The following is a 128527-nucleotide window of genomic DNA, read 5'->3' on the forward strand; positions in this document are numbered from 1 at the left end:
TCAGAGTCCAAAGGATCAATGCAAGCCAAAATCTGAAACAACACATCTTTCTTTCCATATACTTGAGAAATACAACACCAAGCACGAATATGGAAGTGGCATATAATCATAGGATCTTGGTAAACTTTATTACCTAAAGTAGTCTTACCCAGTCCAGGCATGCCAACAATAGAAACAACGTCCAACTCTCCTGATCCTCCTGTAAGCTGAAAGATTATTTGTCCTGCCTCATCATGAAATCCCACCACAACTTGATTGGATGTTGGCATAGTCCATTGCAACCAAGAACGGGGTGGAGTTTGCGCTTTCTTTTGAGCTCCACAGGTGAATTCATCATCACCAATCCCCACATATTCCATATTAACAAGATTAACCTCTGCCATGATGGTGCTTACATAATGTCTGTCTCCAACTTCTGCCTCAATAAGCTTAATATTTTTTTGAAAAGCAAAGAACACATGATCCATATCCTTGGTTGAGTCCTCTTTCAAATCATGCATAAAAAGTGAGTGGATCACACTTTTAACTTCACCAACAGCATCTCCAATAATATCCTTCACGTTTTCAGGTAGCTTATCAAAGTTCTCATGCTGGTTTTTAAGAATTGTTCTCAAGAATCTCAGTCCCTCATAGACTATATGCATTTGACTGGTTGTAGAATCCATTAAGCCGGTATTGCAATTAAGTAGCTCCCAAAAATTATCTAGGAGAGCATCAACAAAATTCCCCAATCTATGCTTATTAGTCTCCTTTGACATAATGCATGATCCTGATGAAGAAGCTACTAGGACTTGGATATAAATGTCACGGACTTGAGGATCAAAGGGGTTGATCTTCTGTAATAGTTCTGAAATCTATGTTGCACTTGGACACTAGTTCACCTTTTATGTCAAACCAACACATGGAAAAGAGGTCTGCAATTGATGTGGGATAAGGCAGCTCCCAGTTGCCTTTGCTCGAAACTCGCAACACAGCAAAGCGAATCAAACTTTGGAAGAACCTCAGCTTCTCCTGGAGGTCTTTGCATGGTTCCAGCAGATCTCTTGGTCATCATATCCAAATATGCAGAGAAGAACATCCACCAGATTCTCGAGCACAGAGTCGATGAGTTCCATCAACTCATGTCCCGTCAGACAATTACTGGTTTGCGACAAACTATTCGAGAAAATGAAGTAAAAATGGTTGATTGTTTGCTTAAAACTTTTGATACTACTTTGAACGCTACGAGTCAAAATAAACAGCCGTTTATTGAATACTCGGTCTGTTTTCTGCTCTATTTGAAGTCTGAGTGCAAGTTTATGGATATCAGCTTCAAGTTTAGACATGAAAGATTCTAGATAGCTTACATGCTCGTTGTTGTCAGAAGTGTTCCATATTCTGGCGCAGAGAAGAAATGTCCTCATGAGTCTATACTCCCGCTTCAGTTGCTCAGATTGATAAACATTTAAATCCCAAAGGCCATCCAGATTTTCCAGAGCATTCAAGACTGAATCTACACAGTTGGAGGAGGTGGAAGTGGAAGAGGCCATCTCTTAGTGGGGTGTTGGATTGCTAAGCAGCTATGGAACAACAACGTTCAAATCTTGAACAGCTAAACTAATCGATTGATGCTAAACTCAAGAATGAAGAAGAATTCTTCTCTGCACCTCAGAAAATCCTTTTGGTCAACCTCCTTGTTCAGCTAGAAATGTAATGGTTGAAAGTTTTCACTCAAGTTCGAACTTTGAATCAATGGAGTGGTCTTAGTCGATTGGAGATCTAGCAGCCTTGGTGAGACTGTTGACCGGTCAAATTCATGCGGCATAGAGTTAGGGATGGGCAAAATTATGCGAAAGTAATGTTTTGAAAATCGGATCGAATTGGCCGGTTCGACCGATTGGATCGTGAACCGGTCATGACATCGGTCCGATTCAATGTCATAGTTGACTTTGTCAGAAAATCAGTCGAATCGTAAAAATCGCTATTGAACCGCTACTGAACCGGTTTTCAACCTTCCTCCTTTTTTTTTTTTTTTGCAAAATGTAGCTATCAAGATTCAAATTCAAGACCTTTGTAATAGAAAACTAATGTATTAACCGTTGCACCATCACATCTTATTGGTTTTTTTTGATAACTTATTTATATAAACCAAATACTCATATTTCTTTTTTCCATTTTTCTTACAAAATCTCATCCTCTCATGGCTCTTTCTTTTTAATTTTCAAATCTCTCTCTCTCTCTCCCTCTATCCTCTTTTCTTTTGTCACTCCCTTTTTAATCAAACCTCTTTATTTTTTATTTATTGATGTTTTCTTCCATCTTTTAATTTTGTTTTTGTCCATTAAATTGAAAAAAGTTAAAAAAGAATTATTTTTTTAACCCAAATTATTTAATGCCACAACCACTCACTTTTATCTCATTTTTTGTTTCTTATCAAGTTTACATTTCTATTTTCGATTTTCTTGACTTCCTTCGAACTCCAAACTTCCTTTTTTAAATTGCAATCTCTAAATCCCAAAACGTAAATTAAAATTTAAGTTCGCAATATCTAAATTCTCATAGACGTGAATTTTGTATAATTTCAAAATATTGTGATATTTTTGGGTTGGATTTAGATATAATTGAAATTGAGATGAAATTTATTTGTTTTAACTTATAATTTTAAAAATTTATTTTTAAAAATCCAAGTTATTAAAAAATAGTAAACTTTTCATCATATAAAGTATTAAATTAGTCCATTACATGTCTTATTTTGTACATATATATTTATATAAATTATTTTTAAAAAAATTCATTGAACGGAGGTTGAACCGGTCCGACCGGTTGAACCTCGACCCTTTCACTTCACCGGTTCAATTAACGGTCCGGTTTTTAAAACATTGCCCAAAAGTCCATCGTATCTAATTCGATCCGATTCGAAAGTTAAAATATTCAATTTTTATTATTTGATCGGGTCAAAAAAGAATCGGATACCCGCTAAGATGCAGGACGGGTTAGGGTCACATAATTAAAAATTCGCGGGTACCCGATCCGCCCCGCATATATATATTTTTTATTTTTATACATACACTATAAAATAATAAGTTAGAACTAAATAAGTAATTTTATTAAACAAATTGTATTATAAATATGAGAGACTATAGTTTATTTACAAGATTCATTTGTAGAGGTCATGATCTTATATTTTATAGAAAAAAGTTTAATTAATGTGGAACATATATATCAAAAATTGTACTACTTATTTCAAACTTTTATTGATTTTGAATTCTTTTAATTTTTTTCCTTTATCTTATATTCTTTTCACATGCTGGTTTCTTGGGGGGACACCTTTTTATAGAAAAAAAAAATTATTAAATTTTAGATGAATGTGTAACATGTAAAATTAAATTGGTATAAATCATTTTTTTTAAAAAAATTAAATGATAAATGAAGCGGGTCGGATACCTGCTGATATGCAGGGCGAGTAAAGGTCAGAAAATAGCTGACCCGCAAGGTCGGGTTGGGTCAGCCAAATGATAAATGGGACAGGTATCCGATCCGTGCTCACCCCTACATAGAGTGATTGGTCATTTGGTTTAGTTAGGCAATTTGATGAGCCACTTCAAAGTGGCTTGTCATATTTTGTGACCAATAGTGGGAGGCAAGGTTTGATCCCTGGCCTCCCACTCCACCAACTTTGGTGGTGGCTGGTGGCCACTGAGCTAAGGAACTAATTTGGTTGGATGAGTTGATTTCTCATTTCTGTGATCGAAAATTGCCAAACACCCAGTAAGTTTTCCTACTATTTTAATTAATTTTTTATCTCGCATAAATGTTTTTGGAAGTGGAATCCTAGCATAAACTTTAGTGAAAATAAATCTAAAAAAAATTCCAATAATAAAAATGGAAGATTTGCATAGTCTAGTTCTCTAATAACATACTCTATATAACAATTATTGAGTATAGTTATTTGCTTGGCTATGTAGTGATTTTTTAGTTATGTCATATCGCCTCTAATCACTTTCTCACAAACTTATTCCCTCTTAATATGCGATGCTTCGCTTTGTGCCTCAGCGTTTTATCGTATGTTTCAGCTACCCCGAAGTCCACCTCTGTCCAAATTTTAATACCATTTTTGGCTTTGGCGAAGAGGATTACCTGATCTTGCGAGAAGCTGAATGTCTCCACTGTATTTTTGCCCATGCCTAATTGAATACTCATGCCATGCCCCCTTGTAATAGTCCAGTACCCCTAATAGCAAGGACCCCCATGTACCTTGTGACCATGGCATGACACTCTGCAAGTGCAAAAGAACACCAGTCCATTTTAGGATTTAAGGTTTAGAGTTTAGAGCTCAGGGTTCTAGGTCATGATGTCTGGATTCATGGTAACACCATGCCCTTGAATCATGGCATCCATATCTGCCCGGGCAAACCAAAAGTTTAATAACAATTCCCAATGCATTAAGTAGAATTAAGAGGAGAATGATGACACTTAGTCTAGTGACTAAAACTGAGATATCAGGAGTTAGAGGTTCTTTGTTCCAATCCCCCCGTTCTCTCCCCGTTCTTAAATACCCACCCCTCTCATGCTAGAATTGGAGGAAAAAAATAGGGAGCAAATGATGAAAGCATGAAACAGCCATCATATTGATTTGCCACCATTTCATATCATCTATATGTGCCATCATTTATCCAAAACCAAGGAACTCAGTCACGAACTAAAAGCTACCAACAAAGAAGTCCATCAGTACTGCAAACACGTAAGTTCATGAGCACAAGTACTACTTCAGCTAACACTGGAGCATAAACAGCTTTAGCAAATCCAATAGCCAACCATACATCATGATATCTGATATCCAAACATAAGCAATAACATAGCACAATGACATGGTGAATGCAGACAAAATGTCTACCTTGGACCAGGGCTACAGCGCTTGACATCTAATATCCAAGCATAGTACAATAACATGGCACAATAACATAGCACAATGACATCTTCCGTTTCATCCTCTAACAAATCCCCTTCAGCTGCTGCTAGATATGCTTCAACCGCTTGCAAAGCTGTCCGACAATGGAACATGTCATCGGTAGGGGCAGGAGGGGAAGGAATACCAATTGATGGAGACATGCAGGACTCTTTCCTCTTACTGAAGTGGGAGCTAATACTGTCAATTTCAAATGACTGAGTATTTACTTCCCCAGGGCTTGAATTGCCAAACTTCCTTGTACGTTTAGGCATTTTCAACTTCCCCTTATTCATAGCTTTTCCCCTCTTTGGAGCCACAACCTCAACATGATCATCAGTTGAATCTAACTGGATTGCTCTCTTTCCTTTTTGAAGTTTTGCCATCTTATTTTCCAGCTCACGCTCATCATCAGTATAAAGAGGTGCCTGGCCAGATTTCTGACTATACTTCCCTGATGCACCCTGATCATGGAACACCTTGGTCAGCACATGAAATTGCAAACAAACATTAAGCCTCTTGTTCTGATGAAGCAGACTTAACTTACTTTAGTCAACTCATCTTTAATGGTTTAAGTTTGGGAAAAAAAAAAGGACACAACACTAATAAATTGCAAGGCAAGGCCATTGGGTGTTAACATGAACCAATTAACTCATACAGAAACCAATAGATTTATACCTTGAAGTAATTTGTAATGCAGAGTTTCAAGTCATTTTCGCCCGAAATGGACTGTACACTGTCACAGAGAACGCCAGCTTTTTGTCTGGCTACTGCAAGTATAAAGAAGGCACGATAAGAACCTATAAATCGATTTAACAGGCACAACTAATCATAATCAGCGACATACCCTTCAAGGAGGACCTTGTACAGGGAGGCATGAAAATACGTTACAACAAAACAACATTCAACACGAATAGCCAAATATCTGAGGAAAGGACACGAGGTGTCAGAAAAGACAGCAATCATGATACTTATGCAATAGCAATGAAATGGAGGCTACATTTCCAAAAGACGGCAGTAAATGCAACAGCACAAGTATGATCAGTCTGGAACAAAATTTTCATTATATGCTAATTCAGAGCCAGCTACAATGTCACACAGTAACAGGCAATAGACATGAAACTTCCAATACAAGCCCTCACATAAACTCCCAATTACAAGGCTAATTTCTAAGAAATTCCTGGGGAAGTGTTACCATAGAAAAAGGAAAAGAAATTGTTAACTGATTTAATCCGTTTATTTGGATTATACGGATAACAGCACATTTTCTGTGTCCTAATTGGTCCGAACAGAGACAAAAGAAATCTGGCCAAATTAAAACAGAGAGGTCGAAGCTACAATCTTTGCTATTTCAAGACCTATACATTTAAAATAACGTTAATGACCACCGATGATGATCTTCTTTCATTTAAATAGGTTTTTGGAACCTTTTCAGTTCAAATATGTCTGAAATTTTCTATATTTCTGTCTAATTTCTTTCCATAACTTTCCAGAGAAAAAAAAAAAAGTGCATATAATAAGTAGAAAACACAAAACAACATTTCAGCAAAAAAAAAAAAGAAATTTCATAACGAATCAGTGATCAAAACTTGAACTTCATAAACGTCCATGCACTAGTCTAACATTGGTGAATTGTGGAACTTGCGCATAATATTTACTGCAGTGTCTTGACCTAATGTAAGTTTGCCAGTGTCAAGTGAAAAGAGCGAATAATCTACAACTCTAACCATCAAATGATACCACCACGAGATAGGCTAGAAAAATTCTTCCAAACGCAGTTAAGATCTAAGTAGAAATTCCAGAAACCAGTTACATTGCTCGGAAATTTAAAAAGAACAAAAAAAAAAGAAGGGAAAAAGGAATTGCTTAGAATCAGAGGGAGGAGAGGGACTTCCGAGACCAGCACTAAACGGCGGGGACAACTCCAGCAGGTGGATGGCGATTGCCGGCTAATGGCAGCAGCAGCAGTGGAGGAGAAAAAGGAATAGAGTTTCGAAGAAATTCAAATGGAAGAGGAGGAGGTCCAAATCGCATATATAAATCTTCAAACGGTATCGTTTCCTCTATTTATTTATTAATTTTGTAAATTCACCTGAAAAAAAAAGGCCCCTTATTTTTTTGTGCAGAAATAAGTTCATCTGAAATTATTCCTAGAGTAGTTGGTCATCAAGAAAACTTTAAAGTTCAACTATTCCTGCACTATAAATCTAGAATTTCTTGAAAAAATTTCGTCAGTGGGTGTGTACGCACCCTTCTAGATTGGTGGTGATAGAATCTATCATGTCCAGCAATATATATATATATATATATATATACACTTTGAATTGTGATGATTCTAGTGAATTAAACCGAAAAAAGAACAACTAGTTCATTGCATTTCATCAATAATTAATATCAATTATATGCCAACAATTATAAGAACGAAAAACATTCCCTTCAGTTATAATGAATTAAATAAAAAAAAAAAAGAAGAACAAATTTTATTTATAAATTATAAAAAATATGGTCAATCTTAGTTGTTAATAGTGGAAGCAAAATATGTTTTTGGAATTATTTTTGAAATACACATTTACTGTAATATTTAGAAAGTGAAAAACAATTTTTTAAAAATAGACCCAAAAACAAGGAATCCAAACAGAGCCATAATTTAGTGAAAGGCAGACAATGATAGACTGCCAGGATCGAATATCACATTTGTCTGGGTCCCACGACCAAGTTGAAGACAAGTGAATTTCTTAAAAGAGCAAAATTATCCCAAAAATGTTACTTACTTTGCTTATGTCACAATTGATATTAGTTTATATGATACCAAATACACTCCTGTTTAATAAATGGACAAATTGTTGCATTTCATCATTAATAAATAGGGATAATTTCAGAAACCTCCCCTGAGGTTTCTGACAATTTCACTGACCTCCCCTGAGGTTTCCACAATTACACTAACCTCCCTTGAGGTTTCTGATTTTGTAACAAAATCAGCCCATGACCACAAAAGTAAACATAAAAAAGTGTTTTCAGGAAAGAGAGGAAATTTTGTTCCCATAAATGCCCTTAAGGTAGGTGTACAAGTTATATTAGTGAATTAATGAAAACTAATAAAAATCAGAAATAAATAAGAAAAAGTGAGGGGATGGGTATGGGAATCATAAAATTTTACTTATGGATATAAACAATTGGGTAACGCAACCGACCCAATTAACCCATCTACCACCACTCAGGTCATTTCACAAATACATTCATCAGACAAAGCTTTCCTCTTGTCACAAAAATTCAAAGCAATGTGGTACATGTTCACAAGCAAGCAGGTTAAAATCCCGCCTGCATAATAACGTTGAAACCCGCAAGCGGGATTCTGTGTTTTTTCTATTTCAAGGTTAGCTCGCATGCGGGTTAATGTTATATTTGAGCGCGAGAAGAAAAAATTGGTAATTAGGCTCTTTGGGCATTATAAGTAAATATTTAAATTAATGGCAGTTTTATTACACCAATATTATTGTATTATCATTATTATGATTATTGTATTATTTCTTATGCAAATATAACATTTAATTATTTAAATTTGATTTTATTTTTACAATTTATAAAATTTTTATCACTTATATAATATTTTTAAAACCCTAATACATCTAAATTTGATTTTATTTTTCAAATTTATAAGATTTTTATTTAAAAAAATGGGATACGGATAAGATATCCGGTTGGTTCGATTTGCATAGGTGCATATGAGAATATCCGAATACTCTTTAAACCCGCATGCGGGTTTAAGGAGATTATGGCAACTCTCTGACACACTAGTTACCCGTCCAACTTGTGTGTATTAAAATATATTTAAATATTATATTTCATATTTTTGTTATTTAGAGTTTAACAAAACATTAATATTGGGTAGATTTGAGGGATATGCATAATTTTGCATATTTGTAGGAATATTAGAAAATGGAAAATTTGGGTAAATTCCCAAATTTTGGAGGTAAGGTGTAATCCAAGAACTAAAACAGTCATTTATAAAACATTAACAGTAATAAGGTGCAAACCAAAACTGCAATCCAAGAGTAATATCATTACAAATTTCATAACCATACATTAAATAAATAGAAATGCAATCCAATACTATCCAAAAACACCATCTGCCTTATCATATTTTAGTCCTATAATAACACAAAATGTCTTGGGTATAATAGTAATTTTGCATTATATGATGTCAGCAATTGGGTCCCAAGTTCTGCCAGGGGAGGTCAGTGTAATTGTGGAAACCTCAGGGGAGGTCAGTGAAATTGTCAGAAACCTCAGGGGAGGTTTCTGAAATTATCCCTAATAAATAATATCAAACATGCGGGTGGTTCCAAAAAATAAAAGGTTCCATACTTCTTTATTTACCAAAAGAAAGAAGAACAAATTTTATTTACAAAATCCAAGTTTAAAGAGTACTTCAAACATGAAACAAAACATAATAAATTGGTACTATGAATCTCTCAAAAGTATCACGAATCTTTTTATTTCTTGGAGACAAATAAACTAAGCCTTTAGAGCACCTTTTTAATATGCGCACAATATTATTGAGTAAAAAAAATTAATTCAAAATATAATATGAAATGGAGTACTAAGGTAGGCAAAAAGTTTGATGTTGGGAATTTATTTATTTAAATTGCAATAAATATTATATTTAATGAACTTTATCAATCATATTCTTGTATCAACTATAGTATTAAGCTACAATTAATGAATATTATATTCATCAATGCCAATCATAATAATAATTACAAAGGTGAAACATCCTTTGAATTATGGTAATAAAAATATATCCAAGTTAGTTTGACTATTATATAATAAATAATCTTAACATGTTACAATTTTTAATCATATTAACTCTATAATTATAAAGCATGCCATCAAGGAGAAATACAAATAAGTTTCACCAAATCAAAACATTTCTTTTCAAAGTTAAGCTATTTAAATTCGAACAATGGAATTTCAATATATTCAGATACTATTATAATTACAATAACATTATAGATCATTTTACAATCCACTGTTAGCAAAATAATAATAATAATAATAATACGAAAATCTCACTAAAAGTAATAAACAATTCATAGAATGACTTAAAAGGGAGCAACGAATTATTCAAAAATTAAAAGTTTAAATTCCAATGGCATAAAAATGAACATTTAGGTCATCTAAATTTAACCAAAACATTATTCTTGAAACAAAGAATGATTTATTGTTTGTGCATTTGTATTGGTTAAGGCAAACTAAGTTCAGAAAAAGTATAAAATAACATAAGTATTAAAAATAACATTTTTTTTGTCTCAATTACATTTATTCCTTCAAAATAATTGGGGATAAATTTACAAATCTCCCCTGAGATTTTTAACAATTACAGAGAGCTCTCCTTAAGTTTTAAAAATTACATATACCTCCCCTATTTTTACTATTTAGTAACAATGTAGGTCTAACAAACTAAATTTCTCTTAAAAATTCTAAATTGCCCTTCTGTACAAAATTAATAAAGAAAATATAGTGTACTCAATCAATTTTTTCCACACTTTGCACAAATCAATAAGTCTAATCCCTAACAACCATCGAAGCATAAGTTCTAAAATCAAATAACTCTTCAAAATATTCCAAATTGCATATACGATATCAATACTTGTCACGCAAAAACAAAAACAAAAAAGAGAGAGAAAAAGACAAGCCCATTGATAACCAATTTTTTACTCCAAAATTAAATATCAATGCTCAAATACCTTTTCAATACAAGCTAATTTGATTTAGAACCACCATTACAACACTCATATGGTCTTAATAATATTAATGTCTCAAAAATAGAGAATAAATTCTACCTCCATAATAAAATCATAATAACAAATTCTAATTCAATGAAAGAGATCCTTATGTAATTATTGATATTTTATAAAAGTTTTTTGACAACAAGCAAAATATGACAAATTTCACATATTTAGTTTTTCTTCCTATTTCAATTATCAGTTTCATTATTTATTTCTCTATCATTGCGAGTCTCTTCATTTCTTTCTACTTTGACACATATTCTGCTCCCTCTGTGATTTTGTAATTTTAATTTACTAATATTAACAAAACTGAAGATAATAAAAATAGGTTATATTAACTAGAAAAGAGAGGAGAGAAAATATTAGACAAGAGATGGAAAAATAGATTAATTCTTTTGGGTTTTGTAAATGTATTGCCTTAAATTTAAAATTGTCCGTCAAGTGGAGGGCATTATAGGTATTTTACCATGTCAAGGGAGGTAAGTGTAATTTCTTAAACTTGAGGGCATTTGAGAGAAATTGTTAGAAACCTCAAGGCAGGTTTCTGAAATTATCCCAAATATTTGATTTTCTAAAAATTTTAAAGGAGAAATATCTAAAAGTATCAGGTTCATATGCAATGCATGTGCTCCATTATTAGTGAGATAAAAAGGTATGCTCGGAAAATGTGATCATAGAAAACGTAAAAACTTTAATCCAGATAAATATTTATACAATCACTAATTAGTTATTGCGATTATTATTACTACTTTTTATACTGTTATAGATATAAGAGGATTTACTTATATTGGCCTTCGAAGTCTTATAGGTATGGAAATGTAGAAATGCTTTTCTTGTAACATACCGCTGAGCTATCAAGGAAAAAGATTTGAAGCCAAGATGTGTAAGATCGATGTCACATTGCCGCTTCGTGGAACAACATTGATGCACAAGGACTAGTTCGCATGAAAGCAATTTTGCAAAATGTCAGTTCCCATTTAATTCTTGTAAAATTGATTTCCATAATTTTATCTTTCCAACGTTCCCGTCCACCAACTGGGATCCTTTTTTGAATACAAAATTGTGCCTTAGCAATTCAGTTTTCTAAATTGCTCTCTGATTAACATAAAGTAGAAGGGCTCAAGCTGACTGATTCTTGTGCTCTAAGTCCTGTCCTGAGCTTTACAGATACAATGAGCAATGGAAAAGAATCATTGGACACAACCAGCAGTCAACTGCAGAACATTGAGAAAAAATACGTTGCCTGTTACAGAGCTAAGATACAACTTCAAGAAGGATGCAAGCACCTATCAGGGTTAAGCTAATCCACATCTTTCTGCGACAAAATACCGGCTACTTTGAACTACGAGTAATAAGGAAGATATGGCAAATGAGTTCCAAAGAAGTAAAAAGCCACCTCATTAACATGTCTACAAATTGCTGAATCGGTTGGACAGTTTAAAAGAACCACGCCAACAAGGAAGATCTTAGGCTTTGGCCATCCGAGGCAGGGAGCAAAAGGGGTTTCCATCCTGGATGTTTTCATTTGATCTGACTGAAACAGGATCTTGTTCAACAAGGGATCATATTAAAAGTACCAAGGATAGTAAGTAAGAGCTATCAGGGTTAATGTTGATCTTTGAGTGCAAAATCACTGCAAAACACAAAAACTCAAACTTAAGAAACTCGAGACAGCATGTAGTCAAGAATAAAGCCAGCACTTTGTTGCATGACATTTTTTGTAGTATTTGAAACACTAAAATAAGAACTTACCATGAAGAGAGGAGCAACCAACAAGTATCGGTGGCAGAATGAGCTTAATAGCCTTCATCACAGCGGATGAAATAATTGCAGCAAGTAGCAGCAGTCTCGACTAACCACAGCGATATGCTTCAAAACTTGCAGCTTAGACTTGATTGTGTAAGAAGATACTCTTAACAATTCTGTGCAGCTTCACTGCATGAACAGTACATCTTCCGTGGCTGCTCCCAAAACCATTTTCATTATGAGAAGATTTCTCAAGTTTTGGTTGTAATATGTTCAGAATCAAAGTAGTTAAAAGTCAAATTTGAGTAGTAAAAGAAGAGTAGTATATCTGAACTTACCAGACTCTTAGAACCAGACACCAATTTGATGACCAACAGCTCTGAAAACTCCTCAAATCTTTACTACTAGAAAATCATAACCAAGGAAAAGTGAGACAGAAACCCATTATCTACGAGACTTATCGAACAAATCACTAATCAAATGGTTCAAGAAGCTTGATAAATGCACCTTCAAGAGGTGATTAAACTTTGGAGCAACTATTTACTCCCACTAGAATCATTAGTTAGGGAGCTGATCACTTTAGCAATCACATCTTACATCCACAAAAGCAGATATATAAAATCAACAAAACGAAACTCCTAGTGCTTATTTCATATTGATGGGTAACTTGTAGGAAATGCAAAACAAAAATTAATTAATACCAGCTATAAAAATCTAATCTAAGTTCATCTGCTTGTTAAGTGCAGGAGGAAGGAGTGCAGTAGAGAATTGCGGGTTTAAAGTCTTATAGAAAAGGTTTGTAGAATTGCTGCTTGTGGTATCAAATCTAAAATGTCCAATGTATTTTCAAAGGGTGAAACTTCAGAGAGACCAATCATTTCATCCTGGTGAAATCACAAGTTTAAGCGCACCGATGTTAGCAATCACGACGTACAAAGGACAGTAACTGATATACATCACAAACAAAACTAAATTCTAAATTCCACCCACATTAACGGATTTGTTTAGTGCTGGTTCATCCAAAACGTTATCCAGTTAACCCAAGAAAATCTCGTTCATTTTGGTCACTGAAAAAAATATGCAACTGAAGCTTGAAATGTAGTACTGAAACATGGATGGTATTAAATTGGACCACCATTTCCCATGTTTGATCTTTGCAACAGCAAATGAGATGTGATACAACGGGAGAAATACCAATTTGACATTTTAAATGAACCAAATGATTGTTTAGTTCCGTTAGTTTAGATTGGTATGGAACCATGCATGGTTTGTTAGTCGAAAAGGTTATGAAATATTGCGCTTATTCATGATAAAGAGTTACCTGTAACTTTCAATCGTGATGAAGAGAGAGAAAGGACCGACTCTGCATCCAACTTGGCAGACCTTCTCTGTTGTTGCTCCAATTATCACTTGATATACTTTAAAGGAAAGAAAGGACTTTGAAAAGTAAAGGCGGTGATTAGGAGCCATCTATAAACCTACAGTCACTGCAAAACAGAAAACTCAGACTCAGGACTTCACATAGCAAATCATGAGGCTAACTTGAAATTGCATGACATTTTTGTTTAGACAATTATTCAGAAAGCTAAATCAAATTTTTTTTTTTGTTCCTCTTTTCCAACGTAAATCAGTAAGCAGATATCAAATCTTTCTGTTCATTCCACAAGTACCAGAAGCATCACAAAAACTATATAGCTTTTGTTCAAAACACTGATAAAAGAAAAGTTCTATAGCAATAATGAGAGGCAGAGGTCCCAGAATTGCCATAAAAGCGAACTATTTGAGACTGCAAGATGCAACAAGTAGAGCTAATTACAACTATTTTACTCTTAAAATCTCATATCATTGCATTTGAACTTAAACTTCAGAAGAGGATAGTCTGCCAAGTCTCTGCTGCTTGAAATGTCTTAAACATGACAATTTTTTTTAAGGTCTTAGTTAATGCATTGGTTATTAAACTGCTTAAAACCCAATATTAAGTAGTGGAAGAAGATGGTTGGTATTATAAATTATCAGACTACCAATCTCACAACCAAGGGCAGTCAGAGTAACTCGATTGACCATTGGATTTATGTAAAGAGATCACAGCTGAAGAAAGTAGAATCCCATCATTTAAGAGACATAATAAGAATACCAATAATCAGATAATTTGGAGAAAGATGATAAATACATTCCCAAGAGGTGGAAGTTCAGAGTAAGCATTTCAATCCTCATAGAATCTCAAGTTTAAAGAGAATTAGCTCCTTTCAGCAATCATGATATACAACTGGAGGTAGCAGACAAATGAGCTGAGCAAAAGTAAACTGCTAGTTCTTATTTAACACAGAATTTTGTACCGTAGATGTAAAGTTTTCAGCTTTGACATGGCTTAACTGTCCACATCAAGTAATCTGCTCTTGAACACCTGTATTCAATAATTGAATTTAATACATGGTTAGCAATATTGTTTTCTTCCTGAAACAGCACTTTTTAAGTTTTTCTGAATCAGACTGAAAAAGCCAAGAGAAGCTCAACAAAGCAGACTAATAAAACCTTCAACAAACTAAAGTTCCAAAATTGCCAATTTACTTCCATAATTCACAGCTTATAAGGTAGTACACTTAACAATTGAGATCTCTAAGTGCAACCTGCAATCAACTTGCTAAATGATAATTCTTTAGTCCTGACTGCTACATTACTAGACAACATCTTGGAAGCAGACGTTTTAAAACTTCAGATATTTTGCAAATAAATCATCTTGCCGTACAATTTTTATCGCCTAATATTGGATGGATTTTAAAAAATTTAGTAGTGGTTTCACGGGAGTATGTTGTCCTGAAGAGACAAAAAAAACTAGAAATTGACCCTTAAAATCTTTGTCCATCATTGCCTACTTATAATTTTCTGTGTTCCGTCAAACTTTGATTTAACAATCTATTTCATAAATGTAAACACATTATCATTCTTTTCTAGCAAATTGATAACCAAATGAACTTTTAGAGTACTTAGTTGGATGAGGAGGTTTTAGATTGAAAATCTCAAGAAGGCATGTTTGCCTGCTTTAAAATAAAGATAGAAGAGCAAATTCCATGTCATTTTCGAGCTGAGAATCTTACAGAAAGAAAGGGTTTCTTTTTGTTGCCTTTGTTCTAAAACTAATGAGCAGGAAATAAGACTTGATACTAAGTACATCTACTAATCCATTTGAAATAAAATCGCTAACCTTACTGTACTTACTTGAAAATTTGTAAGCTTCTCATTGTCAGTCGGTTTCTCTAAAACAATCTCTATCACCAACCAAACCGCCCATGATCATCAGCAGAAATTCACGGTAATGATGACTCTTGATCTTGAGAGACATTACATAACTTGGGGAAAGAAACTCTGGCGAGCAGTTTATAGAGGCCAGTTAACGAAGATAGAGCATTTTATCAGGTTTTAGACACTAGGAAGAAAGAAAAGTGTGCCTGTAGTGTGCCATCCTAATCATATCTGTCCAATTGAAACAGGATTTGATTCAACAAAGTTTTCGAAAGCTACAAGCTGGGTAATTCAATCAGTAAGTAAGAGCAATTGAAGATTCTGGTTGACATTTGAGGCTGAGTCGTGTTTATAATTACAGTAGTTTGGTTCCAACCACAAAGCAAGTACTTACAACTCATAAACTGAAAATAATAATGGGCAATTTGTAGCGCATGCAAAGCATTTCACATTGAGGCATTGAGGAACAATAGAGCTGTAGGCTACTAAGGCACAACAGAGATCCACGTTTAACTGCTACCAAAACACCATTTAGTTCTAACTTCTAACTATGAGCAGTATGCCGGAGATGCAAATTGAGTTCTACAACATGTAAATCAGCACCTCATTATCATGACTACACATCACTGGATCCTTTGGACAGTTTAAAAGAACCATACCCCAATGGATATCTCAGACTTTGGCCATCTGAGGCACAGAGAAAAAAAGAATGCCATCCAGAAAGGAATTGTAGGACTTTGCAAAAGTAAAGACAGTAAATAAGAGCCATCGATGAGGTTCCCAGTTAAGTTTTGTCCCTAAAATCACTGCAAAGCACAAAAACTCAAACTCAAGATGGTGTTCAAAATAGAATAAAGCTAATGGAAATTTTTAAATAATTACAGGTTTTCTGTCATTGTGACTAAAGCCCCAAAAGGAGAAACTTACCATAAAAAAAGAAGCAACCAACAATCATAAAAGCAGAGAGAGCTTAAAAGCCTCTATCAAGATGGATTCATTAAGATCAGCGAGTCACAACAAGCAGACTTGACTAACTACCAGAATGCTTCAAAACATTGCGCTTAGAGTTGAATGTTGGAAGATACTCCACCAAGTTTTGTGCAACTTCATTGCTCAAACAGTACACACCTTCCTTGGCTACCTCAAAAATATCTTCATGACGACAAGATTTCCTTTGTTTCATACGTAATAGATTAGATATTAAAGTGGTTAGAAGTCAAAATTGAGCAGTGAAAGAAGAGAAGCATATCTAAAATTACCAGAATTTTTAAACCAAAACATGAAAGTGATGACCGACAGCTGCGAAAACTCCTCAATTGACTATTGTCTTCATGGCTAAAAAGCCAAAATCAAGGAGAAGTGAGCCAGAAAACCATCATATATGACTCTGATGGAGCAATTACTAGTCAAATAGTTCAGATAAGTATGCAAGTTCATTATCAAGAGGTAAAAGTTCAGTCCCTTTATAATCACAATTTTAAATAGAGTGAGATGACTTTAGCATTAATAACATAAAATCCACAGAAGCAGATCACGTAAAATAAACAAAACAAGACTGCTAGTTGTTCGAAACGTTGATAGGCTATTTGTAGGAAATGCAGGCCAAAAGTTATTGAGGTCTAGCCATATAGTTGGTGCTGAAGAAGCTTCAAAATTCTAACCTCTGTTCGTGAAGCTATTCTTCTATCAATCCTACAAAAACAAAGCATAGAACAGAATATGAACAGAGATACAGTAAAACATCAAAGCACGAAACAGAACAGGTGCTTGGGGTCATTCTAATTGATAGTTACAAGAGTATTACTATTATGTTGTAAGGAGTAAATGAAGAGCACCAATATTTTGGACCTAATAAGAAATGCTAATGCCGCAGCTTTGAAAGATAATAAATAGGACGATAAAAAGGGAGAGGAGAAAATTGTGAAAATAACCACGGAGACTTTTTAGGTTTTCTCACGAGAAGGTTAATCAGAGGGGGAGGTGAGGTGAACGGGAGATTGATTGCAAAGCAAATTAAGAAAGTTGGTGAGAGGAAATCTTACATGATTGAATTTGATCTGAAGATGAGTGGTTATTAACCGATTATGTCTAGGTGTTGAATGTGAGAAACTTTGGACCACTGGGAGTCGGGGCCGCTGCTCTCAGGAGTGCATCTTTCTTTTAACAGAGGAGAACCCCAAACCCTCAGAAATTTTAGTTTGGTGAGACTTCTCATGGCATCCTCAGAGGGTAGATGTCCAAGCTCTTCGAAACCATATAAATCTAGGTTTTCAAGAGCAGCGAAGTTTCCGAACCAATCTGGCAGAGCTTTTACACCTCTGAAGCCAACTAGCTTTAGTGACGTCAGAGTGGTCAAGTATTGGATCTGAGGTGGCAGGGACTCCATGCGTGGCAACCCAGATAATGTTAGTTCACGAAGTGCGGATGATGAACAAGAGGAGGAGGAGGATATCAATCCAGACCAATCAAACTCGTTGTAAATTGAAGAATTTTCATGATCATCACCATCATCTGAGAAGGGACCAATTACAAGCCTCCTTAAGCTGGTTAGGAAACCAAATCCTTTGGGCGTCATGCTTGTTATCAGTTCGGGACACCCCCATAATTCCAGCTCCGAGAGAGAAGGCGTTTGTTGCAAATCAAGCGGAAAGGAGATAAGATTGCTACAAAAAGTCACCCGAAGCTTCTGGAGAGAGATACAAGAGTGTAGCATGTCACCTGGCAGATTCGTCATCCCATCACATTCATAAATCTCCAACTCTTTAAGAGACGTAAAGTTTTGCAGGGGAAGGAGTTCTTTGCATCTGTTGCAGCAATTAAATGTCAAACTCGCTAACTTGGGGAGTGTTGTTGCTGACTCGGGGAGTGTTGTTGTTGTTGGCAATTCCATTAACCATCGAGGAAATTGATCGCCCATAAAAAACGAAATTACCAACTCCTCCAAATTTGGGTGGGGTCGAAGGCCATCCAACACATCTTTGTCATAGTTGTAGTTGTCACCTTCTCGATCCCAAGCCAGGGCCCACTCAAGTATCAACCTAGATAGATTTGCCTTTTCAAATAGTTTTGCTTCTTCAGCTCCTTCCTTATCCTTTACTAGTTGCAGATTGCGTATCTTCAATTTGCCTTTGAGGTTCTTCAAGCTTCCAAGCTCTCCAATTTGTCGACCCTTCTCTCGACCCACTTTAAAGAACTCTAGTGTCTGAAGGCAAGACAGCCGTCCCATCTCTAGCGGCATTTGAAATTCTTCATCACTTATGTAATAGTGAAGATGTCTCAAGCTAATCAAATTGCACATTCCCTTCAGAAGATCTGTAACATCTGAGTTACTTAGCGTCAGTGTTTGCAGATTATAAAGCTTGCAAAGGGATTCTGGCAAAATCCTGATTGAAGACCATGAAAGGTCAAAATACCGCAAATGTATCAGTTTGCCAATTGAGACTGGTAGCTCTTGAGTTCTTGTACGAGACAAATTCAAAACATACAAGTTCTTCAACTTCATTAACATGTCATCAGATAAGTCACCCTTTGCAAACAATGTATGAAGCGAAGCTGATAGACTCTCCAAAAGTTTTTCTCTGCCTTCTCCACCACCAAATGAGTCTATTGCAAGGTAACGAATCTGATTACCATTGTCTACTATATGTGTATCCCCATTATTAATGACTTTGGTAGACTTTGACATTGACTCTGCAAGGTCATGCACCAAATCATGCATCTTATAATATGTTTTCCAATCATATCTTGTTTCTTCAAACAATGAACTCTGCAATAAAATTCTCAGATAATTCATTCCAATTTCCTCCATCATCATTTGTCTATTGGCATCTGCTTGCAAGAAACCTTCTGCCACCCAAAGTTCGATTAGCATATCTCCTTTCATCTCAGTATCCTTAGGAAATATAGAACAATACGCAAAACATTTCTTAATGTATGGAGATGGCAAATTATCAAAACTCAACTTAAGTATTTGCATCACACGACCTTCATCTGCACTCAAACTCGAAAGCCTATTCTCCAAAATTGATCGCCACTCCTCTTTTCCATGTAAAGATAATAGACCTCCTATTACACTTGCAGCCAATGGTAGACCATCACATCTTTTGATTACTCTCTCTTTAATTGCTTTTAGTTCATCAGGTACTTCTCCTCCTCCAACTACTTTTTCTTTTAGGATAGACCAGCAAAGATCATCAGGTAGCCTTCCTAATCGATAGGCTTCATTTTCCATCATCAAAACTCTAGACACACACTGCGCCACTGGACCTGGACGAGTAGTGACCAGACACCAGCTTCCATTAGTTGGATTGAGCCCCTTCAAGGTGTTGAAAAAGTCCTCCCACAATGCTTGATTATCATCCCACACATCATCAAGGACTAGGAAATACTTTTTCCCCCCTAGTTGATTCTGAATTTCTCCAACGATGACATTCCGATCATCCACGTCAACCTTTTCTTTCATCAATTGCACTAATATGAGTTTGAAAAGCTCCTCTATTGGAACTTTTTTCGATACACAAACCCAAATCTTTATGTCAAAGTGTTCATCAATTTGCTTCTTGTTGTATATGGATTTAGCCAAAGTTGTTTTGCCTAAACCTCCCATACCAACTATGGGAAGAACAGAAACAACCTTCTCAGACAGGCTCAACAAAATCTTCGCTATCTCTGATTCATCATCGGCTCTTCCAACCATTGGAGCAACAACAGAGTCGGTCTGCCGACCTCTCGTGCCTCCAACAGCAGGAGCAGCAGGGAGGGCAGCAGGCACGACTGACTTACTGTCCAGTCCAAAATCACGGGCTTGTTGATTTATCTTATTCAACTCAAGGTTGATGTCCCTGACCTTAGAAGCCATTCTCCAACGAAAAGCAAGATTAATGTTAGAGAAGGAGAAGAAGCAGCATACCTTGAGCTTGTGTCGGTTTCGGGACTCCACCTGGTGACGAAGAGATTCATAGTGAAGCTCATCCAACACATTCTGAGCATCATAAGCCACCTCATCGAGACACTTCAACCATCGTTGCACTCCTCTAATTTGGTTTTGCCTTTCCTCAGCATCAGCCAGGACATCTTTGATAAAGCCAAGAGAAAGTGTCATGCTGGCCACATCCTTCTTGAAGCCAACGAGCAAACCAATCCTATCAGAGGCAAGAGACAGTGCCCTTTCCAAGGTGACCTGAATTGTCGAGCTGATAAGAGCGTCAGCCATTTTTTTTCTTTTTAATAAACAACTTGGATTCAGTCTTGCGATCAAGATGGTTTTTTAAAATGGGAGCTTTTAGCAGCCAGAAATTGGAAATGTTACAAGTGGTTAAAAGGAGAAGAGCATTGATATTTGGTCCGCTTAAAAATGCAGAGTTATTCATAACTTTGATGCCTTCCTTTGCAATGGAAATATATATTCCTTGCTTGGCATCTTCACTTTAAATTTCTTGGATGCTTTGAAATGCAGAGTTATTCTTGACTTTGATGCCTTCCTTCGCAATGGAAATATATATTCCTTGCTCGGCATCTTCACTTTAAATTTCTTGGATGCTTTGAAATGGAAATTCCTGGCATGGGATTTTCACTTTAACTTTCTTGCTGGGGCGGGGCCTTCATCTTTACATTTGCTGTTTGCTTAACATATATTTCATTCATTCGTTAATCCTTGAAAGATGAACTAATTAGAACATAATTTGGTCTTAACGCACACCTTAATCTGTTAGCTAGAGACGTATATTAAGTGAATAGTCAATACAAAAATCTATTAGGCTTCTAATTATTTGTTAATTCAAATTTTGATATTGTTGATGTTGAGCATCGAGCCTTTTCAACTTTGCATAATCAATGAGTACCCCACATTCTGAACTCTGGTGAATGAACTTTGGCAAAGAATAACTTGAAATGTGGATTTGCTTCAAACTTTATATTCTGAAATGAAGTTCGGCAAATAGAGGCCTAAACAATTATTCAGCCTTACTGATTTAGAAAATTTATCTAAAAAAATCAACCACGGTGCGATGGTGATTTATACAGATTAATAAGATCAACTAGTTTAATAAGATCAGATTAGAAAGATTGTTTTGTGGAACTACACAAAACATACGATACTTAATTATATTTCTCACAATCATTTGTTTAGGAAGATTGTAATCATGTAGGACTCAAACAGAAGCATTAGAAAAATTAGATTAGATGACCAGTATGAGGAAGGGTATTTTAAGCATTACAAAAATAAAAAAAAAGGAAGAAATACCATTATATATAGCATCTGTGGAGCTCCAGTCCTTAAAGTTTTGACAAAAACAAATTTAGTCCTCAAGCACGATTGTAGTCCCTAAAGTTTCTATAAGAACAACTCTGGTCTCTAACGTATCCAATATAAAGTAGATTTAGCATAACTGAATATTTTTACATTATTGACAGAATTTATTCATGTTTCCATTATATTAAATATAAAAATAAAGAAAAAATAGTGGCTAACTCTAAACAACAATATTAAGGACAAACAATTCATTTGCTAACTAATTAACTGGTAACAATTTGTTAAAAGTACAAAATTCAAATTAGTTGAATCACTTAATTCATCAATTTAAAACTTATTTTTTCTCTCTATCCCTACCAACCCTAAGAAACGAAAAAAAGCCATTGAATTGCATCTTTGCTTACAAAATTAATTTAATGTACACATGACTGAACGTTACTAAATTCCCATAGTAATTAAAAAAAAGTTAGTCGATTGTCCTAAATTTGCTTAAAATTGGAAACATTTTGGGACAAAAATTATTTTTGATCAAACTTTTAGAAGTAAAATAGTTCAAGTGCCAAAAATTGAGGACCTTACTTGTTTTTGCTAAAACTTTAGAACTAAAACAGTGCAAGTGCAAAACACTAAGGACAAAAACTACATTTTTTCCAAAAGTTAAAAGAAACTTCAAAAAACTAGAAAAAAAATATTAGCAATCGGCGAGGTCTGAGATTTAAGAAACCAGAGTTTTGAATTTAGAACTTCTACTGTTTATATAGTTTCAAATACAAAAAATTTGCTTTTTATGCTATCTAAAAGAATTTGTAATGGAACTTGATGAGTTTAAATGCTTTCGCTACAGCACCATTTTGATTGCGTTGTATTAATTCATTTACTCATAATTGTATGTTGTACAATGATAAATAATGTTTCTTGATTTGATTGAAGCAACTATTATCCATAGTTCAAACGAGTCAATTAAGTAGAAATGCTATATTGGATACTTATAAAGTAAACATTGGAAAATATCATTAAGCAGTTTCTACCTATAGTTTGCAATTCGAATTTATATGAGGAATTTCTTCTGATTTTAGTTACCATTTTTCTACAATTTCAAATTTAGAAAATATTATTTGCACCAATTTTTTATAATCAAGATAGTTTCAATTCAGATCTTTAACAATTATGCAGATTTGAACTTATTTATGAGATTATAAAGAAATGCCCCTAGCAAAAAACACCAAATCTGAATAGTTTCTACAAAACTTTGAAAAAGACCACTTAAGTTTCTTATCTATCTATCACTTTTGGGCATTATTATCTCTGTAAGAAACATGTGATTAAGTCGTATTATGCCCACCAAATTATATAAATAGTTAGTCAAAAATAAAATTATTTTAGATTAGATTGGACGCAAAATGATTGATGGATAAACTTGACTTGATAATTCAGGTTGAGCTTAAGTCGAGGGAGAAATCAGAAACATTGCTTGAGAGATTTTTCACGAACATATATAGATTCGAGAGATGAAGGGTCCAATTGATACTTTAAAATGTTTTATCATCTTGGATAAGTTTTAGAAGAGACCTTTGGATACTTTTCAATTACATTTCAAATATTCTAACATTTTCAAACTACCCTTATCTTTGCAATTGAAATTCAAACATAACCTTTAATCACAACGAATTCTTATATAGCATAATGATAAGGATGTCTCATTGGACATTATTTTTATTGACTCACCATGTAACTTATGATTTTTCTATTAAAATCACATGATAAAATCATCATACTTCAGTTCCTATACAACAAAATATTAAACAATAATTATTAATTATCTTGAATCACAAGCACCAAATTCTCGTACTTCGCGGGCTGTCCCTCCCTAGTTTTCTGAAAGAAAGAGGAGCCGTGCAAGTCTGGTGTAGTTGTTTATTTTTGGACGCTTTTGAGGTTTTTGGCCGTACATTGAGTGTGCCAATAGGCACCCAAAATTCCTGCCTGAAGGGAAATGCCACCCATATAGCTATCATTTCTGGGGATTAATCATTTCTGGGCATTAACGTGATTTCTTTCAGCTTTTGGACCTAATCTTTGTGTTAAACATTTTACAAAGTCATCTTAGAGAGCAAAATGTATATATCTTGAGTTCAAAAGGACAAAGTGTTACGTCTTACTCCCAAGTTCAAGGAGGTAAAGCATAGTTAGCCCTTAAATTCATTCATCATTCTCTTTGAATCTTCTTGGTAGCTTCTCAAACCATAAAGAAGCAGAGCCAAGAATCAGAACAAAGAACACACAAGATTTTTCTTTGCCAAAATATTTGAGAAGGTTGGGCCGTAGCTCATAAATCCTCAATCATATATGCTTCAACAGCTTTCAATTGAAGATCAGAGAAGAAGTTTTACTTGTTCTTACGCCTAACTTCAGCATTAATACAGATCTAGGGTCATCACTAGAAGTAAGAAATTCAAAGAAATATAACAAAACATATTAATCCGGTATTTACTATGGGCATTCGTTGACATATTTAAATTAAGCATAACTTATTATGTTAATACACACAATCACAATTAATGTACTCCTTGTATTATATGCTTTTTCATATTAGCTACATTTTTTTAAAAAGACTAAAGCATAAAACCACTCTAAATGAGTGCCAAATTGGCACCCATTAGCCAAACTATGTTAAGCCAATTAAGTAATACCAATACGCGAGCAACTTCAAGCCTTCAATTAATAATGGGTGAATGTGAAAAGGCTTCATCAAACATGATTTTATATATATAACAAGACAATTTCATTCCAATATTAGTACTAATGGCAGCAAATACATCAATCATAACATAGATTTATATAGATCTGAAAATCAAATAATATAACAGATTTAAAAATATATAAATTTGACCTTAACGTTGAAACTCCAAGAATATCTTCCATCAAATAAATGTCAGTACAATTCAACAAATCTATATCCATGTCTTTTAATAGTTGAATAGTCAGATCTGATAAAAAACTACTTCAAGTCTGAAGAAAAATTTAGATCTGACTTCCAAATTTAATTGGAGGAGTTTTAGAAAGAAAGAAGAAAGAGAGAATGAATCCTGCAGGAAGAGAGCTTTTGTAATATCCAGATGATTTACTTCTATATTAAGTTATAAAATCTTATTACAGTCTATACTAGCTATTTGGCAAGTACAGTAATTAGTTTCTGAATGATTTGATAGTATACCAATTAGAGAAATAAAGGGCTCAATGATTTTATTTGATAGTGATGTGAAATTAATGAGGTCAATGATCTTATTTAGAATATTTTCATTAGTTAAAAACTAGCTTGCTGACGTGTGAAAAAGTTGATCTAGACCAAGATAAAATTTCTCATATTATATGTGAGAACCCTGAAAAATGGATATATAAGTTAGTGCATATTTTATTTGTATTTCTTTTATTGTTTAATAACTTCTAGCATTACTTTTAATTGTTCACAATTAAGTGTGTAAAAATAGGTTTACGTGAAAAATAATATAATTTTTCAAAGTTATGAAATTTCTTGGTTTTATTTGATTAAATTAATATCTTTAGGGTTGGTATAATTTTTCGCCTTAAAATAAAATGTTAGAATACTTAATTCCTTTATGCTAAAATTTATGATAATTGAATCGTTAGATTTACTATCTTAAAATAAATTATTCAAGTTCCTATGATTAATTCTAATTAGTTACTAATGTTAAATGTTAATAAGAATTTCCACGTTGAGATGAAAACCAATGAATTTTAGATAAATATGATTCCAATATATTAAACATACTTAAAGCGTGAAAATTCGATAAATATATCCTTATTTTTCTTTGTTTTCAAATAAGTGTGTAAAAATAATTTTTATGTGCAAATTAACAACCTTGGATTAATTATTGTCTCACTTGACTTTATCCTATTAAATCGATAAATTTCGAGTTGGAATAATTCTAATTCTTGAGAAATAATAATTGGAAATTCTAATAACTAATTTAATCGCTAAATAAAATAAGTATTACTAGGAACTTTAATATTCAAGTTTAATCGATATTTATTCGTTAGAAATGGTTTAGCTATATTAGTGTATATTTAGGCGTTTGAATCACGCTTGGAGATAATTTTTAGAATTAAGTCGGATTTGAGAAATTAAGTTGAGATTAGGGAGCAAAGTGAAAAGACTAAAATACCCTTACCTTACCTTACTTTACATTTCCATGCAAATCAAACGGAACCTCTGGCCTCAAATCAAATCACGACTGTTATTACCAAATCTGTACGCAAACCACTCTTACACGCAAACCATTCTTATAAACAGCGGCACCATAAAACCACCCTGTCAATCACTATATTTCACATTTCATTCCACGGTCACCAACCACAAATTCATTTCCTTCTCTGCACAAACGAAACCGCAAACCATCTCTTTCTCTCTTAAAACCGCGACACCATCTTCACCAAATCTCATCTTCCTTCTCTGCACAACTCCACCGAGACCACAACACACTCCACAACTTCATCCAGATCTCGGACTGAGAGCAAATAGAGAGAGGGAGACTCACCTCATGTGTATCGAAGAGAAGAAGCCGCGACTGCCAAATTCTCTGGTTCTGTCCGTGAGCTGCAATCTGAGGTAACCCCTGAGCTAGATTAAACAAATTAGAGGTTGATTGAGGTTATTAGGAGCTTGCATGATAAGCTAACCGATCGGATGATAATATTAAAGCATAAGAGGAAAATTCTGTTTTGAGAAGAAATGCTTTAGCCGAGAGCCTGCCTTGATTATTGCAGCTCCATTTGTGTTTTCTGTGGCATCTAAACACTTAAGTGCCTTTAGCTGAGTGAAGACTTGAAGATTTAGATCCTGCATGTTGATTTGTGCATTCGGATGATGGGTTAAAACAGAAAAAAAAAAATTGGTTTGGTTAAGAAAATTTCTACCGAGAAGCTAGCTTACAATTTGTATTGTTAATTCTGATTTCCTGCGATAATCTGAACTCAAGTAGGTGTTTAACCAACCAATAACAATAAGGTTAAGTCATCTAAGAACTTGCATGTGAGGGTTAGGCATTCGGATGAAATGTTTAAGAAAAGAATTTCTGATATGTGCTAGCATAGGATCTGCCGTGAACTTTAGCTTGAATTTTGCAGTTTTAATTCGTGATTTTGGGTTCAATTTTGTTGTTGTCAAACTAATTTCTGGTATGGAAATGATAGTTTATAAATTCAGCAGTTGTGCATGTGAGCTTTAAGTTCAAAACACAGGAGTTAGCCGTAGAAAAAAAATTGGTTTGTGACTAAGCAAATGCTGGAAGAATTTCTGATTTGGCCGAGAGCTTAGCTTCAATTTTACAGCCTGATTTGGTTTGATGTTGTTGTTTAAACTTATAAACATGATTAGATGGTTAATAACAAATTAATTAGGCCCTGCATGCAGCTAATTAGTTAGTTTAAACCAGAAAAATAAAATAAGAATGCAATCTGTTGCATGCATGTTGTCCGAAGCTAGCCGTATAGAATTTCTGGAAGTTTTGGGGGATTTGCAGCTGATGTTTAAGTTAAATTTTGTATTGGAACTATTAATTAGCTAGATGAGTTTTGCATGACTAATTTGGGTGTTTAAAACCAGGTTTTAGCCAAGGAAAAGTTGGATTTTTGAACACATAGGTGCTGGAAAGTTTCTGGATAGCCGTGAGGTGTGAACAGAAATTCCAAATTTGTTTTCTTTTGGAATTTTAACCTATTTTTGGATTTTCCTTGGATTAAAATGGTTTAGTAATACAGGGAAGTTGTAGGTTTTAAGTGGTATAAGTTGTTTAGCATTAAAATATTTGCTAAATTGAAGTTGGAACCAGAAATGTTGGGTTACATGCTGGAAATTTCTTATGTGATCGTCAAAGGGTGAGTTGGAACCTTAACTTGACTTTTGAATTGTTCCTTGAATCATGATGGATGGAAATGCTTGGAAAATGTTGTTTGAAGTTCTATAAGAAGTATATAGATGGTTTAAATAAAAACATGTTGGTATTAAAAGAGAAAAGGAGTTTTCACAAGTGAAAAGTTGAAATTTCAGATTTTCGGATGCCTGACCAGTCGCAATAAAATGTTGATATCTTGGTGTAGGAAAATCCGTTTAAGGCGCCGTCAGTGGCGTTTGAAACTAGAATCATAGGCCTTTGTCCTGTAGAAATTTCGTATTTTTCCTCCATGTGTACTGCTGTCTGTGAATTTTTAAAGTGGACTGTTTTGCATGAATGTCCTGTTTCTTTGTGAAACAGAAATTGGGTTTTGGATTGAGATTTTAGCCTACTTGTGGTTTAAATTCTTGATTAAATTGTGGTTGGAAGTAATTGATTTTGTCAAGGGCTAATGATTGATGAAGCCCTTGGCCATTTGAATGATTTTATAAGTACTACAGGGTGATGAAAGTTAATTGCTGGAATGTCTTGGAGGCTTTACTTTTATTTTTATTTGCTTATGATGGGCTTGCTGAAACCAAGTGCTAATGATTGATGAAGCCTTGGTTGATCATTTTATTTTATTCAGAAATGCACTTGTTGAAATCTAGGGCTAATGATTGACGAAGCCCTAGTAATTTGTTATGTGATTTTTGGCCATATTTGATCCATACTATAATTTCGAAACGGAACCGGAGCTGTGTAAGTCGTTTCGACTTTGTGAACTCGAGTAACTGTAATCAAATCAAGCAAAAATATTTCCCAGCTAGTATTATATTATAAAAACACAATATCTAGTGTTTCACCTAAAACTTTTCGAAAACCGATAAGTTCCTTTAGCTCAAACTAGTCTTGATAGCTATAGTATTTTAATTCTATAGCTTTTGAAAATTCTAGGTCTTATTTCAATTTCTTTTCTTTCCTTAAGCTTTACATTTAGATAGCTAACTTTAGGAAAAATTTCAAAATACGAGTTTTACAAATTTTAGTGAAAAGTCTGGGAAACTTGCTCGGCAAGAAACCCTATTTTAGGAAAAATAGTTTTTAAGGATAATTTTTGCAAAAGCCGTAACTTTAGAGAAATGTTCAAAATAACTTTCTAACATTGATATTGAGAGGTTTGTCGACTTATTTCAAGAAAATAATACTAGTTACTTTATTTTAGAAAAGTACCTCAAGGAAAACTATAAGAAATATCTCTTCTACTTTTGTCAAGTTTTAATCTAAGGAACTCTTGATTTTTCTAAGGGAAAGTGAACTAGTAGTATATTAAATATACCTCAATGACTATAAGCTTAAAAGCTGAGTAGAAACTTATAGTTTCAAATTTTGGTTTTTAGGGTTTTGCGAGGACGCGGAATTCGATTCCCAACTTGATATCTGAACTCCACTCTTGGTGAGTGTCCCTGCCTGTTCTGTGCTTAACCGTTTAACGTGCTTTCTTGACTTGTTATGTGATAAGTTGAAAAATTAGTTTCTGATCCGTCGAAGTGAGCTGTGTGTACTTTATCACACTAGCCGTTCGAGTGGTGACTTGTGCAAAATATTTTCTTCTGAATCCTTGATTCAAAATGTAGTTACGTCGTTGGGTGAATCTCTCGACGCATGAATCTAACTACCATAAATCTAAATGTAGTTACGTCGTTGGGTGAATCCCTCGACGCATGTATCTAACTGCAATAAGTCATTGGGTGAATCCCTCGACGCACGTATCTGATTGCAATCACGTCATTGGGTGAATTCCTCGACGCATGTATCTGATTGCAATCACGTCCTTGGGTGAATCCCTCGACTAAATTTCATACGGGTATATCTCGAGTATACTGCGTCGGTAGACGAAGTTCGGGCCCGAAGCAGAGGTATGAACGGTGACGGGTTAGGATTAAAATAAGTGGATCTACATGGACTATAAGTAGTGAAAGTTGATGGAGGGTCAACTACGATGGTATCTGATCAAGCGTGGTAAATGGCTCCTGAGAGCCCTGTATCCTACCTTGTGCTGTTATACGCTTTCCTAATTGATTAAATTTGTTTAAATTGTTATCCGTTGTTTGATTTATGTGATTGCATGTTTTGGGGCACCACTGAGCTTTAGCTCACCCCACGTTTATTGTTTTTCTTAACAGGTTTTGGAAACTGAAAGCTGGAGGCTTAATTATGTTTTCTTTTGGGCTGTATTTGAATACTACTCCCTCCGTCCCATTGAAACTGTCATGCTTTCCATTTTGGTCTGTCCCAAAATGTTTGTCACATACTCAAAATGGAAAACAAAAATTCTCTTGTTTCAATTTTTACCCTTCAAGATTCCCTCACTCTTTACTTTTATTAGTGGGGCCCTTTGATTTTCATTTGCTCTCAACTCAAGTTGCAAGACATCCGTGAGATACACACAAGGTTTAAAGTGATGCGTGAGAATCACTCTCTGTTGGCGGATTGCATTTCTTGTAAGTAGTTTTGGCCCCACATGTCATTTTTGTCTCCTTAACCACTAATGACCACACATTCTAGTGGCAAAATCGGAAAACAAATCTGAAACTTAACACTGTGCATAAAACGTTCAGCTCCCAAAGCACGACAAAGTTTTCGGGACAGAGGGAGTATAACTTATTCTGTGGGCTGTAACGTGTTATTGGAATAATGTATTTTCCTTTTTGGATTGTCACTTGAAGCTGGAAAATGTGTAAACCCTAATTCGATTACTTGGCTTGTAAGTTGTGTTATGGATTTATGCATTTTATCTATCCGGTTTTGTTATGACCTTGTACTTTGGTAAGTAGCACGTAGGACGTTTAAGGGCCTCGACTGGTTATTTTATCATTGCTATCTCTGAAGTTAATGTGGCTTAGGTATGATTCTATTCGGGGAAAAATTGTTTTGTAATAGATTAGTTTATTCTTCGAAAGGTTTCGGGTTAGATTGCTCGCGTGAGTCCTGGCGAGAGTTGGGCAGACGGTCCGCCAACCCTTTGGTTCGCCTCAGGGGAAAGTGGGGTCGTCACATTATACCTCTAATGCCCAACAAATAACATTTCTTTTTTTCTTTTGTGTTTCAAAAACCATTAAGGAAGCTACATGGAAAGAAGTAAAGGATAATTTTGAAAAGTAAAGTGTATAGCATGCTAATGGTGGTGGGAAGCAAAACAAGACCTTTAAATTGATCATTTTGACATGAGTAGTTAAGAATTGCAAGAACAATAATACAATCAATGGGAAGGGCCATAAACTTCAGCATATTCTCACACCACGGTAAAACTAAGAACAAGATGCAGAGTTGGGTGTGCAAAGTAAATTTGGAGAACACATTGAAGATTCCTCTGTTTATGCAGCCTGACTTAAAGCCCCAATTTGTAACGTAGAGAGATTCACTCGGAAGAAGATCAGCTTCTCAATCTAGTTAAAACACCGTGGTAGATGGAAGCTAGCACTAGGAGTTTGATTAGTATCAAATGCATATTCAATGACCTAATTTGCATCTAAATACATGCAGCTACCAATAGATTTTGGTTAGATAGTCATTAACTTGACATCTTTTCACGCTGTTAATGGACATTCTGATTTTTATCTGTATGCATGCAAGCCATCTTTTCTAACACATTTACAGCTAGTTTGGGAGTTTAAGATAGAACAGAAAAGAAGAGAAAGCATAAGTTATGAAAGAAAAGAAAAGAAGAGAACAGAAGAGATTTAGTTTTGATGTTGTCGGGAGTTTAGTAAAGAAATAAACTGATATTAGATAGATATGTCAATAAAATTTTGTTTAATAAACATTTAGGGATAAAACTGGTATTTTAAAAAATTTTATAGAGCTTGCTTCAATTCTCTTCTGTGTTGTTCGTTCTAAAACTTCCAAATATCAGAAATTTTGCAACATTTTGACAGTTATGGTGAAATATATATATATATATATATAGACTCTAAACTAAGGTTGCTGTTAATTCCACAACACAAATTTTATTTCCACAATAATTTTTTTTTTTTTTGTGCATAAAATACTAAATTTGCCCTTCTCAGGTCCATATGTAGTTGGGACTTAATGCATCATTTCAACGAAATTTGCTATGAAAACAAAATTTGAGTTATTCAAGCAACAATGACCGCAAATCACTACCAGTTGAGAAGCTGTGACTAATGCCATATCAACGAGAATTCATCGATACAAATTCAATCAGGATACGAATTCAACAGCAGAAAGGAAGGACCGACTCTGCGTCCAAATTGGGAGACCTATTCTGCTGTTGCTCCAATTGTAGATTTCTCCAGTGAATAATTCAAGAATCTACAACATTTTTCTGCAACTGAATGGTAGCTAATGTGAGAAATGAAGAGTCTGAGACAGCTTAGCAAGGGTTGATATGTACTTTCAAGGGTTCCCGACTGAGCTGTTAGCCTACAGTCCCTGCAAAACAGAAAACTCGGACTCAGGACTTCACATAGCAAATCATAAGGCTAAATGGGAAATCCATGGCTTTTTTGTTTAGTCAATTATTCGGAAAAGCTCAATCAATATTTGTTTTCGTGTTCTTACTGACCTAAATCAGTAAGCAGATATCAAATCTTTCGGCACAGTCTACAAGCACCAGAAGTGCCATAGAAACTATATTAGCTTTTGTTCAAAGCACTGAAAAAAGAGAAAGTGCTATAAGAATAACGATAATCAGTGGCAACCACAAGCATGAGAGGCAGAGAGCTCTAGAATTAATACTTTATGGGTCATTTTTTTTTAATATTTAATTTATATTAAATAAATAACCTACCGATTTCCTTTTTATAAGAATATTACTGTAACACTTTTTGAATTTTACTTACAAATATTGATATATTTATCATAAATTAAATGTTTGAAAGTAAAATACCCGTAAAGAGCCGGTACTTTAAATGAGTAATGCGTGTTTGCCCATAAATTATACTCTTTAAAGTTTATTAATTGTTAATTGATTTATAGTACTTTGTTATTCATTGAACATGTAACACAAAGGGCAAATCTGGTACAAAATTCTAATTTCACTCCCTAAAACAATATTTTAATCATTTGGACTAAATTTGCAAAGGATTAGTAACTTCAGGGTAGGTCAGTGCAAATGTCAGAAACCTCAGGGGGAGGGTTCTGCAATTATCCCTTTTTTTGGATTGCGTCATCAATTAACAGGAAACGACATAAGCAAAACAATTCTTCATGTTCAGGCCCTTGATTTTCCGTTGTGAATAATGAACTGAAAAAAGAAACTTAAAAATACTGGTTCAATTGAATCTTAAAATTAATGCAAAACATGGACAAGAATGCTGTAGTGTCTGAAGTACAATCTCGATTTAGTACAAGACCTCTGAAACTTGAATACATAATGTTCCAGTTCCCCAATTTTAAAACCTCTCAAGCCTGGCCAGATTCTTCAATGCTCGATTCTCAATTAATGGCTTCATGTATTTTCTGTTATGAGAGTGAGTAAGTCGCCATTCTGGAGCTCATTTCCAGTTGTCTTGGGTTTGGTATCACTTGAAACTGGTTCTGTATCAGGGAATGGGAAACATATGGCCGTCAACAAAAACCAGAGGAAATTTGCAGCGCTCAGACCGGCAAGCACCCAATAATAGTAATTCAAGTGACTCTCATTCAAGTCATGCTGAAACCAACTCTTGTTCCCTCCTTTCTCGCTAATCTTGCCCACCAAATGAACTGATAAAACACTTCCCATGATTCCCAGACCGGATAATCCAGGATTGAGGTAGACAAGGTACTTTTTCATCGATGGGGGACTTTGATCATTCAAGAATGCTGCAACACTGTTCTCATAAAATGAGTCTAGCCCACCAAGAAGAAAGAATTGCGGAACAAGCAAAAAGACAGTCATGGGGATTTTCTCGTTAGGCTTGTCAATTAAACCATCACTTCTTATCACATGTATCCTGTGAGTTTCTGCAATGGCCGCAAATATGCAACATAATGCTGAGCATATTGTAGCTAATGCAATTCCAGTTGCTGGTGCATACATTCTTCCGCCTGCCACTTCCATACGGTTGTATACCCTTTTAAAACCCAACTTCGCTGCTTCATATAGCAACAGAAGGGTTGAATCAGGAAACTTCAATTTCCCAACCTTGTAATTCAGGTGGCTTGCTTGCTCTACGAAGAATGTGTTTCCCACGGAAGTAACTACAGAACAAATTATGCAGGTGATCCAAACTGGAAGCATACGGATTATGACCCGTCTTTTTTGACTTTGAGTCCTGATATCCCTGTCAGAGAACCTAAGCAAAGGAAGAGAACAGCAAAAAATTCCTATGGTCAGAAGTTTCATTATCTCTTATTTGAGAACAAAGAAATAGATCTGTATTTGATTTATGGAACACCCGACACTCTATTCCTTTTCAAGTGAAAGTTGAAAAGCAGGGAAGAAGGGCAAAAACTAAGACTATGATCAGGAAGAGGAAGATGAAAAAGGAAGGATGTGTGGGATGAACCCAAGTCTGCTGCCCTGGTATTCGCATGAACCCTGAATGAAAAGAAGTGTTGCTGCCAGCGTGAAAATTGCTGGAATTCCAAACCGAAGTTTCCATGGCTGTATGTATGGAAGTGCAATTAGTGCAATAACCGCGACAATGAGCACAAAGATAACGCCTGATAATCTTAGGCCCGATATGCTGCTTCCGTTTCTTTGGTTCTGTCTGTTAAAAAGCTCCAACATTGCTTCTACTGGTTGAAACTGAAGTTTTGATATATCCTCTTCAGGCTGAGGGCTTTGTTGCCTGTTGCTTGTTTTATCAACAACTTGCCCCCTTTCAAGCTGATCCAATGCAAATGCAGCTAATGAAACAATGTGCCCACTCACTCCAACAGCTGTCAACGCCAGACCTGTGTAAAAGATAGCCTTCTGTGTGTGACCAATGCAATTAGGCTGGTAATTAGCACAGGTGTGCGTTAACTTGTGCAGTGCTGGTGGCGTAGACATTGACAGAAAACCCAAGCCCTGCTCATAATTTTGGATAATCAGTTCAAGAAAGTCCAGTAAAACTGGAAGCTATACTCCTATCAAGTTAGGCCGTGAAATTGATGACTAAATAGAAGGAGGGGAGGAAGAACTGTGAATGAATTTGCCAACAGGAGAACTTACAGAGGAAAAGGCTATACTTGAGAGAAGCAGTATCCAGTAGTTATCCACTCCAAAGTCCCCAAATAAGAAAAGAATAAAAGGGAACAATTTAGTTAGGCCAGTGTATACATTCATTATTCCTGCAGCATGAGTAAACCCAACTTTCCAAACATCTGTTAAGTACTTCTGCATTATCCACGTCACGTAAGTCGCCAACAAATCAGCCCATATTAGAACTGTTAAGACAAAAAAAAAAAAAAGGAGTTAGCATTAAGTAGACAAGAATGATTGTTCAAGCAGAGGAAGTTAAAGAATGACAAGGCCTTTGATGACTCTGAGATGAATTAAAAGTACCCATTATTCTGACGAATGCCATTGATTTTTTGAAATTCTCGTTGAAATCCTGAGTGTGAGAAAAATACTATCAGAACAAGGGAAATTAAGCTGACGATTAGAGCAGTTTCAGAAGCATATGGTGGCCATAGCAAGCTGAAAGAAACCAGAGTTAATAGTTTGGATTGAGGTTTTTCTTTAATTACCTCCAACTGCTATGTGTGCTGCTGGTCTGGGAGGGAAAAAGAGAGACGGAGAAACTTCGCTGCAAGAAGTCGTTGTTAGGAAATTGGTTTAATTTCTTTTAAACAGATTTCTTGTTTTGTGTGGAAGTAACTAGATTCCTAATTGATTTTAGTTACTTAAAGTAGTAGTCAAGAAATTTCTTATGTGTACGAGTTTAGAAAAAGGAGTTATTTCCAATTCTAAATCAATGTAGGAATTAGCATTAATTTCCTATTGTTATTTGGATTTTGTCCAAATAATGTTTCTTGTAAATAGGTGAGTTAGCATACTACGTACAAGGGCACACAAGGTGTGACATGTAGCCTTATACATGGGTGGTGAGCGAGGGTTCTTGAGAGATAAGAGATGATATACAAAAATTGGATTTGGGTTCAAGTTGTATTCTTGTATAGAATTTTTGTCTTATAATAAAGAACGGATTTCTCTCCGTGGATGTAGGTTCAATGGTGGAGTCGAACTATGTTAAATATTATGTGTCGTTTATATTTCATGCTTATAGATTGTTTATCATTAAATTGTTGTATACTTGATATTTCAATAGTTATTTGTTCCGTGCTTGAATCCTAACAAGTGGTATCAGAGTTTGGATGTGAGACTGGACTGCTCATAAGCACTTGAATCCTAATAAACTGAATGGTTGGATCAAGAGTTTGGTTGTTCAAAATTGGATTCTGATTAACTATTGAGATTAAGTGGGTTGATGGCTGTTACCAATTGAACAATTTAATGGGTGATATTCTTATTTCAAAAGTTTGGTAAGAAACATTGAAAGTAAAGAATGGAAAATTAAAAAGTATAAAAATATTTGACAGTGAATCTATGTAGGTAATTTAAGAGTCAAGGAAACGATGGAGTCGAATGTCAATTTTTGAACATAAATCGTTGGGTTGGTATCTGCTTCGTAAGCTGTCCGTCCTTCGACTGTATATCTCTACTGTCTTATTGAAGCTTTGCTCATGACTATCTCGACTCTGTGGCCTCATCTGCAGCTTGCACATCCGCACTTCTTTCCTTCAAAGCCCATCCTTCTATTGTTTCAAATGAGACAACATCGTAGCTTTGGATAATTTTATATGTGCTCACAGATCACAAAATTTGATGCATTGAAATTGTCTTCTCCACAATTTCGAGACCACCAACTCTGTGGCTCCACATTTGAACTTTTATTGGGCTGGTCCAGTTTGCTTAGTAAACCGAAAGTTCGCCTCTCGCGACTTGCAATCCATCTATTTGTCTATTATTAGTTAGAAAAAATGACTTGTTTCGTCATTTACATTTTGCATTTTGGTGAAAAATTAATTTTATCATTTACCTTTTAATATAAAGTAAATTAGTCCCTCATATTTTAAAGTGAACCAAGTTAGTCTCAAAATAACCTGATATAGTCATATGGATCTTACACTTAATCAACATAAAAAGAAAATAAATTTAAAATTATAACATAAATTACAACCCATTTTCTCTAAAAAAACTTAAAACTTTTTAAGAAAATGACGTTAAGCTAACGCAGGAAAAATTAAAATTCATATCATAAAAGAAACCCCCAAGTTACAAACTTTTATAACTAAAAATTTTTAACTTTTTATAGAGAATGGTTTGTTTTAGATGTTATGATTTTTAATTTTTCTCTTTTTTAGAGAGAATAGTTTGTTTTAGATGTTATAATTTTAATTTATTAAGAGATAATTGTTTATTTTTGATGTTACAACTTTTAATTTTTCCCTTTTCATGTTGACTTAATAAAATTTCCTAATGAAGTTTTAATTTTTAATTTTTTAAAAGAAAAGGGTTTTTTGTTATAATTTTTAATTTATTTCATTTTTATATTGACTTAATCACATGTGCATATCAAGTATAGTTAGATTTGGAAGAAATTAAAGTGACTGTTTCAATTTCGCCCCTAAAATCTATATTAGGTTGTCATTTTGGGACTAACTTGCTTCATTTTTAAATATGAGAAACTAATTTGATTCATTTTAAAAGTGGAGGACAAAAAATATTTTTTCCAAGATGTGACGATTGAAATTCATCAGACCATTATATTGACTTAGAAGAAAATAAGATTCGGTAAAAGAAGGCAAAAGGTTAATTGATGATTGAAGTTCACTATATTATTGACTGAAGAGGGGGAAAAAAAAAGAAAAAGTGGTTACGGAAATGAAGACAAAGCTGAAAACTGAAAAGAGCCCCAATATGCTCTGGAATATGAGGTGCGATTTGGGAAGAAGGGGTTTCTGTCATTGGTGTAGACAATTTGTGTTTCCTTTTTTACCCACAAATAAAGAGCAAGATTATACCACACTCTCCACCCAAAAAAAAAAATAAAAAAGAGAAACCACGTACACAAACACTCAATTTTATTTTATTTTTATTTTATTTTTACAGTCCTAATGAAACTTTTAATAACTGCCAATAGCTTACTATCTTCGAAAAAGCTTAGTATCTTCTGAAAAAAAGGAAAAAAAAACTCTCATTTATAGGCCTAATAAAACCCTCCAATACTTGCCATTGCTTTTTTCTTTTCTTTTTTTTTTTGTGTTAAAGGTTTACTTCCTACTACAGCAAGTGGCTCTTGGATGAACCCAAATTTTGTAGGAGGCAAAAGGCTTGGGCCAAGATAGGACTCGTATAAGGACTTAATGGCCAACACTTCTGTAGGTGATTGGAGTAATGGCTAATAGAATGACAATCGCCGACCAATCATTACTGTGTGAAAAATGTCCTTTCCGCTTTAGTATTATACTAGTCTGCGGGCCCGCACCAGGCGCTTTGTAGGCATATGTAACCCGTGTTTTTTTTTTCTTCCAAACGATAAGTGATTTTATAGATTACTCAAACCTAACAATTGCGGGGTGAATTCTTAGTTTGTGATGAAAAAAAAAAAGAATTCTACAACGAGGGCGTTTCCTGGGGGGGTTTCTGTAAATGGGGGGTCTTCGCATTTTGAGAATGCGAGCTCACTGAGCTCGCATTCTCAAAATGCGAGCTCAATTGGAGCTCGCATTTTCAGAATGCGAGCTCAGTGAGCTCCCACTACCCAGCGCCAAGACCCCATTTCAATTTCAGTATGTCAAATGTTGTGTAACCGGTGATTTTTATCTAAAAATATCTACATTCGCATCAATTGTAAAAGGTAAAACACGCAAGATTTAATCGCTAGATATTTGATTTCTTTTCCTTTTCAACTACCAAACAAATAACATGCACCTCATAAAAATAACTTATATAATTTTTAATTAGCATTGCGTTATGGAATTTCTAAAATTACAATAAAAAAATTGTAACATATATTAATGACTATTAATTATTAGATTCTTATAACTAATATTCATCGTTGTCAACAAATAAATACGATTCATTAATAACAAAGGAAAATTAGAATTTGATAAATAAATTTATTTCACAAAAAAGGATCAAAAGTTAGTATTTTATTCATAAAATATAGTCAACACCTTACATGTTAATAATTTCATTCTATTTTTACATTGATCTAATTTATTTCCACCATTTAAATGTATTATAATAAAATAACGTATTTCATAAATTTTTTTTAAGGAATGCAAACGCGCATGTGACATCTTAAAACATTTTGTTTTAGTACAAAAATATAAATCTCTGCCTCCAAAAAAAAAAAGAAAAAAAATTTGCATCTCTGTAATGCGAGCTCAACAGAGCTCGCATTTCAGGAATGCGAGCTCAGGAGAGTTCGCATTCGTGAAATGCGAACTCTCCTGAGCTCGCATTTCACGAATGCGAAGACCCCCCGACAGAATTCCTCGCCACAATCACCCCTTTTGTAGAATTTTTTTAAAATCCATCACAAACTTAGAAATTTCTCAACAATTGCGAGCAAAGGCTTGATTACACAATACAGCAGTGTACTAAGACACTGAGGAATTAAACATCCTCATCTTCGAATATGCCTATAGCATATGAGCTAATTCTATCACAAATATGATTACCATCTTTGCTAACTAAGCAAAAGGAACACTTTTGAAATAACAAACTTAATTGATAAATGTCCTCTATCAAGGTTGCCTGTCTTATATCATGAGATTTCCTAGACAAAATGCAGTTGAGAGCTTGCTTGTTTTGGATTTGCATTTCAATCTTCCTCCACCTTAGCATTAGAGCTTTGCTCATTAGCAATTTAATAGCTACCAGCTCATCAACGTGATGGTGTCCAGTGCTTCTATCCTTAGCTGCCCAGCTCTTAATAAGATGCTGGTTATCCTCCATTGTTGTGGCTCCAATCCCCATGTCCGGACTGTCTTGCCTCTTATGTATGGCAAATCTTATCTTTATTACACCTGTTGTTCCTTCTTGATGTTGAGATGAAGTCTCCTGCATTGCTAATGCTTCTGGGCTCACTCTTGAAGCTTTTGTTGTGGCCTCCTTATACTCTAACCATTCCTCCTGAGCTTTTTGAATTGTTTGCCATGGGAGTTGTTTTTGGTCATTGAATTCTCCATCATTTCTATTTTTCCAGATCTGCCAGAGGATGTTAGCAGTAAGAGCTAAGTGTTCATCTCCATCTGGTCGTTTCCTAGCTTCTGCAATTATAGACCACCATCGAATGAAGCTACCTAGTTGATCATGAATTCTAGACCACTGTACTGGGGCAATCCTCCAAACTTGTTTGACACATCTGCAGTTGAGTAAAGCATATTCCATTGTCTCCCGATCCTCTCCACACTGTCTACATAATGGATCCCCAATCTTAGTTCTGTTGGTGATGGATTCTCTTACTGGTAAAGCCTGATTCAAACATTTCCATAAGAATATCTTCACCTTTTGCTTAAGATTAAGTTTCCACATATGTGTCCATGTCTTCTTGCTTTGTGCATTCCAGCTTGTACTGGCTTTCTCTCGATCATCACCTTGTTGCTCCAGTTTTTTGTTCGATAGGAGTTTATATCCTGATCTGACCGAGTAGTTGCCATCCTGACTGTGGATCCAAAAATTGCTATCTTCTCTATCTGCTAAACTTATAGGAATGCTCAGTATTTTTTCTACATCATTTGTATTGAAACTTCTGAAAATCAGGTTCCTGTTCCACCTTCTTTGAATGATCAGATCCTCTACCTTCTGCAATCCGCATCCTGGTGGTCTTTGTGTTGTCACCCTCCCATGGCTACTATCTGGTATCCATCTATCCTCCCATATTCTTGTGCTTTTGCCATTACCAATTTTCGTCTTACTCCATTCTCTAGTAGTTCCCTTGCCTCCATCAAGCCTTTCCAAATCCATGAGGCGTTTCCTCGAACTTTGTACTGGAATATGGATTCTTTTGGGTAATATTTCGCCTTTAGGAGTTTATTAACCAGCAGATTAGGCTGAGTTAATAGCCTCCATATTTGCTTCCATAGCAGTGCTTTATTAAAGGCTCCTAATTCTTTAAACCCCAGTCCACCAGATTTCTTATCCAACATGATTTTACTCCAAGAACACCAATGCAATTTGTTTTTCCCTTCAACTTCTCCCCACCAGTAGTTTGCCATTCTAGAATGTATTTCCTTGCATAGGTTTTTTTCATAACTTGAAGCAAGACATTGTGTATGTTGGCATTGCTAGTGACACAGATTTCAGCATAACTTTCTTCCCTGCAGTACTTAACAGTTTGTTTTTCCAGCTTTGGAGTCTTTGTTGTATATTCTCCTTGATGTATCCGAACACCTGGTCCTTTGATCTTCTGACCACCATTGGAAGACCCAAGTATTTTCCTTCATTGATTAGTTGGATGTGTCCCATTGCCTGGGATATTACATTTTTCCTATCCTGGCTCACATTCCTACTAAACAATATTAAAGATTTCTCCAGATTGATTAGTTGGCCTGACCCCCTTTCATATACTTGCAGTATCCTCCGAAGTTCTGCTGCATTTTTTGTATCTGCTTTACAAAAAACTAGGGAGTCATCTGTAAAGAATAGATGAGTTATGCTGGGGCCTTGTCTATTGATCTTCATGCCTATGATTCTTTTTTCCTCAGCAGATTTCCTAAGTAGATTAGAAAATCCTTCAGAGCATATCAAAAATAGATAAGGTAACAATGGGTCACCTTGTCTAATTCCTCTTTCTAGTACCACATATTCTCTTATCTCTCCATTGATGGTAAAGGAATAGGATACTGTTGATATACATGCTGATATCTATCTTCTCCATTTGTTGTTGAATACCATTTTCTGTATAACTGCTTCCAAAAAGCTCCACCCAACCCTGTTATAAGCTTTAGACATGTCTAATTTCACAGCCATAAAACCATCTTTGCCTTGTCTTTTATTCTTGAGATAATGCAAAAGTTCATGCGAGATTATAATGTTATCTAGAATTTGCCTACCGGGGATAAATGCAGATTGATTTTTGCAAATACAAAGGTGAAGGACTTCTTTCAATCTATTAACTAGCACATTAGCAATGACTTTGTAAACAGTAGTACATAAACTGATAGGTCTATAATGCTTAAGGGAAGTGGGATTCTTGACTTTGGGAATGAGTGAAATGAGGGCATGATTTACAGATTTCAATAAATGACTTGTGTGAAAAAATGTTTGAACAGCACTAACTAGGTCCTGTTTGATAATCTCCCAAAATTTTTGGAAAAAGATAGGAGACATCCCATCTATTCCTGGAGCTTTCTCAGGACTCATAGAGAAGAGAGCATATTTAATCTCATCTTTTCCTATGTCTTTTGTCAGATTATTATTCATACTCTCTGTGATGGTTTGTGGTATACCTTCCAATATCTCATCCAAGTTCTCTCCCTCTGTGCTCTTGAAAAGATCCTTATAATAGTTAGCAATTTCAGCACTCAACTCTTCTTCACTCCTGGTCCAAGATCTATCATCTCTCTGCATGTCTAAGATTGTATTCCTTTTCCTTCTCCCTTGAACACTAGCATGGAAAAATTTGGTGTTTTTGTCTCCTTTTAGCCAACTCAATCTTGACTTCTGACTCCAAAAGATCTCTTCTTCTCTATAAGTCTCTTTTAGAGATTTTTTCAAGAATCGCATCCTGCTATTCTTGTTTTGCATCTTAGTCTCTCTAAGTTCCTGCAGATTCTTCTTAATTCTCTCAATCTGTTCTTTTGAGTTAGATTGGAACTTATTCTTCCACCTCAGCAGGGAGATCCTACACCTTTTGATCTTCTGTATCAATTTGAACATTCTCGTGCCTTCATCACTTTGCCTCCAAGCCTGTTTCACTACCTTAGTTATCCCTTCCTTCCGGAGCCATCTTTTGTCAAAGAAGAATCTTTTTTTCTTTTTGATCTTTCCTGGTTTTGTGTCAATGAGAAGCATGCTGTGATCAGAAGCGTACGTGTCCAAATGTTTGCAGCTCACTTTCTCAAACATCTGGTACCAGGGATAGTTGCACAGTCCTCTATCAAGTCTTTGTCTAATCTTACCTTCACTTTCCCAATTATTGCACCAGGTCTAGGGGTGTCCTTCAAATCCTATATCCATTAGTTGGTTGTCATTCAAGAAGTCTTTAAAGTCTTTAAAACTTCTATCTTCCCTCTAGTTTCCACCCCACTTTTCCTCATTAGACAGAATATCATTAAAGTCTCCAGCCAAGAGCCATCTTTCACCCCATAAACCTTTTCTAGCCTGAATCACTTTCCATATTTTCTGATCTGATCATCGCAGCTTGCATATACACCTATGAACCACCATTCACTCCTACTTTCTTGATCCTCCACTTGGGCCTCTATTGTGAATGCTATTCTGAGAACTTGTTTGATTTTAATTTCTTCTTTCCAAAAAAAGGCCATTCCTCCAGCTCTATTCATGGACTCCACTATGACTGCTTCATCAAATTTGAGGATATTTTTAACTTTCTCCATATACTTGCTGAGATTTTTAGTCTCACACAAAAATAGAATACTTGGAGAGGAGAGGTTGATCACCTCTCTCAGATGGGGAATTGTCAAGGGGCTCCCCACTACTTGACAATTCCACACCAGGACTCTCATATTGCTTTTGGGATCCACATAGGGATGGACCCCTCTCCCTCAGTCACAACACCTACATCAACTTCAACCAGCTCATGCTTGTTCCTTTTACCACTCTGGTTGTTGCTCTCAACAGATTCCATCTCTATATCCCATTGACTAACTTTTCTTTTTCCTGACATCCTTTCCTTACTCATGTTAATATTTAATTCTTGTAGAGGCAACCTTCTTTTACTTGGGGATTTCAGGACTTTAAGTACTCTTCTGCTATGTCTTGTTATAATCCCTTGCATTTTCAACTCCTTGTCACCAGTCACACTCATAGATTCCAACTCAGATACCACTGCCTCAGTTTTGTCAGTTTGAGGGAGCTTTATAGTTGTTCCATTATTATCCCCAACCATTAACTGCACCTTACTATTTGACCCCTCAAATTCCTTGGTACGAGCCTACCTATCATCCCCTTCTGTTCTGATCATCTCATTGGAATTCTCCCCATCATCTCTTTTTGCCTCTGAGTATAGGGCATTATTTGCATTCAAGCTGTCATATCCATCAGTTGCGATATCCATAGGAGTATGTGGCCTGCTAATCTCTCTATCTGTACTCATCTGATCATTCTGGATTTCCTTACTCTTTGTCAATGATCTCATATTCTTCTCTGTCTCTTTGTCATTGCTAGGACCATCCAATGATTGGTCTGTTTGTGTAGTTTCCTTTGCTGATCTTTCTTTTACTGTCCACTCCCCCTCCTGCATCTTCCAATGATGTTTATTAGGATTGTAAATTGTCGCAGATTGCTTCCTCTGTGGGGAGTTCTTTCCAAAACCTGTCCTCATCCAAGTGCCATATTGATTATTTTTCCCTCCAGCACTTGCTGTGGACCTTTTGACACATGTTCTTTCACTATGACCTATTACACCACAATTGTAGCAGAAGTCAGGGGATCTCTTATATTTAACGTTGGCCCATTTGATTGTTGGTTCCTCTCAGTAGCGGTTGGGAGATATCTACCATAACTAATAATTTCAGGTGTCTTCCTTTTTTCCCCCCATTCTGTGGGATTATTACATCTCTAACTTGTTGAAAGACTGAACCTATCTTTCGTCCTGCCTCTTTTGACATCCAATGAATTGGTAAGTTCCAAACTTGAACCCATAATGGTGCAAAATGGAATGTTGCCTTATTGTCCTCAATCCCATCAAACCACTTATTAAGAACAAGAATTTGATTATCCAGTATCCAAGGTCCTCCTTGCAGTATTTTTTCCTTATCACTTTCTATAAGCAAGATAAACTGAAATAAGTTTGGTCCTAGCTCAACCACCCTTAGTTCCTTGGGGTAGCTCCAGGCAGCTGTTACAAAATTTTTAACCCTAGTGTAATTAGCCACTTTCTCCCCCATAATCCTGCCTATTAGACCGGTCTTACACTGTTTCACCTGTGACGCTCCCACTTCTCCCAAGAGCGAACCCAAGGGTATCCGCAGGACGCCTGCCCAACTCTCGCTAGGACTCAAGACAGTTCAAATCGAACTTAACGATACATACCGAATACTACAAGTCAAAATAAAGAAAAGTCGCGTTCTTAACTAAATATTCAAATCTTACATCATGTTCACAAAAGATACATCAAGTCCCAAAATACAACCAGTAAAAGTCAACTACACATTTACAACCCAGATTCTAATCAAAAGTATAATCTAGTCGGCTTTTCCAAAATCTTCCAATCCAACCTGTTAAGGAAAACAAACTAATGGGACGAGCCAATACTCAGTGAGACCAAGAAACACACATGCAAACACATAATCCAAGTAGCCACAAATTACATAGTAAGTAAAGCTATTGTCGCGCCCCACTTTTTGATAGTGTGGTGTGGAAGTAGTGTGTGTAGTGTGTGTGAACGTGTGTAGAAGTGAAAGCAAAGACCGTGGGATTGTAAAATGCGACGGTTTTGGTCAAGTAAAGTTCAAAAGGGTTTTATGTATGAAAAATGGAGTCGCCACTTGGTATAGAGTTAGGGTGTACCAAGTCACCCAAAAATGATTTTTGTTTTTGAATGAAAAAGTAAACAAACCCTTTTTGAAAACTTTTAGATCTACGTAACCAAAGAAAGGGATCGGGGGTCACGTTTGGTAAGGGAGAAGGCAAAGGCGGAGCCTAAGGCACTCCCTTACCCTAGCCAAAGCTAGTTGCGTGACTTAGCCCCACGTTTCCTAATTTTCTACCCAAAGTATGTATCGCATGTTGGATATGACTAGATGAATGCGAAATGGAAAGGAAAATGAAAACCTAAATCTAAATATCTCTTATGAGATTTTTGATCCCAATCACATGGGTTTGTGATGGCCAATAGGAAGAATCTCATAGAGGTCATAGGAAAATGCAAATGAAGACTCAAATATGTGCAAGTGTGAAAATGTATGAAGGATGCGAAATGTAAAAAAAAAAGGTAAATGCAAGTGTGAAAATGTGATAAAATAAAGGTGTTCGTGTGTAAATGGATGAAAAATAGAATAGTAGATACATATAAGTGTAATTTTGAGTGCCATTTGTGAGGTGAGAAATAAATAAGTGATAAAAAGATGTTGAGAAAGTGTGGATTGAGAAAAATGAGAAAATGTGGTTAAAAGGTGAAGAGGTGATATAAAAAGAATGCAAGTGTATGACCCTAAGGGAATGCATCAGGTCGGGCACGGGAAGGACTCCTAACTTTACGACTTTGATTTTCCCTTGGATTAGAAGGAAGAACTAGCGTGCTAAGGTTATTTTGTAGCCAAACTCGCTCATTTCCCTTATCAAAAGGGGACTCTCAAGCAAATGTACCCTATAACTAGCATGAGGTGCAAAAATCCTAAAATGAAGGGAAAAGGGGTTCGAGAAGCATGCCAAATGATAAAACTAAGAAAAATGCATGACATGTAGTGAACATGCAAGTATGCACTAACGAAAGGGGGACGACCTATTGGGTCTAGCGTTGGACTAGCCCTTTCTATGCATTCCTAACGGAATAATGAGCCACAACTAGCATTGGACTAGTGTGGTGGCGTGCATTCATCCATCACATTCATCTACGACTATAGAAAGCAAGTAGACATGCAAATCACCTATAAACACATAGCACATAACACTTAGCATGCTCGACTTGATGCAAGAACCTAATAAAGCAAGTAACACATAGCAACAAAAGCAAGCAATCAAGCTAATGAACCTATTACATTTGCTAGCTAGGCACATGTCTTCAATAGATCTTCATCAAGTGCTCTCCAAGCCCTATCTATTACAAGCCAAGAGGTGTACACATACCCCATAAATAAAAGAATGACTTAATAAAAGCAAAAGTAAATGAAATAAAAAAAACAAGGAAAGCAAGTAAAGTAGGCATGCAATTCTCACTTAGCACGTTGGATCACATAGGGGAGACAAAAAGGGATAAAAAAATTATACCTCCCCATGCAATGGTGATCAAATGAAGGAAAAATGGCTTCAAAACAATAAAAAGGTCCAGGTACCACTTTAATTAAGAAAAATTAAAAGAAATATGCAAAACAAAGCTCACTTGATCATAAAGCCTCTAAAGTCACAAATTAAATACACTTAAACAAAAGATGGTAATTAATTAAAGCAAACAAACAATGAAGTTGCAAAAATCAAAACTGTGAAGGATCAAATTGATGAAATTATTCAATTGGTTGGGTCATAGTGAAACAAAGGGGAACTTAGGGGGTTAAAGTGCAATTTTTCTGGAACTTATTCATGCAGAATGCATGCAAATGCTACGAAATGTTTCTGCAACAAGAAGGTTGAAGCATCTGCTGGGTTTCTCAAATGCAAATTCCCATCCATCCTAACACAAGTAATGGCTCCAATCAACTAAACCAAGGATCAAAGTGAGAAGATAACCACACATTTCTTCCACTTTTTAACCACACATTTCTTCCACTTTTTAACTACCCAACTCTCATGTTTCAATGCAGAAATAGAGGTAAAGAGCATGCAAAAATCTGGAAAATGTTTCTGCAATTTTCTTGCTACAACTTTGCAGCTTATCGGCAAACCAGAAAAAGAGGGCAAAAACTTCAGAACACAACCCAAACCTCGTCAAATCATCTACCACTATCCTTGACATAAGGTTGAACATGCAAACAAATTGAGGAAAACCAGCTTTATGGGTTGTTACGGGACAAGGGAAAAGCAGCAAAACATGAGAATGAAAATGCAGCTTTCTTTCATTTCCTGCGTTTTAATACAAGGATGCAAGTTCCTCTTTACTAAACATAACTAAAACTAGGCCAAGCATCCAACCTTGAACCTAAACAATGAAAACACATATTCCATCATCTAAGCATGCAAACTTTTAGAAATTTCCTGCAATTTGTTGGCTTCCATATCCAGGAAAATGGCCATGAACATTATCCCAAAAGAAACATGCAAAACCTGTCCAACTAATCCAACAAAATCATATAATGACAACACAATCAAGGATTTAAAATTTCCCTCCCCCAAACAGATTTGTAAAGACAAGAAAACATCTTTTGTTGCTTATGCTCGGTTCTAGCATGCTAGATCCAATTTTCTAGTGAGTTTGGAATGCCATCCAAACATATCTAATAGCCAAAACAACAAGACTTAGATCAAACAACAAGATTACCCAACATTCTTTCCCTTTTTGATCCACTAAATCCTATGTTTTAAACAAAAAAAATCGCAAACCAAATGATACGAAAATCTGGAAAAAGAAGTTCGGCCACTCGGATCTTTATTTCCAGAAAATCACAGAAAAACTTGCAACCACACGTCATAAACACCTGACTAAATGTGCAACAGGGGAGTTTTAAAGTAGGGAGGGATCCAACATGGATTCTAGGAGGAGCAAGCAGATTCTAAGTAAAATGAACAGCAAATAACTATTAGACAACATGTACAACAAAGGAACAGAAATCGGACAGCAAAAGACGAGCCCACAAATAACAAAAGAAAGCAACTTGGACAGTGCAACACCAGCAAAAATGCAAAGAAACAGCAACCGTAGGTCACTGAACTATAATGGATACATTTATAGGCTTCAAACGATTTGGGACTGATCGACGCCTCATTCACCAAAACAGAAATCATAGCGGACAAACATCAGCTACGGACAAACGAAGCAGGAAGCATAAACATCAGCAGGAGAGGAGAAATTTTACCCAAATGAAAAGGGAGGATCAACAGCGGACCACTTGCTGCAAAAATCCGTGCTTTTCAGTGATGCTTGAAGACGATGATGGCGGCGTTGGGTTTCTTCTCCACTCCGCAGCTGCTACTGGCTCCAATCTTTCCTCTCACAGCCCTTTCTTCTCTTTTGTTCGGTTTTACTTTCAGCCGAAACTCTCCCAATTTCTCCCTCTCACTCTCTCGTTGTCTATTGTTTTGCTTCTCAGCCGTCTACTCTTTCGCTCACCACCTCTAGCCACCAGCCCTCTCTCTCAGTTGTCCGCCCTTCCTCCAGTCTCTGGTTCTTTTTTCTTAGCTGTTTTTGTTTTTCTTCTCTAAAACAGCCGCCCCTCTGATGCAGCCGCCAACCCTCCTTCCCTAGATTTGCAGCCGTGGTTACCCAAAAAAAAAACCTTCCCTCAGCAGTAAATGAAATGGCCGTTGCTTTACTCCTTTGGATAGCAGAACAGTGCCTGAATGGCGGAGCAACGAGCTTCTATGAAGCTGGAAAAATGTTTTCTTTTGCTACGGCCGCCTCCCCTTTTTCTTTCTATCGTCACCAACCTCAACTCTCCTGTCACTCCCTCTCAAAGAACCCTGCTCTTTTCAGCCGTCCTCTATCTCAGCCTCTTTCTCTGTTTTCTGCCGTCACTCCACTCTCAAAACCCTCCTCTCGGCTGCCTTTTCTTTTGTTGCCTTCTAAAACTTATCCTCTCTCTCCTTTTGCGGCTGTCCATCCCCCTCTCCCTCTTGCGTCTCCTTCTTTTTATACCGGCCCTCTACCTTAAACCCTCAGTCCTTTCTTCTATATTTGCAGCCAAAGGGCTGCCCAAGCCCCTTTCTTGCAATCTGCGAAAACACGCAGCTTGCATGCCGCGACTTTTTTTTTTTTTTTTTTAAATTAATTAAAACAAAATTGATAATAATTCAAACAAGCTTAAACTTAAATAAAATGTACAAAATTAATAACCAAAAGATAAAAAATAAAAAGCTAAGATTTTCCTCTTTTTCTTTTCTTCTTTTTTCCTTTTTTTTCATTTTTCAATTTTTCATTCATTTTTTTCATTTTCATTTTTTAAATAATGAAACTAAATCTAAAACAATTAAAACATATTTTTTTTGAACGCTTTTCTTTTTCCTTTGAGAAATTCTACGCTAAAATGGCTAAAATAACTAAAACTAAAAGTAAATAAAACTAATTGTGACAAATAAAAATAGAACAAATAAAAAACGAATAGTAAATAAATAAATAATAAAACACCAAAAATTTGGTGTCTACAGCTATAAAGTTCGAATAATTCACATTTCGAATAGGAAAAATAAACAGAAACAATTCAAGGATATTGTAGCTCTCAGGAGATAAATTCCACGTAGTCGAATCGAAGTCTTGATCACATCTCACGTTGACACTCCGTCAACCACATAAGTATCAAATCCGTAGATACACCACTTTTCTTCGAATCCCGTCACCGTTACACCCCCTTACCGGGCCCGCTCATCAAATTATTTTTTATAATACTCGAGTATATCATGGCAATACTGCACGAGTAATGCCGAGCAAGATCTCTCAAATAGATCATGCTCTACGAATATCTCATGGTTTGCTAAGCTTATCGACCAAGCCCATGCTGGCTCGATTCGCAAAGTTAGCCAACGAGTTTGGGCGTCCCCCGAATACGAATACGAATACGAATATAAGTCGATGAGCAACGTTCAAATCGACGATTCCAAATAGGAATCACAAATACGGATCACATAAATGAATCACAAATACGAATCACATCCACATTACCATGTACAAGTCGGATATGAATTCATATAGCAAAATTCAAATATAATTTCATTTGAAAGAGAACGAGTGCGGTAAAGTACACCCTCGTCTCAAAATTTCAAATTTACATAACGGATAAAAAAACAGATAATCACTTAATAACAAGTTCATGCACTTGACACTCACCAATCGAAACAAAGGAGTAAGTGCGTAAACGAGCCTTTAGATGTTCCCCTCGAGATCCTCTTGAAGGTCTCCTTGAACACCTGAGCAAATATTAATTGTCTATTACACACTATCGCTTAAAACCTCTAATTATCGAGGAAGATTGCACACTTGTACAATCTAAGAAAATTTCACGAAAATGAGTCTTAAATACTCGTAAATCGAGGCTCAAAAACGGAGTTTTAAAACACAAGCGAAATTTGATTTTCATCTTTGAAATCAAGTGTAAAACGGTTTAGCAATATCGAAGGAAAATAGAGAGTTCGCAATTCTCAATTTCCTTTAAGTTCGGAAATTTTAGATTTGTCACCCATACTTTGAAAAATCGTATCTCATTCTCTACAAGTCCAAAATTGGAAAACTTAGTGCCATTGGAAACTACTTCCAAAGTACTAAAAGTTCTTAGAAAACACTTTTCCATGATTCTAATTACAAAATATTCAAAATTTAGCCCAAAGTTGCTGTTTTAGAAAGTCAAGACAGATTTGGGTTGAATTTCGACAAAGTTTGAAAATTCAGCAAAATTCATACAATTCGAGCTAGCATCTGAAATTTGGAACTCTATTAGAGTTGTAATCTAGGTTTAAAACAAAATAAGCAGAATGAGAATTGAAATTTTGAGCACCAAGATATGGTAGCTCAAAGTTACCCAAATTTCCTTGTTAAACAAGGGTTTTTCAAAATCAAGTCACGAACTTTGGAAGTTTAGTTGAGCAATGAAACAGCCTCGAAATAACACCAAAATTAGTAGTATAATACTACCATATAAGGGTTATTTCTCTACCAAATTTCATGGAGAAATAAGTACAGAAAGTGGGTTAACAAAACCGTTGAAATCACAAGAAATTCTAAGGCTAAGCTGCCTTTGAACTTCCGTTTTGCCGTTTCCAAACATTTGGTCAAGGAACATCTCAAACATGGTTCATTCTAGTAGGACATGTCCAAAATATGTTCAAGTTACATTCGATAGATGATTTACAATAAGAAACTTTGGATAACAGGTCCCAAACAGTAGTTAGTTTCAAATCTGTCCAAAACACTGTTTTCGTTCACAAAGTCAGTTTTGAATTTCAATCATAAATCACTCAATTAAACTTGGAATTGAGCATGATTAGTGGCGTTAGAAAATAGACTCATAAGGCTATATTTTCTCAGGAGAAACCATTTTCAAAATCTGTCCATAACCAACTCATTCGTGAGCATCAATTTGCAACTCATGTGCTGCCTTCCAGGAAGCAACGAAACAGGACAGTGGATTTCAAACGAATGGTTTGGCTTGCTCAAGTGGAACCAGAATGTATATTTTATACAAATAGAAATCTAGGAATGTCTAGTTTCCACTGCCACAAACAGCACTCGATTCCGACATCGGAGTAAAAAGATATAGCCGAAACAAATACACTGCCTGGGTGTATACGGGATAAATTTCCAGATTTCTAAGCTTTTGTAAATCCAACATTTGGGTGACCAAATCAAGTTATTTTTCAATGAAACTTTTTACACAACTAATATAACATGTAAACAACATAAACAAGCCATTAGAATCTCAAAAATTTGCACAAAAGTGGTCGAACAAGGCAGGGATAAAACGGTCACTTTTGCTCCAAGCACCTCCTTTGATTTTCTACCAACAATACAACATTAATCCACAAAGTTAAGCACTAAACCACCATTAATTTCATCATCAATCATCAAATCAGTCTTTCCATTAAAAGTGGGAGTTCATAGAGCCCACACAACAAGAATCCACCATAAACAAGACTACCCACATGCATACAATAGCTTAGATGTGCATTACTACTTCCATAAAACAAAAATTTGAGAGTTGATCGTTACCTATTCCACTTGGTGCACAAGAGCAGAAATTTCGTCCCTCCTTGCTTCAAAATAAACCATGAAAAAGCAAGCTCTTTGGTAGCTTAAGATAATCCCCAATTGCTTAGCAAAGTGTGGTTGAAGTTGGAGGTGATTTGGTGAGGATTTAGTAAAGAAATGGAGAAGAAATTGAACCTGTTTTTCTCCTCCTCTTGGTCGGCTGTTTGGAGCAGGAAAAGAAGAGCTAATGCTGATGGTAAGCTTCTGTGAGAAGCTTTAGAATTTGGCTAAAAGTTGTTTCAAAAGTCAACTAGGAATAGTGCGCGTACGCGCGCGTTTTGTGCTCGATTCCTCTTAAGTTTGTTGTACTAATGCACTAAACCTCTAATGCACTTACATTCATATCATCATTATTCACTCTTAGTAGTCTCAAAATAAAAATCTAAGGTCCTTCAATTAATCGTGCGCGTAAAAACGCGTACTTCCAATTTATACGCGATAAAGCGAAATCTCTAAGAAATTCTTATAACGATAGTATTACTAACTAATAATTGAGCACTTACGCATAAAAATACCTATTTTGAGACTAATGTACAAGTCTCCAAATTTTCAAGTTTTTTGTATTCTCAATTCAATTATTCACTCCAATCGTGTATTCACTATTCTCACTTTACGAGCTTTCAAAAATTAAATTTTGAAATAAGTCACTTTAAAAATATAATTAAACTATAGACTCATGTAATTAGGTCTAAATAGACTAGAAAATAATATTCGGAGTAAATGGGCAATTAAATATTTAAATAAGCTCAAAATGAAATTTAAAATAATAAATTTTGCGAGTCCTCACATGAGTCGAGTTTTAACTTCTCAAATCTCAAATTAACTTTTCTTAATCTACTATTGATCATTCTTACTTCTCCAAAATTAATATACTCTCGATTCAAATATAGTTTCGAAAAATGTATACTCGTTGTTCCGAACTAAACGATTTTTCGAAAAATAAATTTTCTAACAAAACGCTTTAAAAACATAAGAGAGGTGTTTTCCATATAAATGGATTTTAAGTAGTTGAATTAAATAATTCAAAAAAAATGAGTGAATAACTATTTAAATAAACTAGTAATATATGACAAAAATAAGAAAATTTTCGGATCCTCACATCTACCCTGCTGCTAGGTCATCACTAACCAGATCTACACCTTGTAGTTCTCTACTAGAGAGATCAAAATTCTGCAGAATCTCTGCTAATTCATCAGCCATGTTAATTATCCAAAGACACTGCTCGTATACCACTCGCCACCACACGCAGTATTATACAATCTTAAAAGAACTGGAGAAGCAGATTAATCTAACCGTTTCTCTAGAACAGTGAGAGTTTGGTAGGCAATCAAAAATTAAAAGGAAAAGAAAGCAAAAAAGCAGACAATACTGATAAGAAGGTTTAGGCAAAGATGGTTAAAGACTAAGAACTTACCTGTCTCAGCTTATGACTGGATCTCCTGGATCTATTTGAGTTTAGTCAAAACTGTAGTCCTTGTTGAAGATTTTCCTTCCTTTCATCAGATCTGTCCAGACTGCCATTCTGACTCAATTTGGAAATCGTAGCTTGGGGATATCTGGCTTTTATCCGACAAAGATACTTTTGAAAGTTTGGATTTAAAGCTGCTTGGTTGTCAGGAATTAGCTCAAGTTTTAGTGCATATTAATTGTTGAAGAAAGGTAGAAGATTTTGAAGTTCCCCAGACTTTGTATTTTGAGATTTTGAAATTTTGAGCCTCCCACCACGGGAAGAGTGAACTCTCTTCTTAGAGAGAGACAGTATCCCTACCAGAGAGGATTTTCATGTAGCTTAACGATAGTCATGTAACCCGTGTTAATAGTGTGTTTGTCTAGTAATATTTTATAAAGGAAAATTTGCCAAATTGGTCCTTAATATTTTCATAAAACACTTTTTTAGTCCCTAACATTTAAAATCAGCCAAAATAATTCCTAACATATAAATTATGAGCCACTTTGGTCCTAATACTTATATTTGCTCTTTTTTCCGACTAAAAATAGTACATCGGCGTAATTTCAAAAGCAAAATCGAAAAAATTCGTTAATCCATAATTTTGCAGCCCTCAACTCTTCCACCACTTCTTCAATTAATTCTCACCCTTTTGCTGAAGCTTTCCAAAGGCTTTGTGGGTTTAAGAAGGTGCAGAGAATTATTTGCCAAATAAGAAGATAAAAATGAGTTCTTTGTTGAAATTGATATCAAATTCAGAGATTTCCAAACTGAAAAGGGTCTTCTTCTCAATAACCATAGCTACCTGAGAATACCCATGTTGCTGATTCCTTGGTTAAGAGGAGCAAAGGACGGATTATTTTACGAAGTCAGAAGTAGAAGAAGAGATTGGGTCAATGGCTGAATAGAGACGGAGGAATATGGGCTCCGTTCAAGCAAAAATAGCCCGTGGACTTGCCAAAAATGCTCCAACAGCTTTCTTACCAAATTTGAGCAATCAATATGAGGGAACTGCAGATATTGGTACAGAATATTGTGGAAGAAGATGATTATGCATTGGAAGCTGCTGATTGTGACAGATGCAGGCTCTGTCTTGTTTGAAAGAATTGAAGCTGAAGCTTTCCAACCCACAAAGCCTTTTGCTTACTTTTCCACCTCCGGAATTTAGATGTCCTCTTTCTGGACAACTCATGATTGACCCTGTTGTCATAGCCTCTAGTCAGGTTAGTAGATTTCCCATTAATCTTTTGTTCGAGATTGAAACTTTTTCTTGGTGGCTTTGATATTTCTTGAAACTTCTTCTTGGTGTCTTTGATATTTCTGTCTTTTCATTCAATTTTTCTTGTTAATTCTCCATCGTAGTAGCAGTAGGATGAGAATCAATTGAAGAAGCGGTGGAAGAGTTGAGGGTTGCAAAATTATGGATTAACGAATTTTTTCGATTTTACCCTTGAAATTACGTTGGTGTACTATTTGTAGTCGAAAAAAAGAGCAAATACGAGCATTAGGATCAAACTGGCTCATAATTTATATGTTTGGAACTATTCTGGCTGATTTTAAATGTTAGGGGCTAAAAAAGTGTTTTGTGAAAATATTAGGGATCAATTTGACAAATTTCCCTTTTGTAAATATTGATGTAGGAAATGATTTTATAATATGTAAAATAATTTTGAACTAGTTATTTTTGATTAAATGAGGGTTATTGGAAGGATTGTTGGTAGGTTATTGTATAAAATGTAGTTTAATGTTGAATAAAAATATAGCATATATGTGCTAAAAATAGTAGAATATGAGAATAGTATTGAACAGTAAAACTGTAATATTTATAGTTATTATTTTATATTGCAGGAACTTCTACAAGTTTGACATCCAATATCTGCATTCGATATTCGTTCATAATTATGAGAATATAGTCTGGACTAATAATATGGTATTACAGCATTTTTTTCCAACTTTGATGTTCGGACATCTATGTTGGTAATAAAAGATGAATATGCTATATTTGTTTGGCAATATATGAGCAGCATCGTGGTGTTAGAGTTCCTGCAAAATAAAATAGATGATTAAAGTAAACTTGTATGATTTTTTCTTTTTTTTTTTTTTGTGTCACAATCCAAACAAAACTTGTGTTGTTTGAAAGGATAATCAGCATTTAATGCTTGAGAAAAAGCAACACTATCAATGGGAAATAAAAAAACGCAAACTCAAAATGAGAATTTTCCAATGAAGAAGAGGCTGCTTTGAAAGAAGCATAGAAACGAAAAGCACAATGGATCTTCTGTCCCACACTCTGTGTCATTCTCTGTCCCACTTTTTATTATATTGTTATTTCTCCTTCATAAACATCATGTTTTAGTTCTTTTTTGTTTTCTTAAGATCCAATAACTATTAATTCAGTAATACACAAAATTTAACAAATTCAAAAAATCAAAATGCATAAAAATGAGATTTTTTATGCATTTTCTGTTGTATTTTTTAATTTTTTATTATATATTACTTTTTTTAAACTGTTATATTTATTTTTTTACTGAATTAATAGTTATTGAATCATAAGGAAACAAAAAAGAACTAAAACATGATGTTTATAAAGGAGAAATAGCAATATAATAAAAAGTGGGACAGAGAATGGCACAGAGTGTGGGACAGAAGATCCGTTGCGAACAAAAAGTGACCCATCTGTGTGGTCCACAAAAGAGAACAATAAGTCAACAAAATTTAGGGCCAAATAAACAGCAAAATTACAATGCAACCAAGTAAATATAACATACATGTTGAATGAAGGGAAAGATAAATGGCATAACTGGAAAATAAGGCAACAACTAAGGCTAAACTAATACACATGAACAGCTAAGGTGGCCCATCTCTGCGGCAACAACAACGCAAACAAAAGAGGAACAAAGAACAAATAAATTACAAAGGAACCAACCAACTTGCATGCATCTTCCGGCATCCTAAGGGAGAAACAGCAAATGGCATTACCGAAAAATGAGGAACTAACTAAGGCTAATGTTATATAATACAGTTGAAGTTTGACAAAAAAAAAAAAAAACTAAGGCTAATGTTAATCACATGAGGAACTATCAGGAACCGATGCAAATGGACCGCAATAGCCCAAAAATATCAATCAATACCGAAATAACCAACGGATACACTTTTACTGTTCATTCAGCCAACCCTCACTTTTATATAGTTAGATAGATTAGATTAGATTTAGAGAATTGTTAACGGCACTCTATTTTTTTTTTGTTAGTGACATTTCCATTATTATTTTTAACATATGATATTTATTTATTAGACTATATGATAAAGTAAAAGATGGGAATGCGATTAACAAATAATGACGTGTGTTAATATTTTCCTTGTATTTAACGGATAACTAGAGATTGATGTATTAAACTTTGTCGTGCTTTATGAGTAGCCACCTTTAAATGCAGAAAAAAAATGTATTGTTCTTTAGTGCACTTAGTGATGATTAGAAAGATAAAAACTTAGTGCTAATATGTATTTTTAGTGATATTGTACATAAAAGCGTGTTAAGGCAAATTCTTACTATGGTTAATTAAAATTTTAGTTTCATGGACACATACCCACATTACTTTACTTCAATCAAAATTACATAATCATCAATCTTCACGATCAACGTACTTTCAAATAAAATTTGCAAGAGAAATTTTTTCCCCATAAATTTCTTAATAAACTGTGTCAAGGGCAAAATTTTTGAATTTAACGGAAGATATTTCTTTCTTGTTATATGAGATAAATGTACTTGATAAATTTCTTTTTTTTATATTATTGAAAGGATCTGTTACATTTGAGATTAAGTGAAGGTGTGTATTTTATTTTATATGTGTTTAACTTAGCCAAAGAGTCTCTTTCTTGAGTAATTTAGTACAGTCAATTTGTTCAAGATGACATCATATTTATGTTATGGAGTTATCTATAACATGTTGCGAAAAGAAAAGAAAAAGTTGGCTAGTAACATCTTGAAAACATAAAATGTGAAAGAAAAGGCCATAAATAAAATACTTTGTTTTGTTGTGAAACTATATCTAATCTCTGTTAGCATTCATCAACTTTAGAATAACGTAGCTTGGAATTTAAAATGGTGCTATTAAAATCATGTTAACACTTTGAATAAATTATAAATGAGCTCCCCTATTGTTTAATGCTCGTTTGTATAATCCTTTACTAGTTACAAAATCAATAAATGACCTCCACTACTTGAGCTGCTGGAAGTCATCCCCTGCAAAGAAGTCACTGAAAATGTCAAGGCTACCCCATTAAAAGGCGCCACAGTTACTGCCCAAAAATTCTGAAGTTCTCTACTTTTTTCCATTGGCTTCTTAGTTTCTACTTTCTATTTCAAAGGTATTAGGGAGGACAACTTCCATTAATTTGATACTTTCGAAGGGGATACGTGTAACTTTTGAAACATAAGAGATCATGTGAAAAGCTTTAAATTGCAGTGATTTAAAAAGGATAGGTTCCATTAGTTTGATACTTTCAAGGGGGTTGCACGTAATTTTTTGAAATATAAGAAAATCATGTGAAAAAACACTAAATTATAGATCATTAAAAAAATTTACCCCTAATTCTTTCTAATATGGTAAATACACATTGAATCATTCCATAAGCTCTTACACATGCACTGAAAGAAAAAGGGGGCAAGGTGGAGAGGAAATTTAATGACACAATACCCCCTAATGTTTTGCGGTATTAACACTTTCCTACCCATGACAAAGAGATTCTATGCTCTGCTATTATAACTTTTGAAACACACACAACAATTGCTGATTATGTCAACTGGTTAGTTTTACATATTATCGTCTCTTGAATGAAAACAAAGAAGATGCTTGAGATTAGGACAAATGGGAAGAACCCCAGCTTATGTAATGTTAAGCAGACTGTGTAAATTGACCATTCATTTGCGCCTCACAACATCTGTTTCTGATTGTTGGGACTTCAGTTGTGGAAAAAATCTAAGAGGGTTGTCGGAATAGTGGTCTGACCCAAGAGGCACGAGAAACTAGGGCTGTCGATCGAGCCTAATGAGTCAGATTGTTATGAGCTTGAGTTCAGCTCATTTAATTTATAATATTTTTGGTCTTTGAGTTATAAGTTTCGGGTTAATAAATGTGAAATTTATATTCAACTCACATGATATTTGGATTGTGAGCTTTATTTAGGCTTAGCGCAAGTTCACTTATTACCTTAATTTTCTATCTCCGTTGAGTAGAATTTGACAATTAATTCACATCGGATCAAGTAATAGGGGAAATTAATTATAATATAAAGGGCAAATTCCACTTTACCCCCCTGTGGTTTAGCATTTTTTTACATAATCCCCCTATGGTTTCAAAAGCTATACATAACCCCCTTATAGTTCGGATTAAAGTGTCAAAGTGACGGAAATGATCATTCATAACGGCATCACCTAAAATGTCAAAATTACCCTTATGTAAAGTTGAAATTTATGTATTAACCAAGGGGGGTTATGTGTATATTTTGAAAATCATAAGGGGATTATATGGTAAAATATTAAACCATAAGGGGGTTATATGGTAAAATATAAAAATCATACGGGGTTAATGTGTCATGTATTTATAAGGGCAATTTCAATCAGAGACAGTTTAGTGTATATTAATTTGTTATTATTTGGTATAAATCAGAGACACAAGTCGCCTGTTTGTGTTGTCATCTCCATTACTTAAAACATATATTATTTGTTTTGAGGGGACCAAAATCCTGCACTTGGTTTTGTGAAAAAGAGACCTCCTCCACAGTTTTCCATGTGCATTGGATTTTGACTCTTGGCTAGCTAGTTCAAGCTTCCAAGTTTCTTAAACACAAGTACCTCCAAGAATAGAGAAAATACCAAATTGAGGGTCGACTTCTACTTTGTATATTATCAGCAATCAGGTTTGGTTAGGCAGAGCCAAAGAAGGAGGAGGATTTTCAGCAACTAGTAGGCATTGTTCTGAAGCCGCGGATTAAAACGCATACACAGAGTCATGCCAGTAAAGAGAGAATATCTGAGAGCATTGGCAATCAAATATCAGTGGGTAAATTACATACAATCCCCTTGCAATTTTGACTAATACCACATTTCAAAATAGTCATGCAATTCCATCTATATATATGGCTATAAGTGATGTCCTGAATCAAAAAATGATGGAGGAAATTGGACTGCGACGTGGGTTGATAAGAGAATTCTTGCAAAATCATGTACATTTGGTTACTTGAAACAGGACATTGATAAACATCAAATGAAAACGCGAATCCAACAAACAAGGCTTGATAAGCTGTGATTAAAAATGCCATATCAACTAGAGTTTACTGATACGAATTCAATCAGGAAGTTGATGTCAGTTTCATTGAATTAACAGAGAGTGAGCATCATACAGGGAGGCATGAAAATAACATTTAGCTCAGTATAACGAAATTCAACACGAATAGCCAAATAAACAACTTTCAAGAAGGATGCAAATTATCTAGCAGGGTTCAGCTAATCCACATCTTTCTGCTGCAAAATACTGGCTACTTTGAACTACAAGCAGCACGGAAGATATGGCAAATTGTGTTCCAAAAGAAGTAAAAGAGCACCTCATTAACATGTCTACAAATTGCTGAATCGGTTGGACAGTTTAAAATCACCAGCCGACAAGGATGATCTCAGGCTTTGGCCATCCGAGGCAGAGAGCAAAAGGGAATTCCATCCCGGATGTTTTCATCTGATCTGACTGAATCAGGATCTGGTTCAACAAGGGATCACAGGACTTCATTACAAATGATAGTAAGAGCGAGCTATCAAGGTTAATGTTGATCTTTGAGCGTAAAATCACTGCAAAACACAAAAACTCAAACTTAAGAGACTCAAGACAGCATGTAGTCAAGAATAAAGCCAGCACATAGTTGCATGACATTTTTGTTGTATTTGAAACACTAAAATAAGAACTTACCATTAAGAGATGAGCAATATCAACAAGTATAGGTGGCAGAATGAGCTTAATAGCCATCATCACAGCGGATGAAATAATTACAGCCAACAAGCATGCTTGGCAGTCTCGACTAACCACAGCGATATGCTTCAAAACTTGCAGCTTAGACTTGATTGTGTTAGAAGATACTATAACAAGTCTGTGCAGCTTCACTGCATGAACAGTACATCTTCCATGGCTGCTCCCAAAAACATTTCCATTATCAGAAGATTTCTCAAGTTTTGGTTGTAATATGTTCAGAATCAAAGTAGTTAAAAGTCAAATTTGAGTAGTAAAAGAAGAGCAATATATCTGAACTTACTGGACTCTTAGAATCAAAAAACCAATTTGATGACCAACAGCTCTGGGAAACTCCTGAAATGTTTACGACTAGAAAATCACAACCAAGGAAAAGTGAGACAGAAACCCATCATTTACAAGACTTATCGAACAAATCACTAATCAAATGGTTCAAGAAGCTTGATAAATGCGCCTTCAAGAGGTGATTAAACTTTGGAGCAACTATTTATCCCTCTAGAATCATAAGCTAGGGAGCTGATCACTTTAGAAATCGCATCTTACATCCACAAAAGCAGATATATAAAATCAACAAACTAAACTTCTAGTGCGTATTTCATATTGATGGGTAACTTGTAGGAAATGCAAAACAAGAATTAATGAATACCAGCTATAAAATTCTAATCTATGTTCATCTCGGGGAGAGACACAAAAATCTGCCTGCTAAGTGCAGGAGGAAGGAGTGCAGTAGAGAATTGCTGGTTTAAAGTCTTATCGAAAAGGTTTCTAGAATTGCTGCATGTGGTATCGAAGCTAAAATGTCCAATGCATTTTCAACAGTTGAAACTTCAGAGAGAGCAATCTTTTCATCCTGGTGGAATCACAAGTTTAAAGAGAGTGCACAGATGTTAGCAATCATGACGCATAAAGGAGAGTAACTGACATGCATGATAAACAAAACTAAATTCTTAAATTCCACCCACATTAGTGCATTTGTTTCAGTGCTGGTTCATCCAAAACATGATTCAGTTCACCCAAGAAAATCTCGCTCATTTTGGTCACTGAAACAAATATGCAACAAAAGCTTTGATGGTAAAGGTTATGGAATATTTTGCTTATTCATGATAATATTTACCTATAACTTTCAATCGTGATAAAGAGGAAGAAAGGGCCGACTCTGCGTCCAACTTGGCACTTGGCATACCTACTCTGTTGTTCCAATAATCAGTTGATATACTTTCAAGGCAAGAAAGACTTTCAAAAGTAAAGTCACCCCAAAACAAAAAACTCAACTCAGGACTTCACATAGCAAATCATGAGGCAAACAGGAAATTGCATGACATTTTTGTTTAGTCAATTATTCAGAAAGCTAAATCAGTATCTGTTTGCTTTTGTTGTTCTTTTCTAACCTAAATCAGTAAGAAGATATCAATCTTTCTGGTCAGTCTACAAGTACCAGAAGTATCATAGAAACTATATTAGTTTCTGTTCAAAACACTGAAAAAAGAAAAGTTCTATGACAATAGCGATAATGAGTGTCACCGACAAGTATGAAAGGCAGAGAGCCCCACAACTGCCGTGAAGGCAGACTCTTTGAGACTGCAAGATGCAACAGATTGAGCTAATTACAACTATTTTACTCTTAAAATCTCATATTATTGCATTTGAACTTAAACTTCAGTAGAGGATAGTCTACCAAGTCTTTGCCGCTTGAAAAACTTCTTAACATGACAATTTTTGAAGGTTTTAGTTAATGCATTGGTTATTAAACTGCTTAAAACCCAACAATAAGTAATGGACGAAGATTGTTGGTATTATAAATTATCAGACCACCAATCCCACAACCAAGGGCAGTGAGAGTAACTCGATTGACCATTGGATTTAGGTCAAGAGATCATAGCTGAAGAAAGTAGAATCCCATCATTTAAGAGACATAATAAGAATACCAATAATCAGATAATTTGGAGCAAGATGATAAATACATTTCCAAGAGATGGCAGTTCAGAGCAAGCATTTCCATCCCGGTGGAATCTCAAGTTTAAAGAGAATTAGCTCCTTTCAGCAATCATGATATACAACTGGAAGTAGCAGACATATGAGATGAGCAAAAGTAAACTGCTATTTTTTATTTAAAACAAAGAATTTTGTACTGTAGATGTAAATACAAAAATTTTTCAGCTTTGACATCATGTTTAACTGCCCACATCAAATAATCTCCTCTTGAACATCTGTATTCCATAATTGAATTTAATATATGGTTAGCGATATTGTTTTCTTCCCAGAACAATGCTTGTTAAGTTTTTCTGAATCAGACTGAAAAGGCCAAGAAAAGTTCAACAAAGCAGACAACTGACCTTACTGTTAGATTACTAGACAACATCTTGGAAGCAGACGTTTTAAACCTTCAGATATTTTGCAACAAAATCATCTTATTGTACAATTTCTATCACCTGATATTGGATAGATTTAAAAGAATTTAGTAATGATTTTACTGGAGTATATTGTCCTGAAGAAACAAAAAACTAGAAATTGACCCCTAAAATCTTTGTCCATCATTGCCTATCTATAAATTTCTGTGTTCCATCAAACTTTGATTTAACAATCTATTTCAAGAATGTAAACGCATTTTCATTCTTTTTTAGCAAATTGATAACCAAATGAACTTTTAGAGTACTTAGTTGGATGAGGAGCTTTTAGATTGAAAATCTCAGGAAGGCATGTTTGCCTGCATTACAATAAAGATAGAAGAGCAAATTCCATGTCATTTTTTACTAGGAATCTTACAGAAAGAAAGGGTTTTTTTTTGTTACCTTTGTTCTAAAACTAATGAGCAGGAAATAAGACTTGATACTAAGAACATCTACTAATCCATTTAAAACAAATTCGCTAACCTTACAGTACTTCTTGAAAATTTGCAAGCTCCTCATTGTCAATCTGTTTCTTTAATACAAGCTCTATCGCCAACCATTCCCCCCATGATCATTAGCAGAAATTCATGGTAATGATGGCTTTTGATCTTGAAAGACATTACATAAGCTTGGGAAAGAAATTCTGGTGGGCAGTTTGTAGAGGCCAGCTGACACAGATAGAGCATTTTATCAGGTTTTACACACCAGGAAGCAAGAAAAGAGTGCCTGTAGTGTGCCATCCTTATCATTTCTGTCCAATTGAAACAGGATTGATTCAACAAAGTTTTCAAAAGTTAGAAGCTGATTAATTCAATCAATAAGTAAGTGCAATTGTAGATTCTAGTTCACATTTGAGCCTGAAATCATTGCAGAACAGAAAACTCGACTTGAGACAATATGTGAACAAGAAAACTAATCAGAAAGTTCAGAAAATTCAGCAATAATTTTGTTCTGTCATTCCTACAAAAGGCTAAAATATGTCTTGTTTGTTATGAAACTAAATAGATAAGCAAGTACTAAGTCGTGTTTACAATTACAGTAGTTTGGTTCCAACCATAAAGCAAGTAATTACAACTCATAAAATGAAAATAATAATGGACAATTTGTAGTGCAGGCAAAGCATTTCACATTGAGGCATTGAGAAACAATAGAGCTGTGGGCCACTCAGGCACAATAGAGATCCACATTTAATTGCAACCAAAACACCAGTTAGTTCTAACCTCTAACTCTGAGCAGTATGCTAGAGATGACAATTTGAGTTCTAAAACATGTAAATCAGCTCCTCATTGTCATGACTACACATCACTGAATCATTTCGATAGTTTAAAAGAACCATACCCCAATAGATATCTCAGACTTTGACCATCTGAGGCACAGAGGAAAAGAGAATGCCATCCTAGATGTTGCTATTCAGCCGAAGCAGGATCTTGTTCAGCAACGAATTGTAGGACTTTCAAAAAGTAAAGACAGTAGGTAAGAGCCATCGATGAGGTTCCCTGTTGAGGTTTGTGCCCAAAATCACTGCAAAGCACAAAAACTCAAACTGAAGGCGGCAAATAGCATAGAATAAAACTAATGGAAATTTTCAGATAATTGTAGTTTTTCTGTCATTGTAACTGAAGCCCCAAAAGGAGAAACTTACCTTAAAAAAAGAAGCAACCAACAATCATAAAAGCAGAGAGAGCTTAAAAGCCTCTAACAAGGTGAATTCATTAACAGTAGCAAGTCGCAACAAGCAAATTAAGAAGATGTTGGAATGCTTCAAAACTTTGCGCTTAGAGTTAAATGTTGGAAGATGCAGCTCCAAGTTTTGTGCAACTTCATTGCTCAAACAGTACACACCTTCCTTGGCTACCTCAAAAATATGAAAGTTCATTTATGACTCTGATAGAGCAATTGCTAGTCAAATGATTCAGATAAGTATGCGAGTTCATTATCTAGAGGTAAAAGTTCAATCCCCTTAGAACCGCAATTTTAAACAGAGTGAGATGACTTCAGCAATAATAACTTAAAATCCACAGAAGCAGACCATGTAAAATAAACAAAACTACACTGCTAGTTGTTCTAAACGTTGATAGGCTATTTGTAGGAAATGCAGGCCAAAAGTTATTGCGGTCTAGCCATATAGAGGGTGCTGAAGAAGCTTCAAAATTCTGACCTCTGTTCGTGAATCTATTCTTCTATCAATCCTACAAAAACAAAGCATAGAACAGAATATGAACAGAGATACAATAAAACAGGATAGGTGCTCATTCTAATTGATGGTTACAAGAGTATTATGTTGTAAGGAGTAAATGAGGAGCAACAATAACCATGAGGTCTTGAACTTTGAAATGCTAATGCCGCAACCTTGAAAGATAATAAATAGGACGATAAAAAGGGAGAAGAGAAAATTGTGAAAATAACCACGAAAGGGAGACTTTTTAGGTTTTCTCGCGAGAAGGTTAATCAAAGGGGAGGTGAAGAGAAGGGGAGATTGATTGTAAAGCAAATTAAGAAAGTTGGTTATTGAAGGCAATCTTACATGATTGAATTTGATCCAAAGATGAAAGTTGGTTATTAATCAACTTATGCGTAGGTCTTGAATGTGAGAAACTTTGGACCACTGGGAGTCGGGGCCGCTGCTCTCAGGAGTGCATCTTTCTTTTAACAGGGGAGAACCATAAACCCGCAGAAGTGTTAGTTTGGTGAGACTTCTCATGGCATCCTCAGAGGGTAGATGTCCAAGCTCTTTGAAAAACCCTAAGTGCACGTCTTCAAGAGCCGCAAAGTTTCCGAACCAATCTGGCAGAGCTTTTATACCTCCAAAGTCAAGTAGCGTTAGTGACGTGAGAGTGGTCAAGTATTGGATCTGAGGGTGGCAGGGACTTCATGTGTGGCAACCCACGTAAGTCTAATCGACGGAGTGCGGATGACGAAGAGGAGGAGGAGGAGGAGGATATCAATCCAGACCAATCAAACTCATTGTAAATTGAAGAATTTTCATGATCATCACCATCATCTGAGAAGGGACCAATTGTAAGCTCCCTTAAGCTGGTTAGGAAACCAAATCCTTTGGGCGTCATGCTTGTTTTCAGTTTGGGACAGTGGGATAATACCAGCATAGAGAGAGAAGGCGTTTGTTGCAAATCAAGCGGAAAGGAGATAAGATTGCCGCAACCAGTCACCCAAAGCTGCTGGAGAGAGGCACAAGAGTGTAGCATGCCACCTGGCAGATTCGTCAACCCATCACAAGAATAAATCTGCAGCACTTTAAGAGACGTAAAGTTTTGCAGGGGAAGGAGTTCTCTGCATCTGTTGGAGGCATTAAATTTCAAACGCGCTAACTTGGGGAGTGTTGTTGCTAACTTGGGGATTGTTGTTGTTGTTGGCAAATCCATTAACCATCGAGGAAATTGATCGCCCATAAAATCGCAAATTACCAACTCTTCCAAATTTGGGTGGGGTCGAAGGCCATCTAACACATCTTTGTCGTTGTAATTGTCGCCTTCTCGATCACGGGCCCACTCAAGATACAGCCTAAATAGATTTGCCTTTCCAGATAGTTTTGCTTCCTCAGCTCCTTCCTTATCCTTTACTAGTTCCAGATTGTGTATCTCCAATTTGCCTTTGAGGTTCTTCAAGCTTCCAAGCTCTCCAATTTGTCGACCCTTCTCTCGACTCACCTTAAAGAACTCTAGCGTCTGAAGGCAAGTCAGCCGTCCCATCTCTAGCGGCATTTGAAATTCTTTATCACTTTTGTAATAGTGGAGATGTCTCAAGCTAATCAAATTGCACGTTCCCTTCGGAAGCTTTTTAACATTTGAGTTACTTAGCGTCAATGTCTGCAGATTATAAAGCTTGCAAAGGGAGTCTGGCAAAATACTGATTGAAGACCGCTGAAGGTTAACATACCGCAAATGTATCAGTTTGCCAATTGAGACTGGTAGCTCTTCAGTTGTTGTACGAGACAAATTCAAAACATACAAGTTCTTCAACTTCATTAACATATCACCAGATAAGTCACCTTTTTTGATGAACAATGTATGAAGCGAAGTTGATAGACTCTCCAAAAGTTTTTCTCTGTCTTCTCCACCACCAAATGAGTCTATTGCAAGGTAACAAATCTGATCACCATTGTCTACTGTACATATATCCCGATCAATAATGACTTTGGTAGACTTTGACAATGACTCTGCAAGGTCGTGCACCAAATCATGTATCTTATAAGATGTTGATGTTTCTGACTCATCAATTATTTCTTCAAACAATGAACTCTGCAATAAAATTCTCAGATAATTCATTCCAGTTTCCTCCATCATCATTTGTCTATTGACGTCTGCTTGCAAGAAACCTTCTGCCATCCAAAGTTTGATTAGCATATCTCCTTTCATCTCAGTATCCTTAGGAAATATAGAACAATACGCAAAACATTTCTTAACGTATGGAGATGGCAAATTATCAAAACTCAACTTAAGTATTTGCATCACAGGATCTTCATCTCCACTCAAACTCGAAAGCCTATTCTCCAAAATTGATCGCCACTCCTCTTTTCTATGTAAAGATAATAGACCTCCGATTACACTTGCAGCCAATGGTAGACCATCATATCTTTCGATTACTCTCTCTCTAATTGCTTGTAGTTCATCAGGTACTTCTCCCCCTCGAACTGCTTTTTCTTTTACGATAGACCAACAATGATCAACAGGTAGTTTTCCTAATCGATAGGCTTCATTTTCCATCATGAAAACTCTAGACACACACTGCGCCACTGGACCTGGACGAGTAGTGACCAGACACCAGCTTCCATTAGTTGGATTGAGCCCCTTCAAGGTGTTGAAAAAGTCCTCCCACAATGCCTGACTATCATCCCACACATCATCTAGAACCAGGAGATATCTTTTTTCCCCTAGGTTGTTCCCAATTTTTCCAACGATGACATTCCTATCATCCACGTCAACCTTTTCTTTCATCAATTGCACTAATATGAGTTTGAAAAGCTCCTCTATTTGAACTTTTCTCGATACACAAACCCAAATTTTTTTGTTAAAGTGTTCATCAATTTGCTTGTTGTTGTATATGGATTTAGCCAAAGTTGTTTTGCCTAAACCTCCCATACCAGTTATGGGAAGAACAGAAACAACCTTCTCAGACAGGCTCAACAAAATCTTCGCTATCTCTGATTCATCATCGGCTCTTCCAACCATTGGAGCAACAACAGAGTCGGTCTGCCGACCTCTCGTGCCTCCAACAGCAGGAGCAGCAGGGAGGGCAGCAGGCACGACTGACTTACTGTCCAGTCCAAAATCACGGGCTTCTTCATTTATCTTATTCAACTCAAGGTTGATGTCCCTGACCTTAGAAGCCATTCTCCAACGAAAAGCAAGATTAATGTTAGAGAAGGAGAAGAAGCAGCATACCTTGAGCTTGTGTCGGTTTTGGGACTCCACCTGGTGACGAAGAGATTCATAGTGGAGCTCATCCAACACATTCTGAGCATCATAAGCCACCTCCTCCAGACTGTTCAACCATTCATGCACTACCCGGTCCTGGTTTTGTTGCTTTTCCTCAGCATCAGACAAGCGAGCATTGATAAACCGAAGAGATCGAGTCATGCTGGCCAGATCCTTCTTGAAACCAACTAACATACCAATCCTATCAGAGGCAAGAGACAGTGCCGTTTCCAATGTGACCTGAATTGTGGCACCGATAACAGGGTCGGCCATTGGTGCTGCCTTGGATTCAGTGTTGAGAACAAGATGGGTTTTTTTCGTGTGTGTGGAAGGTTTTTTTGCAGCGAGGAACTGGTAATCTTATCTAGGCTAGTATAATTGGTTATGAAGAAAGGAGCATTAATAATTATTGCGCGTAGTAATCAGGCTTGAGATTTTAAATTACCTTTTGTACTTTAACGTTTCAAGTATATAACATGATCGGTATGAAATCCCTAGCCTTCTACTCCTCTCTTTAAAATCTGATAGTCTTTAATTCAGATCGGTATTAATCCTTTTTGTTATTTTATTTCTTATTACTTTCTTTTTCTAGATGATTTTGGATCCTTTTTTTTATGACTTTTCTAACTTTTTTGTTTAGTATATTGGTTTCTCCTCAAACTGGATGTCTCTCAATCTCTCTTGTGGGAATTCAACATACTTTAATAAGATGAATTTCATTTTGGCCATTATCAAGTTTGCACTTAAAGAATTAAAGTTCATATCTTTGACATTTATTTATCACAAACCTCAATTCTTCTTTCCTCCAGTGTTTCTTTTCTATGTCAACTCTCCTTAATCCCATTATTGTCTCACAGCATAATCCAGAAAAGTGTCAGCATATAAGAATTCTTTTGGAAGTAATTATTACTAATATATAGTTTCCGTTTCTTGTGGAATGTTCTGAATCTTTCCTAAAGCAACATTTTCCAATTTGAGTTCCAGAATTGTTAAAAACTTTTTTTGGTTTGCGCATCACTTTGCATGTAAGAATTCAAAATTTCACCACCAATTAAATATAGTTTTCCTCGCAACTTGTCCCGTTTGGATTGCTATTTTTAGGGATTTTTTTTGTAGAAAAATATACTGTAGAGATTTTGATGTCTGTGAGGTAAAAAGGTGATTGAGAAATGTATTTACGAAAACAAATGTTAGTTTCCTTTTCTCTTCTATTTCGAATTTCTCCCAACTTATGTTTCCTTGTTGCAAATCTTGCCAAACTATTATATAAGCTATGTCTTATCGATTTCTTTGATACCTGAAACACAAGAAATTTCTCATTCCTTATGTGTATTCTTGTTTAATTATTTAATTTGGTTCCTGAAACGCAAGAAATTAGTAAAGAATTTAGATCCAATTTGGTGCAACGCTTCTTTGACAAACTGAATCAGATGCTTCTGCAACGGAAGTATTTTTTTTTATAGCAACAATAACTTTTCCTATAACCTAATTTATCCTATTCTACAGGGAGGAAAAGCCTAATCTATTCTATTCTATATGGAGGGGAGCCTAAAAAAACTATATAAGGGAGTTAGTATACGGACCTGACTAAATAAAAAGGTAATTTAACAACTTCTTTAAATTTTTTTCATTATATGTAGAGTTTAAACTCCAAATTTACAATCTAAAAAAAAATTAATCTCTTTTTGGTTTCCACTGAGCCAAAGCTTAGTTGGCCCAGTGGTTGCAACTTGCAACAGCAGTTGCTTGGCATTTTCAATTCACCTTTCTTTGTAGCATAGTAGTTGCCGGATTCTTCATCTGCCTTTGATCCACATGCCACATGCTTGGGGGGGCCATCGGATGTGGAAAATTCCAGCCAAGAAGGTGTTAGAAGTATTTACCGTTGTTAATTAATCATATTTGTTTATGCTACCTAATTAGTGGAGTTAGTGGAATAACTAGTGGGATTAGTGGAGTACCTAGTGGAGTTAGTGGAGTTAGTAGTGGAGTGAGTGGAGTTATTGGGATAGTTAGTGGAGTTAGTGGGATAGTTAGTGGAGTTGGTTTAAACTCTATAAATAGAGTAATTTCATGTTATAAGTTGGGTGAGTTTTACAAAGAAATAAACATTTGTCCTTTGCTTCTCTTATTATTTGCCTCAATATTTGTATCAGTGGTACCAGAGCTAGGCTAGTGAGTGAAAACAAAAGTGAGTTGTGAGAATTGTAAATTACGATGGCCACTGACAATTTTGTGCAGCCAGCAATTCCTCGCTTTGATGGTCACTATGATCATTGGAGTATGCTAATAGAGAACTTCTTGAGATCCAAGGAGTATTGGCAGGTTGTCGAATCTGGAGTAGCAGAGCCAACAGCCGGAGAAATATTGTCAGAGGTGCAGAAAATGGAGTTGGAAGCATTGAAACTGAAAGATCTTAAAGCCAAAAATTATCTTTTTCAAGCTATTGATCGAGCCATTTTGGAGACAATTCTTAGCAAAGATACCTCCAAACAAATTTGGGACTCCATGAAGAAAAAGTATCAAGGAAATGCAAAGGCGAAGCGGGTGCAGCTTCAAGCTCTTCGGACCGAATTTGAGACTTTACGCATGAAGTCAAGCGAATCAGTCACTGATTATTTTGCAAGAACGATGGCAATCGCTAACAAGATGAGGATCCATGGAGAAAATTTGAAGGACGTCACCATTGTCGAGAAGATTCTTCGATCAATGACAACAAAATTTAATTTTGTTGTATGCTATATAAAGGAATCGAAAGATATTGATGCAATTTCAATTGACGAGTTGCAGAGTTCTTTGTTGGTTCATGAGCAAAAAATTAACCAGCAAGAGAAAGAGGAGCAAGCACTAGTGGCTTCAGCAGAAAGTCACTCAACATGGAGCAGAGGCAGAGGCAGAGGCAGAGGCAAAGGTAGAGGAAATAATGATCGTGGTAACCAACAACAACAATACCAGCACCAAGAAAATCAATTTCAAGGAAGAAGAAGAGGACGAGGAGGCTATCCATTAACAAATCAAAGGCCAAAGTCAGCAGACAAGTCCAATGTTGAATGCTACAAATGTCATAGGTATGGCCATTATTAGTCCGAATGTCGAACTAATTTGAATAGACAAAATGGAGAAAGGACTAATTTTGCAGAAAAAGAAGAAGAAGTGTCTCTTTTGATGGTGTGCCACATGAGTGAAGAAACTCAACAAAACACATGGTATTTAGACACCGGTTGCAGCAATCACATGTGTGGAGATAAGAAGGCATTCTCTGAATTGGACGAGTCATTCCTAGCACTGTCAAGTTTGGTGATAACTCTACAATTTCTGTTATGGGAAAAGGAAGGGTAATTATCCAAGCTAAAGAAAATTCTTCTACCCACACTATTACTGATGTTCTTTTTGCTCCAGACTTAAAGACAAATTTGCTTAGCGTGGGTCAGTTGCTCGAAAAAGGGTACGAGATTTCAATCAAAGGTGGTGTATGTCAGATTCGAGATGCAAAGTTGGGCTTAATTGCTCAAGTTAAGATGACGGCAAATCGTATGTTCCCACTCGATTTGCAGAACTTGACTCATTCATGTTTCTCGACAAAATCGAAAGATGTGGCATGGTTATGGCATTTTCGTTATGGACATTTGAATTTTGGTGGACTAAAAACTTTGCAACAGAAAAATATGGTAGCTGGTTTACCTCAAATCACAACTCTTTCAGAAGTTTGTGAAGAGTGTGTTGTTGGCAAACAACATCGAGATAGCTTTCCAAAAGGAAAATCGTGGAGAGCAAAAAATGTCTTGGAGCTGGTTCACTCTGATCTATGCGGACCCATAAATCCGTCATCTAATGGTGGAAAACGTTATTTTATGACGTTTACTGATGATTATAGTCGAAAAACTTGGGTCTATTTTTTGCAGGAAAAATCTGAAGCATTTTCAACGTTCAAAAATTTCATGACTCGTGTCGAAAAGGAAGCAGATAAATCCATAAAATTTTTTCGCAGTGATCGTGGTGGAGAGTATAATTCACAAGAATTTATAAATTTTTGTGAGGAGTATGGAATTCAGAAGCAGCTTACAACCGCTTATACGCCGCAGCAGAATGGTGTTTCAGAGAGAAAGAATCGTACAATATTGAACATGGTGAGGAGCATTTTGACAAAAAGTGGTGTTCCAAAAAATTTTTGGCCCGAAGCTGTCAACTGGAGCATTCATATATTGAACAGAAGTCCCACACTTACTGTTAAAAATATGACGCCTGAGGAAGCATGGAGCGGACGGAAACCAACAGTGGATCACTTCAAAATTTTTGGATGCATTGCCTATGCTGATGTTCCAGAGCAAAAGAGGACAAAACTAGACAACAAAGGGGAGAAATGCATTTTTCTTGGTGTTAGTGATCAGTCAAAAGCTTATAAGCTTTATAATCCTATCACCAAGAAAATTGTCATCAGTCGGGATGTAATTTTTGATGAGGAAAATTTTTGGCCATGGAGCAGCAATATTATTAAACAACAAATACCCGCTGATTTTGATGGAGTTGATGAAGAAAACAGGCAGCAGTTGACAGAACAAATTCCATCAAATGGTCCAGATAATGTATCAAATTCCCAAACAGTAGCAGAAGATGAAGGACGGCCTCAACGTATTAGAAAAAGACCTGCATGGATGATTGATTATGAGGTAACTGGAATTGATCAATCTAAAGACCCACTTACATATTTTGCACTATTTTCCGATTGTGATCCTACAATTTTTGAAGTAGCTGTCAAAGATTTGAAGTGGCAAAAGGCAATGGATGAAGAAATTGCAGCTATTGAACGAAATAACACTTGGGAGTTAACCAATCTTCCAGAAGGACAAAAATCTATAGGTGTCAAGTGGGTGTACAAGACGAAATTAAAGGAGAATGGAGAAGTTGACAAGTACAAGGCACGTCTGGTAGCTAAAGGCTATAAACAAGAGTTTGGGGTGGATTATGGAGAAGTCTTTGCTCCAGTTGCAAGGCATGACACGATTAGGATGGTGATAGCATTGGCAGCTCAAAATTCATGGCCTATCTTCCAATTGGATGTGAAATCAGCATTTTTACATGGTGATTTACAGGAACAGGTATTTATTGATCAACCTCCTGGTTATGTGAAGGTTGGAAGTGAACATAAGGTATACAAACTCAAGAAAGCATTATACGGGTTAAAACAAGCCCCACGTGCTTGGTATAGTCGTATAGATGCTTATTTTTCTAAGGAGGGATTTAAGAAATGTCCATATGAGCATACACTTTTCATAAAGATTGGAGATGGAGGTAAATTGTTGATTGTTTGCTTATATGTTGATGATCTTATTTTTACTGGGAATGATAGTGCCATGTTTGAGAAATTCAAGAAATCTATGATGGCTGAATTTGATATGTCTGACCTTGGAAGGATGCATTATTTTTTGGGTATTGAAGTGGTGCAATCTGTTGATGGAATTTTTGTCTCTCAAAGAAAATATGTGCAAGAAATTCTGAACAGGTTTCAAATGTCGAATTGTAATTCTGTTAGTACGCCAGTTGAAGTGGGTTTAAAACTCATCAAAGAACCAGGAGGAAAAAGGGTTGATAGCACCCTTTACAAGCAAATTGTGGGAAGTTTGATGTATTTGACAGCAACTAGGCCTGATATTATGCATGCTGTAAGTCTTATTAGTAGATACATGGAAAGTCCAAGGGAGACACATCTTCTAGCTGCCAAGAGGATTCTTCGATACTTGCAGGGAACCATTGAGTATGGATTATTTTACAAGAATGGTGAAAAATCAGATTTGTTTGGTTTTACTGACAGTGACTATGCAGGCGATTCTGATGATAGAAAGAGTACGTCTGGATATGTGTTCATGATGGGTTCAGCAGCTATTTCATGGTGTTCAAAAAAGCAACCAATTGTTACGTTGTCAACAACTGAAGCAGAGTATGTAGCTGCAACCGCCTATGCCTGTCAAGCAATTTGGTTAAGGAATATTCTTGAAGAGTTGCATTTTCAGCAAGAAGGAGCTACTACAATTTATGGTGACAACAGTTCTGCCATCAAGCTCTCTAAAAATCCAGTTCTACATGGAAGAACCAAACACATAGATGTGAGGTTTCATTTTCTAAGGGAGCTCACAAGGGATGGAATAATTGATTTTCTCTACTGCAAAAGTGAAGATCAGATTGCTGATATAATGACCAAACCATTGAAGTTATCCACGTTTCAGAAATTAAGGAAGTTGTTTGGAGTCTATGCAGTTAATAAATCATATTAAACTGAATGTTTGATAAACTTTCAGTTTAAGGGAGGAATTGTTAGAAGTATTTACCGTTGTTAATTAATCATATTTGTTTATGCTACCTAATTAGTGGAGTTAGTGGAATAACTAGTGGGATTAGTGGAGTACCTAGTGGAGTTAGTGGAGTTAGTAGTGGAGTGAGTGGAGTTATTGGGATAGTTAGTGGAGTTAGTGGGATAGTTAGTGGAGTTGGTTTAAACTCTATAAATAGAGTAATTTCATGTTATAAGTTGTGTGAGTTTTATAAAAAAATAAACATTTGTCCTTTGCTTCTCTTATTATTTGCCTCAATATTTGTATCAGAAGGAAAAGAAACCGTGTTGAATGATGAAAGAAAAGAAAATGGTAATCATCATTGAGACTCTAATAAATCTCCTCTAATAAATCGTCATTTGCATGCCATTATTGACTTGGCCTTTATTGATCAATGCTTGGCCAGGTATTTCATCTTTTTCTGATTGAAAGCTGTCTGGGGCCTTTGGCTGTGGAAAATATCTCAATAGTTTGTCGGAGTAGTGGTTTGACCCAAGGCTGACCCCCGCAAAAAAAAAAGAAGAAGAAGAAAAACTATGTTCAACGATAAAAATGTAAAGGAGAAAGAAGAAATGACAACCATAGCCGGTGACTTTGCAACATTAATTGCCTCAGTCATTAATCCTTGGGAAATAGACTAAAAACGTCGTTATTTTGTGGGGGAAAAAGTTAAAAAATAATCTGTGGTTCACTTATCAAAAACATGAAGTGGGGTTAGCAATCTGGTTTGGTATGTAGCGACATAATTGGCCAATGGTTGGGTGCTTTCTTAGCTTTTACACTTGTGAAATTGCCAAAATAGTCACTCGCAATTCCACAAGCTTTCTAGCACTTTAAAAATTCAAACATTTTGTTTCAAAATGTCTTGTTTATGTACAGCATGCAAAATTTAAGTGGTGAAAGTTTAAGGAGTTTCTTTATTACTATTTTTTTTTTTGAGTATTAGAAGTGAAATAGACCTTTAGCTCATACTATGATTATACACTTTCACTGAATTGGGATGTTTTGGGAAGGGGGAAATGAGCATGTTCTTGTGGATTTCAATTTTTACAATTGAATTATTTGCCTATGATATGTTCACAAGTTTAACTTAAATCGAGTTGTGATAATAGAAGATTGTCGAAAGAAGACTTCAAAAGGTGGAAATTGAAAATGAGTGGAAATTGATGGGGAATTAACCGGTTATTTGGATACTTGAGTTTTCCCCATTTTTGTATCCGACTCTTTTATAATTAATTTTTCTCGTCCTAAAAAATTTATCTTTTTAGGTAAATTTGAATTATTTTTTCTTATGGTTCTTCTTTCTTCTAACAATATGATAAATTTGTTTAATTCTTTTTATCCATATGGACTAACTTAGTGTCAAAAAACTTTAACTATTAACTGATAGATTTATTAATATTGCTGGAAATTGAATATTTGTTGATGCATAAATAAATTGCTAAATTTTTCGTACTTAATTAAGTAGGAATATGTAACTATGTTTATGGTTAATATAAAAATTGCAATAATGTAAAAACTATCCATACACCAAAGGGTAGAGAGAAGAGCATTGATATTTGGTCGCTTAAAAGTGCAGAGTTATTCTTAACTTTGATGCCTTCCTTCGCAATGGAAATATATATTCCTTGCTCGGCATCTTCACTTTAGATTTCTTGGATGCTTTGAAATGGAAATTCCTGGCTTGGGAATTTCACTTTAACTTTCTTGCTGGGGCCTTCATCGTTACATTTGCTGTTTGCTTAACATATATTTCATTCATTCGTTAATCCTTGAAAGATGAACTAATTAGAACATAATTTGGTCTTAACGCACACCTTAATCTGTTAGCTAGAGACGTATATTAAGTGAATAGTCAATACAGAAATCTATTAGGCTTCTAATTATTTGTTAATTCAAATTTTGATATTGTTGATGTTGAGCATCGAGCCTTTTCAACTTTGCATAATCAATGAGTACCCCACATTCTGAACTGTGGTGAATGAAGTTTGGCAAAGAATAACTTGAAATGTGGATTTGCTTCAAACTTTATATTCTGAAATGAAGTTCGGCAAATAGAGGCCTAAACAATTATTCAGCCTTACTGATTTAGAAAATTTATCTAAAAAAATCAACCACGGTGCGATGGTGATTTATATAGATTGATTATCACATAAACAAACCAACTCATTAGCTTGTAATGCATATAAATAAGTGCTCTGTACAACAAATCCTTCAGAAATAAATATTTACTGTACTCTCAACTTGGGCATGGTGACCATCAACTAGTTTAATAAGATCAGATTAGAAAGATTGTTTTGTGGAACTACACAAAACATACGATACTTAATTATATCTCTCACAATCATTTGTTTAGGAAGATTGTAATCATGTAGGACTCAAACAGAACTCTAATCATGTAGGACTCAAACAGAAGCATTAGAAAAATTAGATTAGATGACCAGTATGAGGAAGGGTATTTTAAGCATTACAAAAAAAAAAAGGAAGAAATACCATTGTATATAGCACCTGTGGAGCTCCAGTCCTTAAAGTTTTGACAAAAACAAATTTAGTCCTCAAGCACGATTGTAGTCCCTAAAGTTTCTATAAGAACAACTCTGGTCTCTAACGTATCCAATATAAAGTAGATTTAGCATAACTGAATATTTTTACATTATTGACAGAATTTATTCATGTTTCCATTATATTAAATATAAAAATAAAGAAAAAATAGTGGCTATCTCTAAACAACAATATTAAGGACAAACAATTCATTTGCTAACTAATTAACTGGTAAAAATTTGTTAAAAGTACAAAATTCAAATTAGTTGAATCACTTAATTCATCAATTTAAAACTTATTTTTTCTCTCTATCCCTACCAACCCTAAGAAACGAAAAAAAGCCATTGAATTGCATCTTTGCTTACAAAATTAATTTAATGTACACATGACTGAACGTTACTAAATTCCCATAGTAATTAAAAAAAAGTTAGTCGATTGCCCTAAATTTGCTTAAAATTGGAAACATTTTGGGACAAAAATTATTTTTGATCAAACTTTTAGAAGTAAAATAGTTCAAGTGCCAAAAATTGAGGACCATACTTGTTTTTGCTAAAACTTTAGAACTAAAACCGTGCAAGTGCAAAACACTAAGGACAAAAACTACATTTTTTCCAAAAGTTAAAAGAAACTTCAAAAAACTAGAAAAAAATATTAGCATTCGGCGAGGTGTGAGATTTAAGAAACCAGAGTTTTGAATTTAGAACTTCTACTGTTTATATAGTTTCAAATACAAAAAATTTGCTTTTTATGCTATCTAAAAGAATTTGTAATGGGACTTGATGAGTTTAAATGCTTTCGCTACAGCACCATTTTGATTGCATTGTATTAATTCATTTACTCATAATTGTATGTTGTACAATGATAAATAATGTTTCTTGATTTGATTGAAGCAACTATTATCCAAAGTTCAAACGAGTCAATTAAGTAGAAATGCTATATTGGATACTTATAAAGTAAACATTGGAAAATATCATTAAGCAGTTTCTACCTATAGTTTGCAATTCGAATTCATATGAGAAATTTCTTCTGATTTTAGTTACCATTTTTCTACAATTTCAAATTTAGAAAATATTATTTGCACCAATTTTTTATAATCAAGATAGTTTCAATTCAGATCTTTAACAATTATGCAGATTTGAACTTATTTATGAGATTATAAAGAAATGCCCCTAGCAAAAAACACCAAATCTGAATAGTTTCTACAAAACTTTGAAAAAGACCACTTAAGTTTCTTATCTATCTATCACTTTTGGGCATTATTATTTCTGTAAGAAACATGTGATTAAGTCGTATTATGCTCACCAAATTATATAAATAGTTAGTCAAAAATAAAATTATTTTAGATTAGATTGGACGCAAAGTGATTGATGGATAAACTTGACTTGATAATTCAGCTTGAGCTTAAGTCGAGGGAGAAATCAGAAGCATTGCTTGAGAGATTTTTCACGAACATATATAGATTCGAGAGATGAAGGGTCCAATTGATACTTTAAAATGTTTTATCATCTTGGATAAGTTTTAGAAGAGACGTATCTTTGGATACTTTTCAATTGCACTTCAAATATTCTAACATTTTCAAACTACCCTTATCTTTGCAGTTGAAATTCAAACATAACCTTTAATCACAACGGATTCTTATATAGTATAACGATAAGGATGTCTCATTGGACATTATTTTTATTGACTCATTATGTAACTTATGATTTTTCTATTAAAATCACATGATAAAATTATCATACTTCAGTTCCTATACTACAAAATATTAAACAATAATTATTAATTATCTTGAATCACAAGCACCAAATTCCCGCACGTCGCGCGGGCTGTCCCTCCCTAGTTTTCTGAAAGAAAGAGGAGCCGTGCAAGTCTGGTGTAGTTGTTTATTTTTGGACGCTTTTGAGGTTTTTGGCCGTGCAACTATTACCCAAGTCCCTTATTAATTTTCTTTTTCAATCATGTACATTGAGTGTGCCAATAGGCACCCAAAATTCCTGCCTGAAGGGAAATGCCACCCATATAGCTATCATTTCTGGGGATTAATCATTTCTGGGCATTAACGTGATTTCTTTCAGCTTTTGGACCTAATCTTTGTGTTAAACATTTTACAAAGTCATCTTAGGGAGCAAAGTGTATATATCTTGAGTTCAAAAGGACAAAGTGTTACGTCTTACTCCCAAGTTCAAGGAGGTAAAGCATAGTTAGCCCTTAAATTCATTCATCATTCTCTTCGAATCTTCTTGGTAGCTTCTCAAGGCATAAAGAAGCAGGGCCAAGAATCAGAACAAAGAACACACAAGATTTTTCTTTGCCAAAATATTTGAAAAGGTTGGGCAGGTTGGGCCGTGGCTCATAAATCCTCAATCATATGCTGCAACAGCTTTCAATTGAAGATCAGAGAAGAAGTTTTACTTGTTCTTACGCCTAACTTCAGCATTAATATTTAATACATCACTAGAAGTAAGAAATTCAAAGAAATATAACAAAACATATTAATCGGGTATTTACTATGGGCACTCGTTGACATACTTAAATTAGCATAACTTATTATGTTAATACACACAATCACAATCAATGTACTCCTTGTATTATATGCTTTTTCGTATTAACTACATTTTTTTAAAAGACTAAAGCATAAAAGCACTCTAAATGAGTGTCAAATTGGAAGAGATTTGGAGAGAAGGAAGAGAAAAATGAGTTCTAGAGTGAAAAGGAAAAGAGCTTTTGTAATATCCAGATGATTTGCAGCTAGCACTTGGAGTTTGATTAGTATCAAAAGCATATTCAATGACCTAATTTGCATCTAAATACATGCAGGTACCAATAGATTTCGGGTTAGATAGTCATTAACTTGACATCTTTTCACACTGTTAAAGGACATTCTGATTGTTATCTGTATCCATGTAAGCCATCTTGACAGTTAAGAGGTACTAACATTTTCAACATTTGCAGCTAGTTTGGGAGTTTTAGACAGAAAAGAAAAGAAGAGAAAGCTCAAGTCATGAAAGAAAAGAAAAGAAGAGATTTAGTTTTGATATTGTTTGGGAGTTTAGTAAAGAAATAAAATGATATTGGATACATATGCCAATAAAATTTTGTTTAATAGACATTTAAGTATAAATTTGGTATTTTAAAAAATTTTAGAAAGCTTGCTTCAACTCTGTTTTGTTGGAAAAGTATTTTAACTGTAAATGCTAGAATGATCCATCCAAAATCTTCCCATTTTTTTTTCAATCGCTCCACAACTCCCAAACATCATAAAAGAGCTATATTCTCTCACTTTCTTCTCATTTCCTGTCAAATCTAAGCTCCCAAAAAAAGCATTGGTCTCCACATGATGTACAATTACCTAACTTAAGCTCCAGTGTGCAAAATCTAAAATCAAAGGATGAATTAGGTAAATGTAACTTCAACGTATACCAATCTTTTATCTCCTTTCTTTCATTACTACCTCCATTTGCAGCACCCTTCATATTTGAAATTTTGCAATTTTTGACATCGATGGTGGAAAAAAAAAAATAATGGCTCTAAACGAAGGTTGCTGTTAATGCCACAACATAAATTTTATTTCCACAATAATTTTTTGCATAAAATACTAAATTTGCCCTTCTCAAGTCCAAATGTAGTTTGGACGTAATGCGTCATTTTAACAAAATGTGCTCGGAAAATAAATTTTGAGCTATGGCAATATGATTTGTCCTTGCTATTGCTACTCAAGCAAACAATGACTGCAAATCATTAGCTTGTTCTCCCTCATCTATTGATGCATGTGTCAAATATCTTTATCATACCATTATCCAAGAATTAGAGTAAAATATATGCTTTAGTTTGGTATGAGGGACTCAATCCGTGCAAACACAAACATTAGAGTAAAATATATGCTATAGGATAGTAATTTTTTTTTGTAGGAAAATAGACTGTAGCACTTGTTTTTATATGATGCATATGAGCTAAAAATATGATTAGAAAATGTGTCAAGATATATTCTTGGAAAAATCTGAAAAATTTTTGTACAAAAGAATACAATCCAAACAAGGCCTAAAGATGCCTAACTGACAAGTAATTTTTTTTTTTTTTTCCAGAAACGATAGGAGTTGTATTGATAAAATCAGAACTTTACACTTGTACAGCAACGGTTTCGAGAGGCAATACAAAGGTGTTAAACGCCTTGAGGATTGTTCCATTCCTTATCACCACAAATACCTACTGCACAAGTACTAACAAATTTACTTATATTGTCATTTGCTATATCTAAACAAAATGAGCATTTTTGAAACAAAGAGCATAAATTGTTGATGTCATTCATCAGAGTTACTAGTCTAATGTCTTTGGTTTTTCTGGATATCAACGATGATAGAAGCTGCTTTTGGGGGATATGGATCTTGAGTTCTATCTAGAGGTGGCAATTTGTTCCAAGTCCCAATGGGTTACCCATGCCCATGAGGACTTTAGGCGGGATGGATATTGAAATTTGATATTGAGTTTAAAATGGGACAAATTCCAATTGTACCCATTAATTGATGGGAAATTTTGGAAAATACTTGGGTATTGGGATCATATAGCAAGGGCTCCACTTGGATTAGATGTTTTTTAGGGTGTTTTTGAAATATTTTATTGTAGCAGTGTATATGAAAAATTTTTATTATAAGATTTTTTTGAAATATTTGATATACTAATATGGATGTGATGTTTTTTAAGTTATTGTATATTACTATAACATTGTATTTGAAAAACTTATTTTTTGAAAAAATAGCCAATCCAAACGGAGTCTTAGATTCAAAAATTATCTTTAAAAATTTTGATAGTCTTACTAGCGAATATAATCTAGCAGTCTTCCTAGTCATTATCCACAAGAATTTCCAGCATTTCAGTTAGTTGAGACTTGTTTTCCTTGGATAATGATGAGGATAAATATTCAACACCCTAAGTGCCTTGGCCATCTTGATATATGTTGGAATATGACGGTATATCTATCTTTTTCTTTATTTGTTAATCCAATTTTTGGTGGGAATCCTGAGTATAAAGCACTTGCATGTTTATTTAATAAAACTAAAAAAAATTTAATAAATCAAAAATATTAAAATTATTTAAAAAAATAAAAAATGAATTAAAGGAAAAAAAATATGTAGAAAATAGATTTGGGTATTGGGCGGAATCAATCTAAACCCATTCCAAAGTGATCCCACCCAAGTTAGTCCCAAAACACATGTGAGTAAGGTTGGGGCCAAACGCATATGACTCGATTTCATCTCAAACCCAAGCAAATCCCGCTCTTCCCGCCCATTTTGCCACCTCTAGTTCTGTCCAATTCTTTCCTCTAGCCTTGATCAAAGCTACTCTTACTGTCTCAGCTAAATCCAGTATTGGTATGCTTGTGCCTCTATCCCTCGTGGCCCAAACTGTCTTAACTAACTGACAAGTAAGCTAACTTGGCACCAAAACCCAATGTGGATTTAATCTGGCCCCATGAACTGGTAGCCTTTTTTTATTTGGCTTGTCCAAGAAAAGATTTGAATGTTCACCCCAAAAATGGTGGCGGATCCTTGAGCATCCGGAAGAAGAAGAAGAAGGCTTATTCCATGGTTGAAAGTTTAAACGTGAAACAAAACCAGAAAAAGCAACACAGCACACGGTGCCATTTTCGGGACTGGAAATGATAGTAGGTCGCCGCAAGCAGACTCCATCCTATCACAGAGAAGGCCAGTTTTTTGTCTGGCTGCTGCAAGTAGAGAAAAGGCACAAGTAGTCATAATCAGCCACATGCACAAGTAGTCATAATCAGCCACATGCCCCGCAAGGAGGACCTTGTAAATTTAGTTCAACATAACGAGGAAAGGGCACAAGGTGTGAGAAACAATTTTAGATTCTAGTTGACATTTGAGCCCGAGATCATTGCAAAACAGAAAATTCGAGCTGAGGCAATATGTGAACAAGAAAGCTAATCAGAAAGTTCAGAAAATTCAACAATAATTTTGTTCTGTCAATCTTACAAAAGGCTAAACTGTGTCTTGTTTGTTATGAAACTAAATGGATAAGCAAGTACTGAGTCGTGTTTACAATTACAGTAGTTTGGTTCCAGCTGCAAAGCAAGTAATTACAACTCATAAACTTGAAAATAATGATAGGCAATTTGTAGCACATGCAAAACATTTCACATTGAGGAACAACAGAGCAGTATGCGAGAGATGACAAATTGAGTTCTAAAACATGTAAATCAGCACCTCATTATCATGACTACAAATCGCTGAATCATTTGGACAGTTTAAAATCACCATACCCCCAATGAAAATCTCTAACTTTGGCCATCTAGGCACATAGCAGAAGAGAATGCCATCCTAGATGTTACTATCCAACTGAAGCAAGATCTTTTTGAGCAAGGAATCATAGGACTTTCAAAATGTAAAGATAGTAAGTAAGAGCCGTCGATGCAGTTCCCTGTTGAGCTTTGTGATATTAAAGACATAAGTAACAGCCATCAATGAGGTTCCTTGTTGAGCTTTGTGCCTAATATCACTGCAAAGCACCAAAACTCAAGCTCAGGATGGCATTCAGGGTAGAATAAAGCTAATGGAAATTTTCAGATAATTGCAAGTTTTCTGTCATTGTAACTAAAGCCCCAAAACAAGAAACTTACCATAAAAAAAAGAAGCAGCCAACAGTCATAAAAGCAGAGAAAGCTTAAGAGACTTTATCAAGGTGGATTCATTAAAAACATGAAGTCGCAACAAGCAGACTTAAATAGCTTAAGTAGGTTTGTACAACTTCATTTCTTGAACGGTACATCATCCTTGGTTACCTCAAAAATATCTCTGTGGCGACAAGATTTCTTTTGTTTTATACATAATAAATTGGACATTAAAGTGGTTAAAAGGCAAAATTGAGTAATGAACGAAGAGAAGCATATCTAAAATTACCAGAATTTTTGAATCAAAAGTTAAAAGTGATGACCAACATGTCTACAAATTGCTGAATCGGTTGGAAAGTTTAAAATCACCGCGCTGACAAGGAAGATCTCAGGCTTTGGCCATCCGAGGCAGAGAGCAAAAGGGAATCTGATCTAACTGAAACAGGATCTGGTTCAGCAAGGGATCGTATACCAAGGATAGTAAGCAAGAGCTATCAAGTTTAATGTTGATCTTTGAGCGTAAACCTACTGCAAAACATAGAAAATCAAACTTAAGAAACTCGAGATAGCATATAGTCAAGAATAAAGCCAGCACATGGTTGCATGACATTTTTTTGTATTTGAAACACTAAAATAAGAACTTACCATGAAGAGAGGAGCAACCCAACAAGTGTAGAAGGCAGAATGAGCTTAATAGCCTTCATCACAGCTGATGAAATAATTGCAGCAAGTGGCAGCAGCCAACAAGTACGCTTGGCAGTCTCAAAACTTGCACTCTAACAATTCTGTGCAGATTCACTGCATGAATAGTACATCTTCCATGGCTGCTCCCAAAAACATTTTCATTATGAGAAGATTTCTCAAGTTTTGGTTGTAATATGTTCAGAATCAAAGTAGTTAAAAGTCAAATTTGAGTAGTAAAAGAAGAGTAGTATATCTGAATTTACCAGACACTACAACAAACACCAATTTGATGACCAACAGCTCTGAAAACTCCTGAAATCTTTCGTACTAGAAAATCATAACCAAGGAAAAGTGACACAGAAACCCATCATCTACGAGACTTATCAAACAAATCACTAATCAAATGGTTCAAGAAGCTTGATAAATGAGCCTTCAAGAGGCGATTAAACTTTGGAGCAACTATTTACTTTAGCAATCACGTCTTACATCCACAAAAGCAAATATATAAAATCAACAAAATTAAACTTCTAGTGCTTATTTCATATTGATGGGTAACTTGTAGGAAATGCAAAACAAAAATTAATTAATACCAGCTATAAAAATCTAATCTAAGTTCATCTAGGGGAGAGACCTCAAAAATCTGCTTGTTAAGTGCAGGAGAAAGGAGCTCAGTAGAGAATTGCGGGTTTAAAGTCTTATAGAAAAGGTTTGTAGAATTGCTGCTTGTGGTATCAAATCTAAAATGTCCAATGCATTTTCAACGTGTGAAACTTCAGAGAGATCAATCACTTCATCCTGGTGAAATCACAAGTTTAAAGAGAGTGCACCGATGTTAGCAATCACAGTAACTGATATGCATGATAAACAAAACTATGCAACTGAAAAACGTGATTCAGTTAACCCAAGAAAATCTCGGTCACTGAAAAAAATATGCAACTGAAGCTTTAAGTGTAGTACTGAAACATGGATGGTATTGAATTGGACCACCATTTGCCATGTTTGATCTTTGCAACAGCGAATGAGATGTGATACAACGGGAGAAATACCAATTTGACATTTTAAATTAACCAAAATGATTGTTTAGTTCCGTTAGTTTAGATTGGTATGGAACCGTGCATGGTTTATTAGTCGTAAAGGTTATGAAATATTGCACTTATTCATGATAAAGGGTTACTTGGCAGACCTACTCTGTTGCTGCTCCAATTATCACTTGATATACTTCAAAGGAAAGAAAGGACTTTGAAAAGTAAAGGCGGTGATTAGGAGCCATCAAGGTTCCCTACAGAGCTATAAACCTACAGCAACTGCAAAACAGAAAACTCAGACTCAGGACTTCGCATTAGCAAATCATGAGGCAAACACGAAATTGCATGACATTTTTGTCTAGTCAATTATTCAGAAAGCTAAATCAATATTTGTTTTTTTTTTCTTCTTTTCTAACGTAAATCAGTAAGCAGATGTCAAATCTTTCTGTTCAGTCCACAAGTACCAGAAGCATCACAAAAACTATATTAGCTTTTGTTCAAAACACTGAAAAAAGAAAAGTTCTATAACAATAATGACTGGCACCCACAAGTAGAGCTAATTACAACTATTTTACTCTTAAAATCTCATATCATTGCATTTGAACTTAAACTTCAAGGATAGTCTACCGAGTCTCTGCTGCTTGAAAATGTCTTAAACATGACAATTTTTTTAAGGTTTTAGTTAATGCATTGGTTATTAAACTGCTTTAAACCCAAAATTAAGTAGTGGAAGAAGATAATTGGTATTATAAATTATCAGACTACCAATCTCACAACCAAGGGCAGTCAGAGTAACTCGATTGACCATTGGATTTATGTAAAGAGATCACAGCTGAAGAAAGTAGAATCCCATCATTTAAAAGACATAATAAGAATACCAATAATCAGATTAATTTGGAGAAAGATGATAAATACATTCCCAAGAGGTGGAAGTTCAGAGTAAGCATTTCAATCCTTGTAGAATCTCAAGTTTAAAGAGAATTAGCTCCTTTCAGCAATCATGATATACAACTGGAGGTAGCAGACATATGAGCTGAGCAAAAGTAAACTGCTAGTTCTTATTTAACACAAAGAATTTTGTACACTAGACGTAAATACAAAAGTTTTCAGCTTTGACATTGCTTAACTGTCCACATCAAATAATCTGCTCTTGAACACCTGTATTCCATAATTGAATTTAATACATGGTTAGCGATATTGTTTTCTTCCTGAAACAGTACTTGTTAAGTTTCTCTGAATCAGACTGAAAAAGCCAAGAGAAGTTCAACAAAGCAGACTACTAGCCTTCAACAAACTAAAGCTCCAAAATTGCCAATTTACTTCCATAATTCACAGCCTATAAGGTAGTACAATTAACAATTGAGATCTCTAAGTGCAACCTGCAATCAACTTGCTAAATGATAATTCTTCAGTCCTTACTGTTACATTACTAGACAACATCTTGGAAGCAGACGTTTTAAAACTTTAGATATTTTGCAACTAAATCATCTTGCTGTACAATTTTTATCACCTGATATTGGATGGATTTAAAAAAATTTAGTAATGTTTTCACTGGAGTATGTTGTCCTGAAGAGACAAAAAAACTAGAAATTGACTCTTAAAATCTTTGTCCATCTTCCGTCAAACTTTGATTTAACAATCTATTTCATAAATGTAAACACATTATCATTCTTTTCTAGCAAATTGATAACCAAATGAACTTTTAGAGTACTTGGCTGGATAAGGAGGTTTTAGATTGAAAATCTCAAGAAGGCATGTTTGCCTACTTTAAAATAAAGATAGAAGAGCAAATTCCATGTCATTTTTGAGCTGGGAATCTTACGGAAAGGAAGGGTTTCTTTTTGTTGCCTTTGTTCTAAACTAATGAGCAGGAAATAAGACTTGATACTAAGTAAATCTACTAATACATTTAAAACAAAATCGCTAACCTTACAGTACTTACTTGAAAATTTGCAAGCTTCTCATTGTCAGTCTGTTTCTCTAAAACTCTATCACCAACCAAACTGCCCATAATCATCAGCAGAAATTCACGGTAATGATGGCTCTTGATCTTGAGAGACATTACATAAGTTGGGAAAAGAAACTCTGGTGAGCAGTTTATAGAGGCCAGTTGACAAAGATAGAGCATTTATCAGGTTTTAGACACTAGGAAGAAAGAAAAGTGTGCCTGTAGTGTGCCATCCTAATCATATCTGTCCAATTGAAACGGGATTTGACAAAGTTTTCGAAAGTTACAAGCTAGGTAATTCAATCAGTAAGTAAGAGCAATTGCAGATTCTAGTTGACATTTGAGCCTGAGTCGCGTTTACAATTATAGTAGTCTGGTTCCAACTACAAAGCAAGTAATTACAACTCATAAAATGAAAATAATAATGGGCAATTTGTAGCGCAGGCAAAGCATTTCACATTGAGGAACAATAAAGCTGTGGGCTACTGAGGCACAATAGAGATCCACATTTAATTGCTACCAAAACACCAGTTAGTTCTAACTTCTAACTATGAGCAGTATGCCGGAGAAGCAAATTGAGTTCTAAAACATGTAAATCAGCACCTCATTATCATGACTACACGTCACTGAATCGTTTGGACAGTTTTAAAGAACCATACCCCAATGGATATCTCAGACTTTGGCCATCTGAGGCACAGAGAAAAAGAGAATGCCATCCAGCAAGGAATTGTAGGACTTTGAAAAAGTAAAGACAGTAAGTAAGAGAAATCGATGAGGTTCCCTGTTAAGCTTTGTGCCTAAAATCACTGCAAAGCACAAAAACTCAAACTCAAGATGGCGTTCAAAATAGAATAAAGCTAATGGAAATTTTTAGATAATTGCAGGTTTTCTGTCATTGTGACTAAAGCCCCAAAAGGAGAAACTTACCATAAAAAAAGAAGCAACCGACAATCATAAAAGCAAAGAGAGCTTAAAAGCCTCTATCAAGGTGGATTCATTAAGATCAGCAAGTCACAACAAGCAGACTTGAGTTGAATGTTGGAAGATACTCCACCAAGTTTTGTGCGACTTCATTGCTCAAACAGTGCATACCTTCCTTGGCTACCTCAAAAATATCTTCATGACGATAAGATTTCTTTTGTTTCATACGTAATAGATTAGATATTGAAGGGGTTAAAAGTCAAAATTGAGCAGTGAAAGAAGAGAAGCATATCTAAAATTACCAGAATTTTGAACCAAAACATGAAGGCGGTGACCAACAGCTGCGAAAACTCCTCAATTGTCTTCATGGCTAAAAAGCCAAAATCAAGAAGAAGTGTGCCAGAAAACCATCATATATGTCTCCGATGGAGCAATTACTAGTCAAATAGTTCAGATAACTATGCAAGTTCATTATCAAGAGGTAAAAGTTCAGTCCCCTTAGAATCACAATTTTAAACAGAGTGAGATGACGACTTTAGCAATAATAACTTAAAATCCACAGAAGCAGAGCACGTAAAATAAACAAAACTAGACTGCTAGTTGTTCTAAACGTTGATAGGCTATTTGTAGGAAATGCAGACCAAAAGTTATTGAGGTCTAGCCATATAGACGGTGCTGAAGAAGCTTCAAAATTCTGACCTCTGTTCGTGAAGCTATTCTTCTATCAATTCTACAAAAACAAAGCATAGAACAGAATATGAACAGAGATACAGTACAACATCAAAGCACGAAACAGAACAGGTGCTTGGGGTCATTCTAATTGATAGTTATTTTTTTTTTTTTTTTTTTGTCGACGGAGTGGGGTGTCCGGGTCAAGTCCGTAAAGGCGGCCCGACTAATCCCCACTCCGGCCCGGTCCAGCGCCCCAACCAGACCTAGCACGTTAAATGCACGGCGAACTGATGTTGCTGCGGAGGTTCGACCCCAGGACCTAACGGTCCCGAGGAGGAGGCGCCAACCACCAGCCCATTCACGTGGGGGCAATTGATAGTTATTACTATTATGTTATAAGGAGTAAATGAAGAGCACCAATATTTTGGACCTAATAAGAAATGCTAATGCCGCAGCTTTGAAAGATAATAAATAGGACGATAAAAAGGGAGAAGAGAAAATTGTGAAAATAACCACGAAAGGGAGACTTTTTTAGGTTTTCTCACGAGAAGGTTAATCAGAGGGGGAGGTGAAGAGAAGGGGAGATTGATTGTAAAGCAAATTAAGAAAGAGGTTATTGAAGGCAATCTTACATGATTGAATTTGATCCAAAGATGAAAGTTGGTTATTAATCCCACATGTGTAGGTCTTGAATGTGAGAAACTTTGGACCACTGGGAGTCGGGGCCGCTGCTCTGAGAAGTGCATCTTTCTTTTAACAGAGGAGAACCAGAAACCGACAGACGTTTTAGTTTGGTGAGACGGCTCACGGCATCCTTAGAGGGTAGATGTCCAAGCTCTTTGAAACCATTTAAAACCAATACTTCAAGAGCCGCGAAGTTTCCGAACCAATCTGGCAGAGCTTTTATACCTTCAAAGTCCCATAGACATAGTGACGTCAGAGTGGTCAAGTATTGGATCTGAGGTGGCAGTGACTCCACGTGTGGCAACCCAATTAATTCTAATCCACGGAGTGCGGATGACGAAGAGGAGGAGGAGGAGGATATCAATCCAGACCAATCAAACTCATTGTAAATTGAAGAATTTTCATGATCATCACCATCATCTGAGAAGGGACCAATGCTAAGCTCCCTTAAGCTGGTTAGGAAACCAAATCCTTTGGGCGTCATGCTTGTTTTCAGTTTGGGACAGTGGAATAATTCCAGCGTCAAGAGAGAAGGCGTTCGTTGCAACTCAAGCGGAAAGGAGATAAGATTGTTGCAATAAGCCACCCAAAGCTTCTGAAGAGAGGCACAAGAGTGTAGCATGTCACCGGGCAGATTCGTCAACCCATCACAACTCCAAATCTGCAGCTCTTTAAGAGACGCAAAGTTCTGCAGGGGAAGGAGTTCTTTGCATCTGTGGCACCATTTAAATTCCAAACGCGCTAACCTGGGAAGTGTGGTTGCTGTTGGCAATTCCATTAACCATCGAGGAAATTGATCACCCATAAAATTCTCAATTACCAATTCCTCCAAATTTTGGTGCGGTCGAAGGCCATCTAACACATCTTCGTCGTTGTAGTCGCCGCCTTCTCGATCACGGGCCCACTCAAGTTGCAGCCTAAATAGATTAGCCTTTTCAAATAGATTTGCTTCCTCAGCTTCTTCTTTACCGTTTACCAGTTCCAGATTGCGTATCTCCAATTCACCTTTGAGGTTCTTCAAGCTTCCAAGCTCTCCAATTCGTCGACCCTTCTCTCGACCCACTTTAAAGAACTCAAGCGCCTGAAGGCAAGTCAGCCGTCCCATCTCTAGCGGCATTTGAAATTCTGTATCAGAGGTGTAATAGTGGAGATGTCTCAAGCTAATCAAATTGCACATCCCCTTCGGAAGAACCTTAAGAGCGATTCTCTTTAGCCTCAGTGTCTGCAAATTATAAAGTTTGCAAATAGATTCCGGCAAAGTTTCACTTCTAGAACGCTCAAAGTTGATGTACCTCAAGTGTCTCAGTTTGCCAATTGAGATTGGCAGATTCTGATTTTCTTCACCGGACAAATTCAGAACGTGCAAATTCTTCAACTTCATTAGCATATCATCAGATAAGCTACCCCGACTTAGAAACAATGTATGAAGCAAATTTGATCGACTCTCAAAAAGACTTTTTGCGCCTTCTCCAAATGAGTCTATTACAAGACAACGAACCTGATTACTATTGTCTCCTGAACCAGTCTCCGAATTAATGAATTTAGTAGACTTTGACATTATTGATTTTGAGACTTCGTGCACCATATCATGCATTTTATAACACCTCCTTCTCCCATATTTTCTTATTTCTTCCAGCAAAGAACTTTGCAATAAAATTTCCAAGTAATACTCTCCAATTTCCTCCATTGTTTTGTTCTCGAGACCTGCATGGAGGAAACCTTCTGCCATCCAAAGTTCGATCAGCATATCTCCTTCCATCTCAGTATCCTGGGGAAAAATAGAACAATATGCAAAACATTTCTTGACGGCTGGTGATGGCAAATTATCAAAACTCAACTTAAGTATTTGCATGACTCCATTCAAGTTCAAAAGTCTATCCTCCAAAATTGATCGCCATTTGTCTTTCCTCAAGCGCAACAAACCACCAAGTACACTTGCGACCAGTGGTAATCCATTACATATTTGTATAGCTCTGTCTTTAATTGCATCCAATTCATTAGGTACTTCTTCCCCTTCAACTACTTTTCGTTTTATGATAGACCAACAATGATCACCACGGAGTCCTCCTAAGGGATAGCCTTCATCTGCCACTGCACGCGAACGAGTAGTGATTAGACACCAGCTTCCTTTGGGTGGATTGATTGGATTGAGTCCCTTCAAGGTGGAGAAGAAGTCATCCCACAATGCCTGATCATCATCCCACACATCATCAAGAACTAGGAAATATCTTTTTCCCCCCAGTTGATTCCGAATATTTCCAACGATGATATTCCTATCATCCACTTCAAAATTTTCTTCCGTCAATTGCAATAAAATGAGTTTGAAAAGATCCACTATTGGAACTTTTTTCGATACACAAACCCACAACTTTTTGTTAAAGTGCTCATCAATTTGCTGTTTGTTGTATATCGATTTAGCCAAAGTTGTTTTGCCTAGACCTCCCATACCATTTATGGGAAGAACAGAAACAACCTTCTCAGTTGGTCTCAACAACATCTCTAGTATATTTGATTCATCCTTGGCTCTTCCAATCATTGGAGCGACACTAGAGTCGGTTTGCCGATTTCTTGTATCTCCAGCAGCAGGGAGGGCAGCTGCCACGTCTGACCTACTGGCCAGTCCCAAATCACTGGCTTCTTGATTTATCTTACTCAACTCAAGTTTGATGTCCCTGACCTTAGAAGCCATTCTCCAACGAAAAGCAAGATTAATGTTAGAGAAGGAGAAGAAGCAGCATACCTTGAGCTTGTGTCGGTTTCGGGACTCCACCTTGTGGCGGAGAGATTCATATTTGAGCTCATCCAACACATTTGTAGCATCATAAGCAACCTCCTCGAGACACTCCAACCATGCTTGCACCGCTCCGTCCTGGTTTTGCTTTGCTTCAGCATCGGCCAAGACAGCATTGATCAGCCGGAGAGAACGTGTCATACTGGCCACATCCTTCTTGAACCCAACTAACATACCAATCCTATCAGAGGCAAGAGACAGTGCCCTTTCCAGGGTGACCTTAACTGTGGAACTGATAAGAGCGTCAGCCATTTCTTCTTCCGTGGATATGCAACTTTGAGATCAAGATGGTTTTTTTGATGGAAGGCTTTTTGTTGCCGGAAACTGGTAATCTATCTAGTCTAGCAGTAATAGAAATGGTTATGAAGAAAGGAGCATTGATAGTAGTACCAGTGTACGTAATTTTTTTTTTTTTTTTTTTTTTCGGTGTGTGAACAAAATATCTCCCGTGGTTGTTCCATCCAAGAAAGGACAATTATAGCTGCTGTCTTGGCAACATGTATCACATTGCAGTAAATAATCCTTAGCCTTCTAAATACATTTTTTTAAATCTGATCGATTTTTTTTTTTTGAAGCAAAAATCTGATATTATTGAGGATTGAGCTTTACATAATTTAGGATTGGAGCGCCGTAAATGAGGGTCCACTTTACATTCTTAATTTTTGCTAATAATACTTTTTGTGAACTGGGAAAATAAGCGTGTTTGTTATAAATTATATATTTTTAATTTCAAACTAAAATCCAAAAACAAAAAAGTGAATACGTATTCAATTTCACTACAACGTGTTCCGCTGGTTATAAATTTAATCGTTTTGGGTATAATTTTTCTTATTACTTTCTTGCTTTAGTCGATTTTGGATAGTTTGGATTATTTTCCTAGTTTTTCTTTTATCTCCTTCGTTAACTTGCTCATGTGAATGCATTGACTGGTTTTCCGGTCAAACTGGTGTATCTCAGTCTCTTGTGGGAACCCATGTATAAATTTCATTTTACCATTATGAATTTTGCACTTAAAGTTCAGACGGGAATAAGTCATATCATACCATATATATATATATACATAATATAAAATAGGATTTTTTTAACGGATATCCTGTCTCGTTAACACACCTAACATTTATCTAATCTATTATGTATATACACATATTAATAATTATTATCTTCCTTTATATTTATATACTTTATCTATTTAATTTTACCTATCCTCTCTTGTATTTATTTATTTTTTATAATTAATTTTACATTTTTAAAAATATAATACCTAAAATATATTTTAACCCTATAAAATAATGCTTAGTTCATGATACGATTGGTTGTTGAGTTGGACGTATTTATGTTTTATCAAGTGGACGTCGTATCTTTTCGCCACGAGGAAAAAACTTTTTGTGCTTATTAATAGTAAGTACAATTAATTTATAATTCTTTTTATTTTTTAGTAACAATTGATTTACAATTCTTTTTGTCACAGACTTTTATTTTAACAGGTTTGCGCAAATAATAATTGTTATCACAATTACTAGGATGAGAATAAAAAGCCAACATTTATTTAAATTCATTATATAGCTGTATTAATTAAATCTAACATAATTTTGAATTTGAAAAGGTTTATGACAGAAATGTCAAAAATATGAACCTAATATGACTTACCAATTAGATAAACATTGCCAAAACAGCAACTTTAATTCTCCTTTTTTTGTTTTGTTATATTTTCATTGTGGACATATCTTAGATGGAACAACCATTCATGCATTTTCCAACAACCAAAAAAGGATGAAGGCCCAGCATTCAATCAGACGACAGGAAACCCCAGCAAAGAAGCATCTTTGAGAAAGTCGATTGTCATTTTCCTTCTCTTTTTTTTTCTTTTGTTTTGTGTACATTTTTATCCTTGAGGACAACAGGCTCTTGTGCCTCTTGCGTCAGATCAGTATTCCAACAACCCTCAGAGATTTTTTCCACAACGGAAGGCCCCAGCAATTGAGATCTGTCAACCAGAAACAGATGTAGGCCTCAGCAAAGCATTGCTTAAGAAAGGTCAAGTCAAATCCCAAGCAACATTCCATTTTTTTTTCCTTGGTAAGATAAGAAGATCCCAAGCAACTTTCATGGCGACTAATATTATCCTAGTTTGTCAAAGAAGTACTTTTTTTTTTTTAATTCGTGACTTTATTTATTCTAAATCTACTTCTACTCTAACTTAATTTAAGAGAAGAAATCCAACTGGACTTACGAAAAAATTTATAGGAACTGAATCACCATCGGACCAACGGATGCACTATATACCCATATGTATTTGAGGACGCTACATATTGTGGAAAGTAATGAGAGACAAGGTTTGAACCCTTGATCTCCAACCCTATCAAGACTTAAATTTCACACTCATTAGTAATTAGGTTTAGTGTACCATTAATGATTCATGGATGCCATGACAAGGCTTACCAAATTAACATCTCCGCATAAAAAAATTTGCAACCGTCTGAACTTGTACAAGTGTTATAAGATTTCTCATATTCTGCAATATTTTGAATTTCGTTAATAGTTGATTATCAATCTCGAGTGTTTTCTCTTCACCCTTAACATTTCCTACTACTTCTAAACTGGAAATATTTTTGTTTGGATAGAGTATTATTTGAAATATTATTTGAAATAATTACTGTTGCACTTTTTGTGATATGATGCATGTGAGATAAAAAAGTAGTTGAGAATATAAAAAGGTGGATTGAAAATGTATTTATGATAGCAAGCGAAATATTATTTGGAATAATTTGCTATCCAAGTTGGGGAAAAACCGGAGTTTCTAACATTTGTGGTCTTTGCAAATGAAATTTCACACTCATTAGTAATTAGGTTTCACTACAACAAAAATGGCCTTTAACGGCATTTAAAAGTGTCAGTATAGATAATCTAACCTGACACTTTATCTATCCTCACACCTAGGGCGAGTGTTGTCCCTTCCAATGTGGGGATAGACTCATACTATTCAACATGTCAGGAAAACTATGCTGCTATAACATCCCATCTACCAACAAAAATCCCTTTTCTTGATAATTGAAAGTGTCATGATAGGTATAGTATAACATTAGAATATCGAATTCTATGCTGACACTTTTAACTGCCAGAAGTTTTTTTATCTTTTTTTTTTTTGATATAGAAGCAACCTGCAGGTAATGCTCCCTGCTATACATTCCGTCAATCAGAAACCCAAAGGACTTGTAAAATTATCCCAAAGAACAGAATGCATATAGTAATCTAAAAACAAAAGTCAATACTCAAATATAATTTGTTGAACTAAAAGTCAGTAACAAGTACTAACATAACAAATCCCTAACAAATACAAACTTGAAAGATTCTCATGTGCACAAACTTAAAAGATTCTCTTGTGCACAAACTAAAATATTCTCATCCCTAGCAAGTAGAAAGAACTTGCAGTAGCTTCCAAACTTTCCAATGAAATGAGAGCCTTCAGTCATAACCTGATATCTTTTGTGAGCCATCATTATTCTGCAAATAAAGACCACAAATAAAAAAATAAATTAAAGATATCAGCACCTAGCAATTACGTTCTAATGTAAAGTAACGATACCAAACAGGATTCATTTCATTCGAAATAAAGTTGATTGCTGAATAGCCAAATTTTGGTACCAAGCAGGTTTGCAAAACTTAACTGGCAAAAGCAAAGGTGATAACGCAGGTTATATTTTCTTGTATATCAAAAGGTTTTGGAATAACACACTGATCCAGTTGCCATCATTGCACTGAAATTTCTACTTGCTATCACTAAACATACTACTAAAGCAGCAAACATACTAAATAAAGAAGAAGAATGACCAAAAAGATAGATGTCATGATTGAAATTACCCCCCTTTAGAAGACTAGAATTTATGAATCTAGATGTAATTTTATCCTTTGGCTTAGCAATGAATTCGAACGTTTGACATAACAATCTGGGGAGAAAATGTGAAAAAGCAATACCTCTTCTTTGAAGTTTAGATCATAAGTCTTGTCTTTACCGTAAAACTCAGAAGCAGCCACATCCATCCCAATCACAACCTGCAGCAATTTCAAACTCTTCAAACTGATTTCAATACAGACTTGTTGAAATAAACCATACCACAGACAAGCACCCATCAAATAAGTTCAATTAGGATGTTCAAGAAAGTAATGGCTGGACCAATGCCAGAAGTACCATTAATTTTTTAGGCAAATATCTCACTTCCATTCTCACTCACCACTTCCCTTTATTCCCCAATGTATTTAGCCAAAGAGGGGAAAATACCAAAAAACAAAAAAAAATCTTCAATTGAGTGTACAGATGAGTTTAATTGACAAGCTTATGTAGCTTAAAAAATTGGATAATATGAAAACTAGCAATAAATGAAGTCCACTAACCTCTAACCGAAAGGCACGTTCCTCATTGTTTCCCTTCTCTGTGCAACATCTTAATTGCAGCCACAGTGCCATCACTCAAAATCCCTCTATACACTACCCCATACCCTCCATTTCCTATCACATTTGCTGCACTAAATTTGTTTGTTGCAATCTCAAGCTCAGTGTAAGTAAAAACTTGTACACCCCTAAGCTTGGATGCAGCCTGCTTCCATACAAACATCCGCCTTTGACATCTGCTCCATTTTCACCAGCAAAACATATACCCATAGCATTCAAGAACAGTGTAACCAGTATAAACATCCATTCCAATACTTACTTTACCAGTGTAACCAGCTTTAGCAATAGCTGTTTTAAGCAATTCAAGACCTTCCTTGTTCTCCTGAAATGTCAAAGTCACAAAGTTGTAAAATATATGACAATGAACAGGAAGCATATTAGCAAAATGCCATGAACTAACCTGGATATTAGAGCAATGTCACCCTCATCACCAACATTTGTTGCATCTTGGCCATACTTCTTCTTAATTACAGACTGAAGAAAGAGATCAGCAATGTCAAAGCATATGTCAAAGCAACAGAAACACATCAAATGCGCTCACAGATATGAAAGAGGATAAAGCATCTTAATTACAATAATTCTATTAGTTTATATATTATTGAGTAAATTAATATCAGTACCAAAGGAAAGAAGGTTGACATTTTATCGAACAGGTTATGGACAACAAATCCAGTATAAAGGGTAGTGGTCACTTATGTGGGAGAAGCCGGGGTACAGGGCAGGGGGCAAGAGGAGCTTTTTTGGCATAAGACGAGAGCTGATACCTTTGCTTTCCAGCAACTCCTCGACACTAGCAATCATTTCTGGTACCTTGCTCTGTGCAAAAGGTTATTCTTATGAGAAGCAAATCATGTATAGGGAATTACTCGAGCAATATTATATGCCAAATTCACTTCCCATTTTCATATATGGGACAACGAACTTTCTTATTCTTGACTCGTGATGTGATTAACATAGAAGAAGGCTTACCTTTAGGCTCTCTGCAAGGAATGAGTGGTTAGCCAGTTTGTGTACTTTTGCCCATTTTTTCCCCTCATTTGTTATAAGCGGCTCACCTATTAATTTGATAATTTCTTTGCAATGCCTTCCATATCCATTTTCTGGTAAGCGCCTTCTCTGTTGGTTAGTAATTCTTTGATTAGCTCTGCATCTATTATAATTAATTGGGCTTGTGAACCATGCCAACTAATATATAGTTCTTACCTGTCAGCCGAAACAGAAAATCATGAAAACAAGATTGAGAATGAAGCAACTTTTAGAAGAAAAATCAGTATCGAACTTGAACTAGCATACCACAGAATCTTATTGCAGCTTACAGGAGTTAATTATTTTCACATCAGTTGGTTTACAGAGCAGGAGCAGGAAATCAGAAAATTGTACAATTTAGGGCAAAAAGTAACCATGCAATTACATACCTTCAATAGGGAAGCAAAGGTAGTTTGATTGTGGAGAGATTCAGCAGAAAAAACTTTGTGGGGAAAGGAAAATTTTGGCAGAGAGCTTTGAGAGATAGTTTGCCGAGAGAGATGAGAAGAGCCAAAATTTTGCTGGCCGGCAAAATGAAATTTTGAGATTTCACTAAGTGTTTTGGCAAAGGAATCTTCCGCCAAAATCAAACGACATCGTTTTATGTTTTAATTTTTTTGATGTATGTCACATTTTCTCAAGTGTCATGATAGGGAATCTAAAGACACATTATTATTTTTATATCAGATAAAATTAAAAAAAATTAAAGTATATATTATTGATTTGATAACAAATGTCATGATAGAAGTGTTATAATGACACAAACCAACAAGTGTCCTTATACACGTGTCAAGAAAAGCCATTTTTGTTGTAGTGTTTAGTGCACCATTATTCTACATTATATGTATCTACATTATATGTATATATAATGTACTGTTTGGCTGATATAAATGTTACAGTTTGGCTGTATATATAATTATTGAGTTCATGTCTTTTTGTATGTATATATAAATGTTACAGTTTGGTTGATATTCGTGATAAATTGTCTCAAGCAATTAAGCCTAATAATTGTTGAGGCCCCAGTTGCACGTTTAACAAAATTCAGGCAGAACAAAAAATTAAGACTTTTTTGAAAGGCAATATAGCAAATACTTGCAATGCATAAATTTTGATGCCTCTTCTGGGAAGATGGAAGCAAATGCATATTTCAGAGTAGGGTAAAGTACACTTGTAGTCACTAAATTATTCAAAATTTTTAATCCACCCCACTAAAAATTTTTTGTTGGCTATCCTTCATGGATGGAACTAGGATTGCAAACGAACCGAATCGAACTTTGGCCTTATCGAGTCGAGTCTTGACTTAATTTCATCGAACTCGAACTCGAGTTTGAGCTCAACGAGCTGGCAATTTTGAAGCTCGAGCTCGACAAAAATAAAAATAATTATTTTATTTTTTTAAAAAATAAATAAAATAATATTTTTTTCTTAATAAAGAATAAAATATTAAGGATATTTATATAATTTTACTATTAAAATAAAAATAATATATATATATATATATACTCAAGCTCGCGAGAACGAGCTTCATATTTTGAGCTCGAACTCGAGCTCGATTTTGACTCGACCATCTCGAACTCGACTCAAACTCGATATTGATTGAGCTCGAATCGAGTTCGAATCGAACCGCTCGCGAGCGGCTCGATTCATTTGCACCCTTGGATGGAACAACCATTGAGATATTGTCCACAACCGAAAAAGTTGAAGGGCCCAGCATTCAATCAGAAAACTTGAAGCCCCATTAACTACGTACAATGATTAAGAAAGTTAAACTGAATGTAAGAGCATCCAAATTTATCAATGCTTACATCATTCCTTACATGCCAAATATTTCTGAGGCAATATATAAAAAATTGGATAGCAAATTACCCCAAATAATATATATTTCGCTTGCATTATAAATATATTTTTCAATCCATCTTTATATATTCATAACTACTTTTTTATCTCACATACATTACATCACAAAAAAGACTACAATAATTATTCTAAATAATATTTCAAATAATACTCTATAGTTTGAATAAGGTACTTTGCCTGTTCTCTTACAATTAAAACGAGGGATTAAGTAAAGGATGGAGAACCCATTTGCAGACAAGAAAGAATAGATTTTGGTTAGACTCTTACGTACCAATAAAAAACCAATTATCAGATTTTAAACTCTTTCTCAAACTCATCATTTCACAATTGATAAGTATCGCTAATAGCTTCCATTTATTGAGAAAAAAAAAAAACTCCACAACAAAATATAACCCAAATGCTGCAACACAGATGTGGAGACAGACTATTATTATAAAAAAAAAAAATTTTGTCGCCGATTAAAAAAATAAAAAATCAAATCAAATACAACCCATTGTCGCATACACGAAATGCGGCAATATTAATTATAGAAAAACTCTACAACAGTATTGCAGTGTTGTGATCTTTTTTTTTTCAACACTATTCCTTGGTTTGTCTGGATTGGTTTTATCTGAGTATTTATTCAGGGTAAAAAAAAATTAACCCACAATTTTTTACTCAAATTAAATCGGTTGACTTATCTTTTGAGAAGATAAACTTGCAGCAAAATTTCTAAAGCTCGTTTGAAATATTAGTACAATATAAGACAATTTAATGGGATAAACATACAACACGTGAGAAGGTCGACACATCTTACAAGCACACATCCATTAGACAAAGGTTTTTTGCAAATGTGTAGTAAAAGCAGCAACGACACAACTCCATGCAAAGGACAATTCTACCTAAGGTATTGGTTTTGCCTTGAAAAAAAAAGGGTATTGGTCCAAAAGCGCTAGAATTTCGAAACTTCATTTGTCTATTTTTACGGGAGCCGGATGAAGCACTAAATTCTCTCGTGCCGATAGACTTTAATAAATTTTACATGTTACTCTAATTGAATTTACAAATTGGAAAGGTTGCATTACTTTCCCTTCGTTTCCAACAAATATTTCATTACTGCTAATTCATAACACGAGAAGTAAGCAGAAAATACACTCTTAGCTAGTATAAGTGGTTTCTTTTCATACTTTTTTTAGTGTAAACACGGGGAATTAAACTCAAGAATTTTCATTGACACTCTTTCCTTGCATATCACACAATCCACCATTCCCCCATTGTAAGTGGTTTTAGGAAGGGATTAGGTTAATTACCCGATTTTCATTGTGTTTCTTAAAGGTTGAGAAATTTTTTAACATATTTTGTGAACATATTTTTAATTACTTTTTGCCTTACATAGATTAAATTGCAAGGCCATGCTTGGATTGTTGTTTACTAAGAAAAATTTTAACATTTTTCATGAACATATTTTTTAATTATATTTTTATCTCATATATATCAAATTTTTACAGTATATTTTTTTTATAAAAATTTCAAAAAATAGCAATTAAAACGAAAAATTTTCTATGAAAGCTTTAAAAACTAGCGAAATGGTACCTAAGGCTAAGAGTAATTAGTTTCGGTCCCCGTAGAAGTGCACCTTTCTTTATCAATGTTTTGCTGAGGCCTACATCTGTTTCTGATTGACAGATCTTAATTGCTGGGGCCTTCGGTTGTGGAAAAATCTCAAAGGGTTGTTGGAATAGTGGTGTGACCCAAGAAGCACGAGAAACTGTTGTCCTTAAGGATAAAAATGTAGCAAAATAATAATAATACTAATAAATAAAAGGAAAATGACAATCTATTTGGCCCATTTTCTAGTTCTTGAGAAATGAAATGAGAACATATTATTACATTTGGAAGTTTTCAAGCACATCAAACTTAAAGGAATTTAACAACCCGTAACAAAACCATACTGTTACTCTAAATTTGAATGCCGGTTCTAATGTTATTGAGGATATTTGTGTAACATCAGCATGTTTCGGTTTTATATTAAATAGAGAATCTTTTCAGCATGTTTCGGTTTTATATTAAATAGAGAATCTTTTTGATGAAACAGAATTGGATTAGGAAGACGGTACATAAATATTAATTTGTAAAACACCATCGATCGATTTGATTCTGGTCCAATACTTGGTTGACTAAGAAAATTACATAGCGGTTGGATGCTCGGATTCAAAATATTTTACATAGCATTATGTAAAATAAAAAATAATAAAAAAATAAATTAGAAAATATATATATATAATACAAGTAAAATATTATTTAAAATAATTGGATACCCAAAGACCCCGGAGTTCTGCGTTTCCATGCTAGCTATATATTTTCCCTTTTTGTCTAGTTCAGAAGAGCTAGAAATTTACAGCGGATGCTTTTGTTCGCTCTTCAACCACCGGAAAAAGTCCTGCAGTAGTACATCTTTGACAAACTTGCATGCCATTTTTGACTTGGCCTTTATTGATCAATGGTTAGCTAGGTATTTCGTCTTTTTCTGATTGAAAGCTGGCTGGGGCCTTTGGTTGTGGAAAATATCCCAATGGTCTGTAGGAGTTGTGGTTTGATCCAAATACTGCGCCAACTGCCCCCCCCCCCCTCCCACCCACTCACCCACTAAAAAATGCCCAAGCACGCCAAAAAAGAAATGTTCAACGCTCAAAATGTAAAAGAGAAAAGAAAATACTCCCTCCGTCCTACTTTGATAGTTCTATTTTTTTTTCCACACAGTTTAAAAAAAAATTATTAATTTTGTTGGAACAATCCATTTAGGTAGTTATTTTCCTAAAAGACCCTCACATTAATTAGAGTACAACTTTATGGGAACTTGAATTAATGGTAAAAAAAGAATCAACTCTCATTAAATGGAGTAAGTTATAGTAACAACAACTTACATTGAATAAGGATATTTAAGAAAAATTAAAATATAACTACATTCTTCAATTAGAAAATGGATTATAATTTAGGATAGACGAAAAAGGAAAACAAGACTATCAAAGTGGGACGGAGGGAGTAACAACCATAGCCGGTGACTTTGCAGCATTAATTACCTCTGTCATTAATCCTAATAGACTAAAAACGTTATTTTGCAGGGGAAAAACTGAAAAATAACCGCTGGTTCACGTATCAAAAACATGGAGTGGAATTAGTAATCAGGTTTGGCATGTAGCGACATAATTGGGCAGTGATTGAGTGCTTTCTTAGCATTTACGCTTGTGAAATTGCCAATATAGTCACTCGTAATTCCACAAGTTTTCTATCACTTAAAAACTTCGGACATTTTGTGTCAAATGTCTTGTTTATGTACAATATACAAAATTTAAGTGGTGAAAGTTTGAGGAGTTTCTTTATTATTATTATTTTTCTTTTGGAGCACAATATATAATCAACCGTAGTTAGAAGTGAAACCGACCTTTAACTCACACTATAATTATAAACGTTGACTATATTTGGATATTTTGGGAAGGGGTTAAATGGCGTGTTCTTGTGGGTTTCATTTTTTACAATTGAATTATTTGCCTATGATATGATCACAAGTTTAACTTAAATGGAGTTGTGATAATAGAAGATTGTCGAAAGAAGACTTCAAAAGGTGGAAATTGAAAATGAGTGGAAATTGATGGGGAATTAACCGGTTATTTGGATACTTGAGTTTTCCCCATTTTTGTATCCGATTTTTTTATAATTAATTTTTCTCGTCCTAAAAAATTTATCTTTTTAGGTAAATTTGAATTATTTTTTTTTATGGTTCTTCTTTCTTCTAACAATATGATAAATTTGTTTAATTTTTTTTTATCCATATGGACTAACTTAGTGTCAAAAAACTTTAACTATTAACTGATAGATTTATCAATATTGCTGGAAATTGAATATTTGTTGATGCATAAATAAATTGCTAAATTTTTTGTACTTAATTAAGTAGGAATATGTAACTATGTTTATGGTTATTATAAAAATTGTAATCATCTAAAAAAAAATCCATACACAAAAGGGTAGAATATCTATTGATTTTTTGATATGCGTTATAATATTTGATGAATATTATTATATTATAATAAAAGTATCTAACGAAGTTTTTAAGAATTCGTATGACAGTTAAGTATAATTATTACATTAATTTTATAAATTATGAATGAACTTGTAAGATCATCATTAATTTTTTATTTAAATTATCCATGCTTGCACGAATTCATAATAATTTTTTTTAAAAAAAATAAACCATGCCAAGGCACAGACAAAATAATGCTAGTTCAGATTAATGTTGTACATGTATAGAGTCACAAAATCGGTTTGGTGCACTAGCAAACAGAAGGGGACATCCAAAGTATCAGGACAAGTTTGACATTAAAGTGGGAGATTTGTAGAGCAATTGTGCGTAAACAAATGAGGTTGAGGAAAAATTTATATCAATTGCAATACAATCATAAAGCCTGTGATACATTCGTTAAAATAAGAAATATTTATTAATTTGGGGCAGTCTAATAGCAAACCAAGGGGGAAAAAAATACTTATTAGTACCTGGTTACCTGGGTTTGGTGAAGCCAAGAAATAATCAGAAAGTCACTGGCGGCCGGGTCCATGCACGTTGTTTGTATTATTAGCGGTAGGGTCGTGCAGTACGCTTTGAGTTTTGGAAATTGTGTATTCGGATGAAAAATTGGTTTTCAATAATAGTTACATGCCGTGGGCCACAAACAATAATTCATATTTAACACAGCCCAATATGAATAGTCACCTGCATCATACCCAAACCAATAATCATAAACGTTGCACCAAACCTAACTAGGGCTGCAAACAAATCGAGCGGGACTCGAGCTCGATCGAGTCGAGTCCGAGCTGGCTCGAGTAGAAATCGAGCTCGAATTCGAGTTCAAAATATTAACCTCGTTAGCGCGCGAGCTCGAGTATATATTTTTTTTTATTTTTTTATTTTAAGTATATATATATATTTTTAATTTTTTTAATTTTAATAGTAAAATTACATATATATATCCTTAATATTTTATTATTTATTTAAAAAATATTATTTTATTTATTTTTTTATATATATAAAATAATTATTTTTTTATTTTTTTCGAGCTCGAGCTCGAGCTCAAGTTCGAAATTGTCAGCTCGTCGAGTTCGAGTTCAAGTTCAATGAAATTAAATAAAGACTCGATTTGATTAAGCCAAAACTCGACTCGACTTGGCTCGTTTGCAGCCCTAAACCTGACACAACCTCTTACTATCAACGAGTGGCTGAAACTTGAAGAGCTACCATCGCCTTGAGTCTTGTTCAGGTGCAGAGGTTTGAAAATGTACATTTCATTTATTTTCATGGACCCGCCAGTGGGCATGAAAGTTGCCGTGAAACTTGGATGCAATTCTATTAATTGCCATGGAAGTTGCTTGGGATTTTGACTTGACCTTTCTTAATTCAATGCTTTGCTGAGGCCTACACCTGTTTCCGATCTGATACCGATCTGATACGGGCAGGGACGGTCATCACAAGCTCCGAACGACCGTCCCTGCCCTGAACGGTTCCCTCACCAAGACTTGGCTGTTCAGTGCCCGGATCCGAACACAAATAATCCCTGTAATTTGTCAGATGAGGAAAGTGGGCGATAGAAAATACAATAAAAGCAATGCATGATTGAAACTATAGAGCCAAATTTCTACCAGTGCAAGAAGTCATGTTCATATTGATAAGAACAGTAGTGTGAACAATGTTCTATCTACAAAGAAAGTTGCATATAGAAAGAAACTAGAGAAAAAGTAACGCCAAAAGCTTCCAAGGAATCCTGGAATTTACTGGGCCTTCGCCTGAGTCTTTCTACAATGCTGCTACCCTACATGCATTTGTCTTTTCTGATCGAGTCTTTCTACAATGCTGTAATAATTTTCTCAGCTACCATATTAGTAGATTTTCTCAGCTACGCTGGTCTTTCTATAATGCTATAATAATTTTGTCAGCTACCATACATGCGTTTATCGTTTATTAGGTCTTCGCTGGACCCTATGCAATGTCCCCTTCCTTTCTTTGTAACTTTTTTGATGATTTTATTAATAAAATGGGTGTCCAACCCCCCCCCCCCAACCAATATAATTGATTGCAGTTTTTTTTTTTTTTTTTGCTAAAAGATGCCATATTTGTTCCAATCATTGGGGTGCGATACTCAGCTGCATATGAAGAAATTGGTGTGTTACTAGAAGAAAGAAAAGAGACCTAATGGAGTAGCGTTCCCAAGGAGGTGCGATGTGTGCCTATTTTTAAAATTCTTTTTCCAATAATAGGGAGCATCATTTAGTTTTCAATTTTTTTTTAAAAAAACTAACATTTCCAAAAAAAAAAAATTTTAATTACAAAAAAGGGTATGCATGGTGCCAATTGTGCCACAACCGGCATCCCTAGAGAAAGAAAAGAATCACCACTTTTCTCATTTTGATGATTTTATAAAAAAATTTTAAACAATATTCTGAAAATTTAGCCCATAATTTACGAAAGTCACCGCAATATCTAAATCAGAGAGGAAGTCCTTGCAAGTTCACACGTTTTCGATGAAAACTTTATGGTCCATCAAGTTCACATTTCATTTTAAAAAATTATTTCAAATAATCTCCTATTTAAACACACTCAATGTTTCAGTTTTATATTAAATAGAGAATCTTATTGTATTGAATTTTCTTATGAAACAGAATTGGATTAGGAAGACACTACATAAATGTTAATTTGTAAAGCACCGTGGATCGATTTGATTTTGGTCCAAGACTTGGTTAACCAAGAAAAATACATAGCGATTGGATGCTCGGATTCAACATCTGCTTTTGATCCACACGCTTTGGGGGGCCTTGGATGCAGAAAATTCCACCCAAGAAGGACAAGAAACTGTGTTGAATGATGAAGAAAAGAAAATGGCAATCATCATAGATCATTGAGACTAATAAATCTCACTCCTTAATTCTTTGAAACATTATTTAAGTACTCCTTGTTTTGTTTGCTTTCTGCAGAGCATCATGCTAGCGAGTCTGTTTGGATAGAGTATTATTTGAAATAATTACTGTAATATTTTTTATGATATGATGTATGTGAGATAAAAAGATAATTAAAAATATAAAAATGTAAATTAAAAAACGTGTTCATGATATAAGCAAAATATTATTTGAAATAATTGGATACCAAAGACCGCCGGGGTTCTCCATTTCCGCGGTAGCAATATATTTTCCTTTTTTGTCTAGTTCAGAATAGCTAGAAATTTACAGCAGCGGATGCTTTTGTGTGCTCTTCGACCACCGGTGAAAGTGCTACAGTAGTACATTTGGCCAAACTTGGATGCCATTAATTGCCATGGAGAAGTTTGCTTGGCAATTTCACTTGGCCTTTATTGATCAATGCTTAGCTTGGTATTTCATCCTTTTCTGATTGAAAGCTGGCTGGGGCCTTTGGTCGTGGAAAATATCTCAATGGTTTGTTGGAGTTGTGGTTGGACGCAAATATTTTTTCTTTTTCTTCTCTTTGCTGGCTCCAGTAGTTAATAGAGCCCATAGAGTTAAATGAAAACCAGCCAATTCTGTCCTAACTTAATTCAGCCTTTGCCAATTAACACTTCTACTTAACGAAGGAGGGGATTGAAATTGTGTGAAACAAAGCACATAAAAGCCATGAAGGCCTATAGCTCCTCGGTTATGCAGTTTTTTGGTATCTTAATGAATATTAGAACCTATTGAATTACAAGGATGATAAAGCATACATGGAAACTCTGAGCCCCATGTAAGTTCAATCCTTATCCCAACTCTATAGACTCCATCAGGTATTGGCCCGAAACACAAGGATGATAAGCAAAGTAGAAATTCCGTGAAACACTAGTTGGTAAACTTATCATAAAAATCGATCAAAACTGTAAAAAATCGGTTGAATTGTTCAACCGTATTGAATTGTGAACCGCGGTTATTTCATTTTTTGAATATTTTTTTTAAATGAACCTAAAGTTTTCAACATAAAACTTATCTATCGGATCTTTTGTTCTCAACCCTAATTTCTAAAAGACTAACCAAACTCTCACTATATTTTTCACCATCAAACTCAAAAATCACCGTTTTCTTTTGTAGTTTTATTAGATTTTGTTTAATTTCAGAAGTTCCAATGCATTTTGTTTAATTTCAGAATACGGTTGTGGTTTGTGTAGGATTAAGATTTTTTCATAGTAGGTACAATTGAAATGAATTTATTTGCTTGAATTTGCAATTTTAAATATTGATTTGTTTTTTAAAAATATTTAACTTTTTTATCAAGTGATGTCTTAAACTGGTCCATGGGATAATCTTATTCTGTGCATAAGTGTGTGTGTATGTGTGTATGTATATATAATCATCGAACCGAGGTTGAATCAGTCCGATCGATTAAATCTCGATTCGATTAGTTCACCGATTCAATTAACGGTTTGAGTTTTGAAACATTACAGAGCAATAAAGGAGGTGGGTCCATGTTCAGCTCCACCATCTCCCTTTGTATTCTCTTGCCTAAGGTGGAGACCGAAGTTGTTGACCGCCAAGACCTCCCCCCAGCTCCGCGGCTGCCACCTCTGCCTCCTATTCTAATTCCACCGGAACTTTACGTGGCCATACCTCCAACGCTGATGCTTGTATTCAGCAACACAGTGAATCTCAAACTCCAAAACTCCTACAATTTTTCATGTATATCGTTACAGTAAAGTTTTTAAAAAATATTCTCAAAATAGCTAGTTCATATAGAGCCCTTTATTTTTTGGGTATGCCCGCCAAACTATTCTTAACTGAGTAATTCAAGCTCCAAAACTTCTTTATTTTTTGTTAAGCAACAGAAATTTACTAATGTTAAGGACACAGTAACACCCAATGTGTGTCCAATTTTAAGCAAGAAAAAAATGGCTGCTGCTGCTGATGATGATATAACTAGTGGTTTTCAGTTTTGGAAATTGTGTATTCGGATGAAAAATTGGTTTTGACTTATTTATTGATATTTTCCCCTACAACTACGGACTACCCCACCATGATGGGCTTTTTTTGAAGCTAATTCTACGTGTTACAAACGCGTGAGATATCCAATGGAGGACCATTTTGCCTTAAAATGGAGGACCATGAAAGTGACAAGGCTAAACAATTAAACAAATGGTCACATGCCGTAGCCCCCAAATAATAATAATAATTCATTCTTGACTCAACGATGCGTACAATCCAGGAGTGGACCACTTTGTCTTAAAACATGGGACCAGGAGTCTCAGGACAATGAAAGCCCAACATCGCTAAACAATAAGACAAGTTGAAGTAGTTACATGCCGTGGGCCACAAACAATAATTCATATCTACCACAGACGGACAAGGGCACCTGCAACCGTTTGTATTCATTTTTAATTGTACGTAACTTTCATTGCACACGATGTAACTTGATTTGCATACGATGTAATTTTACAACACTTTTTTGTAGGCCTCACACATGATGTGAAAATCGAGTTACATGCTGTAATCTGAGCCGCACAAATTTTTGAGGTCACATCGTGACCGTGAACCTTTAGAAACAGTTGTGAGAGACAACCGTTTCTGCCCCATTTCCACCACGGACCAATATGAATAGTCACCTGCATCATACGACCCAGACCAATAATCATAAACATTGCACCAACCTAACCCAACCTTGTCACACCAAATATATATATATATATCAATATTTCTAGTTACTTCTTTTGGTTTTTCATGTTTATTGGACTGGGTAATTAATAATTATGGTGATAGCGTTCATTGTGGTGGGTGAAGGTGTGCCTCTTACCGTCAATGAGTGGTTGAAACTTGAAGAGCTACCGCTACCATCACCTTGAGTCTTGTTCATTTATTTTCATGGACCCGCCAGTGGGCATGAAAGTTGCCATGAAACTTGGATGCTATTCTATTAGTTGCTTGGGATTTTGACTTGACCTTTCTTAATTCAATGTTTTGCTGATTGTTGGGGCCTTCAGTTGTGGAAAAACTCTCAGAGGGTTGTTGGAATACTGATCTGAACCAAGAGGCGCGAAGAAACTAGGGCTATCGGGTCTAATGAGTCAATTTTTACGAGCTTGAGTTTAGCTCATTTAATTTATAATATTTTTGATCTTCGAGTTATAAGTTTAGAATTAATAAATGTGAAGTTTATATTCAACTCACATAATATTCGAATTGTGAGACTTAGTCCAAATAATAATAATAATAATAAATAAGAGGAAGATGACAATCTACTTTGGCTACTTTGTTCTGCCCATTTTCTAGTTCTTGAGAAATAAAATGAGAACATATTTATATTTGGAAGTTTTCAAGCACATCAAACTTAAAGGAATTTAACAACTCATATCAAGGCTGTACTATTACTTCAAATCCTTTTCTAATGTTATTGAGGATATTTGTGTGACATCAATGTTTCGGTTTTATATTAAACAGAGAAACTTATTGTATTGAATTTTCTTGTGAAACAGAATTGGATTAGGAAGACACTACATAAATGTTAGTTTGTAAAAGAGAAAAGTAAACTAAACAAGAAATCTCAAAAACAAGAAAGCTGGTTTTATCTCAAAAAAGAAATGCAAAAGAAATTTGTGTTAGGAAATATTCACGATTCTAAACTTCTATGAACCCAACTATAATGATGCGAGAATGGATCAAACATCTATTAAGTTGTATGACAGCATTATGGGAAGACTTTTAAAGCAAAATTGAAGGAAAATTTCTTGAATGGGTTTATACAGGAATGGGAGGCAGCTTTGAGGAGAATATTAGTTATATCGTCTAAGTAAGTTCGACTCAAGAAAGAAATGTGTTGTCATTATTATGGCTGCCAGTGAGATTCAATAACATAATTGTGATTGGTAACTCCATTTGTATCTCACTCCATTCTTTCTTTTTGTTCTGACATTGGTCAAAAGCACTAAGAATTTTACACTTCAATAATAGTGCAAATGTATTCATGCTTAAGTGATTGGGAGATGGATAATCTTCCTATGGAAACTAAGATTTACTTTTTTTTTTTTAGGGGTCATTTCTGGTGAGGGCTTCAGAAGACTACCCTGTTGAGGATATTGTTTGTTGAATATTTTTTTTGGTTTAATTGGGTTTCCTTGGTTTGGTATAGTATAGTCAGTTAGATAGGAAGCTCCAAATTCATATATTTGCATAGGAAAACTCAGGCGAAGCTAAAATTAATAATTTGAGATTCTCTAATTGCATTCTCAAGTACATGCAAGTCGAAGTTCCAAATTCAAACTTTCCTTTGCATCTCCAGTAGAACCAATTTCGAATTCCAATCTCACAATATTCGCCCTTTATCATGATCATGATACGGCCTTTTTTCTTACGCAATTTAAAGTATATTTTTTTTAGCTTTACTCTTCACAAAATCTTGATTTATGCCCTTTTGACACCACCAATTTATTGCCCCATTTTCACATTTCAATAATGGTCGCTCGAGAAGTTGTAGGAATGGTAAACCGGTGATGAAATGGAAAGTAATGAAGAAATCATTTTTCCATATACAAGATTTAAGTGGTTCAAATTCGAGGAGTTTTTTTAAAGTAGCAACAGACAATCTACTGACTCAAAAGAGAAACAACCTTTGTTTTGCTTAATTTGGTTGTCTTGGACCGTTTCCTTGAAAGAAATGAGCCTAATTTTCACCACTAAATATTTTGCTTGTAAAATGAGCACGAGTTTAAATGGTGTCATGATCATAGGAGATTGTCTAAACCCGAATGAAGGCTTCAGAATGTGGACATTGAATTAATTCATACGATTACTGAAGGTTTTTCAGAAGAAATGCTGATTTTTTAAAGTATGGATTATTGAAGTTCCTAACAAGAAAGGCGTGGTTTTTCCACAATAATACAAGTCTCAGCCATTTCTTCTTCCTCGACCAGAGTCATCAAATCAAGATTTTTATTTTTTTTAAATAAAGGAAAGTTTTTTGCAGTCAGGAACTGGTAAACTTTTCTAGACTAGAATAAGTGGTTATGAAGAAAAGAGCATTGATAATTAGTCTGCATAGAAATGGAACGCTTCCTCGACAAACTTTAGATGCCTTTGCATTTGCATTTTCACTTCTCAATTATTCTAACTTTAGATGCTTTTCAATCATTGTTTTTGCTTGGGCCTTCATCATTTTTTTTGGTTGTTGGAAAATATATGAATGGTTGTTCCACCTAAGATATGTCCACAACAATGAAATTATAACAAGAAAAACGAGAATTACATGAGGTTGCTGTTTTGACAACTTTTATCTAATTGGTAAGTCATATTAACTAAATATTTTTGACATTTATATGTCACAAACCTTACAAATTTGGATGCTTTTGCATTGGCATTTTCACTTTAACTTTCTCAACCATTGTTGTTTTCTGATTGAATGCTGGGGCCTTCAACTTTTTTGATTGTGGACAATATCTCAATGATTGTTGCATTCGCGAAGGACAATTATTAATTTCCAAGATGAAATTGTTAAAAGCAAAATGAGAACTATAATTGCTCTTTGAAAACATTAATTTCATTAGTTTATCCTTGGAAAATGAACTTGAAATATAATTTGGTCTTAATTATTGGTCCTCAAGAATTCGAATTAAAATGGACATCTTATTTTCTTTGGTTTTCTCAAGAGCTGGGGGCGAAAAACCTTATTTGGATTGTATATATGAAATTAATTGACTCGACAATTTTCCATTGAGTATTTTCATTAGCCAAAAACTAAGTTATGTTTTGCTTTTTGGCTCAATAATCAGGCTTGTTATTTTAAATTAACAAATAATTATTAGGCCTTCTAAATGATTATAACCGGGTGGATTTGTCCAAAAAGCTCCCCTGCCCCCGCCCCGATACCTCGCCCCCCCTACTCGCGCCCCAAACCCACTCCAACTTCTACGATTTCTTGGCCCAAGGACACATAGCATGTTTGTCAAAGAAGCCCAACTGCCAATTCAGGCCGACTGGCAAGAAAAACGCTCTATCAATTTGATTCTGGCCCAAGCCCCTGTAAACCAAGAAAAGTAGATAGCCATTGGTGTTCACCCAGTGAAATGCAAAATCGGATCCTGGAAAATCTGAAAGAAGAAGAAATGATTCCATTGCTTAAACCTCAAAGCGATTTTCTGTGCTCAGACATACTATGGTATAAAGCTTCATTTCTTTTACATAAAAGTCATTATTTTCCTTTGTTAGCAAATCAGCAATAAAACTGAACTCTCCCTCCAAGATGCCTTTACACATTCGCAATTTTACACTTCCAAAGCAATAAAGCATTCAATTCCAGCTATACATATGGTGGCTGGTCCTGAAGAAGTTGAATAATAAAGATTGAATGCCAAGAGTTGCTGATCCGAATACGCATGAAAGATGAATTAGATGGCAATCTGAGACAAATGAATACACTACCAGCTACGTGTAATGCGGTGAAATTGGATAGAAAATGGCAACCATTTCAACCCATAGAACCAACTAGCATAAGTAGTAGAAACATGATGAAGGAAGCTGGCCACTGTGACATACACTTAATAAGCATCAGATAAGATAATTATTAAAAACTCTTGCAAAATGGCAACCCAAGAAAATTTTGTGCAAAATAAGGCGTGACAAGCACTGATTAATGCGATACCAAAGTGAGTTTATCACTGCGATTCAACCAGGAACTTGACGTTAGTTTTCATTAAGTTAGCAGAGAAGATAATGAAGACTGGAGAGCAGAGCCAATCGAAACTCTTAAAATTGAGAACTATAGCTCAAGGCTTCATTAAACAGGTGATTGGTAATGGGCAGGAAACCAATTTTTGGTGTGATCGATGGCACCTTATGGGGCCATTGTATCTGCACTTCTCTGAGAACTTGCTTGCTGGCTTCAATCCATCGAAGTCTGATCCTGCGGCAAAATGTTTCTGTGACGGTGCTTGGAATTGGCCTAGTGGGGGGAAGCTTAATGTGGAAGTTAGAAGGCTTCGACAGCCACTTCTTGTGAACCAGCTCTTAATCCAAAGGAGAGAGATGTCACTGTATGGGCATCCAGCAACTCAGGTGTGTATAATGTCAAGTCTGCTTTACAAATTCTTAGGCTTGCATCATCTGAAGTGCCCAGGTACATGCTGGTATTGGGACAAGGGACAAATCCCCAAGTTCGCTTTTATTCTATGGCTGCTGTGTAGAAAAAGGCTGAACTTTTGCAACTAAATCATCTTACCATACGATTTTTATCACCTCATATCAAGGTAGATTTAAAAATATTAGTAATATTTTCACTGGCCTATGTTGTCCTGAAGAAACAAAAGACTAGAAATAAAGCCTAAAATCATTGTCCATCGGTGCTTATTTATAATTTTCTGTGTTCCATCAAACTCCACAGCCTTCCCCTGAGTTGACTAGCCCTACTGCTTGGGAGACTGTCCCATATATGGGAATGGGTCCATAAGCAGGAAATAAGACTTGATACTAAACACATCTATTTATCCATTTTTTTAAAAAAAAAATTGTAAACCTGAGGGTACTTCTTGAAAATTTGTAAGCTTCTCAGCAGTTGGTTTGGATAAAACAATTGATTGTCAATTTGTTTTGCCAATACAAGCTCTATCGCCAACCAAACCCCCCATGATGATCAGGAGAAATTCACAGTAATGATGGCTCTTGAGAGACATTACATAAGTTGGGGAAAGAAATTTTGGCAAGCAGTTTGTGCAGGCCAGCCGACAAAGTCAGAGCAATTATAATACAACTTTTTGCAATTAAGTGTCAGCTTTACAAATTCTTAGGCTTGCATCACCTGAAGTGCCCCGGTATTGGGACAAGGGACAAATCCCCAAGTTCTTTTTATTCTATGGCTGCTGTGTAGAAAAAGGCTGAACACTAAAGACAGAATGAGGAAATGTGGTTCTGTTCAATGCTCTGTATCAGCAGCGGTGTGGAGTAAAGTTCTGTCCGTGTGCCTGTCCCCTAGGAGGCCCCAACTGTGGTCTTCAGAACTGTCCTGGATATGTGAACATTGGAAATCCTCTTCACTCCTTGATAAATTTCGCAGAATAGCCTTGGCTGTCTCAACACACTACATCTGATAAGCGAGAAATCTGATGATCTTCCAACAGGAAACAGTAACTCCATGGGTATAGTTGCTCAAATTATAGATACTGTTAGACATATTGGTGTTTCATGGAGATGGGTGCCACAGACTCACAACAACTGGAAATTGATTATTGAGTGGGGAATCTCGGATAAATGCTTTGACGGATGACAAAGTTTCGTATGTATATGATAGGAATAGAATGAGTCTACAGCTGATGTAAAGGCGGACTTTGCCACTGTGTAAGCAAAGATTCTTTCTTTCTCAACATAAGTAGATAAAGAGCCGAAGAGCTGTGATGACCTGGAGTTTTCGTCGTCCTCTCACGTGCCCGGCATGTGGATTAGAAGCATTCAGTCCTTCGCGCCTCGCGCGTTAGCTTCCCACCTGGCCTCGCTGCCAGTATCCCATGTGCTTCTGCTGCATTCTGTCTTCCCGCTGCCTTCCCTCTGCAGCTGCTCTCTCTCTCTTTCTTCTGTCATTCTTTTCTCTTTCTCTTTTTTTTTTTCTCACAACAATGGTGCTCTGTCACTTATCCGCGTGCTCTCCAGACTGGTACAAAGCTTTGTTGCGGTGTGGTATTCCGTTCTGCCAATTCCATTGTCTTCTTATTTTTTCTCACAACAATGGTGCTCTGTCACTTATCCGCGTGCTCTCCAGACTGGTACAAAGCTTTGTTGCGGTGTGGTATTCCGTTCTGCCAATTCCATTGTCTTCTTACCGCCCAAGCTACTGCCTTCGCTGTTGCCTGCATCGGTCCAGATCTTGTGCCGTTCGTTCGCTTTTCCTCCTCCTCCGTCGCGAGCTTTCTCCTTCTTCCTTTCCAGTGAACTCCGATCTTTTCTGTAAGCTTCCTGTTTTCCTCCCCCCCCTCTGGAGTTCGTATTTTTTCCGCCCCTTGTCCTGGGCTCCTTGGTGGCTACCATAGTCGGCCATACAAAAATTGTTTTTTGTTTTTCCACAGGATCCGCTTAGGTGATGGCTCTGCATCAGCAATTTTGGACCTTAAACATCCAAATTCTGATCTAGATCCAGATCCAGATTTGACTGAGGCTGCTTGATAGGGTATAATTTGTTAGTGATTTTATTAGTAATTTCCCCTTTTATTCTTGCCAAATATCGTTTTAGTTATTAATATTTACTTATATTTGGTATTGGAACTTAATTTCAGGAACAAAACAGAAAACTACCAAAAAGGAGGGATTTTATGGAAAATATGGAGACTTCTAAGGGCTTTAATCCTTGGGCCTTTGGAGTGGTGGGGACCACGAAGCTATAAGTCATTTGGGCTCTTCAAAGAAAGCTACGTAAAGAGACTTGGAAGAAGGAGTACTTGGGAGGTTTTGTCCACATGTGTGGGGACCACCTAGATAGCTTTAGTCTATCTTTCTTTTGTTTCTTAAATAGGGAGAACGTAGGGAAGGAAGACATCTCTAGTTTTAGTTTACCTCTTAGTTTAGTTTTTAGCCGAGCCTTTAGCTTTTCTTTCTTTTTCCTGACTGGCCTCTGACACACGCCAGGTGTTCGACAATATTCCCCAAAGGGAAAAACACCTTTTATTCCTTGCTTCTTAATAGAAAACGGAATGCCTTTGCAATCTATTTATTCGTGTGGTGATTTAATTATGCGGCGCGGCTAAGTATTCCATCTAGTCAAGGGTCAACTCGACGGCGCAGTCCCGAAAATCTGTGAGATCTAATTAGTTTTCATGTGTTCCTTTATTTATTAATATTTGCACGTTGTCTGCTTGAATTTTCATGAGATTATTTTATTAATTGGATGTCAAGGGCCCGATGTTCAATGTGATTTATTAATCTCGTGCCAATTTAGTCAATTAAATCCGTAATTGTTTGATTGATTAATATTAGTGGCAACTGGTGTGTTTACACATTAGGGGAACGTGCGATCTAATTTAAATAACCCTCGTAGCGTGTTATTGATTAGGGCTAGGTTTTTCTAGCTATTAATGCAATTGGAAAATTATTTCCTATGGTCGTACCTAGGAGTATTTGCTGATTAGGGGTAATCAACGGTCGTACCTTGGTTATCAATAATTTAAGGAAAAATTGGTCGTCAGACTATAACTAGTCTATTAATACATTAAGTAAATATCTCTTGCATCAATGATCGGATGATTGGACTGTACCCGAGTAGTTGTATCCTTGGCTAGAATTTATTTATTCTTGATTTAATTCCTGTTATATTTGTGCTAGTTAATTATTTATTTATTGTTGAATTGTTCAATTGATTTTAGTTTCATTCTGGTGAAATCTCCCCTTACCAATTGGAATTTAAAAGAGACAGATATCTCCAGTCCCTGAGGAGACGACCCTACTTGCCACTGTCTACTATTTAGTAACTTTTGTCAACTAATTAATTCTGGTATATCGGGTTAAGCAAACTTTTCGGGAACATGGTGAATCAAGTAACCCATTGCACACCTAGAGTCCCTGCTCCAGTACCTAGGATTAATTATTGACTGCTTTTAGTGGTAGCTAGGTTCTATATTCATTATTATTATTGCACAGGTTCGGCACCTGTCAATTTTTGGCACCGTTGCCGGGGACTGGTGTTATTATTTGTTTCTTTTTAAATTCAATTTTTGTCCTAATTTTCTGGGTTTCTTCTAGTGTATGCCTCGATCTTCTCGTACAGGTGATTTGGTTTTTGACCCTGAGGTAGAGAAGACCGCGCGTAGAACGAGAAAGGAAACCAGACAGCTCAGAGAAGAGCACTCCAGTGCTACATCTCAGAGAACCGAGTCAGAAGTTGAACCAACAGATTCGTTTGGTGACACTTCAAGTGACTCTGACCAGGAGGAAGGCACCATGGCTAATGCACGAACATTAAGGGAGTTGGCTGCGTCTGATTTGACTCAGCAGCCTTCATGCATTACTTTCCCGAGCTTGAGCGATAACACTTCATTTGAATTGAAATCAGGTCTAATTCACCTTTTACCCTCTTTTCATGGTTTACCAGGTGAAGAGCCGTTTAAGCATCTGCAGGAGTTTGATGTCGTGTGCAATAGTATGAAACCCCCGGGGATCACAGAAGAGCAGATAAAAATGAGGGCGTTTCCCTTCTCCTTGAAAGACTCTGCGAAGGATTGGCTGTACTACCTGTCACCAGGCAGCATCACCACGTGGGACCAATTGAAGAAAAAATTTTTGGATAAATATTTTCCTGCGTCCAGGGCTGCAAGCCTGAGGAAAGAAATTTGTGGGATTAAGCAGCATCCAGGGGAGTCATTCTATAAGTATTGGGAACGATATAAGAACTTGTTGCGCAGGTGCCCCCAACACCAAATAAGTGAGCAGTTGGTCATACAATATTTCTATGAGGGGCTCCTTTTCGGAGACAGGAGCATCATTGATGCTGCAAGTGGAGGGGCACTGGTGAACAAAACCCTTCAGGAAGCACGAGAGTTAATAGAGGGGATGACAGAGAATTCACAGCAATTCGGTACGAGAGAGGATGTTCCAATACGCAGGGTGAATGAGGTAGAGACACCCTCTATGCAGCAGCAGCTAAATGAGTTGACCGCGTTTGTTAGGCAACAGGCTGTGAGAAATGCATCACAAGCCAGGGTATGCGGGATTTGCACCGGTATAGGTCACTCTGCAGACATGTGCCCAATGGTTCAGGAGGAAACTGCAGAACAGGTGAACATGGCTGACCACGCGCCCGCACCAAGGAAGCAGTACGACCCTTACTCAAACACCTACAACCCCGGGTGGAGAGATCATCCCAACCTCAGTTATGGAGGAAATAGGCAACCCAACTATGCACCGAACAGGCAGTCAAACTTTGTGCCAAATAAGCCACCAGGGTACCAGCAGCAATACCAACCCCGACCACCTCCGGCCCCAAGTTCTGGTTCATCTTTGGAGGAGATGATGAAACAAATGATGACAACCATGGCGCAGAATCAGCAAAGGATGAAGGCAACCATTATGCAGAATCAGCAAAGGACGGACTCCGAAATGCAGGATATAAGGAATCAGATAAGTCAAATGGCCACCACAATCAACCGTTTGGATCCCCAGAACCAAGGGAAGCTGCCATCTCAACCTGAGTTGAACCCCAAGAATGTGAGCGCTATGACCTTGAGAAGTGGCAGGGAGGTCCAAGGACCTGACCGGATGATTCCTAAGGACAAGAACGAAGATCGAATTGAAAAAGAGTTGGAAGAGGAGGGCGGTGACAATAAAAATTCAAAGGTAATTCCTGACCCACTCATGCCAGTTAGATCCAACCCACCTCCCTTCCCAAGCAGATTGGAGAAACCGAGAAAGCAAGATAAGGAGAAGGAGATCTTGGAGGTGTTTCGCAAGGTGGAGATAAATATCCCCCTCTTAGACGCCATCAAACAAGTACCAAAATATGCCAAGTTCTTAAGAGACTTGTGTGTTAACCGAAGGCGGTTGAGAGGAGGTGAAAGAATTATCGTTGGAGAAAATGTGTCTGAGGTCCTGCAGAGAAAGCTTCCACCAAAGTGCGGGGATCCAAGTATGTTTACTATTCCCTGTAGGATAGGTAATACTGTGATCAGAAGGGCCATGTTGGATCTGGGAGCATCAATTAATGTCATGCCTAAATCCATCTACGCTTCTCTGAAATTGGGTCCATTAAAAGAAACTGGAATAATCATTCAATTAGCTGACCGGACTAATGCATATCCTGATGGGTTGGTTGAAGATGTGTTGGTGAAAGTTAATGATTTGGTATTTTCAGCTGATTTTTATGTACTTGATATGGATGATGATCACTCCCCCGATCCCTCACCTTTGTTGTTAGGTAGACCCTTTATGAGCACAACACAAACAAAAATTGATGTTAATAAGGGTACATTGTCCATGGAGTTTGATGGGGAAATTGTGCATTTCAATATTTTTGATACTATGAAATATCCCTCAAACTCCAACTTTAGTTCAGTTTTCTCTGTGAGTGAAATTAACCCTGCAGTGCAGGAAGTGTTTGAAACTGTTGGCAGGGATGAGTTGGAGGTGGCTTTAACCAAGCACCTCGAGTTGGAGACAACTCCTGAGGTGGAGTGGAGCGAGGATCTAAAATGCACAGTAGGTGCATTACACTCATTGCCGACCACCACAAAAAAGTATGAAGTCTTGCCTATTTTTATTCTCGAACCTCACCCGAGGGTATTGCCATCTGTGGTACAGGCGCCCGTTTTGGAATTGAAGCCCCTACCAGAGCACCTGAAGTATGCGTATCTGGGCGACAATGAGACACTCCCTGTGATCATTTCGGCAACATTGTCAAGAATCCAAGAGGAGAAACTGATCGGGGTCCTTAGAGAGCATAAAGAGGCGATAGGTTGGACAATCGCAGACATAAAGGGGATCAGCCCGGCCGTCTGTATGCACCGGATTAGACTGGAAAAGGATGCTAAACCTGTTCGGCAGGCTCAAAGGAGGCTCAACCCCCTCATGATGGAAGTTGTAAAGAAAGAGATTTTAAAATTGCTAGATGTGGGGATTATTTTTGCAATATCAGATAGCCCCTGGGTGAGCCCGGTCCAGGTAGTCCCAAAGAAGGCAGGAGTGACGGTAGAGGCTAACCAAACCGGTGAACTTGTGCCAGTGCGAAAACCCACTGGATGGAGGCAATGTATTGACTACCGTAGGCTGAACGCCGTCACAAAAAAGGACCATTTCCCTCTCCCTTTCATTGACCAAATGGTTGAACGTTTGTCTTGCAGGGCTTACTATTGCTTTTTGGATGGATTTTCAGGATACTTTCAGATAGCAATTGCCCCAGAGGATCAAGAGAAGACAACCTTCACGTGCCCGTTCGGGACCATCGCCTATAGACGAATGCCATTTGGGTTGTGTAATGCACCTGCAACATTCCAGAGATGTATGGTAAGTATTTTCTCTGAATACGTGGAGAAAATTATTGAAGTCTTCATGGATGATTTCAGTGTGTATGGTGATAGTTTTGATACGTGTCTAGATAACCTGAAATTGATCCTGATAAGATGTATAGAGACTAATCTCGTGCTTAATTGGGAAAAATGTCATTTTATGGTTGAGCACGGGATAGTCCTGGGTCATATTGTATCGTCTAAGGGCATTGAAGTTGACAAGGCTAAAATAGACGTTATATCTGCATTACCTTACCCCGCAAATGTGCGGGAGGTGCGTTCTTTTCTTGGACATGCAGGTTTCTATCGAAGGTTCATCAAGGATTTTTCAAAAATTGGAGCCCCGTTGTTCCAACTCTTACAAAAAGAGGTGACCTTCGAATTCGACGGTAAATGTGAAAAAGCCTTCAACAAGTTGAAAGAATTGTTGATCTCACCCCCGATCATCCAACCCCCGGACTGGAGTTTGCCGTTTGAGATTATGTGCGATGCCAGTGATTACGCGGTAGGGGCTGTATTGGGGCAAAGAGTAGGAAAGGCAGCTCACGTCATCTACTATGCATCCCGAGCATTGAATGGAGCCCAATTGAATTACTCCACTACTGAGAAGGAGCTTCTTGCAGTAATTTTTGCTTTAGAAAAATTTAGGTCATATTTGTTAGGAGCTAAAGTAATTGTATTTTCTGATCATGCAGCGTTAAGGTACCTAATGACCAAAAAAGATGCCAAACCAAGGCTCATCAGGTGGATATTGCTACTACAGGAATTTGACCTGGAGATAAGGGACAAAAAAGGCTCAGAAAATCTAGTAGCAGACCATTTGAGTCGCATACCAGTTGGGGAGGACAATGAGCCATTGAATGATGCATTCCCTGAAGAGCATTTATTTTCTTTACATACTCAATTGCCTTGGTATGCTGATTTGGTCAATTATCTAGTAACGGGTGATTTTCCTGCAGATTGGCCAAAATCGAAGAGGGATAAACTGAAAAGTGACGCCAAGTATTTCATCTGGGATGACCCGTATCTATGGAAGAGGTGTGCGGATCAGGTAATGAGGAGATGTGTAAGTGAAATGGAATTTCAATCGATTCTAGCTTTTTGCCATACTTTAGCATGTGGAGGTCATTTTGGACCCAAGAGAACTGCTCATAAGGTTTTAGAAAGTGGATTTTATTGGCCTTCACTGTTTAAGGATGCCTATGTGTTTTGTAAGTCATGTGATCGCTGTCAAAGGGTAGGCAATATAACCCGTAGGGATCATATGCCCCAAGTCCCGATGATTTTTGTAGAAATTTTTGATGTCTGGGGTATAGATTTCATGGGGCCTTTTCCTACTTCATTTGGTTTTCTGTATATTTTGCTGGCAGTTGATTATGTGTCCAAATGGGTGGAGGCTAAGGCCACTCGGACTAATGACTCGAAGGTAGTTGCAGATTTTATTAGGTCTAATATTTTTGCACGATTTGGAATGCCAAAAGCTATTGTCAGTGATAGGGGGACGCACTTCTGCAACAAAACCATAACTGCGTTGTTTCGCAAGTATGGTGTACTTCACAGGGTCTCGACATCGTACCACCCTTAGACCAATGGTCAAGCGGAGGTGTCAAACCGGGAGATTAAGTCCATTTTGGAGAAAATGGTGCGCCCCGATAGGAAAGATTGGAGTTTAAGATTGGAAGATGCTTTGTGGGCATACAGGACCGCTTACAAGACGCCTATAGGGATGTCTCCCTATAGGTTGGTATTTGGGAAGCCGTGTCATCTTCCAGTGGAGTTCGAGCACAAGGCTTTTTGGGCGATAAAGCAATGCAACATGAACCTAGAAGAGGCCGGTGCCCGACGAAAATTGGATTTGCAGGAGTTGGAGGAGATTCGCAATGAAGCCTATGAGAATGCGGTAATTTATAAGGAGAAAAATAAGATTTTTCATGACCAACAGATTTCAAGGAAGACATTCGAGTGTGGGCAAAAAGTTCTACTGTACCACTCCAAATTGAAGTTATTTCCAGGTAAATTACGTTCTCGGTGGATCGGTCCCTTTGTGGTAACTAATGTCTTTGGTTATGGTGCAGTTGAGATCCAGAGTCTAAGGACAGAGAAAAAATTTGTAGTGAATGGTCACCGTCTCAAGCCATATTATGAAGGTTTTCCAATTGAGCGAGTGGAGATGATGCATTTGGAGGACTCGATTAACTTAGTCTGAACAAAGTTTTGGACAACGTCTAGCCAAAGACGTTAAAGAAAGGCGCTTTTGGGAGGCAACCCAAGACAATTTGTTTCAGTTTTCATGCATTTTGAAGTTTTAGTTAAGTGTTAGTGTCAATTAATAGTTTGATGTTTGGTGGCAGGAAATTAGTAGTTGGACGTGCCCACGCCAGGTGGTCACGCCTGAGGGGAAGGAATTTCCGTTCAGGATCTGCGGACTATAGAGCAGTTAAGCGTGCCCACGCCAGGTGGTCACGCCTGTGGGAAAGAAATTTTCGTTCAGGATCTGCGGACTCCAGGGCAGTTAGACGTGCCCACGCCTACGACTGGGTTTCTTTTGGACATAAAAAAAAAAAAGAAAAAAAAGAAAAAAACTTTTATTATTATTATTATTATTACTATTCGTATTATTATTATTATTATTATTTTCATTACAAGAAGAAGATATGATTATTTTCTTGCAAAAAAAAAAACATTGCCTTTTCTTTTTTTTTTTCTTTTCTTCTTCTTTTCTTTCTTTCTTTCCCTTTTCTTCCCCTGCTTCTCCTTTTCCTTCTTTTCTTTCGGCCGCAACTCCTCCAACACCCGCCGCCACCCACCTCGTGCACCACCTCCCTTGCACACATCCACCGCGGCTTTCCCATGGACAGTTCTCGCAGCCAAGACGCCTCCCACCGCCGCCGACAGAGCGCAGACCAGCCCAGCCGCACCGCCTCAGCTTAGCTCAGCTCAAATCCTCCGCGCGCCGCCTCCCTGTACGCCAGCGGACAGCGCGTAGCGACCTCCCACCTGGGCGCGCCGCCGCGGCTTTCAGCTCTCGCACGCTGCGCGCCAGCACGCGACGCCTCTCTCTCTGCTCAACTCCATCGTGCGCAGATCCAGCTCCGCAGGGGACCGCGCGCGAGCTCCTCTGCTCCTCCTCAAGGGCTTCACCAGCCGCAGGCAGCAGCAACCGCCGCGCGCATCACCAGCGCCTGACCAGCCCAGCTCGCATCAGCCTCGTAGCAGCTTCGCGCAGCCACCTCTTTGTGCATCTCCCCCTGCGCAACTTACAACTCGAGTGCTCCGGTCCACCTGCAGCTTCCTCCGCGCGCGACAAGAGCAGCAGCGCCCACGGCGAGCGACATCCGCGGGCTTGTCAGAGCGCGTGCGACGCACGCGCTGCGCTAGCTCCTCCCATGTTCTCCATTTCACCCACGGCCAGTCGAACACTCTGGTGATTTCTTTCTTTAATTTTCTGTCATTAAGTAGCTGAGGCCAGATTACTAGCTTTTATTAACTGATGTCAGATTTTAATTTCGTAGCTGAGGCCAGATTGTTGATTTGCTAGCTGAGGACAGAAATTTTGTGCTTGATTCTGGGTGCTGTGATGTATCTATGGTTATTTACTCACTAGTTGTCAAATTTTGTGCTCGACCAGTGAAATTTGGGGGAAGTTTTTACTCTGGTTGCTTGTTTAATTACTTTTTGGGGAAACTTTCTGTGTTCATCTGATTAATTAATTTTTTTGGGTTGGATTGGTAGTTTTGGGAAAATTTTGCTGATTCATAGGTTTGATTAGTTTTTGGGGTGGGTTTGTGGTCCGATTCTGCATTTGTCTGTGGTTGGGAGCTGTGACTGGGAATCATTGGCTTTGTCGGCTGTTTGTTAGCATAAATTGAGCACCATCACCTCACCTTTGCCTTTTTCCTCTGATATCCAATGACCAAACCCAAAAAATAAAGGCAAAAGCAAACCTTCCACTTCCTCTCCTCAGCCTACGGTTCCCTTAGGGGGACCTGCCCCCTCGACTGGTCCGGGAGGACCCCGGACCCGTCTTGGGCGGAATAGGGAGGTTCATATCTCCTCTCCGGCCCACTTTGGTGGCAATTTGACCTTTACCCGGGCTGCCGACAAGGAGCGGTATGCCTCGGCTTGCACAAGAAAGATAATTCCTTGTAAATACATCCATGACCCTACACTTGATTTGCTAAACCTGAGGGATGAGGTCACGCTGCACTTGACTAACGTAGGCTGGACCCGCTATGCTTCTATCGTTTTACCTGCTTTCACTGAACTGACGTGGGAATTTTATGCTACTTTTGAGTTTAATATTCCTGATGAATTCTCCGTTACCACTCCTGGGGTAGTGAGGTTTCGATTAATGGGTAGAGAGTTCACCCAATCTATAACTGAATTTAATTTGGCTCTTGGGTTTATTGACATTCCCTACTCCCAGAGTGAGGAGTATATGCACAGTGTGTGCGAGTACTCGGAGCCATTTTTCTCCCATTACCTTGATTATTGGAGCGATTTGTCGGTTGACCGGCATATCTATGACCCCAGTCAGTCTAAGGCTTCTTATCTTAAGAACGCCGCCTACCGTTATTTACATAGATTCATGGCCTATAGTTTCTCAGGTAGGAAGGATAGCTCGGGTACTCTGACTAAGCCCGAGTTCTTTTTCGTTTGGTGCATGGTCACTCGGACTAGGGTCAATATGGGTAGCTGGTTTGCCCTCCACCTCCGAACTGTGCTAAGTAAGAAAAATAAGCCATTAATTTTAGGCTCATTTATCACTCAGTTGGCTGTAAATCTTGGGGTTTTGGACTTAAATAATCATAACTTGCATCGTGCTTGTACTATGGAACCCCTCGATTTGGTTTGTTTGGAAAAAATGGGTCTTGTGAGACAGGTGGCGGGCATTTTTCAGTTTGCTCCCCCGGGGCCAATCTCTGTCCCTCCGAAACGCAGCGCTTCCAAATCCACTGCCCCGGAGGCTGCTGGTCCTTCCACGGATGCCCCCGGGCCATCCTCTTCGGCATCTCCACCATCTTCCTCCGTCGATAGCCAGCTTGCAGCCCTCCGGTTCCAGATGCAGCACATGGACACTCGTATGGATCGGATGGAGCGTCAAATGAGCGGAATGGCCCAGAATTTAGCGCAGTATCTCCATCACGTGGGCTTCCGCCCGCCTTTTCCTCCACAACCATGATTCATTTCTGCCCTCCTCCTTTTTTAAGGGAAGTGTCGTTGCCCCAATATCTCTGTTTTGATCTTTCTTTGCTTACATTGAGGGCAATGTAAGGTGTAGGTGTGGGGGAGGGTTCACTATGCTTTAGTTGTGTTTTTAGTTGTCTGATTAAATTTTTCCTTGCCATAGTAGTTCCTTTCTTTAAACTATGATGAATGCAATTGAGATATGAGTATATGTAGCAAGTTCATGCCATGGGGTGTTCTATTTTCCTCAATAATGATTTGATTGATGAATATGCTGGACTTGACATAAATTTGACCCCTTGTGCGATTTTTGGGCCTAAATTTTCGTTTGTTTGAGTGGTTATTGCACATGGTTTGTCATTCTAGAACTTGCTCGGTTATACGTGTCAAGACCACATTTAAATGAGTTTATTGCGTTGAAATGATAGGGCACCTAGGAATGAGCCATTTTCGGACTTTTTTAAAACCAACCCTTGGATGCTTTACTACCATTAGGGAGCCAAGTTGAGCCTTAACTCCTATTCTTCGCTTGAGACCCCAGTTTCTAGCCGTAAACCTCTTTTTAGACTTTCTTCTTGAACCTCGTGTGAAGAAGTGCTTTGATTCCATTATACAGAGTTTTGGAGTATTATTTGAGAGGCATTACACCTATCTACGGAAACAAAGGAAAGGGGTTGCAAAAACCAAAAAAAAAACCAAAAAAAAAAAAGAAGAAATGTGAAAAGAAGACAAAGTGCAGGAAATCAACGAGTAAAGTTGATTTTTATGGTGCTGGTTGGGAGTTGTTGAAAAAAGAACAAAAACAAAACAAAAACAAAAACAAAAGAAAAAAAAACAAAAAAAGAGAGAGGAGAAAGAAAGAGTCGAAAGGTTGTGGCAAGTGCCAATTTTTACTTCACTTATATGATGTTGAGATGTCTTGAAGTCCCAAATGTGCAGGAATCTGTGTAGTGAGTTTCTGAGCACTTTCTTTATACCTTTACACTCTTTTGATTCCTCTTTATCCTACCTTCTCACCCTAGCCCCATTACAACCTTGCAAAGTCCCTTGATTGCTGCATTTAAATTCATAAGTAAGTGGTGGAGATATGATATATGAGCAAGCTTATGGTAGTGTCATTCTATTGTGTTCATTTGAGAGCCATCTTATATATATATCCTATACACTTCGGAGTGAATGAGTGCACTTTGAACTGTGAGCATTGTTGATTTGGTATATTTTGATTTCGATGAAATTATTGGGGAATTCGGAGTGCCGTTTTTGGTATGAACTGCTGTAAACTGATTCGTATCTTGATTGCACTTCTGAGATAATTATGCTTGAGGGCAAGCATGATTCAGGTGTGGGGGGAATTGATAGGGTATAATTTGTTAGTGATTTTATTAGTAATTTCCCCTTTTATTCTTGCCAAATATCGTTTTAGTTATTAATATTTACTTATATTTGGTATTGGAACTTAATTTCAGGAACAAAACAGAAAACTACCAAAAAGGAGGGATTTTATGGAAAATATGGAGACTTCTAAGGGCTTTAATCCTTGGGCCTTTGGAGTGGTGGGGACCACGAAGCTATAAGTCATTTGGGCTCTTCAAAGAAAGCTACGTAAAGAGACTTGGAAGAAGGAGTACTTGGGAGGTTTTGTCCACATGTGTGGGGACCACCTAGATAGCTTTAGTCTATCTTTCTTTTGTTTCTTAAATAGGGAGAACGTAGGGAAGGAAGACATCTCTAGTTTTAGTTTACCTCTTAGTTTAGTTTTTAGCCGAGCCTTTAGCTTTTCTTTCTTTTTCCTGACTGGCCTCTGACACACGCCAGGTGTTCGACAATATTCCCCAAAGGGAAAAACACCTTTTATTCCTTGCTTCTTAATAGAAAACGGAATGCCTTTGCAATCTATTTATTCGTGTGGTGATTTAATTATGCGGCGCGGCTAAGTATTCCATCTAGTCAAGGGTCAACTCGACGGCGCAGTCCCGAAAATCTG

At 36.1% G+C, this 128527-nt stretch overlaps 6 protein-coding genes and 1 long non-coding RNA gene across 32 annotated transcripts; all 7 read right to left on the minus strand.

Annotated features, from left to right (window-relative positions):
* Window positions 1-4679: 4679 nt before the first annotated feature.
* On the minus strand, window positions 4680-6929 carry LOC113764390. Of its 5 annotated transcripts, none has more exons than XM_027308316.1 (4): window positions 6825-6929; window positions 5772-5849; window positions 5603-5694; window positions 4680-5388 (listed from the first exon to the last, which is right to left on the minus strand). In XM_027308316.1, the coding sequence occupies exons 2-4, from the start codon at window positions 5800-5802 to the stop codon at window positions 4870-4872; spliced, it is 642 nt and encodes a 213-aa protein (XP_027164117.1). In that variant the 5' UTR covers window positions 5803-5849; window positions 6825-6929; the 3' UTR covers window positions 4680-4869. The 5 variants fall into 5 exon arrangements, with proteins under 5 accessions (XP_027164117.1, XP_027164120.1, XP_027164118.1 ...); XM_027308319.1 differs by having other exon boundaries at window positions 6820-6916; XM_027308317.1 differs by having other exon boundaries at window positions 6791-6914.
* Window positions 6930-11812: 4883 nt separating this feature from the next.
* Window positions 11813-93485, minus strand: LOC113781390 (putative disease resistance protein RGA3). Of its 20 annotated transcripts, XM_027327968.1 has the most exons (10): window positions 90231-93485; window positions 89626-89656; window positions 89229-89296; window positions 88933-89121; window positions 88665-88811; window positions 88000-88107; window positions 86216-86336; window positions 85296-85359; window positions 84994-85172; window positions 83833-84876 (listed from the first exon to the last, which is right to left on the minus strand). In XM_027327968.1, the coding sequence occupies exon 1, from the start codon at window positions 93323-93325 to the stop codon at window positions 90266-90268; it is 3060 nt and encodes a 1019-aa protein (XP_027183769.1). In that variant the 5' UTR covers window positions 93326-93485; the 3' UTR covers window positions 83833-84876; window positions 84994-85172; window positions 85296-85359; window positions 86216-86336; window positions 88000-88107; window positions 88665-88811; window positions 88933-89121; window positions 89229-89296; window positions 89626-89656; window positions 90231-90265. The 20 variants fall into 20 exon arrangements, 14 of the variants coding, with proteins under 14 accessions (XP_027183423.1, XP_027183147.1, XP_027183831.1 ...); XR_003469803.1 differs by lacking the exons at window positions 83833-84876; window positions 84994-85172; window positions 85296-85359; ... (5 more) ...; window positions 89626-89656; window positions 90231-93485 and adding exons at window positions 11813-12346; window positions 12466-12674; window positions 12798-12863; ... (4 more) ...; window positions 17361-17391; window positions 17742-18025; XR_003469806.1 differs by lacking the exons at window positions 83833-84876; window positions 84994-85172; window positions 85296-85359; ... (5 more) ...; window positions 89626-89656; window positions 90231-93485 and adding exons at window positions 11813-12346; window positions 12466-12674; window positions 12798-12863; ... (4 more) ...; window positions 17361-17391; window positions 17742-18024.
* LOC113760292 (putative disease resistance protein RGA3) lies at window positions 18462-21072 on the minus strand. The gene is made up of 2 exons (XM_027302850.1): window positions 18632-21072; window positions 18462-18503 (listed from the first exon to the last, which is right to left on the minus strand). Exons 1-2 carry the CDS (start codon window positions 20909-20911, stop codon window positions 18462-18464), a joined length of 2322 nt encoding a protein of 773 aa, XP_027158651.1. The 5' UTR covers window positions 20912-21072.
* On the minus strand, window positions 33314-35342 carry LOC113760313 (protein NRT1/ PTR FAMILY 5.5-like). Its single transcript, XM_027302870.1, has 4 exons — window positions 35339-35342; window positions 35006-35220; window positions 34356-34861; window positions 33314-34142 (listed from the first exon to the last, which is right to left on the minus strand). The coding sequence occupies exons 1-4, from the start codon at window positions 35340-35342 to the stop codon at window positions 33314-33316; spliced, it is 1554 nt and encodes a 517-aa protein (XP_027158671.1).
* Window positions 39461-40813, minus strand: LOC113760322. Its single transcript, XM_027302879.1, has one exon. The coding sequence runs from the start codon at window positions 40811-40813 to the stop codon at window positions 39461-39463; it is 1353 nt and encodes a 450-aa protein (XP_027158680.1).
* Window positions 66238-69132, minus strand: LOC113760340 (putative disease resistance protein RGA3). Its single transcript, XM_027302895.1, has one exon. It carries the CDS (start codon window positions 69130-69132, stop codon window positions 66238-66240), a length of 2895 nt encoding a protein of 964 aa, XP_027158696.1.
* Window positions 93486-96339: 2854 nt separating the features above from the next.
* Window positions 96340-99085, minus strand: LOC113781403. Of its 3 annotated transcripts, none has more exons than XR_003469597.1 (7): window positions 98935-99085; window positions 98489-98635; window positions 98284-98335; window positions 97920-97993; window positions 97779-97841; window positions 97046-97123; window positions 96340-96574 (listed from the first exon to the last, which is right to left on the minus strand). It is a non-coding gene; the product is annotated as an uncharacterized LOC113781403 (long non-coding RNA). The 3 variants fall into 3 exon arrangements; XR_003469596.1 differs by having other exon boundaries at window positions 98489-98722; XR_003469598.1 differs by lacking the exon at window positions 96340-96574 and having other exon boundaries at window positions 97084-97123; window positions 97463-97841; window positions 98489-98722.
* Window positions 99086-128527: the final 29442 nt, after the last annotated feature.

Source organism: Coffea eugenioides, chromosome 1 (assembly GCF_003713205.1).
Source record: "Coffea eugenioides isolate CCC68of chromosome 1, Ceug_1.0, whole genome shotgun sequence".
Lineage (NCBI taxonomy): Eukaryota > Viridiplantae > Streptophyta > Magnoliopsida > Gentianales > Rubiaceae > Coffea > Coffea eugenioides.

Coding starts and splice junctions, on each gene's coding strand:
- LOC113764390 (XM_027308316.1), bottom strand. CDS start 5,802: ATGCCTCCCTGTACAAGGTCCTCCTTGAAGG. Junction 5,695..5,771: donor TACAAGGTCCTCCTTGAAGG/GTATGTCGCTGA, acceptor TTATACTTGCAG/TAGCCAGACAAAAAGCTGGC. Junction 5,389..5,602: donor GCATTACAAATTACTTCAAG/GTATAAATCTAT, acceptor TTCCATGATCAG/GGTGCATCAGGGAAGTATAG.
- LOC113760292 (XM_027302850.1), bottom strand. CDS start 20,911: ATGGCTGACGCTCTTATCAGCTCGACAATTCAGGTCACCTTGGAAAGG. Junction 18,504..18,631: donor ACCCAAATTTGGAGGAGTTG/GTAATTTCGTTT, acceptor TTGCTGCAACAG/ATGCAAAGAACTCCTTCCCC.
- LOC113760313 (XM_027302870.1), bottom strand. Junction 34,862..35,005: donor CAAGTATAGCCTTTTCCTCT/GTAAGTTCTCCT, acceptor AATTATGAGCAG/GGCTTGGGTTTTCTGTCAAT. Junction 34,143..34,355: donor TACCAGGGCAGCAGACTTGG/GTTCATCCCACA, acceptor TCCTTTGCTTAG/GTTCTCTGACAGGGATATCA.
- LOC113760322 (XM_027302879.1), bottom strand. CDS start 40,813: ATGGATTTGGAAAGGCTTGATGGAGGCAAGGGAACTACTAGAGAATGG.
- LOC113760340 (XM_027302895.1), bottom strand. CDS start 69,132: ATGGCCGACCCTGTTATCGGTGCCACAATTCAGGTCACATTGGAAACG.
- LOC113781390 (XM_027327622.1), bottom strand. CDS start 93,325: ATGGCTGACGCTCTTATCAGTTCCACAGTTAAGGTCACCCTGGAAAGG.